General features: G+C 40.1%; 1 protein-coding gene and 1 long non-coding RNA gene across 3 annotated transcripts; both read left to right on the forward strand.

Annotated features, from left to right (window-relative positions):
* The first annotated feature begins 9,971 nt into the window (after positions 1–9,971).
* On the forward strand, positions 9,972–75,600 carry zbbx (zinc finger, B-box domain containing). 2 transcript variants are annotated; one of them, XM_038694012.1, is made up of 21 exons: positions 9,972–10,157; positions 12,955–13,151; positions 13,623–13,736; positions 23,270–23,372; positions 24,808–24,859; positions 25,849–25,964; positions 32,762–32,857; positions 41,347–41,580; positions 43,304–43,523; positions 45,514–45,673; positions 52,845–52,936; positions 57,631–57,752; positions 57,882–57,940; positions 58,813–59,021; positions 59,405–60,277; positions 63,572–63,801; positions 65,858–66,026; positions 68,789–68,938; positions 71,078–71,332; positions 71,407–71,485; positions 75,229–75,600. In XM_038694012.1, the coding sequence occupies exons 2-21, from the start codon at positions 13,087–13,089 to the stop codon at positions 75,305–75,307; spliced, it is 3,477 nt and encodes a 1,158-aa protein (XP_038549940.1). In that variant the 5' UTR covers positions 9,972–10,157; positions 12,955–13,086; the 3' UTR covers positions 75,308–75,600. The 2 variants fall into 2 exon arrangements, with proteins under 2 accessions (XP_038549940.1, XP_038549941.1); XM_038694013.1 differs by having other exon boundaries at positions 41,347–41,556.
* A 5,586-nt stretch (positions 75,601–81,186) lies between these two features.
* LOC119882417 lies at positions 81,187–83,663 on the forward strand. The gene is made up of 2 exons (XR_005440508.1): positions 81,187–81,404; positions 82,555–83,663. It is a non-coding gene; the product is annotated as an uncharacterized LOC119882417 (long non-coding RNA).
* The last annotated feature ends 60,516 nt before the right edge of the window (positions 83,664–144,179 follow it).

The raw sequence follows: 144,179 nt of genomic DNA on the forward strand, positions 1-144,179 counted from the left end.
GTAAATTAAAGCAGGACAGTGTTTAAAAGACGGGAACAAGAAACACAAAATTTAGATGAAAACCATCCATCAGTGTGCTGTAAAACTGTACCCACAGTGTCCTACCCAATATGTGTGTGTGTGTGTGTGTGTGTGTGTGCATGCGCATAAGAGGACATGACAACATTTATATATGTTTTTGTTTGTGTGTATCTATGAATTGAATCAGTGCAGGAGCAGGAAGATGCATGCTATCAGACTGCTAAGCAGCAGTTTTAAACTGTCTTAATATTGAGAAGGTGTAGGGCAATGCATTCACTTTGACACTGTGTGCTGCTTCCTGGGGTAAAGCTGCTACTGATCAGCGGATGCACAAACACACTTTGGTTGTAAATACTGATGCCCTCACTAGTCAAAACTGGTTTCTTTCCCACTTTATCTTCCCTAGTCTGTCCAACTGTGGATGACGGAGGGAAGAGGAGAGGGCAGAGGAAATGGATATATGTAAGATGAAGGAAAGTGTGGAGAGGACGGGTGCAGACTAAGAAAAAGGACTGGGGGAAATGGAAAATAGAAATGGAAAGAAACAAGTGAAGGAATTGCCGATGCGGGAGCAAACAGAAGGCAAAGATGAGAGGAACAGGGAGGAGATGAAAAGAAGAGAGGACAGAATCAGTAGAGGAGTAAAGGTGATAAAGAGAGATGCTTCATGTCCACCTGAAGTTCATTTGCAAGCAGCAAGCAGCACGACAACTGACACACAATGACTGTGTTTTAAGATTAAGATACAAAAAGGCGTCGTGTGATTACCTTGATGAAGACTACGAGAATGTGTGTGTTTGTCTTGTCATATCTCATGTAATGTTTCAGGCTTACCTACATAAGCTGATGACCTCCACACCAATCTGCACATGTGAGATTTTTTTTTATATTAAATATATATATTTTTCTATTCCACTTCCCTCTTTGATTGTGTCTCCACTAAACAGGAGACGGTGGTGAGCTTATTATCTAACACGCACAAACATTTTCAACATTCTCGCAGTTGGTGCAATCGGCAAGTTGGTTGTAGAAGATAATAAATAAAAAAAATATAAAAGGTTCAAAGTTACTAAAACTCTACAGTTAGATAGCCTGAAAGGTAGCGTTTGATGTTGTTGTCTATCCTGAAGATCACTGAAGCATCTACGTAACATCAGTTCTGTCAACTCTCAGAACGTGAAGGTAAGGTTTAGCGTGCATATACAGAAGCTCCCGGTACCTATATTATGTCCAGACACACATAAGTGGTCTGCACTTAAATATCCAGCAGTAAAGGTCCTGTGCCATCTATAGGAAGTTCAGAATAGAGAATGTGGCATAAATATTCATATATAATTACTATTCTGGTACCATAGCTAGCTATTGCACAGTTCTCCTTAAGGCCACAGTGGGCTCTTCAAAGGAAATTGATTCCTTTAACATACTATATTATAAAGCCCTGCATTTTAAATGCATCTGAATGCTACAAACCCTTTGACTGAACCACTTTAGTGTGCAAATCTATAGAAAAGTGCATCTAAAACTGGAGAAATGCTCCACCAAACACACACACACTTAAACTGCTGCAGGCTGTTGGCTTAACTCCTTTCATTAGCTATTGGCTGTCCGCACACACCCACTCACTTGTGTGTTGTTGTGACAGTTTGGCCCTGTGGTCATATCCCTGTGGCTTATATCCCCTAATAATCTCCATCCCCTTTCCATTCAACCGCTAACTGGGAGCATGTGTGTGTCATGAAAGTATTACAGGGTGCCTGTGTGCGTAGACAGATAGAGATAAGAGGAGAAAGCATGTTGCGTGACGGAACATAAGACAAATCACAAATACGCAGTATTCACACATTTTAGCTGGGATTTAAATTTTTTATGTGACTGAAATATTGAAGCCCTCCATCTGCCTGTAGCGTATATATCTTTTCCAACCTCTCCTCACCTCTTGTTCAAGGTTTTTTAAATTCTGGACAAGCCCCCAGATCTTTCTTTCTTTCTTTCTTTCTTTCTTATCTCCTTCCTCCTGAGCCCTTACACTCGTCTCCCCCCTATCCTGTCTATCATTGCTGCTTTCCTCAGTTCAAGTAATCTCCCTCTTTACTGTGTCTCACTCGTTCTCTCATATCTTCCATCCACCCTTTCAATCTTCTCTCAGGCTTGTGCCTATTTCATTCTTTCTCTTCCTATCAGTCCCCCACCCTCCCTCTTTTTCTCTCCCCCCTGTCCTTGCATCTGTACACCCCCTTCTCTCTTACACCCTCTCTCTCTCTCTCTCTCTCTCTCTCTCTCTCTCCATTGCTCCCTCTCTCGCTGTCTGTTCTTCCATGAAATTAAAGCGCTCTAAGCTGCTGTTTAATCAGAGTCTGTTTGGGAAAGTGCTGCGATGACAGAAACTGTCCATCCCAAGTGCTGTGTCTATGTATGCATGTATGTACTGTTTGTGTGTGTGTGTGTGTGTTCATGGCTATTTTCTGTATGAGAAAGAGAAAAGGCAGAAAGATGCATGTTCCTGAATTTCTCCACATGTGTTATTACCGATGTGTACGTCTGGTGAAAGATGTGTTTAACGGCCATTAATCCATCGATAATCAGTATTAGCAGGTGGTGTGGCCTGATACAGTGATGATTAACTAAAAGGAGTGTTTACTGTTGGGAGCTGGATAAATGAACACAGATCAACAAAGCCAATTAAATACCATTTGCCACCACGAAACATTAATTAATGCCTCAGTGTTTGACATGGCAGAGGCTGAAATGGAAGGCATAGATGACTGCAATGCATTATTTCTTCTGTCATTAGTCTTTCCCTAAAGACACTGATTTTGTTGGTGCTTAACGGAGTAGTTTGACTTTTTTTGAGAAATACACATACATTCATTTTTTATGCCAAGAATTAGATGAGAAGATCAATACCATTCTCATGTGAGTGTGTTTAATAGAGAGCTGGAGCCAGGAGTTGATTATCTTATCTTAGCATAGAGACTGGAAGCAGGTGGAAACAGCTAGCCTGGGTGTACAACGTTAAAAAACCTCACTTCTAAAGGTCACCAATTAACACGTATCTTATTTGTGTTATCCGTACAAGAAACAAGTTTGCAGAAGTTACATGCTACAAGAATTTCTTGACAAACAACAGCCAGGCGGACGGATGAACAGTTGTTTGTAAAGAAATATTTGCACCATGTAACCATATTTTACACCACAAATTGTTGTTTTCATATTTCTGTTTGTGTATGAATTAAACTAATGACATACAACATGCATGCAATGTGTTAATTGTATTGAATTTGAAGTTTGGACGTAGCCATGCTAGCTATTTCCTTCTGCTTTCATTCTTTACACTAAGCTAAGCTAATTAACATGAGAGTGGTATTGGTCTGCTTCTCTAACTCTTGACAGGAAAGCATGTAAGTGTATTAAATGTTGAACTTTCCTTTAACAGCATATATTTGACTTACAGAGAAATGCAGATGGATTTGACTGAGATAAAAGACTGAACTAATGCTAACCTAGTGCCCTTTCAAATCGGGTGTGTGTTAGTGTTAGCGTACTTTCCATGCTTCTTGTGTGTATGCACAATCTGAATATCTCTCTCTGTCCGCAAACATATCAGATACAATTCCACACACAGGGATTAGTCAGGTGCAGTTGCTATGTACATAGAGCACACAGAAGTTTCACACAGGTGTACACACACAGTCATTGAGGCATAGGCAAAGACACAAAAGAAGCCTTGACTGATCATGCACACATTTTGCGACTTTATAAAATTCAAGACATGCTTACCACACTGCTGCACTCTAGGTTTGTAAATCACCACTCTCTAAATGTGTTTGTGCGGGAATGAGTGGGATACAAATGACATACCCTCTGTGATATATCGTGCAGATTACATTCCCAGAAGTATCTGAGCATTTCCTGACCATGTTGACCACTCCCCTCCCCAACCTGTAGAAAACCACAATGATAGCTTTACAGGCAACAGTCATTCTTCAGGCCATAGCTCTCCTCAGTGTGGTGCAAGCAATCCAAGACATGTTCCACATATAACCTCTAGATGGCAGTGGAGATGCGGCTCACTGACAGACCACTGTGATTGTGCGTGTGCACCAATGTGCAGGTGTGTGCGTGTACCTGCAAAAATCTGTTTGTGTTTGTGTGAGAGAGAGAGAGAGACAGAGAGAGAGGGTGCGCAAGAGTGATCAAGCAGAAGAAAAAAATTCCAGCAGTGAAAGGTATTGGAGTTTTATTTTACCTGTGCTCCCACGCACATTGTTTTACAGACATTGGAGGGAAAATTGTCTATTCTAAATCTTGTTCGTGCCACCATTTGTCTCTATAATCCATGGCAGAACAATAGGCTGCTGTGATCAAACAGTATCAGCTTGTTCCCTGGTTATTAAACGTCATGTCTGACCCAGATTTCTACGCAGCAGTTACTGTCACACTCACTACCTTTCCTAGAGTTGGATATAAAAAATGGGGTAAAAAAAAAGGAATGACAAATAATTTTATTGTGACGCACTGGCAATCAGTGTTGTTGTCAGACCTTCCACCTAAGCCAAAATTAGCAATTCTTCATTGTCCAATGGAGGATTGTGGTTTACTGTAACTGTATATTTTCTAGTCTTTCTAAACACCTACCTCACTGTTTTTATTCAAATGATTTTGCTTTGGTCTTTAACAGTCATTACCTGCCTGTCTTGCTTTTGCTTTTAGACTGACAGGGCTTCTTTCTTTCTTTCTACCCTGTTGCTTTAATATCACCATCTCCCTGCCCATCTGTCTTCTATTTCATCAGGTGATCATCTGGGTTAGCAGAATCACTGCCTGCCATCAACCAGCCTTAAGCCCCACTAACTGTCAGATAGTCATCTGAGCTTTGACTGATGTGTGTGTGATTTTTGTGTGCGCACTTTTGTGTGTGTCTGGGAGTGTGACACAGAGCCATCAGCTTAAGCTACTCCACATGATGAAGGGTCACTCACGTAGACTCCCAGTGCCCCACCCCCACACTCTTCCTCCTTCATCTCTCATACTCATCCATATCTCCCTCCCATACTCAATCTCTCAATTTCTCACTTGGCCTTGGCGTCCGGCCCTCTGGCCTCTTTCCCCTCCACCAGAGTTCTCATTACCTCTCTTTCTCAGTGACATACAGTGACCGGCTGGCCATCAGTTCCTGACACCTCGATAGTCTCCTCTTTCTGCCACGCTCTTTTTACTTCATTGCTTACTCCCTCTCACTCCACTTTTGCTCTTCCTCTCTAATTTCCTATCTACCTTTCAATCCATACAGTCACCTCCTCACTGTCTGACGGTCAGGCTCTCGGGCATATAGTCTTGTTTGTCTTCCCTTCCATCTCTGCTGCTGTCTCCGTCATCACTGGATTGTGCTTTGTCTGTGTTTTAGTCCTTTCTTTTTAACTCATATATCCATTGTCAATAGCCATGATTCTAATTACTTAATAACTTCCACATGTACGGACACACACGCATGCATACAGTGTATCAGCCTACAGTATGTACACCAGCTAATCACGCACCCTGTGGAACCTTCAGTGGGAAGCAGGGCCGTAGCCAGGATTCTCAGCCAGCTAAGAAATTTAACAAGCAACTAAACAAAGTCTATAAAAATGTTCTTTTCCCGCATTTTCTAAATTATTTTAACTGTTTAAATGTTCTTTAAAATGTTTATCTCTCTACACACAATTGTGTTTCAGTGACAGGAATATCATTAGCGGTGAAGTACTAAAAACTTTTTTTGCAATTTATGTTTTTGGCCTTTAACAAAAAAATAAAAAATAAAATATCAGACTCCGTCTTAATTGTGTAATTTTTATATTGATGGTTAAAAACCTCAAAGTCCCAGAGACAATACTGAGGAAATATCCTCGGTGTCTTAATGGTAGCTATGGCCTTGCGGGAAGATAGATTAGAATGAATATTTGGGTCAGTATATAGTACCAGTAGATACTATTTTGGACTACCTTCATGATTTCAAGGATGGAGCAAGGACAAGTATTCCTGCCCATGTTCTCGTCACCGTGGCCTCTAGTGACGGTACTGATCCTCATTCTCTGCGCTTGCCTCTCTACCTCCTCATAATGTAGCAGAGTACCTGTTCACAGTCAGGGCCTGAGAGGAGGTTTTCTGTGACGAGAACCTCAGCGAGAAGGAATATCATTATTTGAAACACCTATTGGCAGAAGTGAACAATTTCTCAGATTTTAACAATTTTAATGAAGGAGCACTGCGATGGTTGTGAGTTTTTAGTGCACTACCATGTTGTCATGGTATGTTTAAATAAACTTAAGTTTGACCATGTAAATCTCACTGTAATTAAGTTTAATTTACTAGTATTGCACTAAATATATAAAAATACACATATGCATACCCACTGACTGGCCTGGCTTACTGGGACAATAGGCGCAGTGGATATTTTGGCATGTCATTGCAGGAAAAGCATGGGTAATTAATAAGATAAATAATGAGTGCATTCCATTTGTGTGTGCTGGTTCACTGTCATGGCTAACTGGGACACTTAATGGAACAAAGCCATGACAAGCTATGACAACTCAAAATGTCTGCCGTGAAAATGGTCTTTTGAATGGAATATTCGCCACCAGCTGTTTATCTCTATACGCCCATCTCCTAAAAATCACATGGCATGTTAATGTCTTTTGTCTGTTTTCTGGAAATTCAATTAAAATGTATGCTACATTTGGTATTTCACTTATTTTGGCTGATCAGACTTGCTGTATACTTAATTGACATGTCCCTCACTTGCCTGCAGCACCTTTGAAGGTGGGAAAACACCCTCATCCTTCTTATTGGTACCTTGACTCTGTGGACCTCACTTGTATTTCAGCATAGCTTTGCCCAAATTCAACCTGAATAATCCAGAATAATTGAAAACACTTTTGAATTCCCTACAAAACATCACCCCCCCATTTAGTTTCTTTCAGCAAGAAACCAGATTACTGTTTGTTTGTTTTTTATCTTCCTGCATGACACTATTCCTTCTCATCTTTTGTTCTTGTTGTTTAGTTAGGTATAAAGATTTGACTTGCCAGCATCACTAATTCCTTATACTGCCTCACTTCACTCTAGGTTAGTTGATTTGACTTTAATCAATACATCACACATTCTTTTTTATTGAGAGCACTTCAGTTTGATTTGGTGAGATAATTACAGGCCAGGATCCAATCAGTATAAGGCTGAATAATTTCCCTACCATTGAATTTCAGTGAGGGGCAGAACAGGGACTTAGTGGTTAGTGCTGCTGCTTGACGGTCAAAGCAAGGATCATGGGCCAGCTGTTTCTCTGTGAATCTTCTTCTCATCTTTCTGTTGCTTGCTCTGGTTTCCCTGCACAGTCCAAATACACGCAGAACCACTTGAAGATTAAAATTGCCTGTATAAATACATTTGCCTGGCGTTAATCCGATGATGGACCGGTGACCTGCTTCCTGCTAGTTGTGCATGCAGGGATAGTCTCAATCCCCATGTGACTCTGAGTAGGAATAAGTAGGTATAGAAGGTGGATATGTGAAAGCTCCCAACCACCTTTTTCAAGGTTATTTAATTTCTCCATTATTTCTTTAATAGACTCCCAGGATTATCTACAACCAGGAGTGCATACTAGGAGTCACAAAAATGGTGTTGATTCTGGCTGGCTGGCTACTTTCTCCCTCTTCCTTTCTTTCTGTCCCTGTTGCTGCCAGTCTGTCAATGCTAAAAGGTTTTCAACCATTGCCAAACAGTCAATATATACTATATCCAGCATGAGGCAGCCGAGGAAGGTTTAACCCAGCAGATGACATTCAGTACAGAGCCATAATCATTGCCTCCTAATGAATTAAATAGCCCTGACATTTCACAGCACAACGCTTGTCCTTTTCTTGCGACTGCTCTGCTGTTGTACCCCTCCTGCCATGTATTCTGTTGCTGTCTTGTTCTTTCTCTTGCATTGCTTTTCCATGTGCCTTCTGCCCTCCGTCCCTCCACCCTTCATTTCTATATCCCTCACTCCCTCTCTTACCCCTTCTCTCGCTTCTTCTCACTTGCCCGCTCATCGGTATGCTACTGCACATCCAGCTGTCTATGCAGGCAGAGCTGAGAGAGGAAGGGAGGGAGGGAGAAAGTAACTGTTTAGCAGCAGAGACAGAATGCAGCTGGAGGGTCATGACCCTAAATGACCATCCACACTCACACACACAGAGGCACTCTCAATAAGTCATACACCCACACTTCCCTGATGGCAGGAGCAATAGGTCACACACCAACAATGTAGGAAGAGAGAGAGAGAGAAAGAGACAAAAGGAGAGACCGAGAGAGAGTGAGGATTTAGGGATGAGGTGGAGCTGTTCACTGCTTTCTAAGCCATAATTGTCCCGTGGTTTGGTTGGGAGGACGGCAAGAAAGGATAGAGCCATAGAGAAAAGGAGCAATGGAGGGGGCATGGCCTGCAGTAGACGAGTGCTTATGCAACAGCATTGGAAAGTTTCTTTCGTCCTGGAATACAGATGAGGGCTGGATGGATGACTGCCTGGCTGCATGGTTCCGGGAAAGACAGACAGATAGACCTATGTACAGTATGCACAAACATAACCTCTGGGTTTGTTCGAGTTTACTCTATTAGGCACATAACTGTGTATCCAAGAACATCACAAAGAAATATAATAGGAATACAAATTTCCTTATTACAGACTTATAACCATTGCTTGGTTATGAACTATTATTTTAATAATTAAAATAAAATATTAATGAAATATTTACTATTAAAAGATTTTCTAAATCAGTAGCATTTGTTATTGTGTTTGATGCGGTTTCTCAAAGGTGTGTTGGTACTACAGAAATGATGGTGGTATAGATCTTTGTACTGACTTAAATTAATTTCTTTCTATATTGAGGGTACATTAATATTGTGAAAATAATAATAACAACCTTATTAGAGACAAACACAATTTCTTTTCTCAGTTATCAAAGTATTTAGTGGTCTTTGTATTACTAAAATACAATGACATAAAGTTTGGAAGATTTGTGATAAAACTGTCAAATAAAATACTAGGCTGCATAGAATTGATCATGTGAACAATATACTTGAAAGGGTTCAAATTGATATGAACTGTAGATTTTTGTGGACTGACCAAGGAAGTATTTTTACACTGGAATATTCTATACCTGACAGGGACACTTGGAACTGCTGACATTGCTGTTTTTTTCCCATGCTTTATTTATTTATATGGCATGTCACATATATGTATTGTAAGGTCCCTTGCAATGTAAATAGTTAAGTATATTGTCATGTCCCTTTTCTTCTCCATGCTCTTTTGATTTTTGAAGAAGTTTTGAGATTTCTCTTTGTTTGGACAAAGGCCTACTGCGTAGACTTCTATGTACTAAACACATTGGCTACATGGTGGCTCATTTTTCCTGTAAACAAACATAACCACCATCTTGGGCACACGTACACTGTATCCCTCACTTTGGTCTTATCAAATTCAAAACACATCTTATGGGGCGAATGGGAAATTATTTTGCGTCTGATCTCTAATGATTGTCAACACGAAAGATCTAAGCAGCATAATCTTGGATGACTAAAGACAACTCTACAGTCTGTTGGAAAAAAAAAAACAAGGGTTCAAAGCACTAATCAGAGCTATAACATTTATCTTGATGCTGTGAGGATTTTAATTAGAAGGGAATTCCCGTTGCCCATGATTACTGAGGCAATAGGGGAGTTGATATCTTTGAATCCGATGTTTATTCCCTGAACAAACAAAGGCATACTGTAATAATTATTTTTTTTAAAAGTTTAAGATTAATCAACAAATTCAGGCAGGGAAAAGTTCACAACTACAAACGCATGGTGAAACTAAACGGCCTCCGGTAAACCAGCTGCAGCAAAGCTATCGCGAGAGAAACGTTGGTTGCCGTGGTACCCACAGCCCAATACAAACGCCCTCAGCACAGAGACTGGAGCATGCCGCCGGCGAAAACCTGAAATATTGATACAAATCGTGAATTATTGAAATATTAGTCGGAATCTAACGACAACAAAGCATACCGAATCAGAAATACTTAATACTGATTGTGCTATCACAAGCTGGTAAACCAAGGAGAGTCACGGAGTGCGCAAGGTAACGCCAGGTTAAATGTTCTCAGCAGTGTGAAGTGAATGTGCTGTACGTGGTTAACGGTACCAACAGCGTAGGCTAACAAGCCACAGTTGGCTTCACGTTTACTATCTTTCAGTTAAATACGTGTGTCTGCTTAATGTTAGTTAAACCTTTTAGATGACTCACCAGTAACTTATCTTTAGTCAACCGTCTCTTTACATTGATTCTTTCTTCCTTGGTTACTGTATAATATATTTTTCATGAGGGGCATCTAAATTTACTAGAGCACTAACGTTAGTCCCCATTTTTCCATTTGACACATGTATAAAGTGACTGATGAGACTTAAGCCAAGCCACACATATCGACGTGAGCTGGTAACTGTAGTGTCACTTTGTATTGGCTTTGGGTGTGTTATATTAACTGCTGGTTTGTTTTTCATTTTGTGTTTGGTATACACTGCTCAAAAAAATAAAGGGAACACTAAAATAACACATCCTAGATCTGAATGAATGAAATAATCTCATTAAATACTCCTTTCTTTACATAGTTTAATGTGCTGACAACAAAATCACACAAAAATTATCAATGGAAATCAAATTTATCAACCCATGGAGGTCTGGATTTGGAGTCATACTGAAAATCAAAGTGGAAAACCACACTACAGGCCGATCCAACTTTGATGTAATGTCCTTAAAACAAGTCAAAATGAGGCTCAGTAGTGTGCGTGGCCTCCACGTGCCTGCATGACCTCCCTACAACGCCTGGGCGTGCTCCTGATGAGGTGGCGGATGGTCTCCTGAGGGATCTCCTCCCAGACCTGGACAAAAGCATCCGCCAACTCCTGGACAGTCTGTGGTGCAACGTGGCGTTGGTGGATGGAGCGAGACATGATGTCCCAGATGTGCTCAATTGGATTCAGGTCTGGGGAACGGGTGGGCCAGTCCATAGCATCAATGCCTTCCTCTTGCAGGAACTGCTGACACGCTCCAGCCACATGAGGTCTGGCATTGTCTTGCATTAGGAGGGACCCAGGGCCAACCGCACCAGCATATGGTCTCACAAGGGGTCTGAGGATCTCATCCTGGTACCTAATGGCGAGCACATGGGGGGCTGTGCGGCCCCCCAAAGAAATGCCACCCCCACACCATTACTGACCCACCGCCAAACCGGTCATGCTGGAGGATGTTGCAGGCAGCAGAACGTTCTCCACAGCGTCTCTAGACTCTGTCACGTCTGTCACATGTGCTCAGTGTGAACCTGCTTTCATCTGTGGAGAGCACAGGGCGCCAGTGGCGAATTTTCCAATCTTGGTGTTCTCTGGCAAATGCCAAACGTCCTGCACGGTGTTGGGCTGTAAGCACAACCCCCACCTGTGGACGTCGGGCCCTCATACCACCCTCATGGAGTCCGTTTCTGACCGTTTGAGCAGACACATGCACATTTGTGGCCTGCTGGAGGTCATTTTGCAGGGCTCTGGCAGTGCTCCTCCTGCTCCTCCTTGCACAAAGGCGAGGGGTAGCGGTCCTGCTGCTGGGTTGTTGCCCTCCTACGGCCTCCTCCACGTCTCCTGATGTACTTGCTTGTCTCCTGGTAGCGCCTCCATGCTCTGGACACTACGCTGACAGACACAGCAAACCTTCTTGCCACAACTCGCACTGATGTGCCATCCTGGATGAGCTGCACTACCTGAGCCTCTTGTGTGGGTTGTAGACTCCGTCTCATGCTACCACTAGAGTGAAAGCACCGCCAGCATTCAAAAGTGACCAAAACATCAGCCAGGAAGCATAGGAACTGAGAAGTGGTCTGTGGTCACCACCTGCAGAACCACTCCTTTATTGGGGGTGTCTTGCTAATTGCCTATAATTTCCACCTGTTGTCTATTCCATTTGCACAACAGCATGTGAAATTGATTGTCAATCCTAAGTGGACAGTTTGATTTCACAGGAGTGTGATTGACTTGGAGTTACATTGTGTTGTTTAAGTGTTCCCTTTATTTTTTTGAGCAGTGTATATTCTATTCTATTCTAGTCTAGTCTAGCTGGGGGCAAATAACAACATTAGTTATGTGCTAGACATTTAAAACTATTATTATAACGTTATGCTATACCAAATGTTCTTGGTTTGAACCAGGACAACTGATCAACAGGAGTAAACTAGGAACACAGTGTATTCTAAGCTGTTGTTGCCAAAAAGAAAAAACACAAGGATGTCCACTGTCAGCAATGGGTCTGTTGAAGCTTTACAATAGACACTTTTCACAGCAGACAAGTTCACATCATGGCAAGGACAGCACAGGTGTGATTAATAATATTAATCAAGACTGCATCCTGATATTGTGGCTTATAGATATAGCTTATCGCTTAGGTACACCTGTGCTTTTCCTGCAACGACAAATAAAAACATACTGTGAAAACCTTCTGTTAGGTAGCTATCATGCAAGCTGAATTTTGATTTTAGTCAGCTATACTGTACTGTGGGCAGAAGTTTCATATATAAGGTACTAGAAGGTGAAATGTCAGGGGCTTTTCAAAGAGGTTACCCATCTTGAGCGAGACTCGCTGCACAGTTGCTAATCACCTTAATCTAATATCACTTTGCTATAAGCTGAGTTGCTAGCAGTTGTGACTGCCTTGCTATTATAAACAATATAATATATCTGCCTTACTGGCTAATTTCCTTTATTGGCTTTTACTGCCTGAAAGAGTTGCCAACCATAAGTCTGCCAGATACAATTTAAATACACAGGGTTGCTTGTTTTAACTGCCTGTTATACATTTGTGCAAATCTTTCCCTGCTATTTTGCTCATTTCATTGCAGCAGTGTTCAGGCCCTGGGCCCAGCGTGCTAGACAGTTTTATTCCATTACTGTTAGTATCGCAGAAGAGACTGTATGTAAAAAGCCCAGTGAAAGACATCGGAGGAATACCTGAGCCCCCAGAAAGAAGAGGCATGAATTTAAATGACTTCGTGGTGCTTCCTAACAACAAGGCCAAATCCATCAAGCTCAATGCCAGGTAAGATGAGATAAGATCAATGATGTGATTTAAGGCATTTGGTAGTATGGCAGTACTTGGCTGCCATACAATTTATATCTGTTCCCATTCAAAATCTGCCCAGAGAATGAGTATTTCACAAAATGGAGTTTCAGGCAAGATAAACCACGTGCCCTTGAGTGTGATAGTTTTCAGTGCAGCGTATTTGTTTTCTTCATTTTAACCAATACAAAACTGAGTCCAGTCTCGTATGTGGTTTCTCATTTGCCAACAGGTAATTGACTTAATTGATGTCTGCCTTGGTGGTACCCTGATCCAGTGACTAATTGATTAAATTATTGATCAGTCATAGCAACAAGGACCTGCAAGGGCAGCAGATTAATTGGACAGATTGATGAAAGCATGGCTGTCCGGTCTGACGGTGTAGGTCATTTGTATGATTGATTGTTGTTGATTGATTGCATATCTGTGAACATGTGTATGTTGCCATAGGAACCTGCAAGAACTGCAGATGGAGACCGTGACCCTGGCTCAGGAGAGTAAAGAGATGGAGGAGAAACTGCAGCAGCTGAAAGAGAGCATGACTAAAGAGAAGGAGGAGAGAGGGTGAGTATCAGCTGCGGTTGTATTAGCAAAAGAGGAGAAAGGAGAGAGGGAGAGGTTGCAAGGCGGAAAGGGGGCAGACTTAAGTGGGGAGGTGAGAATGGACGTGAGACAATAAAAAGAAACAGGCAGAGGAACGATTTGGGATGAGTGAGAAGGGAGTTATAGATGAGAGAGAAAGAGTGGATAGTGAATAAGTTTGTGTAGGATGGGTGCAGCAGCAGTAACAAAAAACACAGAAGCGCTCCTGGTATTGTCTGTACTCCATCATATTGAATGTCTGTTGTTAGATATTTTTGAACTATTAATAAAGTTAATAATAGTATAACAATTAATAATAAAGATGAATAACTATGGGGCACCATCCTGGAATCAGGGACCAATCACCTAACGAGAAAAAAGTCTCAAAAAGGGTTTGTCCATCTGTAAATGCTAATTACTGAACACTATTTCACATTAATATGGGGACAGTGAAGGGTGACTCTGAGCACTGACCATCACAACCAACTATTACAATACCATACATATAACCACAGGCAACGACTCCTTAAAATTAAAAATAGGATTTATCAACCTCAGCAAAGATCAATGATCAACAACTTCAGCCAACAAATCACTATCATCTAATCTAAACAAAAATATAAATAAAACAAAAGCATACAGCAGTCAGCAAGCATGTATATGTGTGTGTGTGTGTGTCAGAGATGGGGACTGGAGTTAGAGACTCGCACTCGAGTGTGACTTAAGTCGCACATACAGAGACTTCAGACTCGACTTGAGACTCGTCCTCAAAAGACTTCAGACTCGACTCGACTCGACGTTATTCTCCTCCCTCCGTTACCTATAACATGCCTACGTAACATGTAGCATCTGCTGCGCGCGGCCACATGTGAGAGAGGACAACAAACACCGGCAGCTGCTGTGTCATTCATCATAAACTTTGGCTTTAAAACTTCATAAAACAAGACCCAAACAAAGAACAAAACAGCTTAGTAACCTGTGGTGAGTAAACATGTCTAGCTCAGCATTGGCCATCAAACGTTAGCTTGCTTCTTGCTTCAGCTATGACCTACAGGAGGTTTACTCCGACTGTCGTTCGTTATGAAAAGATGAATGAGCGTTTGTTTACTTGCCAAACTTGTGGTGGTTGATTAAAGTAATCATTATGTCACGCTGGCTGCCATCACGTTAAGTATTACCGTTGGCTAGAAAGAGGTTACAGGTTTATTGTTGATCATGTAACCTTACAGTTTTATTTAGTTATAACGCTACACTGGTTTGAGAGTCTGGTGGATTGTTGACTTACAGTAGTTTAAGCTGTCAGTGATTGCATTGCACAGGTTGTGCTCTGTAAGTTAAAAACAGGTTACAGCTTTATTGTTGACTATGTAACTTTACAGTTTTATTTAGTTATAACTTACACTGGGTTTGAGAGTCTGGGGACTGTGTTGACTTACAGTATTTAATAAGCTGTCAATAATTGCATTGCACATTACATGGTTGTGCTCTGTAAATGAAAAACAGGTTACAGTTACAGAATTTCTTATAGCTATGCAGTTTTATTAGCAACCTGGATTGAACGCAGCAGGTGATACAGCATTCGTAATAACCACGAGAGACTTCAGACTTGACTTGGACTCTAGCTCAAAGACTTGTGAGCATCTCCGGTGTGTGTGAGAACAATGGAGGGGCAAGAGCAAGGAAAATGGGGGACATGACCCCATGGGTTTGATCCAAAATGGCGGGCAGGCCAAAATGGTAGATACACTACTTCTGCTCTCACCAAAAATGGCCTGGAGCACAGCTGGAGCTCCCGCGTGTGTCGATGAGCGCAAAGGGTGTAAGCGTGTGGATGTGTAGAGGTTAATATAAGGTGTAGATGTTAATATAAGGTCGCCGCAGCTGGACACAATACACTTAATCTTCATCACACTGCATCCAACCGTGAATTTCCATTCAATCAGCAGGTACTGGACTCTGATAGAGTATCGCTGTTGTCTCTGCACGCACCAGCAGGAGCTAACACAATCAGAACTATACAAATCCTAATTACTGTAACTGCCACTTTATTACACAGGAACTGGTGGCGAACTTGCACTCGGGAACTGTGTTACTGGACTCAAGTCTTGATACAGCGCCAGTATTGGCTTTATACACAGTCACTGGAACAAAGCAAGTAACGACACGGCAGCATGGCACAGATACAAAACATGAAACATGCAAGGCATGAAATCATTATTAGTACTAGTATTAATTTTCATTGATATATGTACAACCATTACTGTTGTTTTACATCTCTATGTGGATATTGTGTTGGGCTATGTGTCCTCTCTTTCTCTCTCTTGCAGCTGGCAGCAGCGAGACAGAGCTCAAAAACTAAAATCATTGTTGGTCTTATTTCTGTCTTTGCCGTCAAAACACTTTCCCCACTGTAAGCCAAAGAAAATAGGTACTTACCTCAGACAGAACATTTATGTCAGGCCTAGCCCCTTGAACTTGTCTGCAGAGTTTAGACCGTCTGTAACAACCATACCCAGGCAAACAAAAAATAAAAATAAATGGCAGGCAATATTGAGAAAATATTTAATTTTGACAGAAGGAGGCCTTCTTGGTCCAGACTGTCACAGCTAACAAACGGGGAACAGAGCAGGCGACTACTGGAGAGACAGGAGTCAGTGCGGGAGAGAGAAAGGTGGGGAAAAAAGACTGCAACAGCTGTAAAAAAGCAATCAACAAAGAAAGTAGAGACACTAAGTAACAAAGATAGATGGAGGAGGAGACTAAATGAGAGAGAGGGGGAGGTCGATGACTTCTCTACCTATAAAGGTCAAGAAATGGTTGCCATGGCAGGTAAAAAGAGTAGTCAGAGAATTGAAAAACCCACTCATAGATGAAGTAGTCTCATGCCCTTATAGTGGACTATTCTAAAGGTCAGTGGAGCCCTACAGACACTTGGTCCTTACAACCTGTATGCAACTATACTCATATTATCCCTTTGCTGGAATCGATGGCCAACAATGTTCCCTACACGTGAAAGACGTTAATGGGAGGGCATGTTGAGAATAAAAATACATTAAAAAAAACATATGGAAATATTTAATGTTAAACTATCCTTAAAATGAAAGTAATAAAATGACTACCACATGACAAGTATTGACCCAACCAACCCAAGAACCACATTTCTTTTTAATGTTTCAAAACTGTAAGTCCTGATCGGCAATGTATTCAGCTTGACATGCTTTTGTTTGGCCCCTGTAACTGCCACTATATTTTCAATAACACTTAATTGGTTTGCATCATGCCATACATTAACTATCACAGGGTGTAGAGTAATTGCAGGGGATCTACAGAGGCTCACATATTTTCTTGTGCAGCATGTGCCCAACAAACGCTTGTATTTATTTATATAAATACATCTCATATATTCATTTCATTTTGGGAGGCTAAGGAAATGTTAAAGGGGAGAAGTAACGTTCAGTATCTTCGAAAGTTCCAGTGCGCTATTACAGAGGCTTGTAAAAATCATACTTCAGATAGACCATATGTTATTCCCATGATACTGTTGAGTGAGCACTCAGATAACAAGCAGCTGCCCTTTCAGTCTGTCATCTGGAAAAAAAGAAGGAAAAACAAAATACTACAACATGAACTTTATAGATTAAAATTTAATACAATTTCTTCAAGCTTTTGGACCGGTGTACTGGGGAGTACAAATCACTTGGGCTAATGAAGTTTCACAAGCCCACGAGAAGACAAGAACGCAGAGTGAGACAGGCCTCTTACCTTATCAAATCCATAGCTCATCTCTCATTTAATAACTTTTGAGATTTTGTTCCATATTTATCAGAGGGACGTTCATATTCATGTAAGTCTAGGCTGAACTTGCCTAGGAACACATTGTGATCATGTAGTCTTTGCGGTAGATTTAATTTCCTCCCATAAAAGCCAGGTCTGCATGTAATGAAATTGCCTGAGTGATTGTGCAAACCGATCACAAGCAGTGGAAACAAACTTTCCTGCTAGTCTAACAAAAATGATGACAAATGACAGGTGTCATCATGACAAAGAGATTATGTTTTTTCTGTTATACTGTTTTGATGATCAACATTGGGCAGAATATGAAAGCAAGCATGTCTGTAGTGATAAACACTGTCAAGAGGTTGTCAATACTGCATGCCAGTGTATTGGCTGTCACAGGGCCACATCTGTTTTAAGTGGTTCATAGGCATCAAGTATGAATGAATTGTATAGAAAAGCTGTCAACACAGAGATGGCATCATCACATTCTGACACACACACACACACACACACACACACACACACACACACACACACACACACACACACACAGTCATTCATTGGATTTTGATTAGGATTGGATACTGGGCTTTACGCCATACTTCAATATAATGGGACAGCATTCACATAACAGGCGCATCCACACAGAGACACACAATAACATGCTACCACAAAATTATACTTGCCCTCTACTGCTGTGCGTGTGAGTGTCTATGTGTGTAAGACTATTAAAATAAATAAAAAATCTTACATGTGCATCTTCACATTGATTTTAAATGGATTGGATAGCTCACTCACACACACAAAATAGCATTTATTTGCTTTCACCCAATTCCATTACAGAGTATGTACCTGGCCTATTTCTATGAGGGGCCTCCAGGCCTGTGTGAGCAGGAAATTCATTTGCAGAATGAGAACAAACATTCTCATTTCATTGATAACTCTAAGATGTGTTACCCAACATGAAGTTATGGAGAACAGCTTAATAGGGGTGTGTATCACAATATATGAGCGCATAACTCTGGGACAGCTTTAGGGAGAAGCAGAGTATGTATATTACATGCAGACTCCTTCAAATAGTAACAGCCAGAAAAAGGGTATACACACACACACAAACACACATTTACAGGCAGCATAGCTAATTACAATATCAGTGATTTAGAACGGAGGTATCTTTCCACATGATGTATGTATTTCTATTGGTTCAAATTCATACATCACAAACAAACAAGAAAATGCCCACAGTAGATTATACTTGTAGGTTAATGTATTTATTGTTTTAGGAGATGAATTGTGTGTGTGTCCTGGTAAATGAGTACTGCTTTGTTTCCCAATGGAGGCCAAACTCTAATTAAGAAGCCATACATCAGTATGGGGAGAGGGCCATCTTGTCCAGGCTGCACAAATGATAAGCACAATAACACAGTGTTTTCTGTCACACTGAAATACTGCAACATTTACCACTCCGCCAGCCCCAAGATACGACATGGTGTGTGTGTGGCTTCCTGTGTGTATCATTTTATACTTGTCTTCCATAAATAATGGCACTTTATTTAATTTATTTTTAACACTTTGTGGGTTAGAGACACTCCACTCCTCTACAGGACAGCAATCCTTCTTAAGCCCTTTGTCATCGAACTATTACTGGCTTGAGAAAGATTTTAAGGGTGAGCCAGCTTGAAGATACAGAGAGAGTTTGTGTATGTGTGAGAGGTAGTGTGTGATGGTAGGAGAAGGACCTAGCTGGCTCATCTACAAAGTGTAAATAGCTTAAATGGTGCAGTCTGGATATGATGTGGCTGAGAGGTAACTGGAAAAATGATAACGTCACATTTAGAGTTATTCTTTTGTCTCATTTTGACTTTCCTGTTTAGAATAGAAACATTTCTTTCTTTTCAGACAGGCCACTGTTGATTAATAATGCTTTACTGATTTGTTTTCATGTGCAGTGGTGTCACTAATCAGTCTTGACTGTGCAGAGCTGTTGCCAAGATGAGCATAGCGGAACATTTTAGCACCTTTTTCATTTCTAGTGCTACTGCGAACCAAAGGTCCTTTGTTTCGATTGAGATGTCAAACGGGTAGATACCTTTTATATTTAACTACTGCCTTTCAAGTTCAGCATACCTCCATACTTCCAAACCTAGTTTGTGTTGTATATTATCGACATTCTTGACAACATAGTTCACAGAAGAAGGGCAAAAGAGGATGGAAGATAGAAGAAAGGTTTGTAGGAGATGTGATGAAGCTGAGAGCACATGAACTGGGATTGAAGAGGAGCAGTCATGGAGTAAATTACATTATCAGGTACTAAAATAAAACAGATACACATGTCCTGTCAGGCAGACAATTGAACTGCACATTAATGTTGCTGCAGTTCCCTCTTGCCTTTTATCTGAACGTTGTGTGTGGTGATGCTGCAGTCTCTCAGATGTGAAACCCAGCTTAACCGTTTGAATCAATTAATTGGTACACCTCTAATGAAAAAGAGGAGACAGTTTCCCATCAGTTCCTCTCTGATTGACATGGGGAGAAAGCAGACAAGGACAAGGTTTGGTGTTCTGATGTATGAAGTGAAGGTTACCTGGATTTTCTCTAAGCTTCCTCTCGTACCCGTCTTGTCCCTCTCAGAACATGCGAGTGTATCTTTGACAAGTCTTTACTGTTGATCTTCAAGCTGTGATTTATGCTCAGGCTGTGCAGTGTACTGTGCGTCTGTGTTATGCACCACTCTGTTTTTCTCTCTCTGCTTCTCTGTTAGATCGCAGAGCTCCCAGAGTAGATGAATTGTTCATTTTTGTCTTAGAGTCAGGCTACACACACACACACTCACACACACACACACACACACACACACACACACACACACACACACACACACACACACACACACACACACACACAATATCTCTGCTGAGAGGAGGTACGGTATAATCAGTTTGTGAAGAGTACACAGGCGATAATAAAGACCGGGGGCTTGGGGCAAATGCAGTACATCATTCTCTGTTTTGGCCCTGCCCGAATCACAGATTTAATGTAGCTTTGTCTTTAGGCCTACACAGCTTACAGACACTAGCTCTTGCCTTATCTAAAAGTACAGTTGAGTTTCCCCTTTTTCCTGCTTCCTGTGCTGTCTATTTGCTGTGCTTGTCTTCCCCCCCCCCTTTTTGTCAATATGTGTAGTTGATTTGTGTCATTTGGCTCCTCCTACTACTTGTTTTGGTATTAATGTCTGCATACATACATGTGTACCCTTTGATCTGACATTGCACATGGACTAAAATTTGTTAACAATTGTTTTTAGGATTCTATGCCTCAATCTTTCTTGCCTGTTTTGCTCCGTTTTTGCCCCTGTCCTCTTGTCTCACACTGGGAGAAAGGGAATTGAGAAAGGACACGATTACTTTGGCATTAGACTTACAAATGTGTGTGCACTTACATGTGTGTGTGCGTTGCGTGCAGGACACAGATGTTGTCAGCTTTCCCTTTGGCTGAGATGGGTCAGTAAAAGGTGACTGCCGTGTGCATTTTTGTGCGTATGTCCTTGTGCTAGACACGAGTGTGTCCAGGTATGACAGGTGGTGTTTGCCTTGGGGTTAACATTGAATCCCTTGGCATTTCTTCTCCTTTCATTGCAATACATTTGTTTATCATTTAGAAATATGAGTTTGCTCTAAGTTAATGCGAAACTCCTTGCTATGTTTCTTCCGCTTTTACTTTGATGAAGAAATGTTTTTTGACGAGGTGGCATTTGGTGTTGCGTTTGATGTTTGTTTTCCAACAACATGCAAGTTGTGACTCAGAGGTTGTCATCTGCTATCCATCCACTAGACAGTAAAGGTGCACAGCAATGTTTGATAGTCGTGTGTGAGTGTTGGTGTACCTGTGTATGCTTTACTTTCTCTGTCTTAACAGGTGTAGTCAGGTCACTGCATGTCATTCGCGTTGCATTGCTGGCTTTGCATAGACTGAAGTCAACAGTATCCCTTTCTCAATCTCTCACACTCACACACACACACACACACACTCTCACACACACACACACCCTGTTGTTGTTAGTTAAAAGTGTTGAAAAGAACTTGTTCTGCCTAAACTTTGTTGTTTTGAGTGGTCTGCCAGCAGCACTCACAGTCCATGCAATAGGTTGAGAAGGTGTGTGTTTGTTAGATCGAGAAACATTGCCTGTGGGAATGTGTCTGTATCTTCCTAAAAACAACTTTAAGCCATTATTATTTTGAAATGCATGTTTACACATGTGTGGGTGTAATTGAATGTGTGTCTGTCTGGATTAGATAATGAGATCTTTGCTAATGCAAAATGTCCACAGACATACACAGACACACACACACCTTATCTCTCCAGGTTGCCTGTCCTGAGGGGACACCCTGTCATCCTGCACCGACAGGGGTGTGCCTCAACTGTCTCCCCTAGCGACAGTCCAGTTGCAAAGGTGATGTCGCCCAGTGTGATTACCTGACGCCCACCCTCAGTGTCAGCACAGCATAGCCACGACGTCAGGGCTGTTGGCAACTCTTGCCATCACATACACACACACACACACAGGCAGATACAAAGAGACACACTCTCACGCACACAAATAGGGTCTGACTTCCTGTGCCTTGACAGGCTGCCAACTCAATCCAAAATAAACTTCTTTCAAAGACAGCCAGACATCACAATAGCATAAATAGCATAAATAATTCAACAACATGAGCATGAATAACTCACCTCTAAATGAGGATCCCTCTCCATTTCTTCAATTTCTGCAACTGACAGGAGCATCCTGCGTGAGTGTGTGTGTATCTATGTGCATGCATGTGAGAGGTTCAACAGACCTGTGTTGCCTATAACGAGATGGAAAACATAATTTTGGTCTTAGACTGTATCTCGTAATGTGAAAATTTAACGTGCAGAATTTATGTTGGCAAAGATAAATTCTTGTTTGTATTAAAGGCATGTGGCAAAGTGCTTTTCCTTGCTGTTCCAAGTCCTCTTAACAACACAAGGACTGTGTTGTGATAAATTAAACACTCTTTCTGTTTAATGGAACAAAGTGATTTCTGAATTCTTTTCTTTTTCTGTCATGGATTTTGTCTGAGGGACTAAGGATTTAGTTATGTGGTGCTGTTCCGCCTTTTTCATGCTGATATTATTTTCTTTTTCTTGACATCAGTTCCTTTGGCTCTACTTAAAACCTGGCATTATTATTAAAATACTTTAGTCTCCTTGGATTCTTCACTGGATTAACATGCATTAATTCTGACTTTTCTTACATCTATCCTGCCTTCAATTTCACAGGAATAGCAAGGTGTTTGTTTCACAGTTTTTGCTCTCTCAAAAAAGTCTATTACAGTTTAAGAATGAATTTGTCATGTTTTTTATAGTTAGTGTGGAATGTAAGAATGTATCTCTCAAACATAATGGGGATTCGTTCTAGAAAAATGATAGTGTGAGTTTGTCTGTGCCTGTGTCACATTTTGTTGTTAATGAAAGATCTCAATTGTTTTTTTTAGCTCCCAGATTGTCCATTAGAGTCATCAGAGTGACTGTTGGAAATATGTCTTCATGAAAAAAGAAGCATAAACACTGTTTCTCTTTTCATTTTATAAAAGTTGTACCTATAATACTGTAGATGAGCTAACCGTGTCAAATTTAAAGGGGTTGCACTTAAAGACTGTTGATTTACAATTGCCAAAGAAAAACTCTGTCTCGCTCTCTTTATTTGTCTCTCTGTTCAGGCATTCTGGAGGGTTTAGGTGGAAGTCTGGACAATGTGGTTCGTTAAACAGCAATGCTTCAACAAACTGCACCAAGCAGAATCAGGAGAACAGACTCCAAAAGGTACAAGAGAAATTTATCTATACTTCTGTGGATGTGTGTGGCAATTTGTCTGTTTTGAAGATAATTATGACTTTACACATTTGTTTACATGCTAATTACTAATGGGAACTAACAGAGTACTCAAGCCAGATTCCTTAAACTCTGAGAAGCTTTCTCTTGTGGTTTATGACCTTAAAGATTCAGTAGGTAACTTTAATAAAAATAACTTTTTGGCATATTTGCTGAAACTGTATCTTGACAGTAGTACATGAGACACATAAGCCGTGAAAAAAATCAGGCTCCTCGGCTCCTCCTACTGCTCCTAATTACGTTTGCGAGAATTCACCACGCCCGAGTCAGAGCCAGGAAGTGTCTTCAACAAAGTGTCAGTCACTGCTCATGCACACACTGTGCAACTCCCCTCCACGTGATTTCACTAAATCAAGCTTAATATCTTCCACGCATGGTGTCAGAGGTTTTGCAAACATAATGGCTGAGAAATAACCACCAGCAATGAAAGAATTGCCCATCCCTCCTTTGTCAACAACAGTGTAGAGGCATGATGACAAACAATGGGGAATAATTTTTTAGGGGGGGCAGTGGTGTACTAGCCTCTCATCCTGCTGATAGACGTTGTCACAACTGCCTCTGAAGCCAGGGGCTGGAGAGGTGTCTTTGAGAAGACGAATCGAAGCAAGAGGCACTGGGGTCTTGGGGAGACTCTCGCCATTGAGAGCCTTATATGGTTTGAGGCTTCGAAGGTCAACCGGTTCCTTCTTGTTTTTTGGATAGAGGGGCTTAGCCGAGTGACATAAGCAGCAGAGAAAAATGCGAAAGATTTTGCATTGTATGTTCAATTGTTGCTGACTGCTGTTTTAAGGGTTACCTGAACTGTAACAGATGTCTCCTAATTCCTGTTTTCATGTATGCTGTGAACATACCATGTGCCTGCATCCATGAAAACCCCAGAAATGTACTACCTCTCGAACAGAACATAGCCGACACTTTGCACCTAGCCATAGCAGCATTTCAATTTCTGCAGCGGCCACGAGGTAGAATGGTTATCAAAAACAATTTGACAACAATGATTTTCATTGAGAGGCAATAACCATAGTGTAGACTAAAAAACAAAACAAAATCTCAATACTAACATGATCAAGCCTTTTCCTAAATACCACAATGTTTAATTAGTTATTGTCTTCAAGTCCAGTATTAACACTTTGAGAGTACTAAAGATATAATGAACAATAAATGAACTAATTTTATGATATTAAAAAATGCAGCCATATAAAAATTACAAACAATGTAATATGAACAGAGTAGTTTGTATATATAAAAACATACCTACATATACATAAACACACATAAAAAAAGGAAGCCTGTGCAGGAGTGTTAGGAAACTGAGGGCTTACACAAACTGTCGCCACTGATTTGTCACTCCTTGTCTCCCCAACAGCTGTCAGCAGGCAAGGTGAAGATCCGAGTGCTGAAGGATGAACCACTGACAGGTGAGTAGTTTACAGCCACAACCTTGGCTTCAGCTGTGTGTTACCAGCACCGGGTAGACTTGACACGGATGTGTGCTCAAAAAGCCGTTGGCCCTTTGATACACTACCATGTACTGAAATTCTGTCTACCCTCCACATAGAGGTTAGCACTCAAGAGCAGCTACAGAGGAGCACCCTGGGAACAGGTAAAGGTTCAGTGTCTGACTCGCGGTAACTTCAGTAAGGTGGATACTTGCCATCACTGGGGCTAGACTGTGGTGTTCTCATGTTAGAGATTAATCTCTGTAACCAGTAGCCAACCTTGGCAGAATTATTAATGTTTTGAAGATGCCCGAGGCACACAATCACACATTGATCAGAATCTTTCAATATGTGCTGATATGTGTTAAATGCATAAAGCAGCTGTAAATGAAACTTTACTGTGTAAGTAAAGTACTGTCTTTAGAGTATACAATTAGTCATAATTGTAATAGCTAATATATCCTTTTTGTTTTATTATTGTTTACCATTTAAAACAATTCACAACACTGGCTGAAGTTGTATAAGCATCTTAATGTTTCTTGTTCTGTTTCTGTTACTTTGTAACAGAACTCTACTGTATTTTTGACACTTTGTTTGGCTCTGTTATTTTTAGGGCTGCACGATTAATCTAATTGCAATAGAAATGTCGTCATGTGTGATTACATAACCGCAAAAAGTGTGCGATTCAATAAAACAGAAAAAGTGAGTGTAACGCTCTCTTCTCTATGTGCAATGAAGTCTGCTTATTATCGCCTTCCACACCGGAGCAGGGTGCAAGTAACTTTTAAGACAACAACCATTATAATCAAATCGCAATCGTAAACAGCAATATTGTTCACAATGATCGCAATATGTCCTAGTTATTTTTAAATTAGACAGGTATTTACTTTCATGAATATAATTTAAATTTCAATATTAAATTAAACCCCCTTGCCAAGTGTTAAAAACAGTTTACTCACTCTGTTTAGCTCTACCTCAGCCACCGCCTCCACCTCCACCCCCTACCACTGGTCTTCAGACAACAAAAAAAAACAGGCTGAGGGGAACATACTGTGGACAATGTGAAGTCAAGACTGCTGGACTGGTATGAACACAGACATACAATCACACAAGAGACACTGTATGGCTGAACATTTTGTAACTCCAGAATTTCCCCTTTGGACAGAAAGCTCAATAACACTCATCAAACATTCACTTGACAAAAAAAACACCACCCCTGTGGAGGGATGCTTTTTTATGGTCTCTGATGAGACAAAACAAATCTGCCTTTTTTGAGAGAGCAAATGTCACTAATTGAGAATTAATTTTGCTGTCTTGTGCTGAGCTTAGATAAAATGTTTATTATTAAGTTTATTTTTAAATTTGGGGTACATCTTATTGTAGACATGACTACATGTCTACAATGAGGACTTGCAACTTCGAGATTTTACAACGTTTAACATTTGAAAGAGTAGCAATACCTTTGTTTGGCAGGAAGCCGTGTTAGATACTTTTTCAGCTCACGCTATTTACATGTGCCCTCTGATACAATCATTTCTGATGCACCGACTGTAACTACAGACATGTGGCTCGCACATATATTTAGAGTATGTTACACACTATAGTTTAACCTCTCATTTACGATAGTGCTCTTCCACTGATAAACATGGCATTAGCTAGCTTTATGGCTAATCTAATGCAATGTGCAGCGTTAGCAGCAGTACGCGATGTTAGAGAATATTTAGAAATTATGAGCTAGGGAGAAATGATTGGACCGTCCACTAGAACTGCCACACTGTTTCAAAAATAAATCTACAATCAAGTCTGTCAACAGCCAACACCCAAGTACTGTAACAATAAACACACTACTGTGACCCGGGAGGAAACCGTGAGAGGGAAATGAAAAACAGGAGGGTTAGCAAGTATGGTCATGAATGTTTTCAGGAGAGAAGTGATGAGGGCTATTTTTTATTATTTTTTAAGTCATGTACTTTAATGACAAATGACTAACTCACCCTGATCTGATACTCTCAGTTGTTTGTTTTGCATGCTCCAAAGACTCCGGTTGGCTGATTGTTTTGTTTTGTAGTGTGGCAGTGTTGGTAACAGGAGAGTTTCAGATCATCCCCTGGTGGGTAAATTATGCAACACTCATGACATGAATGAAGGCTCCGACTGTTTCTTTTTTAAAGGTTCAGTGTGTAAGTTTTAGTGGCATCTAGCGGTAAGAGTTGCAATTGCACCTCCACTCCCCTATCAAGCGAGTTGTGTAGCTACGGTGCCTGAGACAGGACAAAAGATGTCCTCTGTGAGATAGCAGAGATTTGCGAGTCAAGAAATCAGGTGTCTTTAGATAGATATATTTAGAAATTATATTTACTTGATTATTCAGTAAAACTGATGTTATTGTGAATATTATTGTTACTTGTTCGTTAAACAACAGCCACATCAAGAAATGAAGTGTTACATAATGTCTCATTCTCCTGTAATACATTATTTTACTGTACTGTAATCATATTTTTTGTTACATCTTGGGAGGATTGGCTCATCCGGACTAACATACTAAAGTAAATGAAGAACATCTCAAAAACTATCACATCTAGTGCATCAAGTCTGACCACTGACAGATAACAGGACAATTTAAGCTCACTGTTTCTGCACCACAGTCCAGTATAAACCACATAATACATGAAGTTTACAAAGGCATCGTCAGGTGAGGATCAAGGCTCCTCTCCCTGTGCTTAATTAATTAGATAAGCAATATGCAAATTTATTAATTTAAAATTTAATTTTTTTTTTTAAATACAACAGACAAGGTAGTATTGATTGCCATAATTTCAGCTTGTGGTAAAATGGTGCATCGTTTTTAATGGGAAATGGAAAGTACAAATTACACATTTGTGTGCACAGTGGCAAAGCACTATCCATTTTTTTAATGCAAATTCGGAAAGTATTCATTATCGTCAGTCGATAGGGACACGGTCATGTTATGTGTCACTATTAGCAGTAAAATAAATACATGTTTTCCACCAGGGCAGTATTCAACAGAAGTTTAGCTGCTGATCTGAGCTTCCATGCTGTTACCATTTTATTGCCTATAAAATTCATTAGCGGTTTGCCTCAGGAAGGTAAGGGCACATTTCTGTCCATGTTGCAAAGCCATAACAGAGCGCTGTAGAATAACTACATTAAATTCCAATCCAACACCAGGGCAGTAAAAGTTTAGCTGGCTGATCTGAGCTTTCATGCTGGAAGCTACATTTTATTGCGAATTAGTGATCAGCTGATTGTCTCAGGAACGTAACCAACAAAGCCAAAACAGAGCGCTGGAGAGAGAGAGAGTCACTACATGAAATTAATCCAACTACATGTTTTACACCACAAGCCAAAGCACAGCGCTAGAGAATAACTACATGAAATTAATCTTACTACATGTTTTTTCTAGCAGAGCAGTAAAAGTTTAGCTGACTGATGCTTCCATGCTGTAAGCTAACGTTTTATTGCCAATTACTGATCACCTGATTGTCTCACTAACGTAACCGGAAAAGCCAAACCATAGTGCTGGAGAACAACAAGGCTACATGAAATTAATCCAATTATGTATTTTACAGAAGTGGACAGGAGAAACAGGCCAGGTCTGTCAGTGATTATGGCCAGCTTCTAGCTAAAGCCATCAAACAACTGCTTTCATTTGCATCGCTAAAATCCGACTAACTTAATTACCTGTCCAGCAGAAAACAGACAACTTCAGCTCTGCTTTGAAAACATCTGTCCCACATCAAAGCCTTCCACCTGGGAAAATCCATACAGATTATTTCCGGGATTTTTTTGCTGTCAGCTGTTTCCATCTGTCCTGACTGCTCTGGCTACATGGTAGGGCTGAAACAATTCATCGATTAAATCGATTACTAAAATGTATCAAAGCAAATTCTTTGCATCAATGCTTCGTTTAATCCATATAAAGCGCACTGTTTCGCATGAACATTTATTACTGTCACACATCGCGCTTACGCTGTGTGGACGCGACGTGACCATGATGGCGCTGTTTGCAAAGTGGAGGGAGAGAGAGAAAATAGCGAGGGACGAAGAAGAAAGTGTCCAAAGTATGGGATTATTTCAAGCTAAAAGAAAACAACAACTCCGTAATGTCACAGTCCGTCCACTGTAAAACAAAACTTATGTCGCCTACCAACAGCGCGACGGCACCTGATCAGAAAGCACCCGCTGTTCTGCCAGCGGACCACAGACAAGGCAACCATAACAGCAACTTTAGCATTTAACTGAAATCATGATTGATTGTTGAGTTGAAGGCTAGCCAAATGTAAATGCACACGTGTTTGTTGTTCTCCTGGTTGGGCTGAGTTGTAACGTCACTCATGAGTTAACTGGGTGTCGGGGAGCTGCACCTTAGTTTAACTTGTACAGCACTCAGGTGATGTTTGTGTGTGTTGGTAAAGCAGTTGTCTGGTTGTTGGTCTGTTGGTGTTGTTGGTCTGATGTTTGCTGTATGACACACTGTGAATTTCAGAAAGGACGAATAAATATCTATCATCTATCAACGCACACAGCTGATCCCGTTAGCCGCGTGGGGGGGCGCCGCCGCCAAGCAAAAGTACTTCTTAAATGACACATCGATGAATCAATGAAATAATCTATAGAATCTTTGAGTACTAAAATCATCGTTAGCTGCAGCCCTACTTTACTTTACTACCTAGTATAAAGATCCACAGGCTATCGGCTCTCGTGGTAAATAACACGTGTGCTCGTTAATTTGTCCAAATGTCACTTCTCTTCTTACTTCTAATAAACCAGAGGACTACTCAGAGACTGTTAATTATATTTATTATTATTATTATTATTATTATTATTATTTCTTCTTCTATGGACGCATTTAATGTAGTGAAGGGCATCTACACTGCTGGAATTATACAAGCAGAAGAAGAACGCTGTGATGATGAAATGCGCTCTGTTTGTCTGTTGTCGGCTATTGTAGAAACACAATACTGCGACCGTTTTGTGCATCTGGCACCAGGAGTCAGATAATTTGACCTATCTCATAACTAAAATGCTGAATCTTTCTGTTTCTCCCTCCATCCTTCTTTCTTTTTCTTTCTACCCGTCCATCCCTCTCCATCTGTTTATCTATTCATTTGTTTCTGGTTCTTTACCCTCAGTCTCTTTCCGTATTTCGGTTCTTTCTCTTCCTCCTTTCATCAAGATGCCGTCTGTCAACCTTTCTGCTTCCCTGTTTTTCCTTGCTTTATGTCTTTACCCATCTCCTGTTTCTTTCTTTCTTTCTTTTTCAGTCTAACACATTTACTCCTCTCTCATTCTTCTACTTTTTTCGCTCTTTCGTATCCCTTTCTTCACTCCGTCCATCATGTTTATTTGGCTTTTTTGCCTCTCTCTCTCGCTGTGCCTCTGCTGTCCTATCTGTTGGTCTATCTGTGTGTTTCTGTTTGCACTGATAACAGTTTAGCTGGATCTGTTCATCGATACTCAAGACCTCTGAGTGCACCATTGTTTGTTCTTTCTCGCTCTTCATCCACTACTGCTCAGGAGGAGGAACCGCAGCGGCCTGCAACTGTATGTGTGAACAAGAGGGAGAGAGAGAGAGAGAGAGAGATGAAAGCCCATACTGTGTGGGTGTGCATGTGTGTGTTTGTAAAGGACTCTGGCAAACTGAGCTGAGTAATACATGCTTGATGACCAGTTGCTCCCACTTCCCCGCCTTCTAGATCCTCAGCTACTCATGTGCAATTCCTGCCCTATGTGTGACTGTGAAGCCGGCGGTGTTTAGTATTGAATAACTGATGCTTGGGAGACAGAGAGAGAGAGAGAGAGAACGAAAGCAATGAGGGACACAGAGAGATTGATGGAGGGAATGAAGGAGAGGGAGGGGTTGAACTGATTGAGCTGACAGACTCAATTTTTCTGCCCCTTTTGTTGTGGAATAAGTTATTTTAAGTGCAGCACACACATTGCACATTTAAAATGTAATGTGGTAATTTGCCTGATTGTGCATTTGATGATGATGGCATTAAAATGTCCAATGAAGGGCCCAATGCCCCCAGTGCCCCATAGTGATGGGCTTAATGGCAAAGCTTATAGTGGTCTGGGCAAGCACATAGGCTAAACGCACACACAGATACACACAATCCACTCACGCGCACACACACGTTTTGAATAGCTCTTGTGCCCTATAATGATGGCAATAATGGAAAGCGTTATGACTCTGTCTCTGCCATTCTGCCTGGAGCTGCACTTACAGACACAAATGCACACACATACATGCACACACAATCATATACGCATCTGGGCTTGTTTTAGACTATGACTCACACAAACTGGCACAGTGCCAAAATCACATGTACACACACACACACACACACACACACACACACACACACACACACACACACACACACACACACACACACACACACACACACACACACACTTGTGCTGTATTCCAGAATCATCCAGGCAAAAAGAGGACCTCATTTCCTTCTGCGTGGCACAGGAGAGCACGGTGATATGCCACTTGCAGCCTGATAGGGATGCCTAGTCCCTGGGGAGTGGCCGTAATTTATCCTCGGGCCTGAGAAGGGGAATAGGCCTTGCTTTATGGGACTATTAAAGGGCAATGTTGCAGCTGTAGGCTTGCAAGTGTGTTATGCCCGCACATGCAAGCCTACAACTACACACACACACACACACACACACACACACACACACACACACACACACACACACACACACACACATATACACAGATATGTGTGAGAAAGAAGATTGTGTCCATTTATTTTGTGCCCCTTAAAAACATTAATACATGATAAAAAAAACTAAAAGGTGGAGAAGATGAGATGAAAGCCTATAAAGAAAAATGGTGAATCTGCTGGTATAAATTTGTTTATCCACAATACATATGTATGAAACAGTAAATTGTTTTGTTTATTTTGTTGCCTTGTTTAGCTCAATTTTCTCTTCAAATAAGCAATGAATAAATATGTGAAGAATTAGCAAAAATGCAAGTGACCAAGAAGGGGTCTGAGACATTAGATCCATAAAAATATCCCACTGCCACTTTGGATAAGTAGAAATACTTTCTGAATTTGAGATGATGATGAAACCCTGGGCCATAACATAAAATAAACTTGCATGTCAAAATAAGGGAACCAAACAAATGGTGGCTGGTTGTTTACTGTTTGTTGTTTCATGAATTTTAAGAAGCCTTGGTCCTTTTCTCCCTCACACCCTCCCTTATACATATACCTCCCTTCTCATTGGCTTTCTTCACTTCTCCTATACTAGCCTGTGTGCTCCGTCCACCCGGTCTAGGCCTATCTCCCCAACCTGCTGATGCAAGGACTTTCCCCCCTAATAAGACCGGATTCTTACAGATAGATATGATAATGACCTCCCTTAAGATGCATTCTCTCTCTCTTTCTCTCTCACACACACTCACACTCACACACACGCACACACACACACACTCACACTAACACTCTCTTATCACAAATGCATACATGTGCTCACAGGCACTCCCTCCCATGCTCTCTCTCTCTCTTACACACACACCCACACAGACTCAAACACAAACCGACGCACGCACACACACCTTGCAGCATCTTGCCAGAGAATCCATTTCAATATTCATCCCTTCTGTCAAAGTTTGTTTGGCAAGGTTGAGGTTAGAGGAGAGGAAGAGATACCCAGCTTTAGGTTTAAATCTTTAACAAATATTACTAAAGCTTCTGCTTGTCAGTCAGTTACACGCATGTTCACATGCACATGCATTATCACTTTTTTTTAATAGTGATCGTGATCTCACACACACACACACACACACACACACACACACACACACACTGACTTCATTGTGTATCTGTTTTGTAGATGTGTGCTGAATGCACAGAGAATTACTGCATTGGCTGCTTTACTAGATTCCACCAGAAGGGGGCACTGAAACTCCACAGAATGATCCCCATTCAGGTGAGCATGGTCCCACGTGCTAATTCCTCTCCTCTCTGTGTCTCTGTCGGTTTCTCTCTGTCTCTCTTTCTCTTTCACAGATACTTTCAATAATATCTGTCCTGATCCTGTTCTCCTTCTGCTTCACTCATTCTTTCTTTTGCATTTCTTGCATCCCTGACTACAGTATCTACTTATCTCAACCTCTCATCTTTTTTCCCTTTCTCTGTTTCAGCACCCCATTTTACTTTTGTATCTGTGCGTGCACATGCACACACACATACTAAGACCCAATCACACACTCAACATTGAGACAGAGAACAGAGAACATGCCTCAGGCACCAGTCAACCCAAGACCAGCAACAGCAGGCTTCAGTCAAAGATAAAGCAGAGAGACAAGACAGCAGGTCAATGGCAGAGAGTTTAATTAAGCCAACACACTTGTGTTGGATCCACAAAATGGAAAAAGATTCTGCAGTACATCTGCCTAGAGTATAGCAATTTGACAATGCACATCCATTTCCAAAGTTAATCTGGTTAAATAAATTAATTGAAGCATGTACTTTTTTCACCTTCTGGAATTACTATGATGTTTGAACTTTGTATTGATGAATATTGCAATAGAAATATACAATGATAATTTAATTAATTAAAATATTTTTTTGCACATTGCTCTAGAAAACAATGTTTTCACAGATCTACACAAACCCGGGACACTCAAATCTGTGTGTTGAAATGCACACTGCACTGAGAATATAATACAGGACATATGCAGCTATAAACACATGTGCACACATACACGCTCACACACACACACACACACACACACACACACACACACACACACACACACACACACACACACACACACACTCAAACAATGGGTTGTGTTTATCAAACAATTGCTTATTAAACCAAATATGTATGTAAAGCATTTTTATTAGGGCAACCTCATTTTTCCAAATCACCAAATATGAAATACAGTACATAATAAGATGCTGTGTTGTTAAAACACCCAACACTCCTTAAGTATATGGAGTTTTAAAATGACCTTATTGATAAATTTAATTCAAACAATATGGGCTGTAAAACAGATATTGCTCTTTTTTATTGCTCAGTTTTCACCGCAGTATTTTGTCCGTCAGTAGAGACAGGAATTTTTAACCAATGTATAAACATACTGTTGTCTAGTCGATATAAACACACAAATTGGCTTAAGTAGGCTTTGCCTAAAACAGCTGCTTCTCAAATGAACTCTGAACTGTTTTTTGTCTTTCTAGCAGCTTTGGAAGCACTGTGGCACTTCAATCTGTTATCAGATGCATGCATGTAACTGCCGTGACCTATGATATTATGGTCCTACTTAGTAGCAAGACCAAGCCATTATAGTCTCCACAATTAATAAAGCTAAATTGATTAGCTGTGCTTTCTTTCTAGTCAGCACCGTTTTTTCTGACTATATTCAGCTCTGGTACTTTAGTAGCTCATGTGCAGTGTTAGAATCTCTGCAGCGTGAAGTTTTATTTCCCCTTGGAAAAGACATGTTTTTGTCTTTCAGAGTTTGTTCATGGCAACTGACTATGTTTGTGTGTGTGTGTGTTTGCTAGTATCTATGTTTTATGGAGTTACTCCCTTACACGTCTTCTGTTTTCTGCTAGCTGTACTGTATTTTGCCTCCCAGGATGTATGTGATTTTGCCTGCTTATTTTCATGTTATTGCCTGGATATGGCTGTGTGAATATATATAATATATATAATACTGTGTGTCTTTGTGTAAATGTCTCCATCACTGTATAATTTATGTGTCTATAGTAGGGGCTCCCAAACATTTCAGCTCCAGACCCAAAAGAGGAATTTGGTGTGGCCCTGGAACCCAAACTAACAAAAATATACTATAAATTACCATACTGTCTACATTCATAAACTACTGAAAAAGAACACAATAAACCATGAATTTAAAATAATATGTATTATATAAGTACATCATGGCAATTTTCAAATTTGCTGACTATAATGTTAAGTTTCTCTCAACTTCATAACAAACTTGCACTATGAGCTTGCAATAAAAAATTAGGACATAGAAGCGGTAAGGCAAAATACTCACTATGTCAGCTGGAGTTAGGAATGGGGTGGAATATTTAAAGTAGGTCACATCACCGCAATAATCAGATTTGCTGAGTGTAATGTGATCCTGCTGGAACAGGATCGGGACCTCCCAGATTGCAATCGGCACCTATTTGATTGGATCCTGCACCTTCTTTGTCCCCCACATTTACCGGTAGATGCACTGTATGCTGGCAAGTGGTTAAATGCTGTTTAGTGTCTAAATATTTTGACATATGATTACTAGGCTATATGCATAACTGCTAAGCAAGTGGGCGTTTGTGCTGTAAAATGTTGAAATGAGTGGCTAAATTAGGGGGTGCTTGTGTAGGTGCTGCGCTGTCACTGCAGTACTGAGACAGAGTGGAGGAGATCGATAGACAGAGTAACGATCACACAGAGCAGTTTTGGCAGCGAGAGGCACCTTTTTCCAGTTGTTTTCTGTAGGCAGTAAGCGTTTTGCGCACTGCTAATACGCATTCAGTGCACTCTGTCTGATCGCCCTGTTTGCTTTTCGTACTTGTAAATTGACCTTTAGGCCCTAGTTCCAGAGAGAGAGAGAGAGAAAGAGAGAGCACTGCAAACTTAAAAAGGCTAGTTCTACGTGTCTGCCCCTGCCGATTTTGATTGGTTATTGTGAATGCTTTAATTAATTAATAATTATTTGTTTGTGATGACAGTTTAATTTAGTTTACTTTTAACAGGTAGCACCTTGGCACTGTGCAACTGTTTTGATACATTTCATGATTTCTTCTCTACCCCTCACTGTAACAGCTCACTCTCTGTGACTTCCTGATTTACAAATTAAGCACTGCATAGCATTGTTATGCATTTTGCTCTGGCAGTTGGCATCCCAATATCCATCCATCCATGACCCATTAGGGTTGCGACTCAAAGTTTGGTGGAAGACTGGTCTATGCGTTTGTTTGTTTATGCATAGTACAGCACAATATTAACCAGCCCTTATGCAGTGTAGATTAGCTATGTTCAGTGTTCCTACCTAGTGCTGCCTGACTGTTGATTGGGTCAACACACTTGTATCTTACTGGATAGCCACCATGGTGGAGCAAAGCCATGCACACTGACAGAGATAAAATGCATACTGAAAAAGCTCTTTAGCCATGTTTCCATCCAAATGTCATGCGAATTTTAAGCTTAATATTGAAATGTCACAAAAAATAAATAAATTGTGAAATATGTGCGTTTCCATCAGCTGGTTTGGAGCGAATAAACCAGGGTACGGCAAGCGTCGTTACACATGGCTGTAATAAACAAGATGTATGGGTTCCAAACCAGAAACAAAACCAGTCGCATGGACCTGATGGCCACTGATCTTAGAAAAATGGAGAGAGGTCCTCAGAAATGTGTTTCAAGCGGCAAGTTGCTAACAGCCATGTTTCCGCACATTATGGGAATATCCGTTGTTATGCTGAGAATTGCATGCACCTCCAAATAATGCTTTTAAACACTATAATATCCTTTGTGGGCTTCATTCAAAGTATTTATTTAGTATTTATTGTTTAGAGTTAATATTTTATTACACTCAGTAGAAGAAGCATTCATTGAGATTCAGCAAAAATATACGGTGATAACCCCGTTTGATCAGTTTGCAGAGCAAAATATCTGAAAAGGACCTTTAAGAGGTGAATGCATAATTCGGCAGAACAGATGATGAAGGCTACCTGCTGAGATTTGCATCCACCTCTTTTCTCAGCATAAATGAGCGTTACCTCCTGCGAGGTGCATGAAATTCTCGGCAGTCATGCAGAACTCTGAACAACCGGGAAAGACGCCGACAGCAGAAACAGCAGATCAGTCGTAAGTTAGGCTACAAGTTCGTTAAGTCAGAACTTATTCGTAAAAGGTGTTTCCATCTCCCATTTAGCGCATTTACTCTTTTTCGACAAAGGCAAAACCACCTCAAGCGAGCGTAAAAACTTTTTCGCGAAATTAAGGATTTTTTTCCAAATTTTTCCGTTTCCATCAACCTTTTCTAATGCGATAAACGTTGATGGAAACACGGCTTGTGAAACCACACAAGACATCTCTCTCTTTCACTGTATATCTCTTCAGTGTTCATCTCTGATTCTCTCCACACTTCAGTCACTTGGTGATGACCCAGAGGTGGAAGCTCACTCACAGTTTTTAAACCCGTGTGTATGCATACTCCTATACAACCACACATACAAACCTGTGTATTTTGGCAGGATATAAAGAGGTATTATACACATGCAGATGACGGAAGCATCTTTCTCCCTCCTTTGCTAATCCTGTTTCATTTGCCTGGGAAAGAATAGGGGAAGGAGCAACAGCAAATGAGAGTTGGAGAGACAAAAAGAATATTAATTTCATGTCGAGACTCTTGTCAGTACCTTATCAGTTCATGTTTCCAGCCATACACACACAGAGCTGGTTTGATTAATGTTTGAAAAGCATTCTTTGTATTTGATTTAGCCTAACCTGTGTGGAGTAGATGGATGTGGTATGCTGTCAATCAAAGCAATCAAAACAATTTGCATGTCAAGTCATGTTTTGTCATACAGCAATATTTAAAATTTACATTGGCATACTTAATTGTCTTTAAATGTTATGAAAATAGTTTTACTGTATTGTCTCTTGTTTCAAACCCAAGCTATCTCTCTCTCTCTCTCTGTCTGATCACATGAGAAGCACAAAGCATGCCCTACATCACTTGCATGCTGTGGCGACCTGTGACCTTGGCCATTACTCAAGATTTTATGACCATATTTCAAAGTTATTCATACACTAAGTAGACAACAGTTTTGACTCAAAGGTCATTGTGACCTCAAAAAAGGTTTTTGAGCCATCTTTTAAGAATGAATTATGCAATTCCAGATTTCACACTCGTTGACTGGGGAGACACAATGAGTAAACAATTACTAGCAAGGTAAAGGCTTTCCTGAATCCTGCTCATTCTGCCTTTCATTTCCTGCCACATTCTGAATTTTGAGCATCATCAGTATCACGTGATTGCAAACAATGCATTGGAGCGCACATAGCTAATCATGATCATGTGATTGAGTAAGTGAGAGAGTGAGAGAGTGAGAGAGTGAGTGAGTGTGTGTTCCACCTACTTCACTAAAAATATCAGTAGAAAACAAAAGCACCACATTTTGTGTAGCTATACTCTATATAAATACATCTTTAGATAGTAATCAAGTACATGTGTACCTGTTTAACCAGTACATCTATGATAAGCCTTCATTAATCAATTCAACAATGTGTATTCACTGGAATCATACATATGCCTCAATAATATAGTGGTAAGTATTTCCAAGGTTGTAAACTGCAACTTGAAAAGACAAAACAAAGGTGCTGGTTCCACTGCTGAACAGCATCCTGAAGCCGGCATAGTGTGGGGTTGCCCCACTTAGATGTGGTTGATAGTTTTATTTGGCAATGTGGAGGCTTGAACCTGAGATTTTCTGACCAGTCTTTCTGTGCACCATTCAGAGTTGATTAAATGCAAGTAGTGGGGATTTCCTCTCCCTGTTAGATCATCTGACAAGCTCTTGAGCGAGGCCTCAAGTGTCCACTGATGTGCACCAGTTTGCAGGTTGACCAAAAAGAGAAACACAGCAAGAAAGATAGCTTTAGTGGTTGCACTGATTTGCCATCAGTGTGTTAATAAGAGAAAAGTAATGTCCCCAGGCTTGTGGGATTGTTTACAGGCAAAGATTTCATGGCCATGGGCCAGTTGCCTCCCACAAGATACTGAATGAGCTCATTCAACACATGGCTGTGTCCAATGTCACTGAATGAGCTGCACTCTGCTTTCATCACAGATGAAACCAGAGATCCAGAACAAGTCTCCGTCTTTTCCAGATTGGGTGTATACAGATTCATCCATCCTTAATGACATTATTACCGTGTGCAACTGACCAGACCAGAATCCATCACAGGTGGAACCAAAGAGCTCCAGGCCAGAAAGAGGTTACCGTAAAACTTCAATTAATAGTCGAGTCCCAAATAGCCGCCTACCCCGTTTACTGGCCTGGTGTGGGAACACATTTTGACAAATAAATGCAGGTCTCCATTAAACACCTGGTCTGGTTTTTGTTGAAGTTCTATGGATATATAAAACATCTTAAACCCCGCGGGGTCACCCGCTTTTGTTGCTTCTAAGCTGCTTAGATCATGCATACAAATAAACTATTAATGTTTAAACTTAAGATCAATGTCAGTATGGACATGCTACACATCGTTAGATCGCTTTGATTCTCCACAATTCAGTCGTTCAGTTCATTTAACGGAAACAGCAAGCCCCAAAGTCTAATTCATATAGACTTACCAGTGTGACCAGCATGGTACAAGAGAAAAAAGTGCCGACTCCCATTACCTTTGAAGTACTCGTTATTCCGAATATGTCCGTTCCTTGATTATTTATACTCTGTAAGGGTCCACCGATCAAAAGAATCAAAACAACTCTTCATAAAAATTATTCCAGGTTGTGAATCCTGTCATGTGAAGTCCATTGCTCTCTGTCTGCTAACTTCTACCACACTTCTCTCATCCTGCACCGTGTTGTTGTTTTCATTGCATTGCTGCCTACAAAATTAAAGTGCATAAGCCCTCTGTCGGAACTAGATCTAGGAACTAAGTGAATGACGTATATTTGATATTATTTGATATAATATTTTTTTAACAAGTAATATTCATACTGTTTGAAATAAATAAACTGTTTTCATAGTAGTTTCAGTTTTGTGCAAAAGGAATTAATGGCCTGTCGCATATGGACGCCTGTTGGCTGTTAATCAAAGTTTTACGGTAAACATATGATTGTCGATCTACAAGGGAACATGTCTGGTACCAAAAGAAGAGATCTTATGCAAACAAAAGGCCTTCTTTAAATGTGACATAGTTGATATTTGTTAGAGAAGTACCACACCCACATGATAAAAGTTTGATGGGTATAACTACCAAGGTCACCACAGAAGTCCCTGGACTAAAGGGACTCTTAAGACTAATATTGTTTTGTTTAAGTGATCCTATAACTTTTAACTTTTTCAATATTCAATAATTGCTTGCGTCCTGCTGAGCATGACATCTTGTCTGACAACGTGAATCTCCATGAAGATGCAACAGGGCCAATTTTTAGGTGTCAAGAATTGAAGAATTGACCATTATAAAATGGTCAAAATTGTACTGGAGCTTCCTAGCCTAGCCTGAAGTCTGCATCTGTTTTTCACAAGCTTGGTGTCTCAGTTCTTACACGTTTCCATGACTCCACGTTTGTTTCTGTTGGACAACTTCAAGGCCAGGATAACAATCTACAGACGTGTTAACCTCAGCAGCCCTACTGGTCCGTGGTGATTAATGGAACAGAATAATGAATTCAGCCTGTGGTATAGAGAAAAGCAATCAGTGTGCAATGTGCTTCCCATTTTCTCTTGTCCATATGTATGGATATATATGATCACACTCTATGTAAATGAATTTTTTCTAGAAGAAAAAGGAAGATTGGTGTACATGTGATGCATTACTGGATGGAGTTTGTCAATAGATCAGTGTTATTTTGTGGTTAAAATGGGATACAATGTAAAGGCAATATAGTGTGGTACCAGTTTTGTCATGTGATTTGTGCATTACTAGTGTCTTTCTGTGCAGGCAATTTGGGGTTCAATTTACACAAGATAGAGAGAGGTACATACTAACTAAAAAATTTAGTTCATCATTGCGACTTTCAAGGTTATGCTAGTGATGTAGGTATGAGCACTTAAAATGATTAGGTTGTACACTTTAAATGGGGTCAGTGGCAGCTGTCTATAATGGCCTACTTTAATTGCCTTGTTGTTGGTAGTGTAAATGAAGTAGAACTTGCTAGATGATATACTAAAATGTATGAAAATATGGGTATATGTTGTGACTGATTCAATTTTTGTCTCTCTTTGACAATTCAGTTTGACACTTTGTTATTGTTGATGATGACAGTTATAGGCAGCAATGCTCAACTAACAAAACCTGAACAAGAACACATAGACAATGGGTAAAACAGAAATGGACATTTAACAAATGAACAGAATAACAACACACTCAAATCCAAGGTCGTGACATTATGTATTTGACGAAACTAGCTGAATCGTTCAAGAACTTGAACTTAAAACACAATTTAAATTTTTGTTTTATAAATTTGTCTTGTGGAACAGTTCCTTGCCTTTAATAACTAATTAAGGAAATGCAATACTTACTGACTGACTTCTTATTTTATTCTTAAATGATTTAGTTTTTTCTCACTTGCCTTTGATTCAGTTCATTTCTCTGCTATTTTATTTAGTGTATTTTAAATAAAATGTTTCACATCTCTCTCACAAAGGGCCAGCTGCTGCCAGTTTGTTCAGTAACAACAATGTTGATCTAATCTGATATAAAATGGCCTTCTTTTACAGACAGACTTACAGACCCATGTGAGTGCTCGAGATGTTGTCAGCTGCTTCCAGAAACAGATTAAACCTGGCTCCTATCCCAGGACCTTTACAAATCCTAATCCCAGTCCCAATTCCAAACCCAACCCCGATCGCACCTTCATTTCCACTGCAATCACCAGACGAGGAGATCAGTGCCCACAAAAAGAAACAGCGGCTGTGCCAAAATCTAAGGTATTGCATCCTGATCCCAGCCAGGTTGGTGGCAATCTTTACTGTTAGTTATTTAGTCTCACACACACACACACACACACACACACACACACACACACACACACACACACACACACACACAACTACAGGTACTGTATACATGATGAAGGGCTTAGTTGAGGATGAAAAATATAGTTGTGTGAAGCTGACGGATTTAATTTAGCATATACAGGACTTATACACACACAGTTCATCATCGACGCAGATGTACAAAACACATCCATACACTCCTCCACAGCAATGTAGGAACGACTATGGCAACCCTTTCACTGATTTTTGCAACTAGACAATAAAATGTGTATAGGGTTTTTGGTGAAACAGAAGTGAGTTTAAAAAGAAATGACAGGCTAAAAATAAGATGAGTCATGGTTCTTACTGAATCTGAAGATGTTCTGCAAGTGACAATGGGATTTTTATTTAACACTGATATCTGGGTATATGGCCTTTCTTGTGCTGTTTAGTTTTGTTGGCTTATGATAATACAACTTCAGGTTCTTTAAACCAAAACTTCTATCATGCAAATCTACTGTTTCTGCTTCTGTATTTAATTTCATATTAAGGAACAGTGCAGAATCTGTTGTTATTGTATAGTCATATATTGCATTTTATACTGCACTTAATTTTTTTTTCCAATGCTTATTGACCCATGAATGAAATTTCTCACCATCTATTGTTCACTTGCTGTGATAAAGCATGTCAAACCAGCTTCTGCACTGTGTGTGTTTTACCTCTGCACCCTGTGAGTCAATTGAAAAGGCTTCAAACAAACCCTAATTGACGCTATATCCACAGGCTGTATCTACAGGCATGCTTGTGAACTGCATGTACCTTTGGACCAAAAAATGCCCCCCAACAGTCTTAGTCTGGCAAAAAACAGTTCGATTGACATTTCAAAATCTTTACACCACAGAGCTCAGTTGACAGCAGTTATTTTGAACAGTTGGGGGGTCAGAAGGTGCTTGGAAGATTGGAATACTGTACTGTATGATACTAGCATTCAACTTACTGTATATGCTCAGACTTAAGATTGAGCCAAGTCAAAATGCCACTAAATTAAAAGCAGCAACTACAGCAACTGTCTGATTAACAGAGAAGTTAATACGCTTTAATTCCTGGCAATTAATGTTAACAGGCTGAATATGTAGAATTATGAGCTCACTGTACAGTAAACCACTCCAGATTCTTGAGATCTTTTACCCACTTAACATGCCCCCAGACACACCTGGTGGAGATCTGCACTCTGAGTGCACTCTTCTAGTTCTAAAATGTTTTACTTTTGATGAATATTACTCTGAAAAATGAATGTACACCATTAAGAACCACAAGACCTTGAACTCCTTTTCGTTACAATGTGAATACAAACTTTTTTCACATTTATCCAAACCAAAATACTTTATTACAAGTTTAATATGAAGATAGATATGTTAGACAATTTACCCATGACTTAATGGTGCATCAACAAAGGTTATAGCCAAGGTCACAGCCAAGCTGTTTTTTCCTTGACTGCAGTGTATTGATCAACAAATGAATATTTAGTAATGCAAAGGTAAAGTACACAGGCAATAAAAATTTATTTTTTTTCATTTTGTGTACCAGAAAACAATATTTTTTATGACCACATTTATGATCACGCTTCTTAGCTTCTTCTTAACACATCTTGGCCATCCATTACTATAACTAAAATCAGGAGATATTCCTTCTGTTGCAGGTGTTGGCTGTGAATCATGGAGAGGAGAAAAAGGTGGAAATGAGTGAAGAGGGGCCGGAAAGGGAGGATGAGAGGGGGTTTCCCACTTCTCTTCTTAGAGGGGTGTACAGTGAAAAAGAGTCCGCCCAGTCTTTCCAGGAGGCTCTCAGACAGTGGAGAGGAGAGAAGCGTGACGGAGCATGCATGACTGAGGATGCAATGTGGACACCTTTCCGACCAGGTGATCATTGACATTTTAGTTAGAAAGACCAGCCTTCAGTTGGAGAAACCAGGTTTAGTCCTTTGATTGGCAAGCATCAACGTTCCCACTAAATTTTAATGTAACTTTCCACCCTCTTTGCCTCTTACTCCATCCCTCTCTTCAAAGGGGTTAGACGGAATATCACAAACACCTGTGCAATCTAGTGCAATACAATACCAGAGCCTTGCAACAAATAATTCCCTTGTTAACCTTATAATGAATTTGTGTGGTGGAGTTTAAACTGAAATTCTTTTAAGCTTTAAGTTTATGGTGTATGCTGAATGTGGGCAATCTGTTGCTGGGTTCTGGTAGAGGATTTGCATTAAGGTCTTTTAACACGGGAAGCTGTGTGCTTCTCATGTGAACAGACACAAAGACACAAGCACTCCGCAAGTAAACAGAAGGCACTTTATAGATAATAACCACCTGTATGCTACTGTATTCCTACTGTATTCATATAGCTGATAAATCTAGTCATGCAAATGTAAAGAGTGGTCCCATTAAGATGTTTGACACACCTGCTATGGCATTTTATGTTATAGATGATCCAAGTGGTGCTTAATAGTCTATAGAAGGTATGTATGAACATGACGTCACAGAATGCAGTTACGCTCACTGAGTGGCAGAAAGACGAGCAGCAGTGTTGGCTTGAATCAGCTAAAACACAAACAATACATCTAAAATGGGAAAGAGCTTGACCACTGGTTCTTTGGTAGGCAGTAAGGATCACTGTTGAGTCCGACTGCCTTTAATTTGACCAAATAATCACTTGTTTTACTCCCGGTTTGGTAAACGCAGCCATGGTAACAGATATTTTGTCACTCAGTCCAGCATGTTCCGGAAGGGGAAGTGACATTGACGCATTCCCTCTATACTTTAATGTAGGGTTATTCATTTTTCTTTTGTTTTGCCTGTAAAAGCTAATTCTACAAGGTAACTATGACTATTAGGTGAATATATAGGAGTAAATATTAGACTACATTGTCTGCCTCACCATATGCAACACTCGATGTTAGTGCATGTATCTCAAAATTCTATGTATATACACAGTATTGCTTGAGTAAATGTTTGTTTCCACCTTTGCCCACCACATCTTTTTCCCACTCTCCATCATTCCCTCCCATTTTCAACTACTCCTCAGCTTTCCTTGCCCCCCTCGTTGTCTGTGCTCTGATCTGTTAAGGCCTTATAGAAAGTGCTTACCACTGCAGTAGGAGGGTAATCCATGGCTGTTGCATATTGAGATAATGAGAGGAGTGTTAGGGGTGGCCCTACTCTACACCACAGCACTAATCGCCTCAGCTGTGTGTATGTGTACAAGCTCTACTGCGTCAGGCAATTTTTATGCCTTTTCACACATACTGTGTTTGTATATGTGCATCAGTGTTTGTGTGTCCAGGCTTATGTGGGTGTGTTATTAGTGCTATTATTCCAGGTTCTGTGTGTATGTGTCTAGGTGTTTGTGCTTTTTATTAGGCTTCCTATTTTCTCTGCTTTACTGCTTGGACAGACTCTGCTCCTCTCTCCCTTTGCTCTGCTCTGCAAATTGCTGCTAGCCCCTCCAGCCCTAATTATTTCTGTCAGGCCAATGGCAGCCAGGCCCAATTTAAAGCTACCACTGTGGACTGCCAAAGTGTCTGGAGAACAATCATAACATTTCTCTTCCTTACCTCTATCTGTCCTTTCCTCTCATGCACCTACTATGTTCCTTTTGTATTATGTACATCTTTTCCTTATTCCCAGGGGGCTCTCTCCTTTCTGTTTGTGTTTTGGTACTCTTGGTGTGGTGACAAGGTGTTTTCTCACTTCTTGAGGGGAGGTGTTTTGAGGAAGGTGTTGAGAAGCTGGTGAATGATGTGTTCCTTTTTTTTTTCCCCCTTTGTCTGACTCTTTTCTTTTGGCTATGTGTTCCTCCTCTCTCTCTTACCTTTTATTTTTGTGTGATCTCCCCCTCCCCATATTTCTCCAGTATCAGTTTCAGCTATGGCTACCCAGGCTGACCTTGCTCCAGACAGAGAAGGTGAAGGACGAGGAAGAGGAGGAGGAGAAGGCAGGGTACCTGTCAGGGTGGAGTTCACAGAAAACAGCCTTACCTACATGGACAGATTGCTTCTCAAGAAGCACCGCAGGTACACAGACAGACAGACAGAAGACAATGTACATGCACCACACATAGATATTATAAAGCATGTAGAGGCTTCTGTCATGGTGTTTAAGCAAAGGGCCCCATGAGAAACTGCTCTTCTCTCCTTCATTATGGCTGACATCATATTTTGTTGCATTTGACATTTTTGTTCAAAATAATTATTTCCTCTGGAAAACAAAGATAACTCACAACTGTATAGTGACATCATTGTGTGTCTTTACAGCAAAACCGAGACATAACAGTTATTTTACATTTATCTGACACTTTTATCCAAAGCGACTTACAATTGCTATATATTTCAGAGGTCGCACACCTCTGGAGCAACTAGTGTCTTGCTCTGGGACACATTGGTGGATGTATCACAGTGGGGAACTGAACCTGGGTCTCTCACACAAAGGCATGTGTCTTATCCACTGCCCCATCACCACACATTGTTATGTACTTTGCAATGGCTTTTCATATGACACAACCAATCAAAAGTAAGCCTGCATCTTCAATAATGACTGATTAACATGCCGATTATTCCACTTTTATTTTGGTGTAGGTTTGACATTTGTAATTGCTGTGTCAGGATTGATAGTACATTTTACATATTTACTGAGTACTACATACTATTAGTACTCCGTATGCAGCATGCACTGACACCTTGTCTAAACGTGTCTACACTGGATCCATTCTGGAGGTTTCTACTGATAAATATTTCACAAAATAAATACATATTTTTCGGAAAAGTTCAACTTAAAAGTTAATTGTGCTAGTGGCCTTTCTACTGACCTCAAGAAATGTGATGAACAAGTCCTCAGTGCCTTCCTGAGGTTCCATTACCTTGATTTCTTCCTGTTCTCTTCCTGGTGCCAACTGATGTTTCTGAGCGGTTGCAATTGCTTCTTTTCTTTTTTTTGGATTTTTAAGTATTAGAGGTAATAAACATATTGTATTCATCTATTAATCAGACTCAAATTGATATATAGACAATAGCAAGTTCTGAGTGATATAGTTTCTTAGTGAACTAAGTGATATAGTTTCAGTAGCGCAATCGATATTAGACATGAAGTCCGTGTTACTGGATATGACTGGATATTTAAGCAATAGCTCACGACAGGCCGTGGTAACTCTTATTATATCACAGTTAAGGGGCGTTTTTCGCCGGTAACCCCCGTAACTGTGACATAATAAGCATATATCATGGCCTGAAGTGAGCTATTGCTTTTATAAAAGGGTTACCAAGTATGGCAAAAAGAAAGTAGGCTAACAGATGCACTACAATTTGACTTTATTTCATCAGCCGACATTTCTTTATGAATACAAAAAGTAGTCCCACCTGGCTGACGGTAGGCTACAAAGCGTATGACGGTTACTAAGCGACATTCATCAAAGGCTAGAATTATTAGAACTATTTATTTATGTTTATGGGTGGCATGGTAGTGCAGTTGTTAGCACTGTCGCCTTATAATTATATGCAGTGCACAAATGAGCCAGGAACTACCAGGAACTATTGGAAAACCAGAGTTCTGAGTGAGCCTGGTAAATTAGGTAATTGAAGTGCCAAAAGTAGTTTCATTGTTGGCATATTGTGGAACTTAGCCACAGGTTAATTTTCCCTAATTAATTGTTAATTTTGAGTAATACTGTATTTGTACTACACAGCCACAGATGTTGCTGTGAAGCTTTGGGTGGTCTTAAAGAGGTGGTATTATGCTCATTTTCATTTTCAAAGTCCTATTTAGAGGTTGTACCAGAACAGGATTCCGTGGTTTCATTTAAAAAAACAAACATATTTTTTGTCATTCTGCACATCACTGCAGCTCTTGTGTCACCCTGTGTTGAAGGCTTCGTTTGAGCTATGGAGTGATACATCTTGTCTCTAAATGATCTTTGTTGGGAGTTGCACATGCGCAGTTCCTAGTTAAGGACTACTTGCCAATCAGAAGCAGAGAAGGGCAGGTCAGCGAAAAGACGGTAAACAGCTTTTAGCTGTAGGCTACATGTTGCCGACCAGCTTGGCAATATGGACTGGAGCAAGAGTTTCAGAGTGGTGAGTTATTAATCTGTAACAAAAGTGTCTTTCATCCATAAAGTTTTAACTGAGCTCTGTCTCTACATCACAGTAACAACTTCATGTCCATAGCTATTGTTTGGAAGGGAGAGGAGAGGTGTGTGCTGCAGCTCAGTATTTTTCCCCCTGTGTTTTTGAGGACGTGTCAGACAAGTCCCTCGGCGAGCATTATGACACGTATTTTCTTGTGACATCACAAGAAAGCGGAAGTAAAGGCAGCACTACAAACAAGTTGTTGAGTTTTCTGTGGGAGATGGGAACTTCCTTTGGGGTGGGCTTTGGGCTTTTTCACTATGCATCTCTATTGCCATAGTACAGACGTTCTCATGCCATGTTTATTGTATTTAGTGCAGCAACATAAAGCTTATAATGTATACACTAGCTTAGCCTATGTAGTTCTTCAGACACTGCTCTGTTATATTGTTCATATTTTTAAGACTTTTTATTTAATTTATTTTAGATTTTGCATTACTGTGTCATTTGTTCTTTTTTACATGTGCCCATGAACATCAGACAATTGTAGTATACATGCCAACTACCAACACTTTAACAAGCACATACAGAGGTCACTTAATGCCAACTTGTTGACGACGCTATTTGTACCCCTGGGAATACTTTCTCTTGTCACGTCCATTGCTGGGGAAACAAATACACCCACATCTGCACACAGTTTTCACATCACACACATCTTCTTTTGCCACCGCACATTCCTCCCCTGCCTCTCTGTAGACAGCCTACGTAAGCCACCAGTGTACAAAGCAGTTTCTCAGCACTTATTGTGCAGTAGACTGCCTGAGGGCCTGGCTTCAGCAGGTCCCATTATTACAGTCCTTTATTTAACCGGCTCCTTTTGGGCTGAGTGGCCCACAGGAGAGCAGGCCAGAGGAGAGGAGAGCAGAGTGCAGTTTTAGGCCCGCTGACTGCCTGAGCTGGAATGCTCTAAGTCCCCAGCTGTAGCAGCCTTTAACTGTGGAATAGACTAGAGAGCCAATCTAGAGTGCAATAAGCCTGCAGCGGTGATGGTTGCAGAGCTTAATGGAGAGACAGAGAGACTGGCTGGCTGGCAGAAAGTAAGAGTGGGAGGCTGAATTTTAACAAGCTTCTATAATAATGGGAAAGAGAGTGAAGGAAGGAGGGAGCATGAAGGAGGAAGGAGTTTTAAAGAATTTGCTAAAAGTGCTCAGCTGTATTAGAGTCATAAACTCTCTCACCTTGTTAGATTTGTGGGTGGCCTGCAGGTTACAGAAAGCAAGCTTGCAACCAGGGAGGTATCAATCTGATTCCTGAGCTGGCTGGGCAGTGTGGGTGGGGTAAGTGCCCCTTCCATCAACTGCCAGAGTCAAAGTATCTGTGATCAAGCCACTGAACCCTGAAATAAAAGTCTGCACAGGCATAGAGCTGAGATCTGAACTGGCCCCTACCTGCTTCTGTAAAACCTGACCTGACTGTGCCCGACTTGTACTCCCAAATTTAAAATCCAAATCTGGCCCAAAGTGAGATAATTTTTTGGTTATTTCTTATCCAGGGAAAAAGAAATATGGTTACTTTTTCAAGCCCTTCAAAGTATCTGCCATGCTTACATCAGACACATTGAAAGGCTTTCTCAAAGTAAAAAATAACGAATCTGCGAACCATGTTAGGCCTACACACAATAAGACACCTGCCTGCAAAAAACACCATAGAGCCATTTTTTTTTATTGAACACAACAACACTGGGTTGGTAATGTTGCTCCATGTCTTTGTAAGAGAAGAATAATGGCAGAGCCATGAGGTTATTAGTTTGAAAATGACTGTTTTTTTTATTTGCTTGAGCATACAGGGTATCTCTAAACAACTGTTATATCCAGCGGATTGTTTCCATCTTGTATGCCTGTCATACCCAACACCTTTAAATAGTTTCTCCAGCGAGACTGTAGATTCTCACACATCTTTCTGGCTATAAGCTATCAATTGTGTTTTGAAGTAAAGACAGGTCTGACCGGTCTGAAGCTGTTAATTTGACCTGTGCCACAGAGTTCCTAAGAGCCAAAGTTTTAGCTTGGAGTACAGAAATAGAGGCTTGAACAGTTGGAGTAATGGTCAAAATATCACCTCTGATAGATACGATGACTTCCATAAAGCACTTTTGGCACAAATGTCAAATTTGATTGAGCTAACCCGCTGTGCACAGGGCAAATATAGCAGCAATAATTGTCCTATTTAAGGGTTCATCTTTGTCAAATCACTCTTGCTTTTATTTTGCTTTATTGCAGAGGGCTACAAACAAGGGTATTTCCATTAGTTTAAGATGTGTTTAAATAATGCTTAAACCTAAATGAAGCCATCTAGGTAGACATCCAGGTAGTCATACCGTATCTCACTTGTAAATAATTTGGCACTGTATAAATTTCTGTAGGGAATCTTTCCTCCAGCTCTTCCTTTCAGTGTGTAGGGCACTTCACCAGAGTTAGTTCATGCACTGTGGATGCTTAAATCAGGCTCAACTGGTTGAAGGTCTCTTTATCCTGAGATCCGTCTTGTACCTTTTTAATATATCTAAATAATTTAGTATTATGTATATATTTTGTATTAAGATGGATTCAAACATGTATCTCGAAGAGATAAAATTGCTAGACCAGAGGAGTGCAGAAGAACAACATTCTTTCTTTTCCTGTGATCTGCCAAAAGCCTAAATGCAAACACCCTCAGGCTAGTGAGGCTACTGCATGTAAAGTACTGTATGTAAGGAGATAAGAAAAGGGATGTGAGAGACAGGATTAAATATAACCCTCTGAGTACATTAAATAGACAGAGAAAAGATAAACATTGCCAAGTTTGAGGATATACCAAGTAAGAAGAAAAAATATAAACTACAAGTAACTTCCCCAGTCACCCCTTTTGGCCAGCTTGGCGCTTCTCATAGTCTCTCTCACTGGCATTGCACTTTGGCCAGATTAGACTATGAAGGAAGTAATAGAGGTAAGGGGGGGATAAAGAGGGACAGCATGAATAACATATGCTGTGCTGGTTAGAGTTGGCTACAGTAGAATGATCTGACAAGAGAACAAAACCAGACCTTTTGCCGTTGTTAATATATATTTTTTCAGGTTCGACAGTGTGCAGGAGTTTTCTTTGCAACTTTTGACCTACTTGTCCTCCCTCCAATGCATCTGTCTCTTGTTATAGAGCTGCAAAGTAATTAACTGTTCTGAAGAGAACAAAACCAGAGTATGCATGTATCCATCAGTACATTTATCTATCCATTTAGTCATCCAGGTTTCAGGATAATGGAGTAAAACAAAGGAGTCATGGGAGTGGGAAGAGTGCAAAGGTTAAAGTCAAGGGCTACTGTACTTGGTTGAAGATACTAGAAGACGTTTCGTCCCTCATCCAAAGGACTTCTTCAGTTCTGACTGACTGGTAGGGAAACTAAGCTATTTAACCTTAGAGGTGTCGTTTGCCAGGATCGTCTATACTGCTGGTTCATTAGTGTTCCTGGCTGTTGTAACGACAGCCGTTATGGTAGTTAGGACTAGCTGAGGCCGAGACTGAACGACCATCGTTGGCATCCTCACTTGAGGCCAATATCTTGACCTGAGGAGTTGGCCCTTCTGTGTTGAGCCATGTGTTTGTGTAGTGGTTGTTTAAGCTTGATTTATAGTCCTGCGTAGGGCCATGCATTTATACTTGTGTGTCGGTGTCCCCGTCATTCTGTGATTACACCCCCAAACGCTAGTCAGCAGTAGTGCTACAGCGTCCACTGTGTTGACTTTTGCCGGCCCGAGCAGGCTAACTTCCGGTTTAGCCCTCCGCTAACGTGAATGGGGGTAAAATTATATCCGTGCGGCTGGTATAACCGTTTCAAATGTTATAGACAGAATGGATCCCATTCTGATAGTGAAACGAGTCATTTCGCTCAGGTGGTGGCGGTCAAATATATTGATCCACCGTGTTACAGCCGCCATTTTGGCCACTAATAAAAGTTACTTCAAAGCACAGGCACTTCCTGTCGGCTCGGAGGCATTGCGAAGCTACCCAGCTGACCAATCACAGTGCTTACAATCTGCGTTGCCTCGACGAGTAGTTACATTTTTGAGGAGGTGCACGTCAGGCTACGCCGTAGGTGACGGTGTAGGGTAGGGGGCTACGCCGTCGATTTGATGCAGAAGTATAAATTGCAAATAAGTCTCCCCAATATACAGGTCTGTGCATTCCTCACTGCATTGGACCGCATACACTAGATTGCTTTTCTTGTGCTTGGGGTGCGGTCTTTGGGGTGTACCAGCATCTGTCTTAGCGTGTTCTTGGGTTTAAAAAAACACAGGGATATTGTGTTTGTTGTAAATCCTCCTGAGTTTCTCTGACACTCCAGACACGTATGGAATCACAATGTTGTTGCGTTTGACCTTCTTTTCCTCCTCCCCTGTAGTTTTGTTCTTCCTGGATCTTGTAGCTGTTTTCACAAAGGTCCATTTAGGGTATCCACAGGCTGTAAGTGCCCCCTTCAGGTGTTTCTGTTCCTTCTCTCTGGCTTGGGCAGTTGTTGGTAAGTTTTCCGCTCTGTGGTGCAGTGTTCTCATGACCCCTAGCTTGTGCTCCAGTGGGTGGTGGGAATCGAAGAGTAGGTTGGTCTGTGTGTGTGGGTTCTCTGTAAACACCAATTTGCTCCTCTTCAATGTGTACAGCGCAGTCCAAGAAGGCTGTTTTGTGGACATCTTCTCGTGTGAACTTGATGTTCGCCGTTTCCTTACGGTTTCTACTGCTTCTATGGTGGGGATGCAGGTCTTCTTTGTGTATTTTGGGTAGTCCATAAATGCATGGAATGGCTTCTCCAGGATACAAACGGTAATATTGTTCACGGGAGATGGTGTTGTTTCTGTAGCTGTTGTAGACATTCTATGGCCTTTTTCTTGTATCCGCTGGTTGGGTCTCGCCTCAGTGTCTCATATGTGTTTGTGTCCATTAGTAGTGTGTTGACCTTGTTCGAGTGAGAAGAGGAAAATAAGAATTGTTACTCAGTCCATATTGTTTTTTTTCTGGTGTCTGGTCTAGAGTCCATGGGTCTGTGGTTGATTTTTATTAATTTAGTATTGATTTATACATGATTTTTTGTTTCCAGAACACCATTTGAAACGTATCGTCCGTCGTTGGCCTTTGGTACAGATAAGTCACTACCTAAGACTGAGGAGGAGACTGTAAGCAGCTTAACAGGTAATATACATGCATGCACACACACGTACACACACGTGTCTGTATGTCCATGAGCACCTCTGACTGGATGTAGACACGCAGCAATGGCAGGTGTGTACTATGGCTGTACACACCACTTTTCTGATGTACATACACGATCAGGCTCTCAGACCAAACAAAGAAACAGCTGAAGACGGAGAGGTTTTACAGATGACCTGCACGTGCACACGTACACACACACACACACACACACACAGATCAGACACACATACAAACACACAATAGCAAAAGTAAAAAACCTCTCACCCTCAGCGGGTCAGACGTATCAGTGCCTGCCCATCCATCCGTGGCGGTGTGACGGGTAATCACTGCCTGTGATTGTGTGGGCAGAGGGCCGTTAGAGGCGGCTTATGCCTGACAGGTTGCACTCTGCCTGGGTAAGGAATGGGGCAGGGAGAGGGGGGTGGGGTTGGCCTGTAGTCTGAAGCTCAGGGCCTGGGGCTCATCAGTCAGAGGGATGTCCTGGCTGTCTGGCCCCCAGCCGAGGCTGTCAGGAGACGGGTAGACCACGGTTATCTCTCCCCTTCCAAACCTCTGGACCCTGGGGCTGTCAACTGCCTCTCATCACATCAATCAAGATTCACTCCAATCTCGCACTTGTTAGGATCTGCAAGTCCTTGCTTGCCCTCCTTCCCATAGCTGTCTATCTCAAATAGTTGTTTCTAAAATCTTTGAGGTCAAAATGGTTCTCTGTGCTCCCCAAAGACACATTTAATATATGACAAGGCAACCACACAAATTTGACACAGTAAATTGGAAGTATGAATATTTTTTAGTAACTGGAGTGTCCTTAAAGGACTATGGTGCACATTATAAATAAACAATATATCTCGCAGCTCTCCACTGTGTAAATCAGAGATGCCTTAACAACAGTCTAAGAAGTAACACTATGCAGCTTGAAACAGTGCCTGTCTCCCAAGTACTACAACTCTGGCAGATGGGCAGCTTTGTACTTTTTACACTTCCTGCTCTCCCTGCCCCAGCATCTTTAATAATGACTGCCATTCAACCATGGGTTGGACCTTTATAAATCCCATTCCAAACATACAAATCACTCTCTCTCTTCCTGCATTTTGGTTCTACCCACGTTCCCAGTATGACCTAGAACAAAACATTTGTTTTGTAGAAGGACTTGATTACATACCACTTGAACTTTAGGTGACATTCTTGTTTATTGTTAGACACCAGAGATGCTCACAAGTCTCTGAGCTAGAGTCCATGTCAAGTCTCAAATCTCTGAGCAAGAGTCCAAGTCAAGTCTCAAGTCTCTCGTGGTTATAATGAATGTTGTATCACCTGCTGCGTTCAATCCAGGCTGCTTATAAAACTGTTTCGTTATGGGGGATTCTGTAACTGTAACCTGTTTTTCATTTACAGAGCACAACCATGTAATGTGCAATGCAATCAATGACAGCTTCTAAACTACTGTAAGTCAACACCAAATCCAGTGACTAAATAAAACTGTAACATTGCAATTTCAACAATAAACCTGTAGCCTGTTTTTCACTTACAGAGCACAACCATGTAGCCTAATGTACAATTCGTCTACAACTAATCACATCTTATCAGAATCAGAATCAACTTTACTGCCAGGTATGTGTACATATACGAGGAGTTTGACTCAGGATTGTACAGTGCTCACAATGTGCTTACTCATACAACAATACAATAATAAAATCAGACACACGCTACAGTATAGAGAACACATATGTACACACTATCAACAAAAACAATATAGACAGATTGAGACATGCAATGAGCAGAGTGCAAAGGATGCAGGAGCAAAATTATTATCGTCATTATTATTATTATTATGTAGGCTACATGTCGGAGGTGGATGTGATATACAGGTGCACATACACATACGTGCATATACAGTATATACACATGTACACAGTGCAATGGAGCATAGTGCAAAGGATGCTGGATTAAATACTGTATATTATGTGCAGGTGTTATGTACTTGAGGTAGGTGGATTTGGTATATACAGTATATACAATATGACAATATAACAATATGAACAGTATGAACAGCTCTGAAACAGAGAATGATGAATAAACAATAAGTGGTAACCAGTAATAGGTGGCTGATAAGTCAACAACACACACCCCAGACTCTCAAATCAGAGTAACGTTATAGCCTAACTAAATAAAACGTTATATGATCAACAATAAACCTGTAACCTGTTTGCAGCCACCGTTAATAATTAACGTGATGGCAGTCAGCGGGACGGAAATGATTACGTTAATCGACCACCACAAGTTTAGCAAGCAAACAAACGCTCATTCATCTTTTCATAACACAGTCGGAGCTAACCTCTGGTAGATCGTAGCTGAAGCAAGAAATAAGCTAACGTTAGATGGCCAATGCTGAGCTAAACCTCAGGTTACTAACCTATTTTGTGTTCTGCGCTTCTTTGTTGGGGTCTTGTTGTATGAAGTTTTAAAGCCAAAGTGTATGATGAATGGCGGAGCAGCTGCTGGTGTTTGTTGTCTCACGCGTGGCCGCGCGCAGCAGATATTACGTGTTACGTTGGCAGGTTATAGGTAACGGAGGGAGGGGAATACAGATGCTTCCTAAAAACAGACATTGTTCACGAGTCCCGCACCTCGAGTCCGAGTCGAGTCTGAAGTCTTTTCAACCTTCACTATCTCATGACCCAGTTTTTTCATTGCAAAATCTCATTAACCCAACATTAACCCGGAAAACACACACACACACACACACACACACACACACACACACACACACACACACACACACACACACACACACACACACACACAACATGTACAGATCAAAAGCATAGCATATAAGATTAAAGTGCATGCAGTCATAATATAAACCATTCAAAATCAGATACTTCAACAGAATGATGAGTCTAAATGGCATGATATCACAGGTTAGTGTACATTTATGCAGTGCAAGAGTGTGAGAAAAACCTGCTACACTACATATGCTTTGTTATTTTTTTCAACACATACAATTTATATTACATACAATTTAATTAACAGGATTGCATACATGTAAAGTCTATTTTGTTTTTGCTGTTCATTGTTTCCCATAAAGACAAACAGGCAGATCTTCAGGTATCTTAAACAAAGACCTAGGCAGCTTTCACATTCACTCACACCTCTTAGCATATGCTTGAAGCAAGTTAAAGAGCCACACAAGTCATTGTTCCCTCACATCTCTGGAGCATTCTAAAACCATTCATAGTTAAAGTGGGTATTTTATTTCAGCTGTTGAGTATACCCATCCTCATCTACTAAAAGCACAGTTATTCACATCATGAATTTTATTTCTGTCTGCTCACTGTTTAATAATTGATATTCCATTGTTTGAATGAAATGCAGATGTGAGGAAGACAGCAGTGTCTTTGGGAAATGTTGAGCTGTTCTGCAGCTGATAAACTATTCTTTCCACCTGCTTCAAACTTTTCTAACGCATGCCAATTACAACAGGTTGCAGAGTTTCTCCTCCTCTCCTGTCTTTGAATATGAAAGGGAGGGCTAGGTGTGTGACCATGAATAATAAAAGCTGTTTTCCGGCATCATGTGGGGAGCTCTCCCTTGTTTTAAATTCTCATTTTCCTGAGCTGTCAGACCCATGTGGTGATATGATAGAAGGATTGTTAGTATGAGAGAGAGAGAAATAGGGAGGTGGCAGTGTGGCACAGACAAGTAACTTGCAGTGGTAAAACAACTCTGCACAGACATAGACTGAATAAATTACATATCAAGGACAGGAAAAGGAGATTTCAGCATACACCGTGTTATTAGTTTTTGTTGCCAGGAAGAAATGACTTTAAATTGTGAATTATCGTGAATAATATTTTGAATATTATAATAATGTACCTGTTAAAGCAAGATGATGTAGTCCCACATACATATTTCAGCATGAATAACCGTATAAAATGAAATTATCTGTAGATGATTTGAGCAGCAGGTTACTGTCATCAGAAGGGATAGCTCTGTGTATCCCCTGCAGTGTCTGCAACATCTTTCAGCTGAAACAAGATAATAGATTAATACAGACCCAGGTGTGCATCTCTGTATGACCCTGACTTCTGATCCCTGGAGGTGGAGGGTATAAGATAATAATTAATTTCCCTTTTGGCGTCATGTATTCAGGTATGTCCGCTGGCATCTTTCACAGGTCGAGTAATGATAACAGGTAATGGAAACAAGCACCTGAAAAATGCTCAGAAGCACACGTCTTTCCTTTTATATATATATATATTTTTTTATTTTCAGCTTCACACCATTGTAAACAATCACATTAACCTGCTCTAATTGCTGGGCCATTTTAATTAAAAGTGACAGTGCCTCTCTAAAAAGCTCTGGAAGCTTGGAGGTGGATGTATGAGTCGAAGAATACAGGAAAAAAAGATAAAAGCAGATTTGATGACAGTAACTTATAAATCAACTGGTAATTTTGTATGAAATTATCAATTTATAAAAAGTAATTTGATTTGATTCTTCTTCTTTCATTTGTCATTCAAGTTATTAAATTATTATTATTAAGTTAATATTATTAAAGAACAAAATAATCTAGACTATACTATAGAATTATTTCATTTCCTAGTTATTCCTAGTTAGTTCAAGTTCTGCATACATTAGCTCAGAACAAAATTCTGTGTGTGCATTTATAGATCAGGAGGAGGATTTTCGTCTCTACTGTGCATCGTTGTTTGCTGTCCCTGTCAGCATGGGCAGGACTGAGCCTCAGATTACTACACCTGAATCGTGCCTCATCATAGAAGTCCTGGATGAGGTGAGAATGACTGAAGCATTTTATTTTACCAAATGTCCACATGCACATACTGCTTCACAGACACCAGCACAGTCTCTCGCTCTCTGTCTCATTCACATATTTAACTCTGTACTCTTTTGTTCTCTACAGACAGACAGAGATGTGCGTGAAGTTTTTGTTGCTGAAAAGAAGACGGACAACAACAGAAAGTGAGACATGGGAATTCTAAAACTATCGATTTACTACACTAGGTTGACAATCTTCTTTTATTATTGATAAAATCTTGTTCATCAATTTTTCCGCATGTAGGCAAGATTTTATACCACAGTCATGAGATCTATGCCTCTGAGAAATAGGTGTGAGTTCAAGGCCTGCCTATCCATTACCAAAAGAATATCAAGAATAATTGAGGAGGCTCTTTACCGCATTGCTCACCCAGTACATGTGACACAATTGATGTGTCACAATGAAACAATTTAATTTAAGTTTCATTGTTGCACAGTATTTATTAGTGTGTTATAGAGACATAAAAAGTACAAACTTTCTAATGGGAGGGAATTTCCAGTGATGCACCATACAAACAAAACACACTGATTTTACAGCAGATTTCTATTGTAGCTAAAATAAGAGCTTGTGTAGAAGTTTAGTAGATGAAAAACAAAAGGTGTAGTGGTTGAGCAGTAATTTATGAACAAGCAGCTGGTAAACAATTAGTAGCACAGCTTCTATCCACTTGATTGAATTAGATTTTTGTTCCTTTTGAGACAAAGGAAAAGAAGATCCAGTCACCTCATATTATATGACACATATTGTCATGAACACCTTGACACCAAAGAAAGAGCAGTGTTGTAGACGTTAGTGTCAGTAGTCAAGGTCTGGAGGGTAAACATCACTATAGTTTTAGTATGCATTAACGTTCATTCAGTATTCAATAAGTATTTCTCTTATTAAAGAAAATGTTTCACAAGGTTTACAATACTTATACAGAGTAGTAGTATAACAATGTTAAGTGCCAGGAAAGTCATGTGTAACCATAACAGATGATCTTGGACTCTCACAAAATCTTCTATTTCCCACACAGGGTGCCCTCTTTTCAGCGGGTCTTCAGTAAGAGAAGAACAGTGGTACCCCAAACAGCTTTAACCAGTGGTGGGTCCTCAAGAGTCAGCCGCTCCACTCCCAGTCCAACACAACCATCCAGGCAGGCTAGACCACCAACACAGCCCAAAGCAGCTCAGAAGCTCCATCTATCTAAGCCTCTGACTTCACAAGCAGGACCCTCAATTAAAAGTAAGGCTGTAAAGTGCCCATTTTCCAATAAGTTAGATGAATGAAATAAACTAGTCAGTGTCGTCTCAGTTTTGTCCAGAACTTCCCAGGTGTTACATTATTATTTTTTACGCATGCAGGTCTTTTACACAGACAGGTCAGTTGTGAAAGGTGATTTGATGACGTGTATTGGATATTGACCAAAATATAATGAAAAAATTAGATGTTAGTGGTAAATCAGTATTGAGCACTTAAGGCTTGCAGCGTTGCCTTAATCAAGGACAAACCAGACAATCCCTATACCAGTGAAAGACTCCCCTGAGTGTGTTTTTTAAATGGAAAAATATATGACCACATGCCCTGCACAAGCAACTAATATGTTATTTGTGTTATTTTCTGCACAGCTTCATCCTCGAAAATTAAGCCAACAGCATGCCCCACTGCTGAGGCTCCAAGGACTTTAAAGACATCAATCAAGACACCATCCTCAACACCACAAAAGCCTGATAGCTCCCCAACTGTCCATAAATCAAAACCTGACTGTGGATCACCACGACTTTTGTCCTCTCCCTCGTTACCACATTCACAAACTGAGATCTCTAAATCCTCCCACGCCCATTTCTTGTTTCTGCATGATGTTTCTCCTTCGGCTAGCACCAGATCGCTAATCCCAGAAGAGCATCCTTCCCCTTTTCCATCCATATCCTTCCCTCTTAGGTCTACATTCACAGTCTCACCATCAAGCTCCACTGAGTCAACCTTATTGCCCAAAGTTTACCAATCAACCCCATTACAAAAAGGCTCAACCTCATCTCTGTTACCAGAACAACTCCAATCTTCCCAGTCATTCCCAGAACCAAATTCATCAATGAAGCTTTCTTATTCACCCCAAAGCAATCTGGAGTCCCAAAGTCAATCCCAACATTCCTTCCATGACCCAGAGTCTTTCCTATTGGATAATCAACTCCAGCAGCCTCTGTCATCAGTGTCTTCCAGTTTAAACTCACCACCAAAATCTCTGGAACCAAGTCCACCTGTAAAAACCCTGTCCAGTTCATCTCTATTTATCGAGTCCCCTTCAGATGCATATTCTAAACATAGGTCAGCTCCAATTAATGAGGATGCTCCATTTTTTATTTCTTCTACCCCCATCGCTGGTGACCATGAATCAACTCTGTTACATCAGGATACGCAGTATATCCCATCACATCTCTTAAATGTCATCCAAAGTCCTCCTTCAGCTTTGGAAATGGCAGAGGAAGAGGAGCTATCAATAGGTAGGTGAATTGTAATAATGACCTCTCTTTGTGTGTGTGCATTTGTTTTTTTCCGGTTTATACAGCAAACGCCGAACTTCCTGAAAGTCCGAACCATCGAAAAACTACTTTCACACCAGAAACGAACCGAACCATGGTTCAGTTTGATCCGGACCGAGACTACCTCTTTTCGTTGGACCAGATTTCGTCTGTTTGGTCCGGACTGTGATCCAGGGAACTTTCACACCTGTATTTTTGGTTCGGACCAAACTGAAAAGTCCGAAAGTCCGGACCATATGAAGTAGTTGTATTTTGTATTTTGTATTTGCAACTGACATTGGTCACCTATGACGTCATTTGTGTGTTAAGTAAACAGCTCTACCTACTCCTACTACTGCTGTCGGGGTGGTAATGGCGCATAGATAAGATGCTTACCTTTGGTGTGGGACACCTGGGTTCAATTCCCACTGTGAGACATTTGTGTCCCTGAGCAAGACACTTAACCCCTAGTATGTATGTATAGCAATTGTAAGTCACTTTGGATAAAAGGGTCAGCTAAATGAATAAATGTAAATTTACTACTCCCTGTAGGCTGTACAGTCCTACATGCCAGGATCTCACTGAAACTCTGGTCTTCTCTCTTTTTTGCCTTTTTTGGCCCTTTCAGTGCAAAAGTCTGTTCACTCAGTCATAGTGTTTAAACTCCTTCCTGACAAAGACTATAAAACATCAACACCAAGTTGGTGAAAACAATCTGGAACATCGGGTGCCACGCCTACTCCCTGTCACCCAGAGTAGATACAAAGCTCCTCTCTGTTTACATAAATAACAACACATTCAATCAGAAATCAGTCCTCCTACATTCATATGTATGCCAATGATTCAGTTCGTTGCTCAGTTGCTCCCTCTTGAGATTCAGTTTTCTGTGAAAGACTTATTATTCAAAAAGCATTTGCCAATTTATACCTCATATAATTAACAACTCGAACTAAGATCATGTGATTTGGAAAGAATATTTACACCTCCACTCAGTATTTTATAAACAATTCTCATGTCATAGATCTTGAAATAGTCAAAGTGGGGTTTTGGTATAATTTCACCCCCTCGCAAGGAAAAAGGAGACGCTCTTGAATGTAAAAAAAACTTAAGCAATTTGTATTATCAAGAACAACTTTACTATCGAGGCCTCCTGTTCAACTGGGCTTAATCACTTCAATCAATTGTAATAACAAATGCTTAAATTAAGTTCTTGATTAAAATAAAGATGGACATAGGTTGGACCCAAAAGCAAACAAGCAGCATGACAATAGACTCAAATGAGTTGAATTTCACAGTGAAGTTGCACCTCTAAAGCTGCAAGTGCTGCTGGTATTTTGACTCTCTGTCGCCACATTTAACAGACATCTAATCAAATTAAATGTGTCCGTCTATATGTGTACTTTTATCAGTTAGGTTCTTACCAGGGTAATCTCTAAAGAGGCATGCATGAAATTCCAAGTAGCCAGGTTACAGTTTGTTTGTTTTTTGAAATTTTAAGCCAATAAAGGATATGGTTAGAGTTAGATGTAGCTTCTTTAAGACAAGTAGCAGCTGTTGTTTGTTATTATAAAGATAGCAATTATAAAGACAAAGAATCTGGGTGAAAGAATGGATTAGCAAACGCAGGTAGCAGGGATTGTCTGAGCTACAGAGAGAGCTGGAGGTGAGTAAAAAGTGTTTTGTGGTGAAAAAGTAGCTGCCTGCTCTGCCAGCTGACTGCTCTCATTGGCTTGATGTGGATGTCAAGTCGGCCGACTTCTACAGATATTTGGCATGCTAGATATCTGGCAGACGTCGGCGATGTGGCAGTGATGTGTCGGGGAGCCGTTTCGATGCGTTGTTGAGTAGTTTACACATATCGACTGGCGAGCGTCGATCAAGCGCTGATTTACTCCCGATCACAGCCTGACGGTCGCCGAAATTGGGCTAAAAATCGTGTAGTGTGAACTAGGCTTAAACTGTATGTACTGTATATGTACATCCACCTAAACATCCTTACTTTCCACTGTACTCCTGCTCTGTGTACATACAGTATGCCTCCAGCATAGAGTCTACTTGTGGTAATATCTCGTACATTGATTTGATACATTTTCCATTTTAACACAGTATTACTTGGTGAGATTTCCAGAGACCAAGCAAGACTTTCTGGGGACCAAGATTTGGGTTGGACACATTTTCATGTCTGTATGGGGAAGCACAGGTCTTTGCAGTAAAGTGATTCCTGATAAGAAACACTTTGTCATGCTACATTTTGCCTGAACACAATTCTCAATGGCCAGGCAGTTTATATGAATGAAATGCTTGTGAATCTCAGAAGTAACGGCTCCCTTTTATTCCACTGGCCTGTCAATGCCAATTTAGATCCAACCATAAACAGTGTTCTTAATTTTTTAATATTGATTAGGTTTTTTAGTTTTAAGTAAATACCTGACATATTGCTACAACAGACAAGAATTTATTTACTCTGTAAAGAATGGCGCTGAATTCCCTTAGCATAAAATACACACACACACACACATACACACACACACATTAGGATTCATTGATGCAGAGATACATTTGTCAAACGGGTACACACACATACACTCAAATATATTCACACAATAGTACGTTAGATAGACATGTTAAAATTAGTTAAGAAGTGTGCTGTGTGTATAGGGTATATAGGGTTTGCTGAGGGCAACTTTTTTTCAAAAAAAACAACTGGGAATTTTTTTACTATTTCTTTAGAATTAAAAGTGTGTGCTCTTATCTGGTCTTTAATAGAGAACCAAGGACTCTAAACTGTGACGACAGTTCAGAATGGCTTAGTACTTTTCTTAGTACCAACTTTTCCTCTCTTGCTTTTACTTTTCTCAGTCCAACCACCTGACTTCACACTTCACACTCCTATCTCTCGTCCTCTATTCATCCATCATGTCTGTGTTTTCCTTCATCCTTTGCATTCTTCTCACCCTTCACTTCCTACAGCTCTTTGACCAGCCTGACACTGAATGCCTGCTTTATCAGCTTATTAGAGCTTGATGCATGTGTGGCAATGTCAAGGACACTTACATCACGTTTGAAAATTTTCCTTTGATGTTAAGAGATGAAACTGTTGCTTCAGCGATTGAAAGCACGATAAATCAAGGACGGTCAATGTCTTCTTACTATATACCTTGAAATTCACAGCCATAAACTGTAGATAGAATGGTATTTTGGATTGTGGCCCAGTATGTTGAAAAAAAGTAAAACTTTTACACTCTAATAAAATATGTGTCTGTATTTTTCATGAAGACAGTGGAGATGAAATGTCCAGTGATAGCCTGGGTCTGGGTCCACACGAAGAAAACTCCTCAGACCAAGAAGCACAGGTTCATTGGCGTTTAACAAGAGGGAGATCCAATGAAGAAGAGCAAGGCAATCCTGCCATAACTGATCAAGAAGATTCCTTTGTTCCTGCAGATGCAGAGAGAGAAAACAATTTTCAGATTGATGAGGAAGAACAGCTGTCAGAACCGATCATGGTAACATGTTTTCATTTTGGTTCTTGAAAGAAGATCCTTGGTCTGTAATAGCACTATAATCTGGGGAGCAAAAGGAATATTATGCATTCAAGGGGCACAGCTTTAAGTATCTTTTATAAGTACTGCCAAGCGGACAATCAGGTATCAATACAGCTATGTAAATAACAAACTAAGCCCACTACATTTAATCCATAATTTAGTCAATTTGCAATCATTGTTGATCACTTTCAAAATGCCAAAAGAAAATAGCACTCAGTTAAAAAAGCATGAAATCATCATTCCTTGTTCAAAGTGTCCAATAATACAACACCAACACATTACATTTGATAAGATATTTCTTACTCACAGCTGCTGTATTGAAGCCAGTACGCCTCTTGTTTTAAGTGCAGAGGTGCACATCACTAACAACAAACCTTTTAGGCACACACAAATTTTAATTGCAAAAAAATGTTTATATTTATTTAGCTGATGTTTATTTTCAAAGCAACTTACAATAAATTCATTCAACCATGTTATATGCCAATACGCGGTGTGTGTCATTGAAATATCTCCACCATTGTAATAAAATGAATAAATGGGCACGTTTTAGAAGAACCACATCATTAAACTGGACATAATTACTCCATAGAATGAGAAGACTTCAGCGACATACAGTTGGATTTTCTTATTGTAGTATTGTAGTGTACTGATCTATCAGATAAGATTTGTATCACACTAATTACTGTGAATTATTCATCTATAGCTCAGAAACACCTAAGATAGTGGTGTTAAAGGTGCACACCATTGAGGGAAGAAAAGAAAAACAGAGAGGATTAAAAAGACACTGCTTGAATGGTCCTAAATGACCTATCAGCCATTTAATAGTCTGAATCCTTTATACTGTGACAGAGGAATGAAAAAAATAGAGGGGGGTAGTGCTTTATTAAAAAGCTGGAGCAAAATGATTCATAATTGTGAACATGGTGGCTTGGTGTGGCCTCTGCACCTGGATCAAACCGCTCCTAAAATGGTTAGATAGTAATTTTTTCCAGCTCTCTCACTCTGTTAGGACCCGATCTCTTCTCCTCTCTTGTCCACAATGTACTTTTTATACTTTGTCCCCCTATCTTTCCTTTGGTCAGTCTTTTTGTCTTTGTGTATTCTCTGTCCCCTTTTCTTCTTACCTTTTTGTTGTACATTTACACTGTAGTTCAGGTAACTGTGGCATCTTTTTTTACATGAGGGTACACATGATTGGTCCGCACAAAGACAAGTCATTGTGTTTGGTCTCTTGCCATTTCATTGTTATGCCTCTCGTCATTCTTTCGCCCTGTCTTCCTCTTGTCATTCTCCATCCTTGCTCCTTCTTTGGTCTTAGCAACACTATTTCCAGGCCCATCTGCGGTGTCTTGCAATGCTATGGCTAGCATGCTAATGCATCAGATCTAATCTTAACTAAACAAAGCCTCCTCATTTTACCCTGGTCACAGGAGGACACTTGTGCGGGAAGAACAGCTAACCCTCCACGCCAGTGTGAGATGCTCTCGCCAGCTCCAGGGGTTAATTAAAAATCAATTCATCAAGTGGAAACAAAGGAAACAGGGATAGAGGGGAATAATCTCCAGTGAAAGACACTGGCTTAGTAATATGAATTTGCACAATAGAAAATGGAAAATACAAATTTTAACACACTTACCTATCTTAATAAAAGTTAAATTGATATTGAATTTCACTTTGTCCTTTGAACTGATTTTGTTTGGATAGAAATGAAACTCAAGCTGTGAGACCAAACTGTTAATTCCTTATTCCCCTGTACTCTCTTCACTCTATTTCCATGTCCCTCTCTTTAACCCCCCCTAATAACTCCCCCTTTTTATTTCCTCCTCAACTCCCTCCGTCATCTATTTCTTCTTTCCATTTCTCCCTTCCTCCCTATCTCCCTTTGTGTATGATCTCTTCATCTCATCCTCACGGGACTGTTTTTCTGCCTCATTCATTCCCTTTTATACTACTTCTCCCTTCTCCCTTCCATCCCTATTTCTCCTGTGTCCGTGCGTCTGTTTCCAAATCCCCTTAGGTGATGCACAAGCCGAGTGCTGGGTCTGGATCAGAGCAGTTCTGTGATCTGGATGGGTTTCCCCCTCTGGGTTTGGACATGACTTCTGGTCACTCCGATACACCAGAACACACACACTGTGACTCACAGCACACAAGGCAGACTTCACTGTATGATTCAGAGCCAACAGGTAAATGTGTGTGCATCAGAATTTTTATGCTCCTGTTTTATTGAGATTTTTTTCTTCAAACTGGCTCATGTCTCCTATAAACTACATCAGAAAGTGTTGTTGCTTTTTTTTTGTGCTTCAAGAGATTAGATTGTGAAGATTACCTCTGTGTCCAACTTTTGCCTGGAGATACTTTCCAATTTGCAAAGCGTTATTCATATCACAAAGGCCTCATAATAGGATTTAGAACAAATATGTAAAAACTTAGAGTTTACAAGAGAGATGAAAATGAGTTTTAAACCCAGAGGAGCACTGGCTGCTTGGTGAAAAGGGAGAGATGGGGGACAGCACCGATAATTTACTACTGGTGGGTCCAAGGGGAGCTTTCCTGAGCTGCCTTTTTATTTTGCGTGTGTATGTGTCCATGTCTTTGCCTGCACGTGTCTTGAGCCTGTGTCCTTCTTTTTTACCTATATTTAGTGCGTTCATTTTCTTAAACTGTAGGTGAACACAGGCACACACAGACCTACACACCACCACAATCTTGTTTCTTTCCCAGCTGAAAAATGCAGTTTACATTATATACTACACCTACTGCAGTACAAAACTGTGTTTTAAAAAAAATGTATGATTAACTATCACTATCCTTTATTACAAGAGACTGCAACAGACCTTAATTCCATAGTTTAGGATTTTTTTCTCCTCCTCCTGTTTTCTTTTATTGCTTGATTCACCTTGAACTACACCAGACAAATACAGCTGTAACGATAGTTTTTAAAACGTCTGACATTAACAGGTGTTGAATTTGTTTAGTTTTTAACACTGATGGTTTGTAAACTGGCAGTGCCTGTGAGGTGCTCAGACTGTCCAGCAAAGCTGGTAGAAGTTTAGACTGCACCTCCAAATTGCATCAGAGATAAAGTAATAATTTTCAGATCGAATCAGACACAAACATTTATTGCAGTGCTCATTACACCTTGTAGTCTTGTCCAAGGCTGCTGAATTACATGCATTTCAAACAGCGGTTACTGCTATGATTTCGGCAAGGATTTCTAATTCATACCTCGTTTGTTAAGGTAAACTGCTACAGCCCAAAATGATCCCATCAACCTTTTCCTTCATCAAATCTTAAAGCCCATCTTTTAACTGTTTCATTGTCAAGCCTGCATTAAATGAATAAGGTTGACAGTGAGACACCCACAAGGGCACCACTACCCTCCTTGCACCATGCAGCCAGCCGCTTGTCAAACCCTGCGCTGTCTCTGCCACCATCGTTAAAGCTCCAAAGTTAATGAGAGAGAAAGGTTAGAGAGGAGGAATATCACCTTGACAACACTCTGCACTCATTTATGTCCCTCCATCCCTCCATCTGTCTCCTCTTTTTTTCTTTCCCAGGCAGGGCTGAGATCCAACAGGTTTTATATGTCTGCTGCTCTACCTTTCCACCTCGCTCTCCTTTCTGCTCTCACTCCCTGTCACCCGCTCAGTCAGAAAATGAGGTTGTTAGTGTGCAGTTTCTGTCGCATGTGTATCCAGTCAAACAGGAAGAAAGAATGAGACAGACAGATAAGACAGACAGACAAGCAGGACAATGGAGAGAGAGAGAGAGAGAGAGAGAGCAATATAGGCAGCTGTATGGAGACACTTGCAAGAAGATGTGCTGAAAAGCAGACAAACAGGTAGACAGACAAGCAGCAGGGAAATCAAAGACCAGCAGACAAATGGATGAAAAGACAGGCAGAAATACATACTGACAGAATTCCAGTGGTATCTTTGGATGTCATTTTTGTATTTTCTTCAACCTTCTCCATTTTCTTTTTGTGAGTTTGGAAGCTGACTGCCTGACTCCTCTCCACCTTTCCTCTTTTCATTTGCAGCTGATTTAGACTAGTTAGATTCCTCCAGTCAATGGTATTAATTGATTGGCTAATCACTGGAGAGAAAGAAGAAAACAGCAGTGATTGCATTGCAGCTGTCAGGATTGGCTGAACAGGCTTGTTAGGCAATATCAGTTTGGTACAGATGCTGCTGCTGAATGGACAAAAGGACTATTGTATCAAATGCAGTGCGATTTACTCAATTCACTTGAATTCATTCATATATTTATTAGTATTAATAGGCTAATAGATGTATAAAGTGGGAATCTCTTCACAACCATGGTTTCTTTTTCATTACTCCCATATTGAATGGATGTGTTGGGATTTTCTTAAAGCTTCTGTGTGTAGAGGCTGACTGGCAGCAGTGCACACTGTAAGTTGGCATCATTTAATGATTTCAGCCATTTTTAAGCAAGACCTGGTTTTACATTTTAAATTGATAAACAGCCATGAAAATGAATAACCATATTCTATAATTCACACATCAACTTTGTATTCTGTGCAGCATTGATGCGCTGTAACCAAAAAGTTATTCCATGCATTGGATCTACACAAACTTGCACAAACTGTTGGAGTTAGATAGCAAAACAAATGCATTGCTATTTCCATTTGCTAGCCATACGTCCAACTGATAGCAGCATGACATTGCAAGATCTGTGTCTTCGGATTTCATCTATCTTTTATCCAGATATTCCAAATGTTTGTTTTTTTTAAAGCATGTAAACGGCATTGAAAGCAGGAGAAAGTAGATAGAGTGATGGGATGTTTTTTTAACAGGGTCGACAGAGACGTCAATGGAATATAAAACAGTACTCTGCAAATAGACATTCTGCTGTACACAACATTTTTGTAATACATTTTTTATTTCTAGGCATTTATGTATGACTTTTTCTTTCACTGCTATAGGGTCAGAGGGTTATGGGCCAAGCAGAAGCCTCAGTGCCTACACTGAAGAACACCTGGTTTTCAACCACACGCAGCCAACTAAAATTCAAATTCACTCAACCACACCCACCAGGAGAGTAGAAATATCAGCAACTGAACTAGGAACATCTGGTAAGTGTACGCTTATGTGTGTGTGCGTGCTTACATGCATGTGTGTATTTCGTCTGCGTGAACACTATCAAGCCCGCTGCTCTCTACCTCTTTCTTATTTACTCTCATACATGCAGAACTCCATTTTATACACAATTAACGCACCTCATTTCCGCATATAGCCACACTTTCTTGGCACGGAGTATGCAGGTTTCTTAAGGAGATTATTCTGTATCGCTCTCAAACACAAACAGGCACACACGTCATGCACACTCATACTGTACACATCCACATGCAGGATTGGGAGTCGGTCCAGGAATATGTCCTGTCATCCCGTCCCTTGCTCGGATCCCAGAAACACTGCAGTAATCTGTTTATGCTGAAACACACAGACTTGGACACCTGAGAGACGGAACAATAATCTGTTTCTCAGTAATATATCTAATATCCCCCATTGCCAATTAATTCACATGATTCCCTCCCTCCTCACTCATTTTACGGTAAACAACTGTGTTTAAATATGATCATTTCATTTCTCCACTCTTTTCTTTCCACACTGTGAAGCCGCTGTTGAGCTCTGCTGTCTTTAGTTGTCTTCTTGAATCTTGCCTATTCTTTTCTGCCGTGCCCTATGCATTTATAGAATTCTTTATAATTTTTTTTTTTTGTCCCTCTTCTCCCTGTAATCATTGGTCATTTTACCTCTAAAGCAAATAGTTTGAAGCCCAGAGGCCCTCATTGTGCTGACTTGACTTAAGGTGCAGTTAAGTTGAATTCTTACACTTAGGTTGAATACTTTCAAAGGAGGTCCGCACTTGTAAGACCACTAAAGAGCTCAAAACCTTTTCATTACATTTCATTTTAGCATCAGAAGGCTCGCGAGTGCTCAACATGTTTTAATTTTTTTTAACTCCACAAAGGAATATAAGCACAGACGTTTTTCTGCAACTTCCCTCACTCAGTGTGCCTCAGTGTGCCGTCTTGTCAGTGTGCCGGTCCAGTGTGCTGGCTGACAGCACTCTGAGGAGGGCTTCTCGCGGAAACATCTGTGTTTTGGCTCCCCCTGTGCCATTAATGAATGTTTCAAAAATAGCTTTGTGCTCTTGAGCATCTTTGTGAGTGGGGAACTCCTTTTCAAGTTCACAGCATTTGGTTTACCATCTTGTTATTTTCAGGCTTCATTTTAGCTATTTGCATGTTGCATAGAAGCCAGTTATTCCTAACGTTATAATTATATTTTTATATATATATATCTTAATATCACTTATAGTAAAGCTATATACTGCATATACATACTGTATATTACATACAGTGCATGCAAAACAAGACAGATTGAAACCTGAGGAAGTCATTAAGGATAGATCAGATTTTAATCTCACTCTCATTTTACAACAATGTTTTAAATCTGGCACAGAGCTTTACCAGTAACCAAAATCTATATATATGTCCTCTCTGCTTTGAAATTGGAATAAATTGAGTCTACAGGCATGTGTATGTGTGAGTGCACATGTGTTAGCAGCACTGTGCTGCATGCATCGCTCCTCCCATGCTGCTTAGTTTGACAGTGCATGTGGTTGTGAAGCACTAAGTGGAGGTTCTGTGCCAGTTGAAAGACAGAGCCAGGCACTGAGGGAGGGAGGGAGGGAGGGAGGGAGGGAGGGAGGGGAGATAAGGAGACAATGGAAGATTGAAAGAATGAAAGACTTAACACTGGAGCTGGTTAGACAGCACGCAGCATGAGGAATCCGTGTGCCTCACACACAAACACACACACACACCATCATAGCTTCTCAATGGGGGCCTCAATGTAATTTACAGTGAGCAGGTGGGGATGGATGTTCAATCTGATTCAATTTGATGTGGCTCGCAGTGGAGTGGGATGAGACACCACTCATTCCACTGACTGTTGTGATCGTTTCTCTGTCTCACTCTCTTTACCTGAATCCCGAGCTGCAGATACCCCTCCCTTTCTTCATCTTACTTTCTCCTGTCTTCTTCTATCTCCTGTTATCTTTTTCTTGCACGCACACGCTCTGTAGCTGTTGTAAGACACCCTTACCGCATATCCTCATATCTTTCCATCTATTGTTTTGTGCACTGATACATTTATTCTGCCATCTCTAAACATATTTGCCTGTTCTCTTTCTTATTCTCGGTCAGGGTCTAATCTGTCTGACAAATCCACACCAACTCTGTCTCAACCTCTAAGGAGGGTGCCTGTTGCCTGCTGCCTGTCCGGTCCAATGCACAGCTCAGAATTGGGTCCAGCGTGTCGTCCGTTGTCCCGGGCAGCCCAGGAGATCATGGAGATCTGCAGTGTGGACCAGACAGGCTGTGAGGACCCTGATCTGGACACTGAAACAACTGCACACACACTCCGCGGTCTGGAGCAGGAACTCAGACTCATGGCCAATGGTACAGACACATTTAGTACATTGACGAGTCATGTATGCATACAAAGCATTAACCTCCCTTAATATCTATCTCAGAAACATGGAAACAGGCTTCAGTATTTGGTACGGGATACAGTGGAAGTCAAGATCAGCATGGATATCATTGTTTTACACGGTGGGTAACATGCACACACAAACTAAACCCACTCCTACATAATAATTGCGGTTGCTTAGGTCAATATATATGGCTACACTCATCATCATTTTAGGGCCTTAGGTCTAGGGTCTTAAAAGTATGGGTAAAAAAGCATTATATTTAATATTCTCAAAATAAGACCTTCATTCACAACAAGGTTCCTGTGGCTCCTTAAAAAGTCTTTAAAGGTCTTAAAATAAAAAAGGGAAATGAAGGTCATTAAGGTCTTAAATTTACCTTAAATTTGCTGTAGGTATTAAATTTGCCGATGGTGCATTTAAGGCTGGCTTGAAAATTGCATGGGGAAAAAAGAACACAACAAATAAGGCTGATAGCAGAGAGAATCAAACATAGGGTAGGTCAATGAGTCATGTTAGTATCATTAGTACAGTTAAAGATGCCCATCTCTTTTCTATCAAAAAATTTTTACTTAAATTATATTTGTTGAGGTCTAAAAATGCATTATTTTGACTGTTAAAGTGGAGCCCTGTACAAAGGCCTCTTCTCTCAGTCTCAGTGGTGAAGTTAACAGTACTGTAACCAAGCTGACATGAAATCAGCCGTCCCACTCCATTGTGCAAGTAGTCAGTTACGACAGTACACTCTTGACCACGAAGGGTGCGCGAGCGCTAGCTGGAGCCAATCCCAGCTGACATCGGGCGAAAGGCGGGGTACACCCTGGACAGGTCGCCAGTCCATCGCAGGTCTAAAAAAGTTTTTGAGATATTTTTAAAATCTCAATTGTGATAATTACTAGGATCACGTGTATATGTAGAGATACGAACTATTTAGTTACCAGGTTGTCAGAATTTATTTTGGCATGTATTGCACATTTCACCGATTTAGCACATTGGCATGCCCTATACATCTTAAAAGTAGTGGCTGCAGCTTAGATAGCTGTTAAAATTCCCCAGTGAGAATCTGAGTGTAGCCTTGTAACTTCCTGTTTTCATACTCTTGTCTGTGTCTTTTCACCACGATCGGCATGTAATCCATTGCTTCCTCGCCCTCAACACTTCCCTATACTCCTCTACCATTCCAGTGATCACGATGGGGGGTAATCCCTCCTTTTTTGAGCTCCGTCAATCCCTCTCTCTGTTGGATATGTGGAGTGTGTAATGGATCGTTAGCCAGCAGAACGACTTTAGCTTTGATAGCATGTTGGGTATCGGGTCTTAATGTCCTGCTTAATGTGTGCATGTGTGTGAGACAGAGAGAGTGTCAATGTATTTTTCTTGTATTTTCTGAACTGAATGTGTGGGTGTGTCTGTGCGTTGTTGATGTTTTGTGTATTTGTGTGTGTGTTTGTGTGTGTGTGTGTGTCATGGGCATAATCTACGCTAGAGGTCTTGTGCTGAGCAGAGCACTGTGAATATCACATTGAGATGTGTAATAACCGGATTAACCCATACTACACAGAGGGGTCCCAAACAGCTCCTTACATCCTTGAAACATGCATACACACCTTACAAAACCTTTTTTGCAATATTGAGTTTTGCGGGGTTTTTTTGCCATTTCCATCAACTTTTTCGAATGTGAAAAAGTATGCATAAAAAACATTGATGGAAACCCGACTAATGTGACAATTTTAAGTTCATATAGTATTCGAAACATAGGGTTCTTGAGATAAGACAATGAAACAATTTGTGTCACAGCTTTAACATTTTTTTAAAAGATATTTTTGGGCATTTTGTTCCTTTATTTTACAGAGTAGTAGTAAGGACTGAGCCTTACTGTAGTCCATGGGACAAGCCAACTGAGTTAAATGCGCCCCAGCTTTAACATTATTATTTTAATTCATTTTTTAAATGGATCCACTACTCTGTACCATAGAGCAAATTTGTTCCTATCACTGGTGGAACCAAAAACAAAGGTCTAACTTGTGTGTACATTTAATTCTGTTCAGTTTTCCTTTCTAATCTCAAAAACTGCACCTTTAATATAGATTTACAGTATAATCCCCACATGACCCTTTAATTTAATCCTTCTCTCAGCTACCAGGTACTCACAGAGGCACAATTGTAATTTTACAAGCTGTTCTTTTAGACTATGTTGAATAGGATGCAGTTCAACTGTATATGCTGCCCACCATCATGTAGAATAACAGTATAATGAGGAATATTTGTGTGGGTTTATAATTCAGTATTATAATACATTATTTTAGTGATTACTCAAGTAATCGAACATGTACATGTTAATGTTAAAGCACAGCCGCACAACACACAAGTGAATGTTGTGCCACAGTATATTATGGTCAATATGTGCATCCATTGATGTGTGTGTCTACTATAACCTAGCCTATGTTTAGCTCATATCCACTATTCATCGTCTCTCTTTCCTTTGACTCAATTGCTTCCAGCTTGCTGGCTTTAGTGTTGCCTCAGTCTATTGGCTGTCTTTGATCTAACCTTCAGTCAGTGTGTACATGCTCAGCAGTATCACATTAATATTTGAAACATAGACATATTCTGAATTTTGTGATGTACAGTAATCTAACATGAAACTTTAAAAAGCTAATGTTAGACATCTGTGATTCACCATTAATATCTGAGAGACTGAGGTATATTTACACCTCAGTCTGTGTTTGCTTGCCTGGTAAAATATTCTGAATGTAATTTTGACATGACATTTAGCATTGGACTCACCTAGGCTGAACTGTGCTTTTATTTTAAATACATTTTAAAATATGAAAAAACATGCACTGTAATTGGTCCTTCATGACTTCTTTGACTGACTTCCTGTAAAATCTGAATATCTTGCTAGTGGTTATGCTCAGGGCAAGAAGCCCGCACATACAATTTTCAGCCTGATGGGGGAGTGTTAGCTGGTGCACAATTGGCATGAATTTGATTATTTACAATAGCTGTAGGTACAAACAGTGAGTGGGGATGCTTAATTATGGAACTTTAGAAGTAAAGTTGACCTTAAAAGGCCTTTGCGGACTTTATAAACACACTCAGAAAAGAAAAGAAAAGGAAAATGTAGTGTTGCTTTATAAGAGATAATGATTATTGAAGTAATGAGATATTTAGACTCATTGCTTCAATAATCAGTAAGATAATCATTACCTTTTAAATCTGACTTACAAAACTTGTTTGGACATGTAACACTATTATAACTGTAATGTATGAGTCATACATCAAATATCTGAAAAATAACTGAAAGCATAGCAACATAAAAAGATACACCAAAGAGAAGGTTTCATAATAAAACCCAGGCCATTGGATCTGTTTGAGGATCACTGCAGGCTAAGTTGATGCCAGCTGAGCAACTGATCTGACACCAGTGCCAGATCAGGTAGGTGGTGTGGATGGCATATGCCTGCTGTTTTTATTCATCCCAAAGTTAATTTGGCCTTGGAGAGGCTTCTCCGAAATGTATCAGTAAAAAAGTGTGCAGACCCTATTGGTGCAGTGCAACTGAGACATTTCATGCAATCATCAAAGTTTCAAAAACTTGGATTTGTAGATGTGATGAAGTGAAGTGTCGTGAAAAACCACGACACTGGTGATGACCAATGCAGATGACACACAAACTGCACTTTCAGCTGGTGTGTTGAATAAATCACTCGTTTCTGGAGCAAAATCCATGAAGTCTGCATCTGAAACTAGACAAACTACAAGAGGCTTAGAAGGCTACAACTGTCCTTTAATCATAGGCAGGTATTTGAGTGCTGTGTATGTGGGATGTTCTGCCTTTGATTGGTGGATTTGGTCTTGCAGGGGCAGAGTCAGCGAGGAACAAAAGGATGAGGAGGCGGCTGCACAGAGAGACCTGCAGAGTGTCATCTTACTACCCTGAGATATTCACACGCGCACACACAGACACACACACATACATGCACATAAACACGCCGCACACCTGCTTGTTAAATAAAGCAAAATCAGAAGACATGCACACATTAATAGATGTCTATGAGACAATAGCCCAAGCAAAAACACACGACGAATGTAATTTAAATTGTGTTCACGTGGTACAGATGCCCTTAAGACTAAATCTGCAGTTCAGCTCTTGTTGTGCAACTAGATGAAAATAAAAATCTAATGGTTTGAAAAAAAACTGCTGAATATTAATTAAAGGTTGTTTTGATTTGTCTCTCTTTTTCTACGTGTCCATGTTTTCCTTGAAGTGTTCGTGTTGTTGCATAATGCTGTGAGATACATGCAAACAACGAGACAGTAAAGGAATGAAGACAAGAGGGGAGGTGACAGGAAGATAAACGATGAGTTAGGTGTAATTCTCAGCAGGAGTCTGCTAGGATCCCTTTTATTGTGTGTTTGTCAGTGTGTTTGTGTGTTAAGGGACCGTTGGCTGTGCTGCCAATGTTACCTACAGGGGTTGAACGCACAACATTTTTCTCTGTTGTGAACAGTTTGTTTCTTAATAAGGTTAGGGTGGCAGTGGATCAGGTCACTGTCCCTCCATTCACACACACACACACACACACACACACACACACACACTGAAGAGGCTTCTGCGGGTGATACATTATGTTTGTAAGGGAGGGACTAAGGAACTGTGCCAATGGCTGCTGCTGCCATCTGTGCGTGCGTGCGCGTGTGTGTGTGTGTGTGTGTGTGTGTGCGCGCAAGAGTGGGGGAACATAAACACCAGGCACTGGAACAGGTTTGTCGTCTGTGTGGTGAATGTGTACTGTGTGTTTGTGTGTTATATTTTTTCCCCAGTTCTGCTGTTTTGCATTACTCCCCACAGCCAGTCCTAATTCATCATGGCTGCCACCGTCCTCAGCTGAGCTCACAACCCACCATCCACTACTTTATCTCTGGCCGATGTGCATGTGAGGGTCGAACAAGGACAAACAGGAGAAAATCACACCTGCATTACACAACCAAACACGCACAGAGAAACACAGAGGAGTGGATGTCAAAGATGCCTACTTTTGTGATTGAATTTAAGATTAAGGTTAATTTGTGCACTGCATGTGTGTGAATATGAGCTTGAGTGCACATGGCCCTGCTCTTCAGTCACTGTGAAGGGATATAAGGGTATTTTATTTGTCCTGACGTTAATCGCTAGAAGCGGACAGCAAAAGCCCTGTAATCCAACAGCAATCATCACAAGACTGATTGATAGCATAGGGACAGAGAGAGTAAGACAGAGAGACCAAGAGATAGCCAAGGAGAGAGAGAGGTGAAAAGGTAGATCTTTGTTATTGTGTCCTTCACTGAGTTTATCACTTACTGTTTAGGAGGGGAAAATAACAGAGACATAAATCTGATGGATATCGAACCGCTAGGCTGGGTTTAAACAACTCTTGAGTTCTGCGCTCTCTCTCCAGCCTCTCTTTTTTTCCCGCTTGCTCTCACGTTCACACACTCATGCATACAAACAGGGAAAGAGAACGGGAAAAAGCGCACTGACCTTTGTTAGATTTGGAGTTGTCTGTGATGTTGTTGATGCTGTCAGAAAGACAGTGAAACTAGAGGAGTTGACATTTAACCACGCTATATTAAATGACCCCTCTGCGGAACTGGAGTTCAGACTGGGATTGTTGCAAAAAAGCAGACAGAGAAATATGCTGCATTATGAAACTAACTTCTTGTTGTCAGGGGTGGATTTAGGAAACTTTCTCTTACAGTGAATTTTGATAGAAATCTTTTTCATTTTTAACATAACACAGTGGACATACTAGTATAAAAAAAATAATGCTATTCCCTTTCGGCCCTCTCTATCTCCTCGAGAATTGCTGTGATTTTTACCATATTAGTTATTTTGGCATTTTGTGGGTTTTTTCTTTGATAGCAAGTTGCTCTGCCTCCGGCTGCATGTGCACTTGTTTACCTCACCCAGAAGCCCCTGAAAGAACTCCCTTGTTTCCAGAGTCTCATAAGTCACCTACCGTGAGCTACAAAGGGCAGCTCTGCATTCATGTGTGACAATTTAACTCCACAAATAAACTGAAAGGTAAAAAGAAAGGGCAGCCCTAATTTAGAAACGTGCTGTTTCCCCTACTCCTTCTTCGCTTCTCAGCCTTTTTTTTATGAATTCTGTTACTATTTTACTGTGCAAATTTCTAGTCTTCTGTCCTTGTCCTTGAAACCCTGTCACTGAAATAAAATGTTTATTTGATACTAAATGGTTTAGTGAAATATGCTTTGGAAGAAACTTCGTGCATTGATTATGCTTACTGATGACATGTTTCCAGTCCAGGAAGCATTCTTGTCCAGAAAGTTCTTGTACTGCACAAGTCATAAAGAGGTTGTCTGGGTGGGCATACAAAGTGCAGGACTTTTACTGTATCAACAAGTCCACATACCTAAACGATAAAAATGTCAATTATCCCAAAACAACATATACAACCGTCTGCCAGAAAGTACAACGACATTTATGACCATTCCAGCGATAGGCGTATCGACCTTGAGCACATTACGTAGGACACATGGCCTACGTCAGATGACTTTTAACACATGGTAAAAGTTGTGAAATGGCTGTAGTTTGGTTAGGTTTAGGCAACAAAACCACTTGGTTAAGTTGAGTAAAAGATTGTGGTTTCAATTAAAATAAGTACATTACCTGACGGACTTTGTCAGTCTTTATACTACCTTACTTCTTCCACTACTAGAGGTCTAGGCCTAACAAAAAATGTAAATATGGACATAACCAACCTATATATAATAAAACCGATAATATAATTAGTTAAGTCAAACTGATTTCAGATTTAGTCTTCCCCTTTTCAATGTATCGTTAATAGTTCTTGATTATTAAAAACAAGAAAGGAAAAAGATCTTTGGGGAAATGTATAAAATGCTCCTTAAGTCGGCTGGATGTGCTTGTGGGTGTCTGTGTTTGATTGACAGCAGCTGGAAAGCAGGCAGCTGTTGTTAGTGGTACTGAAGAGTGTAAGGACCACACCAGCATCTAACAGGACCAGATTGACATTTGCACATTTGTCTGAATGTGCTGTAGCTGAGCAGATCATTTGCTAACTAGTTTGAAAACTGGAGTTGGCAGTGCACTTTTCCCAGGTGAAAGCTTGTTTGGTTGCTCCTTCAACAAGCTTAGGTGCTGGACAGTAAGTTACCTTATTCATGTTTTTAAGTTAGATAAGAACAAGACTTGTTGTAGGTTGTTATTCAGAGTAGCTCTTGTGTTCTGCAGCTTCTGTCTGGCTCAGTATGACCATCTGGATGCTTTGCCTCTGCCTATAACAGAATCTGACCCTACTGCTTTATGCACAATTTGACTGGCTGTATGGAAACCAGTTCTCTTTTTACATAGACAGAGAACCACCTGATGCAGAAATAGCAGGCACCTTCATGAAACGAAAAAAAAAAATGAAAGAAAATAAATCTCCCTTTTGATTTTTTTTTTCAAAGGAGAACACAGGAGGTGTGATTTACACAGCAGATATGTATTCTGTAGTGGACCAAAACAGCAATTTAATTTCAGTTAGCAGACCACATATTAATGGAGTGATGAAACACCCAGATCTGTATTTGACTTTTTAAGATAAGGAAAATGTGATGTTACGATAATCAAAATGGAAATGAGAATGAGAAAATTGAGTCTCTCACCACGATGATACTGTATTCATGTATCTCCCAGTTCTAATATTATGTCTGCGTATGATCATGTTTAGGTGCAGGGAATGCACTTCTGCTCAGTGTCACATGCTTGTGTTTGCTGCTCAACTACAACATGATTACCCTTGACCCTGACAACAGACAAGGTGTGAAGCATACACCATGCGTCTTTTTATTTTATTTTATCTGTCCGCCTCTTCAAGTACGCTATCTACACTATCGTATGAATGACAGGGTTCTTCTGCGGTTGTGGTTTCATATTTGCTGTGGATGTTCCGTCTAATCATCTCCCATGTTGTCTCTTGGAGCCCTGCTGCCTCATTACAGGAGAAGAATACGTGTTGTCTGTCATGTGTGAAACATAAAACGCCTCGTAGCTATTTAGTTTGTGAGGGCTGCCGTATGTGTCTACCCTATTATTCCCAGACTCTGAATAGAAGTAGCAGCAAAGTGTAACACAGGTGTGGGATGACATTTGCAAATAATGAAAGATAATAATGGGATCTTGTTTGTGCCACATATATGCTCATAAAAATACACTTCAAGCATGAGCTCAGTTATCCTATAGTATAGATGGATAGATAGATAAAACTGTCCTGCTATACTGTTTTATTACGCTAGAACCCAAAGACTTCCATATTTCTTTTACTTTAATAAACACAAATCCCCGTTTTAGTATTATTATCTCCCTGACCAATCTCCCTGCGGCGTCCTCACATGTTGCAGCTCACTCAGCTCTAACTTAGTTGTGGCTGGGTATTACTTTCAAGGTTATAGCCCCGTCTATACTTAAATGACCCCATACGCTGGAGATGGAAGCACAGCGTGCCCCGGACGGAAAGTTCAGGCGGAGAAAGTTATAATGGAGGGGAGGAGAGAGGAAGATGAAGTGAGAAAATACAAAGAACGGCGAGGTTGAGGAGGTGGAGGATAGAAATTAAAGAAAGGTGAAGAGGGGACATGAAAGAAATGGGGCGGCACTAGGTGGGAGAACGCTCTCTAGTTTGATAAGGAAATGTATTTTCTCTCCCTCATGCGCAGGTCTACTTTTCTCCCGCTCCGTCTGTCGGTCTCATTTTTCCACTTCGCCCTTTTCTTACCCTTTTTCCATCAGTCCTCCTTCAACCATTTCCTCCTCACTCCACCCCTTTAGTCCACACTGCTTGCTCCTTCACGCCAGCACCCCCTTCCTAATTCCATCTCTCCTTTCCTGTTACAATTTCTCCTTTCCTTACGTCTTCCTCCATTGCTGTCTTTTCAGCTTCCCACCTCTCCATTCCTTTCGCCCTTAATCCATTTGTCCCCTCTCCCTCCTGTTCGGCGGCAGGTCCTGGTACCCTGGGCGAGCCACTGGTACCCACTGACAAATCGATAGATCACTGTAATTGATTCTGTCGAGGCTCAAAGTGTTTAATGAGACCCCCCCCCCCCCCCCCCCCCCCCCCCACTCCCCTCCTCACCCTCCTTTCGGCATGTGGGCTTTGACGCAGGCCAGTTTAATGGTTAATGGAGGTGAGGCATCCATGTGCAACGAAGTGCTGGTGGTGCATGAGGGAAGAGGGCTGGGTGGTAAGGGAAGTGAAGGGGTTTGGGAGAGGGAAGGCAAGTTTGAGGTTTTGAGGGTTAATCAGAGCGGTTCCCATGGTGATGCAACGGTCCAGCTTGTTAATTAGTAGAGGTGAAGCTAGATGTAAAATGTCTGTCCTTGGGAGAAAAGTACCATGTGCCAGGTAGAAAGTAAGGGTGTGTGTGTTTGTGTGTGGCATATGCACATGTGTGCTCGCTGCCTCTCTTTGACAATATGATTGCGTTAACCTGTTGGTTACAGTTTCGTTGACCCACACCTGCTGTGGCTAACCAGAGGCAGACACACTCACACACAGATGCCAGGAATAAGGGGGGTGGGGGGGGGGGGACAGTAAGGGATTAAAAGACAAATCTGTTTTTCAGTTGAAAGAGCACAGAAGGCCAGAGAGTGGACAAGAGAAGCGGGAGGAAGAGAAAGATATAGTGTGTGTGTGTGTACATAGTGGGGATGGGGAATGTTATGGACAGTGAATCATTAACATCAGCAGCCTGTAAGACACTAATGAATAACACGGGAATATATCAGCTCATCATTTGTTTCTCTCTTCTCCTTTTCACTCTTCACACTCTGCTCTCCCTCTCTCCCTGCACTAGATTCGTTTCTTCCGGCATTAATGAGAAACACCTGTTAGAGCTACTTGGCAGGCATGCCTTGTTCAGGTCCCATTAGACTTCTAGTCCCTCTCTTCCGTACAATGTGGTGTCTTTGGTTCAGTTATAAAAAATATGCACTTTTGAGGACATCATTTTGCAATCTTCAGAATACAGTAGGTAAAATTTAGGTTTGTCAGATTGTTAGTGGATGGAGAAAGAGAAGGAAGAAATGTGTTTTATTAATGCTAGAGAAGTGTAGGTCTACTACATTAAGATTGATTTTGCAGTTCAGGAACTTTTATGTACATATTTTGTTGTTTATTAACATGTGATTAATCCAATCTGGATTGTGTACGTGGGTAATTTTTCTCCCCCAACACCATTATTGTAATTATTGCAGCCACATTTACCACCTGTTTTTAAGCAAACTTGCTAGTCCTCCTGTAATTTAAATCCAGTCTTGAGCAATGTTCTTGTATTTTAAAGTGGAAAAGAAGAGTTTTTTGCTCTAGGAGCTCCCTGTCCTTCTACATGACTTTTGTGTGAAGATGGACTAAGTCAGAAATATTTTTGCTAATTTGACAGATGGAAACATGCTAACCCCAACATGTAGGCATGTTTGGGAACCAATATGACGACAGATAAAATTAAAGCCATCAAGAGAGCAAAAGCTCACTGAATAGACCGTTGTCAGCTACAAGAAGATAGTACATATTGGTTTATTTATACTAGTTACTTTTCCAGATTGTCTAAGTTGCCAAGTGCTTTCTACTTTCGCTTTTGAGTCGGGGCGTTACATATCATGTAGTTCATGATATATCCATATAATTTTTTTAATGTTTTTAAAAAATGTATATTATGATAATGGCAATATTCCCACTTGTTGACGTCATATCGTTCGTTACACACTGCGACAACAAGCGTGGCTGAAAGGGAAAGCAGCAATGCTACCGGTGACTTCAGTAGTGTAGAATTGGTTTGGTTATAAAAGATGTACAACAAATCACCGTAATATGTAAAAAGTGCTGGAAGACTGTAACAACAAAACTCATTTCACAACCTTAAGCAGAAGCACCCGTTTGAGGTGAAAGAGGAGAACCAAAAATCTTGTAAAAAAGTCTAGGAAAAAAATTTCCCACCCTGGTCTTGACACACATTAATTCTCCAGAAAATCATCAGATTTATCACATTTGCTCACAGGATGGGCGCATCAGCATCGCATGCAGGTGCTGCTACTGGTAGCTCCTTTAAATTCCAACTGCATTTTGGTTTTTCATCTGTTATTTATTCCTGGCTTTATTGCTGAAACACATTTTACCTTAGAGAGCAGCGGACCTTGAGACAATCCTGGCAGGCGGGTGCTGTGATTGTGGCAGGAGAGGAAAGAGAGCAGGGATAGGAGCCATGCTGCTCCTATCCCTGCTCCTGGCTAATGTCCAGTCTAGAAAAAATGGGACTTGGCTTGCCAAGCAACTGGAAATTCGACATCAACCAACCATCAACATCCCGGATCAAGCACTCGGCAGGTGGAGCGTGTGCCAAGCTGACAGCACAAGACTTCAGCAAGATGAGAGGAGGCTAGGAAGTTACTCTATTCTAATATGCATTTAACTATCTGTTGTGTTCTGTGTGTAGCATGAAGTTATACAACCTTGTGCTGTATAATGATAAATAAATTACCTTGATCCTTGGTCTAGGCTACTGTACTTCTGTCAGTATTGTGTCCCCAAGTGCAGCAGAGGGAAGGAGAGAAGTGGTTGAGGGGAAAAAAGAGTGTCAAGAGGTGTAAAGAGACAAACAAGCACTTATTTTCACCTTTTTCTACTTTTGATAGCCTCTGGAAGTGTAAGTCACACTGAATGATATCAGTATGTATTTCATGTCTTTCTGTTAAGATTTGACTGTGTAATAACTCAGAGAAAAGTAAGATTTTTAACTCCCCTCATGCAGTATGTTTGCCTCTTGTCACCCCTCCCCTTAAACTCTAGAGGTTTTGGCTTTCTCCTGCAAAATGTCCATGTCTGTTACAGACCATATCCTGTAATTACACACATGAGTTAAATTACAGAGGAGCACAGTGAATCCCCACCTTCCACTGTAATGTTAATCTGTAATGTTGTGTCCCCTCAACTGGCTTGATAACGTTAGCCGCTAGTTTTCCTACTTTCAGAAATCACTTGGTTTTGTTCAGAGTCGCAGGGTGTGTGAACCCCACAGCTCCACTGCGTTTGTAGTGCTGTGTGCGGTCACTGAGGCAAACATTAGGCTAGCTGTTGATGATAAGTAAATGCCTCCAAAATGCTGAATGGTTGCTTGTTAAACTATAAAGTCACATATTCTGTTTCTATGTGTAAAACACCGAATATTAGATGTGAGTAGATGAGTAACAAAAGTCATGTAACGAGTAATAAAGAAAAAATTTAATTACTTTATCAATGAGTAATGTTTTCTTAAGTGACATGTGTGAGTTAGACAGAAACAGAGGTATGTGTGAGTGAGTGCTGCACTGAGTATAATGTTCCCTTTACACAGATAGGGATCCTGCTCCTAAGCCAGTGGGGTTCATTAACTTCCTTATGATGATGATGAATGTTGGCCTATATAACACATGAACAGATGCAGCAGCATGATACCAAAGTGGATTCACTTGCACATTTTTTAATGTCTTTTCATGCCATTAAGCTGCTTTCCATTACATTTCTACATTTCTCTGTTTTCCAGCCACCCCCGCAACACACACACACACACACACACACACACACCACACATACTTGTTTTCATTAGCCACCCTCCCTCTCACTGCCTCTCTTCCCCACTTTGTCATTCTAACACTCTTCGTTTTACTGTCCGTCTCATTATCCATCTCTTGTTCGTGGCCTCTTTAAATGTGTTCTCTTTCTATCATCCTTCATCAAGGTTTCTCTCACATTGCTCTCTGTGGCTTTGTGACTGTTGCTCTCACTTTCCCTCTTTGTCCCCACACACACAGACACACCCATTCTGCCTCTTAAATATATGTGTGTACCAGACTGCCAATGAGGTGATTAATGACTTGTTTGTTTGTCTGTGTGACTATACCCAAACCCCTTGTCCTAATTAAAGATATTTTTGCTGATTTGGCTGGGCCCCACCCGTGCAGTGCTTTTTATACAGCTGATTCTTACAATACAGTTCTTGCTGAGGGCTGTTAAGCCGATGCTCTACAGTAGTTTGATGAATGTCTCTAAACTTACTTTTTGATAGGGATGGGATGATTATTTGTGTGAAGTGTGGACATGCCCAAAGTATTAATGAAGCTCCCTGTAAATGTGTCTTGGTACGTGTGTGTGTGTGTGTGTGTGTAAATAGGCAAGCGTTTGCTAGTTCATGTGAGTGTTTGTAGATAAATTTTGTTGGTCGTCCTAATTATCTTTCCCAGAAATGCTTACAGATTTTTTTGGGGGGTGGCAATGTTTTTCTTTTCTGCTTCACCTGGACTGGGAGAACTTTCAGGAAACTCAACAGAAATCATGACAGATGACAAATGTGCCACACACTATTACGTGTTAACTCACCACATGTGTACACAGTAAGATCTACTGGAAATATATATATATATATAACATATATATATATATATAACATATTCTGAGGTTTTGCAGAATGATCAAATATTCATGTTTTTCTATGGGAATGGGTTGTCTCTCTGGGTAATTTTTACTTAACATTTTTTAGACTGCTGGAAGAAATCCACAACAAAAAACATGCAAACTCCACACAGACAATCCCCAGCCTATTTGCTGTTAGGCAGCCATGTTGACCACTGATCCAGCATGCCAACAACTTCAAAACACAGCAGTGAGAATGCATCTAAAGGCAGTAACACAGCTTCATGGTAAACAGACCACTTGTGTTTGTAGCTCCCTGACTGAATTCTAGTTAAACACAAAAATACTTTCTGTGTTTCACTCTGCGTGTGAACACGTGTATACGAGCCGCATGGACTACAGTATGTGTGTCTACAACTGTGTTTGATGCCGCGCGGTGTTAAGGCTAAACACACTTAAGGCTAAGCAATCAGCGAGTAAAGTTTCCTCGCCGCTGTCATTAAAGCTCCACATAAAAGCTTAAGCTGCTTTTATCCTTCTAAGGAAGAAAGGGAGAATGTCAGCACATAATTAAATTAGATGAAAGGAGGGGAATTAGAGGCTTCCTCCTCTTTAAACACAAATGACTTAATCAGAACCTTGGGCTAAATGAGAGACAGACGGCTACATGATCATGGGAAGGATAAACATCCCACTTCTTGCCTCAATCCTTTTTGCAGTCTCACTTTTCTTCATGTCTTTATTATCTCTCTAACCTGCTGTATTACCGTCTGTCTGTCCGCCTCTCTGGATCTTGCTTTCTTTTACCCCTTTGTCTAGCCTCCATCCATATGTTTGTACAACCTGTGAACATTATCTCTTATACACAAGCATCCTGCTCTCCACCCTCTTATTTCTTTCTATCTCCATTCCCCAATTTGCTCTCTTACTCCCATGTGTTTATCTGCGTTTTAAATTTCACCTCTCACACACCACTCTGCCCTCACCTACCATGCTCCCTTGAGCGCACCCCTCGCAGCATACAGAGTTTCAAGTGTTAGAAGCTGTTGAGCCCTGATTTCTAAGCCCTTATTGATTCGGAATATGAATCCCATCATACCTGACAATGATCTGTTTCATCATGTATGCCCTCAGAGAATGGCAGTTTATTTTTATATGATCCTTATAAACACTGATTTGAAGGAAGGCATGATGCAAGGGAGGACATCAGAGGAAAAAAAAAAGCTTCTGAGATCTTGTTTGTTAGATGGAGCTCTGCCTTTAATGTTGGAGAAGGGTTTCATTCTGAAATGAGATCCACCACTGCATCAAACTGACACTAATAGATGTTAATGAAGTTATTAGTTTTCAGAGGAAGGTCTTAGGATGTGACCGTCTGTTAATACTGAGCATTTAACAGACAGTGGAATTAGGTTTTAATTAGAAATCACAGACTTATTTTATCAGATTATATGTACAGTTGTAGGCAGATATGTCTAAACAGTCGCTGTCTTGCTAACAGTTAGATGGCAAGATCGATGCCACTCTCATGTCTGTACTCATTTGAAGTTTCCCATTTCGCGTCTTTGTTAAACTGTGCTAATAAGATGTTCTCATCTAACTCTCAACAAGAAAGAGAATAAGCATATTTCCCTGCATGTGTCCCTTTAAAGAAATTGGAAATGACAGAAGTTTGTATTTATTTCTTCATTTTTCTTCATATTTGTTGCATTGCCTACAAATTATAAGGAGCAAGAGCGTGCATGGTTATAACCCTTTGCCTCAGTAATAGTCACACAAGGCTGCCTCAAGTCAGAAATTTCCCAGTGCTTATTAATGTTACCTACACACACACTGCAGAGCTTTCCACCACCAGAGGACTGTAAATGTGTCCCTGGAAACATTGGCCATGTTTAATGTAGCTCACGGTAGCATGAGAGGTGAGCAAAAAAGAACCTCCAGGGTTAATATTTTCAGGCCGCGAAGAGGAGAGTGATGGAAAGACGTAGGTAAACAGCGAGTTGTAGAGAGCAGAATGCAGCTATCATAGAGAGGAACAGCACGGTAAAGCTGTGGTAGGGAGAGTGAATGTTATTTTTTCAGGATTGTATTATTTTGCAGCGTTCATTTTCCTTTCATTTGCAATGGGAGTTGGCTGTCTTCCTGCGTTTTTCCCCCTCTGGTTTTTTGTTGTTTCCCTGATTACATCCCTAAGTAAGTCAGAGGAAGGGGGGTGTGGGGGGTGGGTGGAAGTTGTGATGACAAAAGGGAGAAAAACATCACACATAAACTACAGATAGGAAGAGGCAGACAGCTGTGTTCAAGTTGAACTCGTATGATAAAGGCAAGTACAATTGTCCTGCTAGCTACATCACACACACCAGCACCACACTGGAGAAGACTGTGTGTTTCTCTGTGTGTGTGTGTGTGTGTGTGTGTGTGTGTGTGTGTGTGAGAAAACATATTTGTGTATATGTGTTTTTGCGTGCATGTTTTGTTTCCGTGTGTGTGTGTGTGTCTATTTCAGTATGAAAGCCTGTTGTCCCACCAACATCACTACAGACCTGAGGGAAGCCATGAAACTGCTAATTAGCAGCACAGAGGGAAGCAGCCCCAGCGACCAATCAAATCTGCTTTTGAAACTGGTTCCCCCTGAGACTCCATGGAAACGGGGCAACTGTGTAACCAAGACGATGAGATATGAAGTCATCTGTTTAGGGGTCCAGCATTTTTGTAATTTTTATCTAAAAATGAGATGAAATGTTTTTTTGTGTGTGTGCTCAAATGTGAATGTGTTCTCTCTGGTGCCACTTTTTTGTTCTGACAGTTCTTGGCTATTCTTGTCCCTGCAGTTGTCTCATTTGCCCGTTTGAAAGGGTAAATGCTGAAGAAGGAGCTCAGAGAGAGACAAGTTCATTCAGAGTGCATGTTGTAAATTAACAGTTTTTCATAGTTCATGTTTTAAGTCACTCAGCATGGACGGCAGCAGACAAATTCATGGAATGTCGTGTAAATTTGTGAAGCACACCCACATATTTTTACTGTAGGTACCTACAAAACCTACCTTGCCTGCAGACTTTCTAAGTAAAAGAAAGTGAGAGTGTTGCCTGATATAAATTTACAAGGAGATTAATTGCACAACTCATTTAGGAAATCGAGCAAGAAGAGACATGGTGGTACCTCGTAGGGTATGATAAAATAATACGACACAAAATGAAATTCGAGTGATTTAGGCTGATATACAGGGAATGAGTGTGGATAAGGAGGACAAGCAGAGAAAGAAAGCAAGATAACGTTGCAGTGAAATAGCAGGAGATCACATCCTCTTCATGTGAACATTGAATGAGTGATTCTGTGTTTGAGAAGTCGGGGAATAGATCATTTCTGAAGACAGGATTGGTAGCCCATCTTCAATTTGCTCTCTATCTATAATTTATCCACTCATTCATCTATTCCCCATCACAATTACAAAGGTCAAACTGTCCTTATTCCTACTGTATGCACACAAAGAAACCCATCAGTAAGGACTAATGCATTACTAAATACTGTGTGTGTTCAAAACAATGTGCTCTGCAGGCTCAGAATCACTGGCCAAACTGGCAATGCTGTGCCAAAAAGCAGACAGAACAGAAAATAAGGGCAGGGTTGTTAACATAAGTTGAGCATGGCTAGCACCTTTGTAACTTTTTATTGTCATTTCCCTCAAGATCACGGAATCAATTCCTTCCAATTACACAGCTTGTAATATGTAACCGTGCAGTCATTGGCTGCGTTTCATGAGTCATTCAACATGTCCTTCGGAAGTTGCCCTCGTGGGAATCTCTGCCACCATCATACATGTTGTTCCATTTGTCTGAAAAACTGAAGTGAATTTGGTGATATCGACCCTCGGACAGCTGAGGGAGCGAGTCAACAATGATGGTCACTCGGGGTGTATATCACTGCATTGCAGTTATGCATTTGGTACAAGAAAAATACAACCATGGTTAGATGGCAGTAATGTACATACAACTGCTAGTTAGCAGATATAGCTTGATATTTTATTGAAAAATGCCATATAACTACAATTGCAGTTAATATCTTGAATTGTTGCACAGCTTGTGTGATTTCTTTATTCCCAACATTATCTGTAAATGCCTGGAAGAATTGCTGTTTTGCAAGGGATCATTAACCTGTTAGCAATAACAGTTATGATAATCATGGTACAGATCACAAACTAAAATGTCTAAATCAGAAAGTGATGCAACTAATTAAAAAGTGCATACATATTGTTATCATCCACAGAGGATGCCTCAGCGAAATGAGTCTGCAGTTATATCTGATGATTTGTAAAAAGCAGTACAAGGGCAAGGTGCGTTCCATTTAAATCCCCCGCCCACTTTCCCACTCCTCTTCAAGTGGCCTCCACGCGATGTATGCTGTTACGTAATATCAAGGGCTGAGGGTAAGTGGAACTACTAATGAAATGCAGTTAAAGAAACTTTAACTGACAGCGAATCCCAACGTCTCTCTCAAAGTTCGCTTAGCTTGAACTCTCTCTAGGTAAATGAGACAGGATCATCCCTTTTTTATGTCAGATAACTAAGTGAGACATGGGGACATCTTAAAGAAATTTGGGAAACACCACTCACATGTCTAAATAGTAACTGCACACAACTCCACTTGAAATGCCCTTTTACATATGTGGATAGATCAAACAAGCAAGAAAAGAAATGTGGTAATTAGAGAGCTTTAGAGGTGCTGAACAGCTTTTTCTCCCTGCTTCCAGTCTTTAAGCTAAGCTAATCATCTTCCAGCGCTAGATCAATAGGTAATGCACAGACATGAGAGTGAGACATTGCAATTTTCCAACGTTTGTAATCTGTGAAATAAAAATAAAAAATTTAATCACCATAAATGACCCATTTCACCAAACATACAGGTCATCTAACAACATTTTTTGTCCCTGGGCTCATTTTTTCCTATACTTTTCTCCGCCTCCTGCGGTTGAGCAATATGGAGGCTGCAGTGGAAATAATTAAGAAGAGCTCTGATACCATTTTTTAAAGGAAATTCATGAAGCTCATCCACCTACTCAGCATTTGGAGAAAGAGCAAACTCAAATCCAAGGAAAATGTAAACGATAATGAGATGGATGACATGCATGGCAGCATGTGATAAGGAACATTTATTCTTTGAACAGGCTCAAACCAGATTTCTATATTACACTACATTTCAATTGTATATGCAGGAACACAGCCCTCTTTTATCTGGGGAGTGAACTGCATGAATCACAGACATGGAGGGTTAATTTCTACATCAGTCATTAGGTAGTAAGAGTTAAGTGCGAGTTGAGCTTAAATCTTTATTGCACCAGTCACTTCAGCCCGTTCCATATTTTTAACACTAAAAATGTCAGAGGAAGGTGGAAATTAGCAACAAGAGAGGAATTAACCATCAAATGAAGGGGAAAGAAAACCAAGTACTTAAAGAACTGTCAATAACAACGAATCTGCCTAATTTGACCTTGCAAATAGGAAAAAAAAAGAATGAAAGGATTGGAAATAATGGAGAAGTAAGTAATCAGGCTGATTCAATAACGATTAAATAAAAGCTGATGGAACAACATCAATAGATTGATTTGTACAAATAGAGATTGTGTTGCCACAAACCATTTGAACATCACAAAAGCACCAGAGACTTTCTACATAAGAAACAGCATTAACATACCTAATGATGTTGATATGGCAAATGTGTTAACCAAAGAGTTGCCTATTCAAACATGAAGCAACAGTAGCATTCATTTAGAATCATGTTTCTAATGTCAAAGTCATTTTATTTGTCATATGCACTGAATAAGACTGCATCATACAGAACAGAGAAAATCTTGCAACATGGCTGACAGCTACACAGTATGCATTAAAACATTTTTTTAATTTTTACAGTTAAAAGTAAACAATAAAGAGAGCAACATTCCTACAGAATGTACAGATGGGGAGTATGGTGAGTCGAAAAATTCAATATTTAAAATGATCAGACAAAATGTAATTGTTAAATTCACTCTCGCTTTAGCTCTCCACCAGCTCCTGAAGTAAATTCTTAATGCTCCACTATGTCCACCAACATTATTTGTAGGCTATTTGGTGATGGGCTGTTAGCCTACAGTGGTTTTATCAGAGCTTTTCCCAACGCCTGCTGTGACTGGAAAAGTTGACTGAACCAAAAACATTAAAGTTGTGGGCTAGGACCAAAACAATGAGCTGATGCTAAAAAGCTGCGGGACAACTGCAGAGTTTGGTGCTTATGCCATGTTCCAGTGAAGAGTTCCAGCACCAAACTGGGAAATTTCCAAGTAGAAATATCTGACTTCCGACATCAAAGCACTTCAGGTGCATAGTGGTACGTGACAAACTTATGTTTCTTTGGCAAGTTTATGCACAGTTAAACCCTCAGCAGTGCACTTGGTGTTAATTAAAAGGATGTCCATTTTATTAAAAACAAGTGCTAAATATACTTTACTCATTAACTGTGTTTCCTTCTAGCTACATCCGTTGGTAATCCTCAAAAGTCAGCAAAATTGTAGGCTATATTTCCAAATGTTTTCACATTTCTGGGCATTTTTAACATTTTCCTGAATAAATGTTACCTAATACCATTGACAAATCAGTGTCTACAACAATTTAAATGCAGATCTTTTACTATTTGATACTGGTATGTATTATTTTAATTTAATACTTTACTTTGCCTTTTAGTTTACTATTTACAGTGTGTGCTTCCATGGGAGCTGCCGTGGTTATGTGACGTCATTCGGCTGCTACTCGTGAAGTCGGGATACATATCTTTTCTCCAAGTTCACAAGTAGGAAATCCGACTTCAAGTGGCCTTCCATGGTACTTTTTCTGGTTGGAGTTAGGAAATTTCTCAGTTCCCAGTTGCCTGGAACATAGCATTATTTTCTGTGAATTTGTCACTATGAGGAACCAATGTTATATACATATTCATTTGACCCATTATTCAAATAAGAATATTGATCAGTGCAACCTTGGAGCTTGCAAATGTTAATATACCTGTAACTTATATGGTTCAACAATACTGATTATATATTTAAGGTAAAATATATGTGTAAGAGGTTTGTGTACCCTTTCACAAGGTAGACAGATGTATACATGTATATATTTTTAGTTAAGAGACCACAACAATGGGGATCTCCATCTGTAAGACACAGGTTTCACTCTGGCCTGACTACTTTTAAAGAGTAAAGATTGCTGCACCTGTAATGCTGGCTAAATGCCCGGATGGGGGGACTTAATCTTGATGTGCAAAATTTTCTGGAGCTTTTCCTTAATACTGACTTGTGCACAATCCATGTCTTTGTAGCCTTAATCCTTATTTATCCTGTCTCTTCTACTTTACCCACATCTCCCTTTGATTATCAAAGTGGATTTAAGGTTAAAGCAAAAAGGGATTCTCCTGGATTCACCTGGTCAGTTTGTTCTATACTAAGTGTGTCTTGCTGTTGGTAGTTGGCCCTGTCAGCGGATGAGGTCATGATAAAACTGCCAAGGTCTTCTACTTAACAAGGCAAGTTGTGGCTGTTTCAGGATCAGCTATGGACAACTGGTTTGTTAAAAGGTTGTCCAACAAAGCAGGAGTGTGCTCTATTGTAAAAGGTGTGGAGCACTTTAATTTTCACATTTGAGTTATGCTGTGCGTTATGTGAACTGGTCTTTTGTTTTGTACTTTCAAGTTTAAGCCGTTATGTTCAAGGCTTTATTACATTTTCATAACTTCCGAGGTTTGTTGATCTTTTCTCCATGCCCCTTGTAAAGGCCAACAGAGTAGTTAAGCACTATTTTGATTATAGCTACGCTATAAGGTTTTATTATTACGGTATCGGGCTTTTATTTTGATAACCAAAGAAACCGGAAGTAAAGTGACGTAAATGAACCGGGCAAACGGCGAAAAGGACGAAAGAAAAGTCTGAATAGGTTCACGGAAAAACAGTTAAAACTACAAGGTTTAGCTTCGGTCAATTGGGGAACAAGGTTTGTAGAGTTAATGAGAAATATATTTGAGCTAGCCTACTGGAGTTGTTTATCGTATAATGTATAATTTGGGAATGCTATCGTATTGAAACTAATGTAATGAGCTGTCTAACGTTCGAAATGTGATGATAATGCGTGGTTTATTTGTTTTTACTCAGCTCTTACGTTGGTTGATGACAAGGAAAGCAATAAAAGTCATTTAACCATCAGTTCTGGCCTTCTCAACTTTGACTGGATGCTACACCCCTGTTCTCGTGTGTGAAGTGGTGAGGGTGTGCATTTTGAATGCTTGTTGTTTGTGTTAGTGTGTACATATGAGCATGTGTGTAACTACGGTCTGTTTACGTTTAATTAGTTACATGTTCGAGTGGCTGGGTGTCAAACTGCTGTGTTAATTATCTCAGAACTAATTGTGCAATATGTTCAAGACAAGTGCATCTTGTCATGTGTTAATATGGTGAATCTGTGATTAGAATTATATTTTCTTCCAAAAAATGCAAAGGTGGCTAAGCACTTTTCTCAATCATCCCTAGTCTTTTCTGTTTCCAGCTCTCTTATTGATAACTAACTTCTAATTATGAGCTAAATGAACTACAACCACCTATTCTAACAGCAGAGCAGTCAGGAGGAATTGTCCGTGTAGTTGCTTTCAATGTGATATCAGTGCGTGAGAGGACCTCAGAGATATTGTTCTACCATCTACCATCTAGCCAATGATATATTAAATGCTCGTGTGTCACAACAATCTAATCAGTGAAAGTTTGTTAACCTGAAAGCACATCTTGACACACACTGACTAAGTAAGGCATAAACATGGCGCATGTGTCTGTTTAACAGCATTACCATCACTATGTGCATCTGTCATATTTAATGTAACCTGATCATCATCCACATCGATGGCACATGCTGCTGCTCGACGACTCATGCTGTAACATCTGCCACTGCCACGATCCAATTATTGTTTAACAGCCATTATTCGGGGCTTCTGAATAAACATCACCCAGGCACACTGAAAATATTGGCCTCTTGACTGAGCCCGAGCTTCAGAACCGTTATACTGAGCTTGTTTTTGAAGAGTGGTGTGAGGGCGGACATTGCCCTAAAAATGGCGAGGACAATGTTTACGCACTAGTAGTGGTTCATGTGATTCAATTTATATATTCCTCTTCCTTTGGCATCTCTTTCTTAACACTGTTTAAATGTGCAGCTGTTCAATTTGGTCCACTGTATGGGTATTTCAAATGAAATGCGTCACATTTTGACCAAAGGACATTCTACAGGTTTATATGAAGGTGGAAAGGAAGAAACGCCCTGGTGTAACCAATTACTTGGCATCCTACATACAGTACCCATACATACCGTGCATTCTTTTTATATGGGATGGATGGCAGTGATAGAAAAAACTGCCACTGTAATGTCAATACTGTGTATTGGGACTGAGAATGCAGAGCCTCATGTGAGCAGGGACAACAAAGACACTAGAATAAATAGCTGATGATGCAGGGAGTGTCCATAAATAAATTTTATGTGCCAGAATTTTGTTCTATGCCCCTGAATGACAACCCAGCATTTTATCTGTTGAATGACAACCCATTATGGCTGACATATTGTTATGCCTTTTTAGGTAGCCTCAATACAGACCTCAGAAATATCACCCATATCTCTGATTTGTTCATAAGTAGGTCAGATGCTGTCGCCATGGATATGTGCAGGTTGGAGAAACACTCAACCAATCAGAGCTTAGTATGCAGTATTCTTGAACCATAATTTTGGTCAGCATTTTTTTCCGCAATTCATTGTTTTCAGTTACGTGACATGCGCGGTGACCTGGAGCACAGAGCAACAGACCAGGATAGCGGCTCACGCTGGACTCCCTGTTGACACGCATCAAAAGCCTTTAAATTTCCCTTCCCATGATTATTTGGATCACCTCTCAGCTCAAGAAAAAGAAAGATATGGACACAAACTGCACATGTTGGGCACTTACGATCCATTCACAACATCGCTGCCATAACCGCACTTCTAATTCTTTAGAAACACAGCCCAGGCTAGTCTCCTTGTCGAGTGGTGCATCCGATAGCACAAGAACTATCTGGCATTTTGACAATACAAAAGTAACAAACTCAAAGTAACAGTGTATCTCTTGCTTCCTAGTTGGCGGGCAGCGGAAAATAATGCCTTTTTTGCCCTTCAAGTGGGGATTCCCCTTGGAACGTGGCGTCACATAAAAACTATTAATTGCCATTCAGTGCATTTACATTCAGTTATTACCAGTCCATATAGTCGTGATAGTGGCACAGTCTGCCATTCCCGCGCTGGATTCACTGCATGAGCGAGTCACATGAAACAATGCATGCATGTAATCCAGTGTAATTTTATCTAATTGTAAAAGCCTCAGTTTTACATACTGCATGAAGTCAAGATCGGTTTGTTTGCTCTGTAAACAGATGCTCTTCTGCTATATTTCTGACAAAGCAGATGCTCAAGGAGTAGAGCTGCTCGATTATGTCAAAAATCATAATCACGATTATTTTGACCAATATTGAGATCATGATTTTTTTACACGAAGTTTATTTTTTAAAATTATTATATATGCATTACCCCAACTATCCCTAATAGTCCATAACATAAGAAATAGTCCATAACAAAAAGTCAGAGTCAGAGTGCAAGAGGATGACGGTAGCGCAGTGTTTCCCAAGGCTGACTGCTTTGGGGGCCGAATGGCTGTGAAGTGGAACAACAGTTCAACAACAGTGAGTTGACGACCAGTAATCTTACATAGCGCTGAAATTCAACCTTGGTGTTCTGTCGGGAGATGCAGTTATTTAAACCAACGGGGAGTAAGAAAAATATAAATAAGTATAAATGATATGTAAGTTTTAAACAAAAACTAGTATTAGTAATCAGTATCATGCTACTCTCATATGACATGAAGTGGTGACTTTGTTAAACAGAGTTATTACATGACAATATATTTAACTGTTGACAGTTTTTTTTAATTAGTTGCTGTTGCGCTAGCAGTATTTCATGGTATTTTAGTTTTTTATCATGGAAAGCAGGTGGCACTAGTGTAAATATATTTCAGCTACTACAAGGCAAAACATGTCAAACTAATGACTGATAACCATAGTTCTTAATCAGAGACCAGAAACCGGTGAAAGAGAATTCCTCCTAGACATAGAGGCCTTCTTACCATTATATTATGTCCAAGCCACTAAACATAATGTCCGCCATTGTTCATCCTCCCTGTTGTAAAACTTCTAGCGTGGAAAATGTCTGAGCTTTCTGCCTGAATTTGTTTCCGATCTTGTTTGTCCCTGACCTCAACTGATTGTCTCTTGCTGTTTTAGAATGCTCTTTAATGTTCCGCTTGCATTCTTCCATTTCATTTGTCTGAATCTTTCCCAATATGTTTTGATTTTCTACATCCAGCCACAGCCATAAACGCACCACTGAGTTTCCAAGTGCCGGGGAATGGCACCCCTCCTGCTAATGAATATGCCTTCGTGGGTACAAGTTGTGAAGGAGACCGGTTGAATGCATATGTCTCAGACAGCAACCCTCTGATACACACACACACACACACACACACACACACACACACACACACACACACACACACACACACACACACACACACACACACACACACAAATAAGCACAGTTGGTATCCTTTTAGGAGGGACATCCTAACTAATGAAGGCTCTTTCTTTTAATGGCAAGTCAATGAGCCATCGAGGCCTAAGTCTGTGAGAGATTCATGAGTGTGAGTTTGTGTGTGTGTCTGTGTGTGATTGCTGTCAGTGGAAGTTATGGTAACAGACAGTTGCCCAGCGCTGAGCATAAGTACTATGAATTAAATGTTTATGGTGATTAACATACAGTACAGTACCATAAGGTCACAGTCCATTTATTACACTAACCAAGCATCACCTGTCTTACATGAGACCCAAACACTGACAGCTCATCACACGCCTCACCAACAGATTTTTGTATTATTATGATTACTATTTGTGACAAAAACAACTAACAAATTGAAAAACTATACAGAACTTAGGATATTGGAGGACAGTGAAAGGAATACTTTGAGGAACTCTTTAACCCGATTAACACATCCGCCATAGAAGAGGCAGCGCTGGAAAGACTTGTCCATTTTTCTAGCCAAGGTCACTAAGGTAGTTTTGCAGTGGCAAGGCACCTGGGGGGGACTGTCAGACTTGGGTGTGTTGTTCTTTCTCACTATCATACAGATGTACCTTGTCACCCAGTGTGTTTGCGATTTTCATTGACAGAATCTATAGGGACAAAAAGTCTCTGGTATTTACAATTTATGATTTTATGTAACTTGACTAAATGTTTTGTACTTATTTTTTTAGTTTTATTATATAGGAAAAGTTGGATAGGAATGAACAGATTTTTCTTGAGAAATCAGTTTTAGAATTCATAAACTGTAAAGTCATTTTGAGGATAATGCCAAATAGCTCATACTGGCTTCTTTTAGAAACCTCTAACCTCGTGGTTCAGTTGGGAGCACTATCACCTCACAGAAAGACATTTCTGGTTTTGAACCCCACCATGGCAAATAGGATTCTTTCTGGATCCTTTCCTGCCAATAAAAAATTTGATGATTGTCAGATAGTATTCTTTAAGGTCTGCTGACCAGGTGCAGACCAACTTGTCTAAATTTCAACGAATAGGGCAGTCAGTGCCATGTGAATGCAACTCAAAGGACTGTTGCACAACACCGAGCAGCTAGAGAAAACTGCATTTCAGTATACTCTCTCAACAGCTTTCCCCTCGTACCCCTTCTCAAATTGAGCCCTGCCTTTCACCTTTAATGTGAGCTATAACCTCTTGTGCCATGATCTGTCTGAATCACAGCTTACAACTTTATCGACTGCCATGACACACACTTACAGCTCATTCAATTTACCCTGCAACTATGGAAAAGACTGAGAGAGCACTAATGACATCCCTGGACACTCTAATTGACACTTTCAACTTTAATGCAGAAATTAAAACCACTGAATTGGCAAACTGGATAAGAGACACTGCAGCCCTGAATCCTGTATAGATTTTTTTTCCTGCAAAAGCTTTAGAGAGCTCAGCTTCCCTGTTGGCTCAAATAAACAAGACCCAAGTTTTTATGTTCACTGAGTTGGCAGACAGGTTGCAGTCTTTGATGAAGTTAGCTGGGTGGACTGTCAAGCCATTCTTGCGTATTAAAAAATGAAACCTGGGACTCCATGCTTCATCCATCATGAAATAGCGATAAGTTAGAAAACAGGCAAAGGTTTTCAAAGAGAAATTTCAACTAAACTGTTGGCAGCCTAGTAACTAAACCAACTTTGAAATACAGGGTTGGGACACATGAGAAAAGGTCATGGTAATTTATTTAGAAGAGAAAAAAAACCTTCAACTTTGCTTGCTACAGTGTTGTTCAGGCAGTCTTTCTAAAAAGAAAAATGGGTAACACTTTCTATGAAGGTCATCGCTATAATGAAATATGCATATATTTATAACACAATATAATGCGTCCATAACACATTATAACAGTTGTTATTATAGAACGTAACGGTGAAAGTTAGCGGAGGAAAATATTTAAGTTACGTTGTAAGTTGTCAGTCAGGCAGACATGTGCAGTGTAGGTCACAGTGTGTCCGTTAAGTCTGTTGTTTCCGCAAGTGCTGGAAAAGTGAAGACAGTTAGCGCTAGCTAACAGTATTCCCAATTCCCATTTCAATTACTTCTTTTAATAGCCTACGTTTTGTGAAGTGGTTGTCTTTAATCGTCCACTGCATCTGTTAGTGCCTGTCCATAGGCTCGCCATTCATCTGTGACAACATCTGAGCCTCTTCTTACATGATGTTGGTCTGCAACAGGTCATTTCTTAAGCGATCTTTCACCACCCTGACAACAAGTTTTCTTGATGTAATTATGTTGTGTTTTTGTGCTAAACTGCAAAATGTTCAAAATTCATACAGATTGTTCATAAAGTGAAGAAACATAAATAAAAGTTGTTTTCCTGCGCAAAATGTGTGTAACTTTACTTAAAGCAAACAATTACATGTTATAAGGTCTTATAATTAGTTCATATGGTATTATGTCCACCTGTAATATAGTATACAGGGATAGATATTTTAACACTTTACTTAAAGCAAACAAAGACATGATATATAACTTTAAACATTACTATAAGCTATTATTCCATTTTATATCACTAATTGTAAATGGTGACTAAAGTGTATTTATAACGAGGCAGAGTCGGTGGTTATAATGTGTTATGGAACATGGTCGGAGATTCTTGCCGCACATTGACATAAACTGGTATTACTATTAGTTATAAAACATTAAACCAAAAGGTCATAATACGTTACGAACTTTGCTATAGCGCCTAATGCATGTTTGTAAGTGATTATAACAATTGTTATAATGTCTTATGGATGCATTATATCGTGTTATAAATATATGCATAAGTCATTATAGCGATGACCTTCATAGAAAGTGTCACCGAAAAATTTACTATGAAACTAAGATAAATAAAGCATGATGGATAAAAGCTCTAGAGTACCTTAAATAATATTATGGGCGGAAAGAGTAACTCAACTCCTTCTTTCATTGAGTCAGATCCTTTCATTACTAAACCAACATTGCCAATTAATTCAATGTCAAAAAATCTAGTGAATGATATTGTATATTTATGTATTAGAGACCAAATAATGAAAGACAAGAATTGTACTTTTGAATTGTGTAAAGTGAGTATATGAAGTGGGGAGATAATTGCTGACTGTGAATAATGAGAAACCGCATGGTATTGACAACTTAGAGGGAAAGCTATTAGCGGACCATATTGCATATCTTTAATTTGACCCTTGAGAGTAATGTTTTTCACCAAACCTGGAAAGAAGCTAGTCATTCCACTACCCAAGAATGCTAGGGCTGCCTTTACTGGCTCTAACAGCCAAGCAATCAGTTTGTCACCTGTTCTTAGGGAAAAAAATATTTGACCAGATACAATGCTCTCTGTTAATTAACAATTTGACGAGTGATTGCCAGCATAGTTATAGGGAAGGTCACACATGCACAGCGCTTACACAAATGACATATTACTGGTTGAAAGAAACTGATAAAAAATATTGTTTTGAGTGCTATCTTTGATGTCGTTGACCTCAACACAAGTTGTTATTTAAAAAACGGGTTTTGCTCCATTTGCCGTAGCATGGATAGAAAGCTATCTATCCAATAGAACACAAACCGTTTTCAGACGCTAGACTGAAGAGTGTGGCATTCCACAAGGAAACTCACTTGGTCCTTTACTTTTTTCTGTTTTTCCTAATGATCTTCCACTTGCTTAAAAAAATCTGTGTCCATGTATCCAGATGATACAACAATATAAATGTATGCACCCACAGTTAATAAAATCACTGCATCTCTCAACAAAGAGTAGCAGACAGTACTACAATGGGTGACAACAATAAACCAGTTTTAAACATTTCAAAGACTAATGTAGCTGTTGAGCTGATGAGCGAGCAGAATCCAGTTGTAGGTGAATCTGAAGACCGAGATAACAGGAGTTAGTGATGCTGGCAAGCAGTCTAGGCAAAAAGGTGAAGCTTTTTTATTTACACTGGTAACTGGGCTGGTATGCTTCACATGATATATTTCTACATCAATTTACATTCAGAACAGATTTTACTATATTATAGTTGGCTATGTATTATTTTACTTAAATAAATACAGGAAATACTACGAATTTGCGAAGCAAACTCGGGGTTGACAAACTCTGATTGCCCACACAGGTGTAAACTGGTACTACGATGGTGAATAAGATGTTAGTTGAGTGGGTGTTAACTTAATAGGAGTTTGACCGCGCAGATAGTGTTTTCTCACTAATAGTCTTGGACTCACAGAAAACAGAAATGTTTAGTTCATGACTCTCAGCTGTGAGTCTCTAGGTTTGAGTCGTTCATTTGTCACATGACAGCTCGGCCACTGTGGAGCAGACATGAACTATTCGTTGACCACTCACACAGGTCTTCGGAGTATTTTGGAGTCTTTACTGTTTACAGCTAACAGCTGATGAGAGTTGTTCTGGGTCCGCTCCACTTCAGTGCCCTGACAGGGTTCTATAAGGAGCCGAATTAGCTCTGAGGTTGTCTGATCTCCAAAAGAAAAGGACCCAGTCATTAAAACATTAAAACACAGCCACATAGCAACGTTAGCGTTAGCCCTGTGGTGGGTTTACAGCTAACAGCTTATCCAGGTCCGCCAGAGAATGCAACGTAACTTTTCCTTTTTATTTATCAACAGAGCCATGCTGTTGTTTCACAGCTCTTAGCTGGTGAACAACCTGGCAGTGTTTGAGAGCGATGTGCTCATGTTTGTTTCTCTCTGTCTGCAGAATCTGGCCCATTCTGTATCCAGACCTGCCAAACTGCTGCGTTTATATAATGTGTTAATATTTCTTTGTTCCTTTCTCTGTGCTGGAGTTCTTTTAAGAACTTGATGGCTTTATCCAGATTATTATTAAATTTGTAAAATTTTATTAATATTTTTTTTTATTCATATAGTGTGTCAAGCTGATTACTTCAATATATTCCCAGAAAATCCAATGTTAATTTATAGATTTTACTCATGGATAGGGACGTTAGACTACTGTATGAATGAGCACTTTAGAGATATAATGATAGTAATTATAATTATATATACATATATATATGGCTGGTCTGGTTGTATACTGAAAGATTGTGAAAATTGACGGATTTACCCGGACTAGTGACTAGTTGTGGCCGCATGGGGTTTTATAGAAACATGACAGAGAATGATCAAGAGGTGAATTTGTGCATTATACTTTGTCAATTAAAGCAAACCAAGTAGCCTTTGGTGTTTGAGAACTGGGTCTTTTTTACATCGCCCACTAGAGGGCTGCAGCAGCGCAATAACCAGCTTAGTTCAAATGAACGAAATGACTCAAAAAAAACATTAGTTCATTTTACTGAATGAGAATCATTGAGAGTCATTTTTCCCATCACTATTAAGCTTGTTGGCAGTGCATTGAGAAAAATTTGTTGATGTTGTTGTTGTGTTGTTATTGTAATTCTCTATTTAGTATTTTATGGACACTACTTTTATTTATACTTGTAATATGATAAGGATGTAAAGGTATAAAAGGTGTATATTAGGTCCACTGTAATAAAACCAGCTAGGAGTCAGGGGAGTGGGGTAACAATCCGAGAAAAAACACTGAATTTCCAAGATTAAAATGGTAAATTTAAGGGGGGACATAATCACAAATCTAGAAGTAAAAACTTGAATATTCTCTAAAATTATACTCATACATTTATGTGAGAAAATAGTAGTGTTTTTTTTGTCAAGGAACCACATCGCTTCATTTTGCAAGGTTGCAACACCACACACCTCTGCCGTGTGTTATGCATGCAGTAAAAAAATTCTATTATAGCCTACTTCTTAATCGCCTACAATTTCAGCCTGCAATCCCCATATTATCATATGCACTGGGACTTTTTAGACTTTTTTTCCGTTCTGTAAATTAGATAATTTCAGCTGGCAGCCGTGAACCGGCAGCATTGGCTGCAACGTATTCTTTTGGGGCAATTGTGTCAAAATTATGTCCACAACACCACACATGTGGGATACATGAGCAACACACAGTATTGTATCGAGGCTGGTTTGGGTGGAACACACTTCCAGCTAGCAGATTGCTAAAGCACACAAAAAAGCAAGCTTTAAAAAGCATGTGAAGCAAGACCTTAAAGCCCTACACTTGTAACCACATTGTGTACGTATATTCACTGTACATGAATTAGGATAGTACTATGTTGGTGAGAAAGAATATTGTTAGACATTTTCTGTAATTAATATCATGTGGTTGTTTGTCTGTAAGTGTCATATCTGTTTTTATGTTTTGTGTGGACCCCAGGAAGAACAGCTGATGTTCTGCATCAGCTAATCGGATCCTAATAAAATCCAGAAATCCAAAACCAATCTAAAGTATTTGTGATACTATTAGAGACTATGTGATGTGTAAGAGCTTTCAGAAGATAACATTATCCCTTCATTAATTTTTTTTGACCCAACCCAGCTGTCCAAACTTCATACTGTGTTGTGTTGTCTCTTCCCTTTTTATTTTTTGTTCTGCATTTTGGATTTGTGTATATGATTTTCTGCATAAATTTGGCTACCGGTTATGTCCTAAAAAGGTTATAGCCCTGATGACAAAAGGCACAATAATTAACTATAATAGTTAGACATAATAGTAGAGTCATTGATGTTCAGTTGTTTATTGCTCAGCTGTGCCATCTGGTCAACTGACGATGGCTGCCAAACCAAACTTAATGAAAAAACAGTTTGTAGCCACAGAGGGACGTGGCATAAAAAGACAGACATCCTGGCTATCGCTTCACAGAAAAGTAGCTACAATAGCTTACAACAAACATGATATCTTGGTCATAGTATAAAGGAAACCATAAAGTCACAGGCTGTTTTTAACAAAAAGCATTTTATGGCAAACCTTCTCCCCAATATAGTCAGTTGTGTGTTGAATTTAGGAATCAAAGTCATCTGTCCAACTCAAGACCTCTGCAATCAAAACAGCCAATTAACATGCTGTAAGATGGTGTGTGTGTGTGTGTGTGTGTGTGTGTGTGTGTGTGTGTGTGTGTGTGTGTGTGTGTGTGTGATGAATATTTGATGTTTAGAGTCTCTAAATTAACTACATGCTCCTCTCTCAGATCATGACATCATGTTGGGACCAGAGATAATTTTTGCATAATGCATGAGGTCACTCACTCATCAAATGAAACTACCACTGATTCAAACCCTTGTCCTTGGTATGTTTTCCTTCTGCCTCTAATTTAGTTTCTTTTCCTTTCTTTTTTACTGTGCCATACAGTGGGGGAAATGCATCAAATATTGAGTGGTTTAAATAAGTTGGATACTTCTGTGGAGTGGAGAGGAAACAGTGGTCCTTATAAAACCTCTTTACCAGATGTTCTTCATTTAGATTTTCTCTAAGATATAAATCAATAACTATCCTTGGACAAAAGTGAAGATATACTGTCACATACATATATAATAATATAATATAATAATATACATTTTATTAGAAATGATAGTGTCCTGGATATCTCATTTCTCATTTCTCAATAGGAATTTCTTGGAAGGCGCTGTAGCTTGTGAATGACCAGCATAAAGCAGTCAAAATGTCAATGAATCTGTGATCAATGTAAAGTCTGGTTAAGTTCATAATACCTCCTGGTGTAATAGGTGCTTGACCACATACTTTGTTCATGTTTTGCTTTACTGTAAAAAATGTTTGATTTCATTATAAAAGTGAAATTCATGAGCTGATAACTGATGTATAGGCCATATATGTGTATTCATTTATTTGTTTTGTTAACCCAAAGGGAGCTCTTTGCAAGTTTATAGAAGAATAAGTACATTTCCCTATCTTCTGATGATCTAAAATAGTAATGTGAATCTAAATTGGCATCCTCCATAACAATTTGATTACCAAAAGGTAATCCAGTTTACTATGACTTGCATTATTTTCCCTTTTTTGTTATTCCTGGGTTAATTATAATGAGGCACGTAGCACAGCATCTCTGCAAACCTCTTAATTCCATTTGAATTTTTTTTAATTAAAGGTAATCCTATCCTTTGTGGGTTTAAAGAAGTTATTTGACCCTGGGCCTGTGAAGCACTTTGAAAGTGAGCTGTTTAATTTGAAAACATTTATTAATGTCTATGGAGAAAAATGCCTTCCTTTTTTTTGCTCAAACATGGAGGCGTTCGGAGATGAAAGAGCCACACATTGACATCAGTCACGTTCTGTGTTCAAGTCCAGTTCATGCCCCCTTTTTAACCCTCCATCTATGATACCGCTTTTTTGCATGGAGCCAAGATGAGCCAAGACACCACCTAAATGCAAAACAAAAAGAAGCAGAGAATTGTAATTACACTATGTGTGCGTTTGTGTGCGTGTGTACAGGTTGCACAGGCCTCCAACAGAGAGGCAGAGAGGAGTTTTTCGAAGTCATGCACCCTCTTTCATCTCCACGTTGCACTCTCAACAACACGCGGGAATCAAGCTGTGTAACAGTGTGAGAAGGAGGGAGAGGGAAAAAGAGAGAGAGACCGAGAGAGAGAGAGAGAGAGAGACACACACACTGTAATAACTGGCCCTAATTAAGACCAGAGGGAAAAGGGGAGTTATTAGCTGTCATAAGCAAGTTTATCAGACCCAGAGAGAGCAGATACAAGTGTGTGTGTGTGTGTGTGTGTGAGTGTGAGTGTGAGAGAGAGGGAAAGTGCTTGGTCTGGCTGTGATTATGCATCCTTATGTGAATGTGTGTTTGTGAGAGAGACCTAGAGATAGAAAAGAAATACTCTAGTCCGTGTTTAGCCCCGTGTATGTGTGTGCTTCATGCATGCGAGCTGTATAAGTCGAGCAGTAGTATTCCCTCCAAACACCCCAACTGTTATTAATATGTATGCAGCTGCGAGAGATACCCTCTCATCTCCTAGCTCATCAAAAAACACTCACAAACGCATTATTATCCATCCCTATTAAACCGCCACTCTCCACCCACCCATACACACACACACAAACATGCACACAGAGCCATCTATCAGCAAACAAATAATAAGTGTTTAATGCAGTCTCAGACACTTTAGTTCATTTCCATAAAGGGAAAGCTCTTTAACTTTGGTGACTTATTGTTGTGTTGTTTTACTTCTGACGGTTTGTCTACTAATTGTGTGGGTTGTATGTGGGCGAGGGCACACACACACACATTACATACTCCACATTTTAGGAAGTGTTGTATTTTTTTCATACAAAATATATGATCACCCTTTAATGGGTTCGGACCTTGGTCGTCCCAGGCCTTCCTGTGTGGAGTTTGAATGTTCTTTCTGTGTCTGCATGTCTCTGGGTGCTCCGGCTTCCTCCCACCAACTAAAGCCATTGGTTCACTCTTGCTATTTGTTTTGTAAGTGTTATTTTGCTGCATTTATCTGAGCAGTGTTTTGTAGAGTGCAGACAATGGGCTTCCTCACAGCCTGTTCCATACAATTAAACTTAAAAACATAAGTTAGCTCTAAGAGAGCTATGGTGTTTTACTTAAAATGCAGCATGTTGTTCCACTTCTGTTGTGGTTAGCAAAACTGCCATTAAATTCCCAGTGGAAATAAAGGCAGTGTCTATTGAAGTTCACTAGCCCCCAAATAAACTCCAATAATTGGGCAGGAGTCATGTCTGCACCATGTTGCTGTCAGCTGTGTTCCCTGGTCAGGTAAGCAAAGAAGAAAGAATGTAGTCACACATGTTTACTAATAAACACAGACACACATGAGACTTTACCTGCTTCCCATGCTGTTTCCTTTCTTTATCCTTTATCTGTGTTTGTCTCTCTTCATCGTTAATTTTCTCTCATTGGAGCCAATTTCCCTGTATTGCTTTTCTTAAGCCTCACAGGGGGTTTGAACAAGCTCACTAAGGCAGCACAATTATGCAGAAATTTGCTGATAAACATCTTTGTATTTTTCTACATCACACCTAAATTTACTCTTCCTTTTACCTGCCACCGTGAACTCATTTCCCTCTCTTTTCTGTGGTGTATTTTCCTTTTTTAATTCAGTTAATGTATTTTTAATCATCTCGTTCTTTTTTTTCACATCCTCCTACCTCTCTTTCGTCTCTCTTGGCCTACATTCACGTCTTTTTGTGTTTGCTCTCTATCTCGCAGCTCACCTATCTCGTCTCCCTTGACCATGCATTCCATTACAGTGCAGCCTCCATTGATTTGCTCTCTGGCTGAAGTGCTGTTGATTACAATACATGCTCCAGTGCTACTGAGCTCAGGCGCTACCGCTGTGCAAAAACGGTACATATAAACACACGCAAATGAGCACACACCAATCTGTCAAACACACTGTTCCTCTCTTCTCCTTTTCCTCCTGCTTTTTGCCTCAATTCATATCCACTTCACATCAGTGGCAATACACTAGATCCCTTCTTTATCTTCTTCTCATCTCTACTGACACCACATATTGGTATTTATCGGCATATTGATTGGTTCTGCACTACCAAAAATAGTTTTGGAACTGATTGTTAGAAAGAGCTAGGAGGACTTGACACCGAGAGAAAACTGTAAAATCTTACTGAGAGTCTCTCATCTAGCGATCCTTGAATTTATGTATTTATGCTAACGTGCTGAGTGCAAGTGCTTTTTAATGAGAGAGAGGGACTGATCGAGAGAGGATGGGGCCTGATGAGGCAGGAAATGTCCAAGCCTTTCGTGTCGCTGCAAGTGACGTATTCACATGCTATGAAGCAGAGAGGGAATTTGCCGATGTGGAAAACTGCTGACAGGCTCACTGCCACATGGACAAATCCATACAGAGCTTTTTCAACAACCTCGTACTCTCTCACACCCTCTCCTTTCCAGTAATTTTCACCTTTAATTTTTTATATGTTGACCTTTCTATTAATTAGTTATAGTTCCCTTCCTGCTGAAATGATAAACCTACATATAATAAGCCTTCCTAAATGATATCTACAGCATACTACATATGAAAAGTCAAATTGTAAAGCCGCCTATACAGACGTTATGATTTTTAGTAGACCATATAGTTTGTCATACACAGTAGAACATCTATCTTGCTCACTTTCTAAAAGCTTATATGGCTCCACATCATGTCTTATTTTCCACTGGAGCGTAGAGCTCATCCTGTATCAAAAAGTCAGCCTGCCTAATTGGATACTTGACCTGATTCAACTTAATGTCAATGTCCAGAACAATGCCCGGTTTCTACATGTCATATGGACATGTGTAAATGTATACTGTATCTGTTTGTATACATTTATGTTTACGATAAATGCACTGTTTGCTGCTGAAGCTTCCTCCACCACATCAACCTCCCTCTTATGTGCTAAGCTTTTGATATTTTTTGCTTAACTCGGATTTCCGCAAAATATAATTGTATAACTTTTTTGCTATAAATGGTCAGCTCCTTGACGTTCATGTCTCTGACTGAGCTCAGACGGTTTGCTCATGTCTGTTTGACGAACAAAAACAAAACCACAGCAAAAAGATTTAAGGAACAAAATTATATCTTAGCTTGCAAAACAGCCTGAATTAATGAAGTGCCGTAGTTCCCATTTGATATGTGCAGTACATCTCAGTTCACTGTTGGTACATAAAATTTCCATAGCAAAATGCTCTGAGGTGAAGTATGCTGAATTGTTGTTCTACAGTGAAGAAAATATGTTAAGCAGTTTTTTCATTAGTGCTTGATAGTCAGTTGGGATCCCTGGCCTTCATAACAAAAAGTGATCAATAACCAGTAAACGAGCTGCAACCTCTAATGTAGCTAACAATATGAAATCTATCACACATAATAATGTGCAGGGCAGTGTAACAGTGGACTGATCAGTAAGAGGAGATTAATGGGCACGCAGGAAGGGCAGTCTCTACCACCACACTTGGCTCTGATTTTCAGGGATGATGGTGGAAAGAAATGCTGCATTGAAGATGTGAGCCATGGGTGCAGCTATCGGATATTAACAAAACAGGAATAATGTGAAAGCATCGTATTAGCCTTTAGGGGATTTTTTAAACATCCGTTACACAACACATTCAATGAAAAGTATTTAAACAGCAGAGAGGTTAGTGCAAAGGCTATTGGATTTTGTGGCTGGGGCCTTTCTGTGTGGCGTTTGCATGTTCTCCCTGTGTCTGCGTGGATTTCCTCCAGGTGCTCCAGTTGACCTCCCACAGTCCAAAAACATGTAAGTTAATTGGTGGCAGTTGTTGTGAATGTGAGCATCAGTGGTTGTTTGTCTCTATGTGTCAGTCTTGTGATGAACTGACAACCAGTCCAGGGTGCATGGTGCATCCCACCTCCCACCCAAAGTAAGCCGGAATCAGTTCCAGCCCCACTGCAAAGGGGTGGTTATAGATAAAGGATAGCAACGGCTTTATGACCTTGTGTTTTTCAAGAAAAATTATTGAAACTGACATGTAAAGGTTTCATGACTGTAAATATAACATAAATAACAGAAAACTGGTTGGCATTCGCACCATTTGATATGAGAAATTATTGGCAAGGTAAGTCAGCACTGAAAGAAAGAATAACACCAAAAACTGAATGTGGCTGCCTTTAAGCTTTTAATCACATTTCCACCAAAGCTGGGTCTCTGCAGGTAGATAGAGAGGATATTCAATTTAGATGCTTATTTGCACTCATAAAACTGGATGATGTTACACAGAGAGACAAACAAACAAATATGTGCAGGTCAGATAGAAAAAGAAAATCAACCTTGGGAGAAGTTGCGGGGAAAAAAAGCAATCACATAAAATGAAGATGACAACCACAGACTCAACTGAATTGGATTACAGAAATTAAAAATACCAGCAGGTTACTCACTACAATGGCTGCCACTGCCTGCCTCTCTCAAATCTAATTGTGCCGTTTCCCTGCTTTCATTTGTGCCAAATTATATTTGCTTTTCTTTTTTCTTTCTCTTTTGCTTAAGTTTGGGCAGAAACCATTTGTGCCTTTCAAGTTGAATTATGGTGCCCACCTAAGCGGCACAACCCCTCACTGCCTCCAACAGCAAGCACACCCCATCACACACATATTTACACACATACTTGCCCTCATACACACACACACACAACATACACACATATCGCAGGGCAATCAATAGCCGTGGTGATGGATGCTGCATGCTGATGTACGCTCTGCCCTCTGACCTGTAATTGAATGTGCAGGGTTCACACACTTTATCATGATATTCCCTCCACAGGTCATCGGCTGCTAAATGGTTGATAAGCCGGCACACTCTGCGTCTGCTTCTCATATGTCTGCTGTCAAAGCAATGGGCTTTGGTGACTGATTTCCACAGAGTGTGAGAAAGCAAGAGTTTGTGCAGGAGAGTGGGTGTGCCTAAAAGTGAATGTGAGTACGTACGTGTGTGTGCGAAGAGAGTGTGTATGAGAGAGAGAGCACAACTGTAGAGAGTCCTTCAATCGATTCCTAATGCCTTTCTACCCCTGTCATTTCTCATTGGTGAAGACTCTGATGGTTCTGGAAACAAACGAGTTGGAATATTGCATCAGGATTGCCATCAGCATCCTGCCCGGCCCATGAACTGGTCACTGGCCTCTAATTTACACTCCACATCACCCCAACATTTAACTCTTTCTTATAAATGTCTGGCTGGTTTTAAACTTTAGTTTTGTTGTGTGTTAGTCCAAAATGATTTTGTACCAACTGCTATAAAGCAGAGATGAAACTATTAACATCCTCGCAGAACTTCAAAGAAAACTATACATTAAATGTATTCAGTAAGGAATGCAATTCATAAACAGAAAACACAGTGGAATTGAAATCATTAAAGTCCAATTTCATGTCTACACACACATTTCCTGCTTTGGTTGAGGAATCCCATTCAGGAAACTCACAAAGCTGCAATAACTTGGATAATTGGTAATGAGTCTCCGTATTAGAAGCATTTCAAGTAATCATTTCAAAATCACTCAGCAGGAAGATCAGATAATGCAAACAGTAGGTGCAATAAAAACAGGTAAATTGAAAAGGAAATTAGAAACCAACAAAATAAATCTATGTTCACAAACTGGGTTTTTCTTACATTTGCATCAGCAGTTGAATGTTGTGCTTTTGATTGTTGCAGTCAGCTTTATTGTCAGCTTTTTTTTTTTTTTATTTAACAGTCAGACATATACAAACCAACATAGTGCAGTAGTGAGCAATCTTGTAAATCCATAATTCCAGAAGTGACATAAAAGTGATTTAAGTGTTTGATCTAAGTGTACATGTGAACAGGTGTGAGTATATATGTGTATGTGTATGTGTATGTGTGTGTATGCGTAAACAAAGTTACCATTTATTATTTATTACCATTTTCATTACCATCTCCGCCCCACTACCACCATATTGCCAGTATTGTGTTTGTTGATTTTTATTTCCATCCTTCCTCCTATGTACCAATTGCCATTGTCAATCCTGCATAAAATAAAAGATGATAAAATAAGATAATGTAAGATACCTTTCCCCCACATCTCTTCAGTCCCTATCTTTTCATTTTTTTTTTTTTTTTTTTTTTGTGTGTTATGTGTAATGTCTAAGGTGCATTAAAAGAGAGAGTACAGTGCGATAGTGTCTCAAATTGGGACAGAGATGCTGTCCCATTGAAACCACTTCTCGCCTGTCTTGCCTGCCTTGGTGTTTGTGTGGTTTTCCATATATACATTTTTTTTTTTTTTTTTTTTTTTCTCCCTATTCTATGTTGTGGTGCATTAAAAACCCGTGAAGAGATAAGGGGGGAATTATTGCAGTAGTGATGATAATGACACTTAATTCCAATACAGCATTGACAACGGCAATATTGATGATTATAATAATAATGGTAATAATGATATTAATAATAAATGACAATGATGATGGCAGTGGTGACCGCAATGGTGAAAGCAAAAGACAGCAACATCAGCAATTACAACAATGAAAAAATAAAAGTGAAAATAGCAACGATAACAATAACAGTAAAGATAGTAATAACAATGATGACATGAACAAGTTCAAACAACTAAATGCATTAATTTTCGTGGGTTGATTAAGAAGGTGGGAGGAGTTGGAGTTGAAAACCGAGAAAGGGTTCACAGCTGTAAGAGGTCAGAAAGTGTTGGGCGGCAGGAGTCAGTTTTAGATGCGTAATTATGAAGGGGAGATGCATATTCCATTGCAATGAAGTCTGTTATAAGATTTTTCCAAATGTTAATGTGTAATTTATTTCTAGTTTTCCAGTTCATGAGGATAGTTTTCTTGGCGATGGTTAGAGCTATGAGGAGTATTTTAGAGTTTATAGTTTTATCAGTGATTATTGTGCGGTCTCCCAGCAAGCAAAGAGAAGGCGACATTGGGATGTGGCAGCCAACTATAGTGGATAGTGACTGTGTGACCTCTTCCCAAAAGTGTTTGATTGGAGTGCAGTGCCAGGTTGCATGGATGTATGTATCTGTAGAATTTTGATTGCAATGTGTGCAAACTTCTGATGTGAAACCCATTTTAGCTAATCTATTGCCCGTGTAATGTGTTCTATGAAGTATTTTGTATTGTATTAACTGAAGATTTGCATTTTTGGACATGAGATGGATGTTTTTACAGATTTGGGTCCAGAAGCTGGCATCAGGAGCTATTGAAAGATCGTTTTCCCATTTTATTGTTGGTAAGTATATGGTCTGAAGTTGGTTTGAAATCATTTTGTATATTTTAGAGAGAAGTTTCTTTGGGGAGGAAATGTTGACCAAGTCTGATATTGCCGCTGGAAGTTCTAAAGTTGTGTCTCTGATGTTTATTTTTGTCAGAACAGAAGATTTGATTTGTAGGTATTTTAAGAATTCGTTGCTCCCGATGCCATACTCCTGGGCTAGTTGCGGAAATGGTCTAAATGTGTTAGATTTGAAAATGTGCTTAATGTGGGTAATACCCCTTTCTGCCCATGTGTGAAAATTCAATGTTTTTTTATTGCTTATAAAGTCACGGTTGTTCCACAGTGGTGTGAAGTTAGATGGAACTAATTTAGAATTTGTGATATGGTGAAATTTCCACCAGGCTGTCAGAGTGGAAGCTATAGTTACTGCATTAAAACATGTGTGTTGTTTGATTGATTTGGTGAGGAACGGTATGTCAGCTATATTTAATTCTTTGCATAGTGATTGTTCTATATCTAGCCATATAATATCGGATTGGGTGGGGTGAATCCATTTGTATATGTATTGCAGTTGGTTAGCCATTGAGTAATATTGGAAATTTGGTGCTTCTAGTCCTCCTTGAACCTTACTTTTTTGTAGTGTAGTGAGTTTTATCCTTGGCGTTTTATTTTTCCAGTAGAAGTGAGTGATAATGGAGTCTAGTGATTTAAACCAGGTGAGTGTAGGGTGGGTTGGAATCATTGAGAATAGATAATTAATTTTCGGTAAAATCGTCATTTTTATTGCTGCTATCCTGCCAATTATGGAGATTGGAAGGTTGAGCCATCGAAGCAAATCGTCTTCTATTTTTTTTAGCAGTGGTGTGAAGTTGAGTGTTACCAACTCTGACAGTCTGGAGGAGATCTTAATGCCTAAGTAAGTGATGTGATCATGACATATAGGTATAGGTGTTTGGTGGGGTGCCACATCCCATTTGGTTTTATGTAGAGGGAGGATGAAAGATTTGTTCCAGTTTATTGCATAATCTGATATTTTTGAGAAGGACTGGATTGTTTTAATTACTTCTTGAGTGGATGTTAGGGGTTCTTGTATATATAGTAGGATATCATCTGCATAAAGTGAGATTTTATGTGTTTGTTGTGGTGTTTCAATACCTTTGATTGCTGGGTTTTGGCGGATAGCTGCTGCTAAAGGTTCAATAAAAATCGTGAATAGGGATGGAGAGAGTGGACATCCCTGCCTCGTCCCCCTGTGCAGTGTGAAGCTTTGTGATGTTAGTCCATTGGTTGTGACTGTGGCCGATGGTGATGTGTATAAAATCTTGATCCAATTAATAAATGACTCTCCAAAGCCGAATTTTTGTAACATGGTGAATAGAAATTTCCAGTTGACCCTATCAAAAGCTTTTTCGGCGTCTAATGTGGCAATGAGAGTATCTTTCTTTTGTACTGATGAGTAATGCATTAGATTGAATAATCTGCGGGTGTTATTGGATGCATATCTACCTTTTATAAAGCCGGTCTGATCAGGATGGATTATAAACGGTATAATTTGTTCAATTCTATGGGCTAGTGTTTTGCTAATCATTTTTATGTCGACATTTATAAGTGAGATAGGGCGATAGTTAGATGCGAAGGTGTGGTCTTTGTTAGGTTTAGGAATGAGTGATATAAGTGCTGTATTCATGTGGGATGGGAACTTTGCGTTATGTTTTATTTCTGTTATTGTTCTGCTGAATAGTGGGTATACGGTTGACCAAAAATGTTCGTAGAACTCAGCAGGGAAGCCATCTGGACCTGGTGCTTTATTTTTTGCATGCTTTTCAATGCGGAGTGAAGTTCTTTTTCTGTGATTGGTAATTCTAGTGTGTTTACTTGTTCCATGTTGAGTTTGGGTAGAATAGTGTTATCGAGGAATTGGGTTATGTCTTCTTGGTTTGGGTCCAGATCCGATGAGTATAATTTTATATAGTAATCTTGAAATATCTTGTTTATCTCAACTGGTGAATTGGTTAGCTTCCCTGCCGAGTTTCTGATGGAGGTTATAGCTGTTCTTTCTTTATTTCTTTTAATTTGACTGGCTAAATATTTTCCGGATTTATTGCTATGGTGAAAAGTTTCTTGACGGAGCCTGTGAATCAGAAACTGGTTTCTTTTGTTTATTATTTCATTAAGCAAAATTTTCTTCTCTCTAATTTCTATATAGATGCTTTCTGATTGATTATTAGCATGTAAAATTTCTAATTCTTTTATTCTTTCTTCCAGTTGGACTTCTTTTTCTTTGTCCTTTTTTTTTTATGTACTGAATATGATATAATTTTACCCCGTAAAACTACTTTCCATGTTTCCCAGAGCAGTGATGCTGACGACTTTGGAGAGTCATTTATTTCAAGGAAGGATGTCCACTCTCTCTTGAAATAGCTGTCAAATTCTGGATCTTTCAAGAGTGATGTATTAAAACGCCATCTGGTGGGGTGCTTTGGTATTGCAGATGGATTCCATGTGAGAGTTACTGGAGAGTGGTCACTAATAATGATCGGATGTATTTTAGTTTCTAAGATATTAGGTAGGATTGAATTACTGGTTAGAAAGAAATCAAGGCGGGAGTAGGTTTGGTGGACATTAGAATAAAAGGTGTATTCTCTGGCGAGTGGGTGTTGTAGCCTCCAACCATCACCAAGACCAAAATCACTCATGAACTGTTTTATTGTTTTAGAGGACTGCCAAGGTTTTCCTGTATGTTTTGACCTGTCAAATGATGGATTGATTACAGTGTTATAGTCTCCCCCTATAATTATTGGACCGTTGGAAATGTTTGAAAGAGAGGAAAAGAAATTTGCAAAGAAGGCGGAATCATCAGAGTTTGGTCCATAAATGTTGCCAATTGTAATTGGATTATTATTGATTGAAATGTTAATAATGATAAAACGGCCTTCAGGATCTGAAATGGTTGTATGGTGGTTAAACTGTATTTTTTTGTTTATTAAGATGCATACTCCTCTTTGTTTTGAATTATAGTGGGAGGAAAAACAGTGGTTAAAATGTGTAGTTTTTAAGCTGTTTTGTGTATATTGCGACAGGTGTGTTTCCTGTATTAGACATATATCTGCTTGTGTATTTTTTAGGTAATTTAAAACTTTATTTTTTTTTGTTTGTGAACCAACTCCACGAATATTCCAAGTTAAGAATTTCAATTGCATGAACCTATAATGTACATTTCATATTTACCTTGTGTGAGTATATAAGTCTGTGTGTATGGATGTGTGTGTGCATGTGTGTGTATGTGTGTGTGTGTGTGTGTAAATCTATTATACCAAGTGACAAATAAAACAGGGAAAACATAGATACCTAAAACCAGCAACAGAACATATAAACAGTGTGCAAGGCTATTTAGGTGCATTTAGAATACAATGTACGTGCGTGATGCAATTGGTTTTATTAAAGAATATGAAGATTATGAATTGAATATAAATTGAGCATAAACGGATTGGAAATGTTACATTGCTAGTTTCAATAGTTAGTAAAGCCAGGGAGTAGTGTCTTTGTCTCTAAACAATTGTCCATCAATATATAATTTATCCACTGTGATGATTGCTTTTTTACCTTGATTGATCATTGTCTTACGGATGGGGAAAAGTAGCTTACGTCTGCGGATGATCTCTTGTGGATATTGGTCGTTGAGTCCGTAATGAGTCCCTTTGAGCTGCCGTCCTTGTCGCTGAACCAGTACTTTTTGCTTGAAATGTTCAAATTTGGCGATGATGGGCCGGGAACGGGTGGAGTTGATGGGTTTCTGTCCTAAACGGTGAACGCGATGGAAAGTGATGTGCTCTACAGTCTCTGGTGTAAGTTTGAGCTGGTTAACCATGAAGTCCTTAACAGATTTTTCGGGGTCTTCGGTGGATGATTCGGGAATGCCGGAGAAGATTAGATTGTCTCTCATACTTCGTGACTGTATATCCAGGATAGTTTCTTGCATGGCTTTGTTCTCAGCGATGACGGAGGTAAGTTGAGTGTTTACAGTGGAAAGTTTTGCAGTGAGTGTGTCCACAGAGCTTTTCAGTGATTTGTTTTCTTCTGTGAGCGAATCGACTTGTTGTTGACTGTATTCCAGGCTATGGCGGATGTTTTGAAATTCTTTGTGCAGTACTTCGATTAGTGAGAGTCTAGAATCCAGGTTAGATAAGCGCTCGTTGATTGATAAAAGTATGTCGGAACAGCAGTTTGTTTCGGTAGGAGTGGATGCTGGTGATGTTGGTGATAACGGTGAATCGGTTGATAAGGGAGAATCCGAAGTGCGTGGTTTTTTGGCTTTGCGTGATCGGCCCATTGTACAAAGTCTGTTGAAGTGATGGTCAATGTAATCCTCCAGTTGGTCCAGGTCCGAATTGAAATCCAGGTTTTTGAATTAGGATGTTACGGATAAGTTAATCTTTTTCTAGCAGCGGCGCGCTGCCATGTTTAATTTTCGCACCCAACGCACACACACACACTACGTCAATACGTCATACGTCATCTCAATACGTCATTGTCAGCTTTTTCCTCTGAGGCATCCAACATTTCTAATAGCCACACATTCACGGTAATGTGTTGCAATACTGATGAGGTACACAGTCAGTTTCTTCACCATAAGCTGTTGATATTGGTTGAAAGTTCATAATTGAGGAAATGGGTTCTTTGTTATTCTTAGCCACGTTAGTGGCCTGATGGCCTGTCATCTATTCATTCCACCATTTTGGTCCTGACTGAAATATCCCAAATATTATAGTAGATGGATTGCCATGAAATACATTTTGTAGACATTCATGGTTCCCTGATGATGCATCCTGACTTTATCCACAGTAGGCCTATAAATTTACATCCCGTTTAGTCTCAGCTGTAGCCAATGTTAGCATGCTAACATACTAAACTAAGTAAACATTATACTTGCTAAATTTCAGCATATTAGCATTGTCATTATTAGCATGTTGATGTTGGCATTTAGCTTAAAGAACAGAGCTACAAGCAAGACTGTAGACTGCTTTCTTGTATACCACAACCATCCCTACTGGATGTCAACATACTTTGTTTGCAACACTGACAGCTCCTTTCACCAAGTAGTTACCTGATATCATTCAAGACAAGACTCTCACTCCTTTAGGACTGCTGCATCTTTAGACAATGTTCAAAACGCTGAACTCAGCTGTTAATCACCATCTCTTTTAGGTTCGTCTTAATCCGTCAAGCGTGTCATTATCATTTCACTAAATCACTCCTGTGGTTTCTGGTCTTTGCTCTCTTGGTTAGGCCTCTAATTGATGCAAGCTCATAAACTGAAACGCATCCGCAGACAGTGGAGAAATAGTATTACTTAATATATAACCATCAATCAAAGGTTCTCTTTTGATTTTATTTAATATAGCTAGCTCCAGGATGTCTTATGTATAGAACAGCAATAAGTGCTAATAATGAGACTCTAGTCTCAGTCCCAGCATGAGACCTAATTTCTAAAATTTGTATCTAAGGCCTACTCCCTGACGTATTCATGTCCCTTCAATCATATTGATTGCCTGTTTTAGCTTGTCCGCAAGGCTGACTGGCTTGGTTTGGGGGATAATCTGATTGGTTCCATTGTGCCAGACAAGATAAATTAATCACAGAAAAATGATACTACAGTGATTTTTTAAAAAAGTGGTAGCTTTTACAGAACAGCTGCTATAGCTTTATTTTCCAGTGTTATATAAAGAAATTGCAGTTGTCATAATGTAACACGAACACCGTGTTCCTCAAAAGACATATTTGGTAGACCTTTACATCTTTCAGCACGTTCAAAGAGAATTTTACAAAATGGTTTCTGATTTGGATTGGACCTGATGTGCTTGGCAAAAGAACTAACCTTGAAGGAGATAGTATCCGTGATGCATTATTCTGGAACTACAGGAAATATCAGTCAAGCCTAGGTTTCAATGAGGCTGAGTGTCCTTGCTTTTTTATTTACAGGGGAAACAGCCAATAGCATGGAAGATCCTATTAATTATGTTATGGTCTCCCTTCCGTGTGGGTTTGTGTATGGTTTAGTCTAAATGTTGTTCTGCCCTGGGTAGTGGCCTTCGCTATGTTGTGTTATTTCAGGATCCACTTTTTACACACACACTCACACACGCAGGGTTTAGCAGGACATTTGGAGGAGAGTAAACAGAGAATATTTCATCAGCTGTGTGAGCTGGCAATATTTGGGCCTGTGGTAACAGCATTACAGTCTATTTGTTTGAGGTAGTGAGTCTGTGTTTGTGTGCATCAGCAGTGCCAGAGCCTGTGGTGGTGTGGGATGCAAGCTCACCTGAGTTGGTTTGTTTGGAATAATAAGCCTGTATACAGCATCTCAGATGCTGAAAAATATGCAGTGGGTGCAAGAAAAATAGCCATGTAGGAACATCTGCTCTCCATGAAGTAGGTTGGCCTGGGTAATTCAAGTGAGAGCTACGAAGTGTTATGGACCAGGCTTACCAAATCTAGTGAAAAGTGACCTGTAGGCTAGATGAAGTGGAAGAGATGGGCAAAGCCTTTTAGCTTTGACACTGATTGCTGAGGTAGCTTTTTAATGAGAGATAGATTATTTCGGTAATACCCTTTTTATATCCATTTTTTTATAGCCTGCTAAAAATAGATGAGTGGCTCCTTTCACATTGCCAGGGTCTGTTTTTTTCTGATATGTTGCATTCGAAAAAAACTGTGACTACTGCAAAGTCTTCTGACCTGGGAGTGAATGCTGATTGGCTTCTTTCACTCTGAAGACAAAAAACAGTGTTAGTGGGGGGTTTTGGCCAGGGTAAAAAGGGCTTAATTGTCTACTATGCCACAACATACTATGTGTTGTGTAACAAAAAACATGAACAGATAAGATGTCTGTGAAGGCCAACTCCTCAGGTCAAGAAGTTTATTTACATCTGAAGGATAAAGGACACTCATTTGAAGATCACCAGGTGCACATTTTAGACAGAGAGGATGGATGGTTTGAAAGAGGTGTCAAGGAAGCTATTTACATCCTTACAGGGGAGAGGGTCTACACCACCACTTGTCCCCCACTTACAATGCTCTCCTTTCATCACTTCCCAGGAAACTTAACAAATGTAACTTCTTGGCCTCAGGTGAAGATGCCAACAATGGTCGTTCAGACTTGGCCACAGGTATCGATGATCTTGGCAAACAACCCCACAGAGGTGAAATAGCTGAGTTTCCATACTAGTCATTTCAGAACTGAAGAATTCTCTTGGATGAGGGACAAAACGTCTTCTAGTATCTTCAACCAAGTCCAGTTGTCCTTGATTTGAACCTTCGGTGGATCAACAGATAAATTACCATACCCAGAGTTAAACTGGTTAAATTTTTAGATTTTGTGCAATTAAATGGGCTGTTGTTGGGGATAAAACTACAATAGAGGAAGACATTGTTGTATACAAATTTGAAGTCCTCAGAGCCCCAAGCCTTTGCAGTTATCATGTTGTAAATGATTGAAAAATGTATTTTGTTAAGTGATTACCGCTGTTGGCTCACAGCAAGAAGCTTGTGGGTTCAAACCCCAGTTGCCCTGGCCTTTCTGTGTGGAGTTTGTATGTTCTCCCCGTGTCTGTGTGGGTTCTTTCCGGGTGCTCCGGCTTCCTCCCACCAAGACATGTGGCCTAGGTTAATTGGTGACCCTAAATTGTCCTTAGGTATCACTGGTTGTTTGTCTATGTGTGGCCCTGCGATGTCAGCTGGGATTGGCTCCAGGCACCCACGAAGTACGAAGGATAAGCGGTTGACGACGGATGGTATTTTGTAACATTGCTATGTTCATCTGTCTCCAAAGCTGAGCTCAGGATACATGTGGATACATACTAGTTTTAGGCATGTTGGACAGTAACAATAATATGATTACTTTTTTTCAGCAACAAGTACTGTAAGAGATTATCATTTAGAATTGATCAATTACATTATTAATCCCAGTAAGGCTTTGTTACTCACACAGTTTAGGGTATAGCTTGTTTGTTGCCTTACTGGGACATTTATGGATGATTGATATCATTTGGTCTCTCTGTTCAGTGGACAGACAGGTCAAGTAGGTTGTGCGTTAGCTTAGCACAAGTGCTGATGGTGGGAGGAGGAGGTTAGCTTCTACCAAAAGAGGAGAATACGACTCCTGACAATGTGAGATGTACCCCCTGGTAACTTCAAAGTTATCTTACATGTTGTGTGCTCTTACGTGGCTTGCCAACTTTAGCCACGGTTAAGCCGACATTTAGGAAATGGTTTAGTTGTGGGGTTGTGTAAAGATTGAGGCTTCACAGTGAGGACAAGACAGCCGTTGTGTTGCGTGCTAACATTGATGGTAAGTAAATACTTACTTACTGGCTGCTCTGCTCTGTCATGTCATGTATTATATTTTATTATATTTTATATTTTTACATTCTATCTTACACTACTTTACAATACAGAATATGTCATGTGTGGGAATTTTTCAACGAGTAATATGTGATGAGCATTGTGATGATATTTTTCAAGTAACATGCCCAACACTGTTAGGAAAAAAAAATAAAGGGAGGCTGTAGGCATCGCATACATGCATTTCCCCTATTTTACCGCCATACAGCAGGCAGGCTAACCTACCTAATAGGTGATGTTGCGTGTAGAAATCTCATTAAAAATGAACAGTTGGTGAGTAAAGACGTTTTAAATAACATCTCTTCTGAGAAGCACTTCCTTTGTATTCACTCTTTGACTTCATCAACTTCTCTGCTGTCCCTTCCCTCACCCTCATGTTACACCTCATACTCTCCCTCATTCCTGTTCATAATTAGGTCCCCTGACACTTTCCTCACTGTCCAGCTGTGAGGGTGTGTGTGCGTATCCTTGTGCTTGTGACGTTGATGATACTCCATTTATCATATCAGAGGTATGTGTCCCCACTGAATTGAGAGTTTAAGTGTGTTTGTGTCTTCTTTTGTGTTTGGGTGTCTGTGTGTCTGTGTGTGTGTGTGTGTGTGGGGGGGATTTTGAGCAGGGCTATGCGTGTTGCACAGTAAAATGGCCTACGTGTGTGAGTCCTTGGGTATGTGTATGTATTTTATGGATATGTGTTTGAGACGCAGGCAGTGAGAGACATAGCAAAGAGAGAGTTGAAGGACAGTCCATGCTCTTGAAAATATACGTCTGTATCATACCCAAAAGGTTCAAAAAGTAGTTTACTTTCTCCAGTCTGTCACATGTTGCTTCATCCCCAGCCTGTGGGGGGCAGTGTGAGCCCAATAATCCTGTTGACACTTGAGGATTATAGAAAAATCCAAATTAGATAGTACAAAAATATTTTTAGAGTTTTATAATATTCTTAAAACTGCATTTTGCTCAAACAAAAGTACATAGTCATAGTTTTTACTTCAGATTATCTTTATAGCACTTAGATAGGACTTAGATGGGTAACATGCTACTTTAAGTGTTTGCAGGACAGAATGTACTTGGATGTACTGGATGAACTCCTCCTACTCCCTCGCACCACAAATCCCAGACAATTTGTTTGTTGTTTATTTTCCAAAGTATGTAGTATGTAAGTAGTTTTCTGCTGAAAGCACTATTTAATGCACTCGTTGTTGATCCGTTCCCTTGTCTTACACACACACACGTGTATATATGTATACCCTGAATAGTCAAAGATTTGATGCTTCAATAGGAGGAGCCTGATTCGACTGCCAACCTCACAGTCGAATCTTCGTTGAGCCCTTATAAAAAGAGTATCATACCAGTTTGCTCAACATCTGATTTTACACAGAACTACTGGTTTACTCCCAATAAGTTTATATACAGCCTATTATGAATAAATATCAACATAATGTTATGTAGTGTACCAACAGTGTGGATTTGTGCATTTTATATTAAATAATTTGGAGACTCAAAATTCCTCCTCTCTCTCTGGGGGGGGGGGAATCAACTCTAAACAGACGGCTGAAGAGACCCCAAAGGAAGAGTTGAAAGGTTCGCTCTCCCTAAGTGGTGTTTATGGGAAGTCTGATCGTAAAATTGGCCACCTTTGGCAGCAGCCGTGATAAGCCTCGGTGCCTGACTGTTAAAATGACAAAGAAACACTGACCAGAGATTAGCCTTCTCCTGAACAGCCTATCGAAACTCTTCTTAAGAGAGGGCAGGAAACCCTAAACTGCCCCCCCACTAATGTAACCATGGCAACTGACCTTCCTCTTTGTTTGATTACCTCACATCAGAGGATATTGTCCTTTTCACAGCCAGATGTAAATTTGGGAGAAACTCCAGGACACCAGAAGGACAGCCCTAAATTCCTTTGTGTAAACAGACTGCTGTCTCCTCAAAACTCAAAGCATTACCTTGTTTAATTAAATCTTTAAGTTACTCAACTAGGTCTCCCCACTCCATTTTAGTAGTTATGTTACCATGTTGTTGTTGTTGTTGTTATTTGTTGTTGAAAAAATCTAAATAAGTTAATTTTGCAGTGTTTTAATTTTCAGCAAGGTCACCTGACTTTATTCATTTTATTTGTAACCAATGCTTTGTTCACAACAAATGATGATAAAGAAATGTCATCCTATACCCAATTAATTTTCCAGCTTGAATTTAATAATAAAATAACCATATTGACTAAATTTCCCAGCTCCTGAGCAAAGATTTTTTTTTAGGGTTAATCAAAGCTATCCTCATGTAACCCGAGCTCCCCCAAGTGGACAAAATAAGTATTACATGCCATCGTCTGAAGTACCGTTTAATGTAATGTATTTATCCTGTCCAATAATCTGATGCCATTCGTGTATCTTACTTATATTCTCTAACAACGTGTAACAGCCAATATATCCAGAAAGCTAGTTAAGTTCCTCATCTGTGATTCCAAGGAAATGCTAACCTCAAAGTTTAATTAATAATTGTTTTCCTTTTTATCAAGTGCTTAAAACTAAGAACGGTACAAAGAACGGTTGACAATTAAGGTTTAATTGTGGGAAGATATTTGATTATAATATGTGCAAATAGATTTTTGATTAACTTAATATGTCTAAAGAAAGACGGTCTCTCCGGAAAGCGGAGACAAGCCCTCCCTCAGGGGAACAAAGGACTGCCCTCTGGGAACCACACCCCAACAGACAAAAGCAGCGACACATGCTCTGTTGCGCCTTCTTGTCCTCTCTTGTCCTCTACTTGTTCCTGGCTCTCCAACTGTGCTTCGGCACGCACCCAGCGTGCCCCCTCCCCCGGCAACGCCCTAAGCAGTTCGACCTGGCGGAGCGAAGGCTTGTTCGTTTTCAAGCCACACACGCAAAGTGCCGCGACCTCAGCTTTCCCTCATTTCCAGCAAATTTACTTGCGTTTTATTTTCTTTGGTTTTGTTTTGTTAAAAGTTATCAGACCATTAAGTTACACTAGTTTCAGTAAAGAACGACCAAGTTCTTTTCAAGCTTTATCCTTAGAGCTAAATTACTCTGCTCCCACTGAAGTCGGACCCCGCCACGTGGCCAGTAGCAAAGGACGACCAAACCTCTGACCCAAGCCAGGGTTGGAAAGGCCCCCACTGCAAGTTTCTTCAGTAAGCCGACAAAAGACGGACCTCCGGAGCAATTCCCTGGCAGAGAAAGTGACTGGCCGACGGCTTTAAGCTGTCCTAACCGTGAACGCACGGTACTCAGCCAGTGCGAGGCCGTTTAACAGCAACCGGCTGGGAGAAACGACATCCAGTAAGACCAAAACACTGCATTCTGTGATTAGTGATGTCCCATAGTTGTTAATAGATTATCTTTAACTCTTAAAACTCATAGCTCGTGTTCATTAGCTGCCCGTATTAGTCAAATACTCCCCACAATAGAAACCCACATTCTCATTGTTTATTTCTTGGATGTATATTTTAACCGCATTCACCTTAATTAGTTAATAAATTTCATTGCAACCAAAGAAATTGTGTGTGTATTGCCTATCTCCAAGTCCCTGCCACGAGAATTTACCCCTTCGATATGAGATTGATTGACTGATTTAAGATAGTTGAGCGATTGTTAACTAACTGATCACTAGTGAATAATTGTATAATTATTAAAACCATACTCAGGGAATCCCGAGACCCTGGGCGAACGGAAACTCGGGTGGTGCCCCGCGAAACGAGAGCTTTATGAATAAATATTCTCTAAATATTAAAATTCATAATTTTGTATTAATTCTCATAAATTTATTAAAACAATGTAGTAATGCTACAGTTATAAATAAACACGTGAGAAGAAAGAAGCTCTTAATAAATAAATAAAGAGTATCAATAAATCCAAACTTGTAACTCTAACCCTTATGGTAGGGGGCATCACTGCGCATGAATGGTGTAGCGTGTGTGGTAGAAGAGAGAGAGAGACAGAGCAGCACCAGCAGCACCAGTTGCACTAGATGTGCATTATGCATATAAGTTCAAGATGCAATAAACCTAATTGAAAAAGTGTGCACCGATTACAATATTGGATGAACTCGAGGTGTATCGCTTCTAACACCCTTGTATCGGTAAAATCCGATTTATTTAAATACAATTATTAGTACAGTCCCTATGCCTTTACTATTTAGAAATGTGATCAATCATTTGGTAATAAATTGGTTACAATAAATTTTAAGTGATTCCTCATAAAGTGTTTCTCTCATCTCCACAGCTGCCAGTGGCCTGTCAGCTTCTGCTGAGGGGTGTCACATTAGATTAACACTGAGGAAGAAGAGCTACACGTTCATCAGAATTCCCACAAATCAAATGTTTTGAGACACTTGATTTTTCAATAAATACCCCTGCATATCTCATCAGCCTTTGTGATAGAGATGCATGCCCCTATATTTGTATATATATATATATACTGTGAGAAGTTGTTGTATGGGTGATATAGTATTGCCACCACATTTCATCAGTGTGACATGTCAGGAGCCATGCATATAACAAGGGGACTATTTATCCATCCACCCATCCGTCGTCAACCGCTTATCCTGCGTACAGGGTCGAGGGGGGCTGGAGCCAACCCAGCTGACAAAATGCGGGGTACACCCTGGACACGTCGCCAATACATCGCAGGGGGACTATTCAGAGTTGGTCAATTTAAAAATCAAGTGCTTCCCATGATACTTCTGCCTGGTTAATAATAATAATAATAATAATAATAATAAGCTTTATTTATATAGCACTTATCAAACAAAGTCCAAAGTGCTTCACAACAAATCAAATAAAATACAAATAACCACGTGGGTAAAAGATACAGGGGGATAAAATACGGAATATAAGAACAAGGATTGCGGTGATATGATCCTATTTTCTTGTCCTAGTTAGGAGCCGAGCAGCTGAGTTCTGTACGGTCTGTAATCTATTTAGGGTTTTCTGATTAAGGCAAGTGAAGAGGCTGTTGCAATAATCAATGCGTGAGGAGATAAAAGCATGTATAACAGTTTCTGCATCTGTAACATTTAAAATAAAGATATTTCTAAGGTGGTAAAAGCTGGACTGGACCAGTTTACAAACATGATGCTCAAAGCATAAATTACTATCAAATAGCACGCCAAGATTTCTTGCAACAGGCTTCACGTGTTGTAGCAGGTAGCCAGAAGAGAGCAGAATTTGATTGCAGAGATGTTGGGGACCTATAACCAGGATTTCTGTTTTATTGGAGATAAGTTGTAGGAAATTATTCGACATCCAATGTTTTATGTCGGTAAGGCAGTCCTGTAATGAACTCAACATACTAAGGTCGGTGGGTAAAGGTAGGTATAACTGTGTATCATCCAGTTTAGAGATTGGGCGGTAGTTATCAAGGATGTTGGGGTCAAGGCTAGGTTTCTTTAGGACAGGTTGTACACATGCCGTCTTGAAGTAGACTGGGACACAGCCAGTAGATAATGAGCTGTTAAAAATTAAATAATATATAATCCAAAACCTCTATTAAAAACTTTGCAGGAATCAGATCAAGAGAGCTAGAGGAAGGCTTTATCTTCAACATAATTTCCATAAGTTCTGCCATGGTAATAGAAGAAAAGGAACTCCAAGGATCCTGGGTAGGGTGCACAACATCTAAAAAGGCAGGGTTTGGGCTAATACTGGCTCTTAATAATTCCACCTTACTGACAAAGTGTGTTAAAAATATCTCACAATCAGCATCACAATCAGCAGAGGCACAGGGAGAGGCAGGGTTCACCAACAGATCGAGAGTCTTAAAAAGAAAACGATGAAAATGGTGAGCTCTTGCATCTTTTACCAACCTATTGTACGAAGATAGTAACGCTTTCATGGCCGTGAAATGGACCTGGAGACCTGATTTTTTCCATCTGCGTTCTGTTTTTTTCTGCATTCCCGTTTGCAGCTTTTGATATCTGCATTTAACCAGGGTTGCTTTGCAGATTTTAAGTGTTGTTTGTTTTTCAGAGGGGCTATGAGATCAAGGGTTAAGGAACAGAGGGAATTAAAATAGTTGACAATATCATTAGTGGAGGAGATATCAAGGGGCACATTGCTAAATGCACTGAAGAGGGCACCAAATTTAGAGGCGCTCTGCTCATTTAAACTGCGGGTTTGTTTTGATAAAGATTGGACAACACTAGCAGCCTGTAGTTCACAGTGGAAATGAATGACCTGATGATCAGATATAAAGATGTCCTTAATTTCTACAGCGGATATCTTCACACCCAAGCTAAGGACCAAGTCTAAAGTGTGGCCATAGTGATGAGTTTGGCCCGACACATGTTGAGTAAAATTAAAAGAATGAATGATACTTAAAAAATCAAGAGCAGGGAGATTTGAATACTCGTCAACGTGAAAATCTATCTATCTCCACAAATAAGGATTCTGTCGTCATATAAAACAAGATCAGATAAAAATTCAGGGAATTCCAGCATGAAGGGACCAGCTGGATTTGGGGGGCGGTAGATGACAGCAATTAGGACCGGTGGGGGGCCACCAAGTTTGAATAAGAGCACTTCAAAAGAAGAGTAATCGTTACACAGAGTTTGAGTGCATTTAAAGTGCTTTCTAAAAACATCCACAATGCCACCCCCACGGCCACTCTCCCTGGGGCGGCTAAAATAGTCATAATCCGGGGGGCATAATTCAATAAGCTGACTGTGATCACCGGGTTCGTAGCCAAGATTCAGTCAGAAACATAAAGTCTAAGTCAGAAGAAGAGGTAAAATCATTTAGAATGAAAGTTTTGTTTGAGAGGGATCTAACATAAAGAAGAGCCAACTCTAGTGATCTATACTGTGGTAAAGCAGACGTAACGACCTGAGGCGAGGATAAAGCTTGTATCCTAATTAAGTTATTACTATTGCTGAAATTAAGGTGTCTGTCTCGTTTAACAGGCCTATGCGAAGTCAATACAGGGATTTTAGGGATGCATGAGGCAGCGATGTGACAAGCCAGCATCCCAATGTGGACTGGAGTTACCTTCCACAAGGGGGCGTCAGTTGCAGTGGATGGTACCTTGTTGTTGCCAGTTGGCAAAGGGGCCAGAGAAGAAGAAGGAGGGGGAACAGGTGATTTCAGTCATGTACGACACCGTGCTGCAGGTTGGACGCTGACGCAGACCGTCTTGTGCAAAGAGCGAGTCACGATTCCAGAACAGATTGAAATTGTCGATATTAAGTTGTGTCTTTTAAGTTCACAGAGTATTTATGTTGTGCACTATAGTTACCATGGCATGTCCACCTGGCTTTGATAATAGCTCTACTTTATGCCATAATATTAGCTTTACAAAAAATGTTCTTATTTTTTAACTTTTAGCTTTTTGTTACAATGGAACACATGGTATGAGCAAGGCATCTTCTCTTCCCTTGCATCCCTGAGGCAAGGAGCACAAAAGGCAATCAGCTAAACCAGACCTTGAAATCTCTTGATGTACTTAGGAATAAAGGATGCCTGAGGTCAACCATAGACTGGCCTGCTTCCCCTCATCAGGATTGAACCTTAAGAGGCTGCTCCAGGCTGCTCTTTGCTCTTGTTGTGCTCTTAACCTGTGACAGCACTCCCCAACAGTTGGGGGTTTGGCCTGAGGATGCAAATCACTGCATCAACTCATGGTGGATCAGTTGGGTGATAGAGAGAACAACAGTGGGTGTCCTGCCTTGAGGCAAACCGACCTACTTCTACTTTTTTTGAATTGAGTCCAGATTTGACATACTCTGACTGGATACAGCATGTCTGCTGCTAGCCTCCCTCTGGACAGGATGTAAACAGCTTTTTTTTTTTGCAGGCCCTAACAGTGGCATTGGTTGAAGGGCACTCCTTTTGTAAGAAGACTGCTGACGTCAAGGTATCCCATATGACAAGGTATACTGTAAGTCCAGCAGCAGAACATTTCACATCCTTAACCTCCAGGAAGTTCTGCCTTAACATGAATGATGACAGTACAGAAGACGTGGAGGAAGCTGAAAGAGCTAAATAAATTCAAAAGCCTCCTGGTCCCTGCCCAGCAGCATGTCTTCCTCATCATCATCGGAGGAAGTGAGAAGCAGTGGACATTGACTTGACTTGGCAGCTGCAATGATCAAACCATTGCAAGAGGCGCAGAGTCCGACAAAGTCTCAAGGTAAATCTCTCACAGTTTTCTGTTCTTTGCTGAGGAAAAGTGGATGAAGTGTAGCACTAGTGCAGCCCATACAGGACCTGTGCCCATAGAGATAGATGGGCTCATCCTGAGTGTGTTCATGCAAATTTCATTGTTTGGAGGTTCAAAGTTGAGTGCTCAAGACTTAACAGTTCTGTCAGAAAGCAAAGCCTGCGTAAAAGTAGACCATAAATTGTATTTAAGATATATGAGGTTTTCACTGCCCAGAAAAAAAAGGCACAAAGGCAATGAAAAACAAGAAGAGGAACGAAACACTTCACAGTATTTTGATATGCCCCCATATTATCCTTAGTGCACCATGGGGGAGAACCTTTGTGATTGCTCCATTGCTCTTTTAAATCCCCTCGATTACTGTCTGCATTTCAAATGTCGCTCTACAAACACTACTTCTGCAAGTCCTAAAGCCTTAGGCTAGAACTATTGCGTTCTAACTGGGGATTACAGACTTGTATTTGCCATTTCTCCTTGTGATTGGTCTTCAGTGAATAGCTCTATTTCCCATGTATGAGAGTTCTCCCACTGTACAGGACTGAGCAGAAATATTTTTATGCATGGTGATGCATTGGGCAGCATGCTGAATTATTGATTGGTTCCCATGGATGATGATGATGTTGATGAGAGTTTGTAGTGTACTGGGTTAGCTCTGGGGCAGGCGCTTTGATTAAGAAGAGTACCCCTCTTCTCCTGCTGAGAGAAACAGACACAGAGAGATAGAGATGTGGACAGGCAAAATATAATGCATTTTTGGACAACAACTCTCCAAACATTTGGAAAGAGACAGGGAGAGAAAGGGAAAACAAAAAAAGATAGTAATGGGGGAGGGTGCATGCGATGCATAAACGTGTGAAAACGGCTAGTAAAAGAATAAAGGAGATGGGAATAAAGGGGAAAATATGAAGCACACATATGGGAAAACCCCACTGTCAAGACAGTAAATGTTTTACAGTCTATGGGAAACTAGTCTGGGCGTTCAGCCCAGCACTGCCTGAGCTTGACTATGAGAGGGTTGAATCAATTTTTTTTGCAGAAGTAACCTCACTAGGTTGATGTAGCACCACCACTATACCAGTACAATACTGTTGAATTTTCATATTATGCTTTCTCTTCCTGCTCTGCCAAATTGAAACATATTTTGTCTCAAAAATCTTAACATAAAAATGATCTGGCACCAATGTTGGTTCCTCAGGCTGCATTGTATGTGGTGTGTTCAATGTTTCAAGCGAAAGTTCTATCAGAAAAAAAGAAGAGAAAATGAGAACATGATAAATGCCATAATGAGTACGGTGTCTCCCCATGCATTTTATTTTTTATTGTGGGTTCATAGGTCAAAAATGACTCAGAACATCATTTCAGCTAAATCCAAAACTTGGGTTAAAAATAACACCAGCAACAAATGTGATGAAATCTCTAGTTTTCTAGTTCTATTAAACTGTGAATGATTCATTGTTTAATTTGTTGTTATCTCTTTTGACCTTTTTAATATAAATGATTCGCATCTGTGCAAGTGCAGTTCAGCAGCTGCATAACTTGCCACTTCATTTTACTAGATTTAGTTGCGAATTCAATCTCCTAATAAAATTTAAACAAAATGAAAGCTATCTCTATCTTCTCTCTTTCTCTCCCTGCAGCTTTTAGCCCTCTTTTTTTCCGCTTGTCTCATTGTCTTTACTTCACACACTCTTTTACCTCAAGTTGTTTAAGACACTGGGGGTTTCTGTCTAAAGTAGAGCCAGTCAATAGAGAGAGAGCACCCTAAGGGAAGAAAAGCTGGTACTGTGCTAATATATCTTAGCACTGATTATAGAGAGCAAGTAAATGTGTGTGCCTCTCTTTGTGTCTTTGTACTCTACCTGTAAGTATGTAATGAAACTGGATGCAAGTGCTGTTGCGAGCATAAACCTGAGTTGCAAGATTAGTCAGTGTGACCAACCAATTTTTGTAATTTTGATGACCAGAGGCTTAAGCTTCAACCTGGCATAGTGCTGCATAAACTGGAAGGAAGCTGACGATTGTAGGGTAGAATACAGTAACATCAGGTTTGGTTGGGGTGGGCTTCAATAATACAATCACACCAGCTCTTCTTATCCCCTTTAAATGCAGTAGACAGTTAAATAGGCAGGGATTCCAGGAAGACAGGGGTACTTCACCAATTTTACACATGAAGTTAGTCGTCTTAGTTGAAACAGTTAAAAAACAGTTGTATCATTTCTTCTGTGGCTCTGAATGGAGCGTTTAAAATTCTGACTATTTAACCCTTATGATGTCAATAAAGTTATCTTGGCTTAGGCTTGGAGGCATGGGCGCTTTCTTAATACTAGTGCTTAGCCCTGCCTACTCAGGTGCACAGTGTCATTAGCAAGCAATCAGCTCCACCCTCAGAGTTATTGGAAGGAGCAACCAAAAAAACAAACAGCCAATAAACCAAACAAGGACACAGCCAACCTGGGGCCAGCACATATTTTTAGAAGAAAATGATGTCTGTGCAAGCAGACAACGACAACTACACACAGTTGTAGTCTAAAACAAAATCAATCTTCAGCTGTCCCTTCAAGCTATTTGTCCTTATCTCACTCTCTCTGTCACTCATGTTCTGTCTATCCTCTCCTATTTCTGGGAAACTATTACCACTATATTTACCACTTTTTAATGTCACACTGGAAAGCACTTTAAGCTGCATTTTATATGTGAAATGTGCTATACAAATAAAATATGTTATTATTATTATCATCATTATTACTATATTCACCTATACCTATGTGTCAATTGCACTGCAATGACTCTGTGACAAAAGCATGGACACTCACACACAGATATGCTGACTCACAAGTAACACTAACCCCAACGTACTATACAGATGCAGCCTCTAATAGATCTCCTTAATGTGATAGTGTCTGTCTCTGGGTGTGTTTTTACATACAGTAAATCTCTGTTTCTGTGTTTGTATGATGGAGCAGACTTTATTCAAATAATGGGTGTAATACATGTACTGTGTGTGTGTTTGTTTGTGTGTGTGTGTGTGTGTGTGTGTGTGGGTAAACCATGATGAATGGTAGCTTCTTTGATTAACTGCCACTGAGGTCAGATTTCAGTGGTCAGCCAAAAGGCCAGGCGCTGCTCAAGCTGTCAAGGAGCACGACACACACACACACACACACACACACACACACACACACACACACACACACACACACACACACACACACACACACACAGAGATATCTCATTTTTCTTTTTTCTGCAGCATGTCCTATATTTGTCTGTCATATATGTGTGGGCAGAAAGTATAACCATGATCTCTGTACTAGTCATAAATCACATCCCTCTTTCCATTTAAGAGTAAACACTGCCTCTGAAAAATGACTTGTTGAACATTTTATTATTGCCCCCCCCCTGCTGATAATATCAATGTAATCAAATCAAATATTAAACCAAAGCTATTTGCCACTGCCAGGGCTTTACCTTTTATATAGCTTCTTATAACAAGTTACCATCAGTCCAGTTTTCTTGTTTTTTTTCCGAACAGGTATCAGTAAAAACATCTTTCTTTTATCAGGGAGCAGCATAAACAGTCTATGTTCAGTAGCAAGTGTCCCTGTTAAAGTGAGGTGAAGTGGAGAACAAGGTGTAGCGACAAATGATGCGTTTCTCTGAAACTGACGCGGTGAATTGTCTTGAACTTTTTGTACGGGACGTACCACACAAATCATTGGAAGCAGGCACATGCACACTAGACATCAAAAGGGGCTTCAGCACCTGCCCTTTTTCTTCCTCAAGAGAAAGTGCTTTTTTCTGGGATACTTTTTTAAAAATTTTCATAAATGAATATACAGTACAGTATATTTATTCCCGTTTCCAACAGATTCCCTGTCAAACAAATGTATTTTTGGGGAAAAAAATCTAAATAGGCTATCAGGTCAGAAGATGAGACTTTGGAGTTCTGATGCCCTCTCTTTCTCTCTTTCTCTCGCTCTCTCTCTCTTTCTCTCTTTCTCTCGCTCTCTCTCTCTCTCTCTCTCTTTCCCTCTCGCTCGCTCCGCATCTCACTGCGCAACCAGAGCTCAGCACGCAGCCAGACAGCAGCCCCTCCAGCTTCTCTCCCAGCAGTGTTTTGCTTGGCTTGTGTGGAGGTGAGTGGTGATGAACAAAAGACTAAACTACCAGTGCCTCGAGTTACCGCTAATTAAACAAAAGACAATATAGGCCTAGGCCTATGTCTTGCTAACGCATGACTCATGAGCTGAGCTAATGTAATAAGTTAGCGGAAGTTTAGCTAAGGCAATATCTCATGGCCTTACAAGCTAATGTACTGATTGAGACACTACAGGTGAACACAGTAACATTTGTGTCTAATAACGTCATCACAATCGCCACATTGATATGCAAATTGGGCGTTAACCAATTAAAATGCGCCAATTTGCACACATTTGACAAGTCACTGCAGGTGAATGGGATAAAGAAAATAGCCTAACTAAAGCATATCACCACAGAACTTCCCCAGTGAATGACTTACATCAAGAGTTGGCTATTTTCCTCTGAAATGTGCTGTGTAAATATGCAGATTAGCTTGTTTTGGGTAATATAGAATAAATCTACAGATGCAAATAGACAGAGGATAGTAGGCTTAAAACCAACACCATCTAAAGGTGTATTCTTGAAGTTTTATTTCCATTACAGTAAAAGAAAAAAGTCTCAAAATTGACCACTCCATAAAAAGTGCCATAAAGAGCTCCTCATCTAATAACTATCCATTCTATTAGTTGTATGCTGATAGATCTTTACATGATACTGACCGTGTGTGTGTGTGTGTGTGTGCATGGTAAATGTAATATAATAGCAACAATAATATAAGTATATATATTATTAATAAAAGTATTTGATCAATACATTAATGTATTCAGGCAATTCAGTATTCTGTTGCTTGGCTGTGTGAAGCTGAAGGTTATCTTTACTCATTTGGCATCTTGCTTGTGAAACAAAAAGTAAAAGTATTTAAATAACATTTATTTTAATTATGCCTGCAGCCCAATGCCACAGTTTAGTGTGAAGATTTATGTGAAGTGTTATGTATTCCAATAACACCAAAAGAATTGAAACGATTTATTGCCTTGTGAAAAATAAACAAATTATTAATCTAACTATGTCATTTATTCTAAATATATACTTGAAACTAGTAGAATAGAAAACATGCACATTGTGGCATAGTTTGCTTTGCTGCCACCTGCTCCTGTGATAAACCTAGTGAATACTAAAGAAGACCGCGGTCTCTGTGTGAACTGATTATTTTGTAGAAAAGTAAAAATGTTGTTGAGTTAATATATTTGTCTTGTTTTTAAAAAAAAAGCCCTTTTTTTCACTTGGGCCCTGCCCACCAAAATGTCTGTGCACGTCCCTGATTGGAAGAGAGACTGATCCTCGCTGTTTGTGAGTTTCCAGAATCTAAATAGTTATCAGGACATCAACAGGAGGGAATTCACATGGCAGAGCACCCCTAGATGATGCCATATCAGGTAAAACTAGATGATGCCATATCAGGTAAAATTATGTAGCTTTTAATTTTAACTTTTAACTTGGAGGTCGCTGTATTTTGTCGTCATGTTTCTAGCTGACAGGTCAAACAGCGCCACAGAGCGCGTTTCATCACGGCTTTCTTTTTCTGCTTGTATAATTCCCGTAGTGTAGACGCCCGTCACTACAGTCAATATGTACAAAAAAGAAGAAGAAGAAATAATAATAATAGTAATATACAGTCTCTGAGTAGTCTTCGAGTTTATTAGAAGAGAAGTGACATTTGGACAAATGAACGAGCACACGTTATTTAGCATGAAAGCCGACAGCCTGTGGATCTTTATACCATGAAGCCAGACGAGTCGGGACAGATACAAACAGCTGAGGGCAGAAATCACGGATGTTGTGGATTTCCCAGATGGAAGACTATAATGTGGGACAGATGTTTTCAAAGCGGTGCTGAAGTTGTCTGTTTTCTGCTGGACAGGTAAATAAGTTTGTCAAACTGTTGTTTGAGAGCTTTAGCTATTAGCTGGCCATAATCACGAGAGACTTGACATGTTTCCCCTGTTAGTGCTGTGAAATATGGATTAATTTCATGTCTACTTATTCTCCAGCCTGTGGTTTGGCTTTGCTGGTTATGGTTACATTAGCGAGACAATCATCTGATCAGTAACGTTAATTGGCGATAAAACCATAAAGTTAGCTTAGAGCATGGAAGCATCAGCCAGCTAAACTTTTACAGCACTGGTAGAAAAATATGTAACGTTAGTTGGATTGTTTTATTCTCGAACACTGGCTTTTGCTTGTGGTGTAAACTTCATGTAGTTACTCTCTCTCTCTCCAGCGCTCTGTTTTGGCTTTGTAGGTTATGTTCCTGAGACAATCAGCTGATCACTAATTGGCAATAAAACCGCAGCTTCCAGCATCGAAGCTCAGATCAGCCAGCTAAACTTTTACTGTGCTGGTAGAAAAATATGTAGTTGGATTGTAATTTCATGTAGCTATTCTCCAGCGCTCTGTTATGGCTTTGTTACATGGACATAAATGTGCCGTTACCTACAAACAGCTGATTAATATTATTGGCAATAAAATGGTAACAGCAGAGAAGCTTAGATCAGCAGTTAACCTTCGCATTTTACTGCCCTGGTGGAAAACATGTATTTCTTTTTACTGCTAATGGTGATATACAAAACCATGTGCCTATCAAGTGACCAATAATGAATACTACCGAATTTGCATTAAAAATTAAAAAATTAAAAAGAAGCATGTTTTATGGATATTGCTTCCCCACTGTGCACGCAAATGTGTAATTTGTACTTTCAATTAATGCTAAATGCCCCCGTTTTCACTGTTTTCAAACAAGCTGAAATTATGGCTGTCAGTACTACTTTGTGTTTCTGTTATATTTCAAAAAATAAAATAAAAACATTTTGGTAATATTTGCATGCTTATCTAATTAAGCAAAGCCGCAGGAGCCTTGATCCTCACCTGACAATGCATTCGTAAACTTCATGTATTATGTGGTTTATAATGGACTGTGGTGCAGAAACAGTGAGGCTTACATTGTCCTGGTCATACTTGGTGGACTAGATGTGATAGTTTTTGAGAATTTCTTCATTTTCTTTGGTATGTTAGTCCAGATGAGCCAACACTCACAATATGTAAAATAATGTATTACAGGAGTATGAGACATCATGTAGCACTTCATTTCTTTATATGGCTGTTAATGAACAAGTAACAATAATATTCAGAAAAACGTATGGTTTTACACAGTTTCTTAACATATCTCTCTAAAGAAACCTCATTTCTTGACTGGCAATCTCTTTTATCTCATAGATGACATCTTTGTCTTGTCTCAGGCACCGTAGCTTTTCTGCTTGCTAGGATAGGGGAGGGGGGGTGCAATTCACAACCCTCACCACTAGATGTCACTAAAACTTACACACTGAACCTTTAAGTTAAATAGGCTACAGCTGTGTAGCGCACATGAGCCATTGTCATGGTTATCCTCAATAGAGCGCCTGCCGCGTACTCGCAGAGCGCTGTCTTGAAGGGATACTATGCGATTCTGCAGAGAGTTTGTTGATAAAGAAACTCATGATCGCACATTGCCATGGTAACCAGTCCTACTCTGCTGAAAAATAGCAGAATCCACAGCGTCTTCTGTCCGAGAGCACATTAGCCTCAATAAGAGGGCATGTTTTAGCAGCACTGTAGAAGGTGTGACAACAAGCCTGTCAATATTTAAATATGTATTGAAGCAAAATACTTTTCTAAGCCTAAATCTAAGATACGGAGTCTAGTTTATTTATCGGTAGGATTATCGAGAAGGAACTTCAATAGTAACAATTAGTGAACGAACATCATCAAACGAACAATATGTGTAAGCTCACAAATTCAGAATCCAAAACACAACAGAGTAAAAAACTAGCGAGTTATTTGAAATAGTGACTGATAAGAGTTGGGAAGCACAGGAGCGACTGTTTATCTCCAGGGCTGAAGTCAATGCTAACTTTGGGGCTAACCTCCTTCACTTTATTCAACATCTGGCAGCAACACACAGGAGCTCCTCTTTAGTCCTGAGAAGCTGCAGTCTTTATTCACCAGTCACTGTAACTTCTACTGTACATTTACTGCTGAACAAGCCTTATTGCTGATGAACCGTTACTATCTGTTCACCGGGGCGCTTTTCACACACGAGCTCCGTCTATTTCTCCTCTAACGCACACATACTGACCGCTGCGGCAAAGCTAACAAAGCTAACCAGCTGGGATCATCACAAACATGACAACAGACAGACAAGACAGTAATACTGAAGGTGTCGTTCATGTGGAACAACAAACCTAACGTTAGCCTGCTCACCTGTCCAGCAGAAACAGAGCAACCTCAGCATCGTTTTTTATTCCTTTCAAATCTCGTAGATTTATCCAGCATTGAAACCCCTCACAGATGTTAACACGTGTCTTCACCTTGCCTGGTCATATAACTTATCTCACAATTCCTCAGACCTTTCCCTCTGTGGCTATTTCTGTCATCTTCACAGCTAAAGTCCCATAAGCAGTCCAGCATGTTCAAACGTACAGCTGTTTGTTTATATTCTCTCTCCCAGTGCTTCGAGCGAGCCACTGCCACCTGCTGCTCGCTCTGAGCAGCTTTGTTTGTGCTCAATTTACAGACCCAGGGGCTGTGTAGGAAAACCGGATTTTTTTTAGAGCACACGGAAACAGAGAGCTACTTACCCATGAGGAAATATTTGCCGAATTTGACAAAAAGTGTATTGGATTAGAATCGCAAAATACCCCTTTAATTCTCCCACACGTAGTCTGCCGAAGCCTCCCTCCACTGCTTGTTTGGGTGGGTGATCTGCAGGCTGATCAACATCCCACCCCTCCTGTGACCTAAGGTTTGACTGTATGTGTATTCAGAGCCAGTGAGCTATGGACTTTCAAAATAATAATGATTTTTTTTAAAACTGCGTTGATAATTGTCGGCCTTAATTAATTAATGCATTAATGTGATAATAATGTGTTAACGTGCTCAGCCCTATTAATAACACAACATAGATAAAATACATAATATGGCAACTAAACGATCCACATTTATCTGTATATGTAACTTTGTGTGTGTGTGCGCTGATGAAAGGGGTACAGTACAGCCTTTTTTTGACACAAAATTAACCCCCCAATTACATTTAAACATATCACACATAGTGTGTGGGTGAGTATGTGTGTGTCCCTGTGTGTCCCTGTGCGTGCCTGTGTGTATGTGTGTGTGTGATGTGTGATAGGCTGTGTCAAGATAATTATTTGTCACATTCAGTGATGTTGTTTTAATTGTGCATCTCAGTTTGTGACATGCAGTCACCTAATTGTGCAGCTAATTATACAGCATGTCTTGCTCCAAATGTCTCCTGACTGACATCTAGCTCTGTGAAGTTTGGATTAACAAATCCCATTTTTCACAAGTATTCTACTCTAATAATATTATATCTGTCACATTTTAAAAGGAAGTGTATCTTTTTTTCCTCTGCCTGACGTGTTGTGCAGTGACCACAGATTCTTTCATCTGTTTTTACCCCCAGGACTTCTTGTGTTGTCATTTCTCCATGGCTAGACTGTGGTCACTAAGTCTGTGTTTGGTCAGGGTCTGCCTCTGCTTTGTATTTCAGACAGTAATACTCTGTCAGTTATATTCATGCTTTGGAGCCAGATAGCACTTTAGTTTGGCGCGGTGGCTCCGTGCATAGCGCTGTGGCTTCAAAGCAAGAAGGTCCTGGGTTTGAACCTTGGTCGTCCCAGGTATTTCTGTGTGGAGTTTGCATGGTCTCCCCATGTCTGCATGCGTTCTCTCTGGGTGCTCCAGCTTACCTCAAACTTCCAAAGACATGCAGGTATAGGTTAATTGATGACTGCTCTTAGGTGTGAATGTGAGTGTGTGTGGTTGTGTGTCAGCCCTGTGATGAACTGGCGACCTGTCCATCGTGTACCCTGCCTCTCGCCCAATGTCAGCTGGAATTGGCTCTAGCCCTCTCACGACCCGGCACAGATAAGCAGTTATAGGTAATGAATGGAAAGCACTTAAGCTTCTTTTGAGTTATGGTTTAATTCATCCAATGTTTTTGTGTCAGTTTACAGATGTTCAGTACCACTTTGTTTTTACCTGCAAGCATTTTAAAAAATATGATAATATTTTTAGAAGTCACTATTGTATTTGTATACAAAGTTAAAATCTATTTCTTCATGCATTTCATGAATGAATCCCATTGTCACTGAATAAACTGACAAAGAGAAAAAGTACCCACCAAGACTGGAAACCATCTTATTGCAAAGCCAAGACAGACAGAGAGAGAGAGGAAGCCAAGACCATGAAATGGGGGGAGAAGATTAAAAAGAGTAACCTCTATCTCTCTGCACTTATCTCTCCACTCAGTCATTTCATTCTTTCTTTCAACACTCCTCTCTCTAACCTCTGATGGCTTAGCCCCCTGCCTGCGTAATAAGAACTGAAAGTGTTCCTCTTTACCCCCCATTTGCTGGCAGGACAGTGACTTATATTTCACATCTGAGTAATCCTCAATGATTCATCATCGTGTCTGTCTTATCAAGCTGATTGAACGAGAATTCACATCATAAATTAGTCACAGTAATGACTGAATCGAGAATGGACAGGTACAAATCAAATTGAAAAGGTTCAGGTGGACTTTCTTACTGCTGATGTTAAGAATGTTGGTTTAAAAATCATATTGTTTTATATGGAAACAGAAGGTTCGCCTGGGATGTGAATGGCTGCAGCAAAAAAAAGGGTTCCAGGCATAAGATTTGTTAAAGGTTGTGATATCACATCATGCTTTATAGCACTGGTCGGCAATAGGCAGCCCGCAGGATAGTAATAATATCTGGCCCCTGGCCAGATTGCTTTGATAGCAGAAAAATTCAAAATAAATAAATAAATTGATCACACAATCACTTCCTCTTAAGTAATTGTGCCTCCAAAATAAAAGCGCACGAAAGTTTTTTGCAGCAATGCTTTATGACAAGTTTATTGAGAGCTTTTACTTTGAAGAGTTATGAAGGACATTCAGAAGAGACTCTTGCTTGCTTACACACAAATGTGTGATTGGATTCCCCTGAATTTTCTCAGGGTAATGTCCATAGGTTTATGAATGCAGATCAAACACTGGGACGCACACACACTGCAGCACATGCTTTGTTGTGAGCATGTGCAAAAGTGTCCTTATAATCAATTTGTTTAACAAGGGAGAAAAAATATCTGCAGCTAGTTGAACTTGTTCTTACAACCTTCCTAACGGAAGTTCCGCACAGTACCGACTGAGCTAAACATGTACATGAGTATACTAGGATCTGAAATAATTTGACTTTGTTCTGGCCCGCCATGTAATGGCTCAAAAAAACTTTGGCCCGATACCAGACTTATTTGCCAACCCCTGCTTTACAGTGTGTGTGCAAGACAATATATGGAGACACGTAGACAATATTCATTTATAGACAAATACATAGAACCGAAAATCCACTTGTATAATCAGATAAGAGACAATAAACAAATTCCTACACCCCACCTGTGTGCACTAATATACCTCCTATTCATTCTCAAAACAACTCCTGACCCTGACATGAACCTGAACTCAATACTAACCCAACATAGTTCCTTAGAGCAAACTGTTCTTGCTTTGGTATAATTTCTTCATCGTCCTATGCTTTTGAAGACATCTTGTCCTTATATGACACACATACACCCCCTTTTATGGCCCCCATTGTCTTTCTCCTCATCGCTCTGTCTCTTCTTGTATTTTCTCATCTCATTTTATCTACTTCTTTATGATACCCTTTTCTATCAAACTCTGTCACTTTCTTCCTCTCTCCGACAGTTTCCATCCGTTCTCATTCCCTCGCTTCTTTCTTATCTGGCTCTTCACAGCTGTCTGCAGTGTCATTCACTCTTTACCGGTGACGGTGCTGTGTCTCTCTCCCTCTCTCTCCCTCCATCCACCAGCCTGGCATTCCTCCCTTTGGGCCAGCATTTTCAATCCCATAATTCTTTGCTGTGGTCCTCTGATGATTGCCTATTCCTCGCTGTAGGTCTGATGCGACATCCACTTTTCTAAGGTCACCTTGTGTTGGCGTGTCTCTGTAAGTGACCTGTGTGAACTTCCCTTTTATTCACTTCACAGTACATGCATTCACATAATCTGTCTGAGTGAAAGAAGTGCATCCCATGACAGCATAAAGCAGTGCTTTTACACTTGGCAAAAACCACTTGCTACATTTCAACACGCGTGTAGATGATGTGGGTAGGTGGTTTATGGTTCCTTTAAACACAAATCTGGCCCAGGTAGTCCACAAGGAAACATGCTGTCAGTGCACTGGCTAAGTCACTTGATGGGTTTACATTGTATGTTTGACATATTTGGCAGCTTGTCTTCCTTTTATGTCATAGCTGACTAACCAGTTTGGGACCAGGGACTAACAAAAATAGTTAAAATATTTGATCATATATACAGAATATATATGATCAAATATTGCTGTTTTCTGTTTTATATATATATATATATATATATACACATATATATATCAGTTCTCATTAAAAAAGTTATTACTAAAATGCTTAGGTAGGCATTGTTAGATGTAAAGACTTCAAACAGAAACAGGCAGGTCTACAGAGCAGCGTGTGGGAGGAGGCTTTGAAGGTAACATAGAAGCAAATCATTGTTTCTGCCGACATCAGGCAGACATCAGGCTAGATTTCGGTATATGAATAGTGCAGAGTTGTAATGTAAGAACAAGAAAGTAAGGGGTGATGTTGAAATGTCAGAATTTTTTACAACTAATAAATGTGACTTGTTGGATTATTGCCTTAAATCACTTGGTATGAAACATTTTCTATGTAGTATGCACAGCTAGTTTTGTCCTCTTTATCTAAATAGAAATGTTGTTACTACTCAGTTGTCTAAGGAGTCTTATGGCTTTTAGTGTTGTATCCTATTGCTGTACAGTTGTCTGGTGATAATTTCTGTTTATTGTTTCTTAAATATTTACGACATTTGTTGTTGTTCTTGTCATATTATTGGTGCCAGTGAGATTAAATCAAATTTTATATATTTTGCTTTTTTACCCTCTTGTGATGATTCATTGACATCATTGACATGATCTGTGGGTCAGCGTTGTGTTTCATTTATCTGCAGGTTTAACACAACTGCATGTATTCTGTGTATGCTTTTGTGATCGTTGTAATGTCTTGCTAGGTGAATGAATATAAAGCTTATGTTTTAATCAAGGAAATTCTTTATGCCATCTATCAAAATGACCTCAACCCTGATTTTTTCTATGGTGGTGGAAATGTGTGGAGACACCTGGGAGCCAGCGGCTCTTTTACTAAGCTGGATGTGATTTCAGAACAAGCTCTGCTCATGCATAAAACACAAGCCACACACACAATGTCTAAATAAAATATTCAGTTGGTTTTCACAGGAGTGTATGACTTTATTTCTTAGTCCTCCTGCCACATACTGTAAACTACCATCCATGGTAAATAATAAACAAGTAATTAAAGGTATAAACTGTATTATTATTATCTAATTAGGATAAGATATGATGCAATTCAACAGCACCAAATGACTTTTCTTGCCCTACTGTGTAAATACCCTTTATTGTTCACTTTAGCACACTGTGTGCCTATGATGATAGAAATGCTCATTATCCAACTAATATGTTCATACATGTTATGGTAAATGGACTTGTATTTATACAGAGCTTTTCTGGTCTACCGACCACTTAAAGCACTTTACAACACTTGTCACAGTCACCCATTCACAAACACGTTTATACACTGATGGCAGAGGCACTCATGCAGGGTCAACTGCTCATCAGGAGGCCCCATCTACACTACTCCGTTTTAGTTTAGAAACGGAGAATTAAAACAAATGCAATCCCCGTCCACACCAGCGTTTTAGCTGCGTATCAGAGTTGATCTCCATCTGTACTAAAACGACTGAAAACGCATATCTACATTTACATTTACTCATTTGGCAGACGCTTTTATCAAAAGCGACTTACATTTGAGGAACAACATACAATCATTAACAGAGCATAAAATACAGCACAAGATCTACAACTGACAATACATATTAATAAAAGCAGCAATAAATGATAGTAAACACTAATGACACATATCGCATCAATGGGGTAAATACCTAGGGAAAGAAGTTAGAGTTAACAACAAATGCAATCAATAAAAGGTAATTGTAGGGGATAGAAGAAGAAGAGCACAGGAAGTGCATGTTAGATGTTAGGAGTTAGAGGTGTTATAAGAGGAAGTGTTCTCGGAAGAGATGAGTTTTCAAGAGCTTCTTGAAATTAGAGAGGGACGACCCTGCTCTGATGGCATGTGGTAGCTCGTTCCACCATTGTGGTGTCACAGGACTGGGATTGCTTTGTGTGAAGATATGGCAGAGCCAGGCGGCGTTCGTTGGAGGAGTGTAGTGGCCGAGAAGGAACATAAACTTGTATTATGGAGTTTAGGTAGATGGGTGCAGACCCAGTAGTCACTCTGTATGCAAGCATTAGTGACTTGAACCTGATTCTGGAGGCCACGGGTAGCCAGTGGAGGTCACAAAGCAATGGAGTGACATGCATCCTTTTGGGCTGATCAAAAACCAGACGTGCTGCTGCATTCTGAACCATTTGTAGGGGTTTCACCACACAAGCTGGAAGACCCGCTAGAAGGGCATTGCAGTAGTCGAGACGAGAGGTAACCATGGCCTGTACCAGAAGCTGGGTGGCATATTGAGTGAGGTAGGGCCTGATTTTTCTGATGTTGTATAGAGCAAAGCAGCACGACCGAGAGACAGCAGCAACATGGTCTGAAAAGGACAGCTGGTCATCAATCATGACACCCAAGTTTCTCACTACCTTGGTTGGAGTGATGGTTGAGGAGCCAATTTGTAGTTTGATGTTATGGTGTATAGATTGCTTGGCTGGAATGACCAAGAGTTCAGTCTTAGAGAGGTTTAGTTGAAGGTGGCAAGCCTTCATCCATGCAGACATGTCCGAGAGACAGTCTGTGATCCGAGCTGAGACGGTGGGGTCGTCTGGCGGGAAGGATAGGTAGAGTTACGTATCGTAAGCAGTGGTAAGAGAAGCCGTGCGAGCGAATGATCGGCCCCAGTGAGGTGGTGTAGATTGAGAAGAGAAGGTGCCCTAGCACTGAGCCTTGGGGCACCCCTGTGGAGAGGCAGTGGGAGGAGGATAATTGTCCTTGCCACAAAATATTGTAGGAACGCCCCGAGAGGTAGGATTCGAACCACAGGAGTGCTTTACCCGAGATGCAAATTGCTGAGAGTGCGGATAGGAGGATCGTGTGATTGACTGTGTCAAAGGCAGCTGATAGGTCAAGCAGGATAAGAACCGAGGATTGGGCTGCAGCTTTAGCTGATTGGGCTTCTGTTACGAACAAAAGAGCCGTTTCAGTAGAGTGGCCACTCTTAAAACCA

The sequence above is a fragment of the Micropterus salmoides genome, unplaced genomic scaffold (assembly GCF_014851395.1).
Source record: "Micropterus salmoides isolate LMB-PRFRI ecotype aquatic unplaced genomic scaffold, ASM1485139v1 Ms_hic_scaffold_3, whole genome shotgun sequence".
In the NCBI taxonomy this organism is placed as follows: domain Eukaryota; kingdom Metazoa; phylum Chordata; class Actinopteri; order Centrarchiformes; family Centrarchidae; genus Micropterus; species Micropterus salmoides.

Excerpts from the sequence above, each read along its gene's own strand:
- zbbx (XM_038694012.1), top strand. The coding sequence starts at position 13,087 with ATGAATTTAAATGACTTCGTGGTGCTTCCTAACAACAAGGCCAAATCC. Across the intron at positions 23,373-24,807 it reads AGGAGAACAGACTCCAAAAG|CTGTCAGCAGGCAAGGTGAA; the intron begins GTACAAGAGAAA and ends TCTCCCCAACAG. Across the intron at positions 45,674-52,844 it reads CTTCTCAAGAAGCACCGCAG|AACACCATTTGAAACGTATC; the intron begins GTACACAGACAG and ends TTTTGTTTCCAG.